Source organism: Lygodium microphyllum, chromosome 7 (genome assembly GCF_053477565.2).
Source record: "Lygodium microphyllum isolate KBCC chromosome 7, Lygodium_microphyllum_v1.1.10, whole genome shotgun sequence".
Taxonomy (NCBI): domain Eukaryota; kingdom Viridiplantae; phylum Streptophyta; class Polypodiopsida; order Schizaeales; family Lygodiaceae; genus Lygodium; species Lygodium microphyllum.
In genome coordinates, this window is record NC_141141.1 from 50,756,802 (window position 1) to 50,900,980 (window position 144,179).

A 144,179-nucleotide genomic window follows, 5' to 3' on the forward strand; every position below is an offset into this window, starting at 1 on the left:
CTAGATGGAGATATCTGCAACTTGTAGACCCACTCGCATGGCACTAAATGTTTTCCCTTAGGCAAAGCAACTGACTCCCAACTAGCATATTTCACCAAAGAATCCATCTATGAATGCATAATCTTATTTTCTTTATAAGTTTCATCCCTAGTCATAGAATTAGCAGAACAAGAAGGCTCACCACAATCCATAACCATAACATAGTCTAGAGATGGTATGTACATATATAGTGGTCTACAAACCCTTATAGATGGTCATAAAACTAGCTCAATTGGAGCCTCTAGTTGTCCCAATTGTCTATCTTGTTAAACATTAGTTGGCTATCCAAGCCTTGTATTATGGGAACAAATGATACATATTACTTATGTAATGGTTGTCCATCCTCTTGGAATACTATCCTACATATCTTACATTTTTTAACAGGCTACCTATGCGTGGCATATAACATATTCTTTCTTGAATTGTCTTACTCATTTTATTAGCAATACCATTTTGAGAAGGATTCTTTAGATATTTAAACTCTCTCTTTGTACCATAGCTATTGCAAAAGTTCTTGAATGCATGAGAGATGTATTCACCACCATTTTCAATTCTTGAGAAATTAGGAATTTTACTTGATTGATTCTCTACAAATGCTAAGAACTTTTCAAATGCATCTAGCACATCACTCTTCTTACAAAGAGGATAAACCCAGACCTTTGTAGTGGCATTATCTCTATAAAAGTGACAAAATACAAAGCTTTGCCAATGAGGCTATGAGCATAGGCTCAAACAGATCGGTATGAACCAAGTCTAAATACTTTGATATTCTAGTATCATATGTGACAATTTAGTTTGTTTTCCAAATGACAATGCTTACAAAAACCAAGATCAACATGGAATACAATTAAAATGGCATAAGACTTTCATTCCAGTAATTGACTTGTACCCCAAATAGTGATGCAATATAAGAAACTAATGGCTATTTAGTGATAGCAAAAACATGGTGTTTAACCCCATAAATATACAAAGGATACAAAGTACTAGATTCGTGCTCTTTAGCAACAATAAGAAACCCTTTGCAAATTTTCTATGCAGGATCTCCAAAGATCACCATGTTACCATAGCCATCAAGCTATCCTATACTAATCAAACTCTTAGTCAAGTTTGAAATATGCCATACACTCCACAAGACAAAGAAAAATCCATTAGGTAGGCACAAATGTATATCCCAATACCAACAATGCTACATGCATGGTTAATACCAATACAAATATATCCTTGTTTTCTAACATCATAAGTACTAAAGTGACATGAAATGATGCTCTAGATATCAAAAGACAATTCTATGACACATCATTATCCATGGTAGCCAAGAATGCATTACCAAAAGTGATGATAAATACAAAATATATCCATTATCATTGCTACATGTATTAATCTCCCCTATCTTTGCATTACCCTTCTCTTCCTTCTTGCCATCACCTTCATTTTACTTTTTGCCCTTTTGCTTGTTCTTCCACTTGTAGCATTTCTTTTTCATATGTTCCTTCTTATTACAAAAAAACATTCCACATCCTTCTTGTCGTGAGACCTACTCCTTGACTTGCTTCTCTCACGAGAGTTCCCCTAATCATTTGACTTTCCTCTCATAAGGAACTCTTTAACCCTATATTGTTATTTCTATTCACCTCCTCGATGAGCATATTGCTCTCAATATTAGCACTCATAAGGCCACTTGAAGAGCAATAAGTGCAAAGTTACCAATGTATGGTCCTGAAAGTGTCCTCTCATGTAAGGTGACCAACAAGAGTATAGCCGTAATTGAAACTTGGAAGACGGCCTTCTAAGATGTTAAGTAGCTAAAAATAGTATTAAACTCATTGAGATGGTTGGACATAGAAACCTCCTCCTCCATGTGGAGATCAATGAATTTTTTCAACCCAATAAACTTGCAAACTTGCACTTTCTTTCTCATACAGATCATCAAGCTTTTTCCATATATCAAATGCAACATCTTTTGTGTCTCTTATATTAAAATATAAGAACATTGAGAGTGTCATCATGATAATGAAACATGCCAACTCATCCATTTCTTCCTACGTAACAACATCCATGCCCTTAGGTTTTAACACGTGCATTTAATTGGTTTTATTTGCTTATTTTGAACTAATGGATTATATATATGCTCTTTGTAGTAATAAAAATTGGTATTATTCAACTTTTAAATATTAAATAATGCATTTTTAGAAGTGGGTGAATTAAGAATCCATAATATCTGCAATATGTCCTACACACCAAAATACCAAAAGTATGTTTAACTACAACTCAAAAGAGTCCAATAGGTATTTTATGTTTAACTACAACTCAAAAGAGACCAATAGGTAGCATTTTGAGTATTCCACAAAGCCAAAAAATGGTTAAAATAGCATTAATAGTCCAAATTCAAGACAAATGCACACAAAGCAACCAAGATATGATCAAGTAGTACACTACCAAAATGACAAAACCAAGTGCTCACCATTAAAGCAATACCAAAATAACCTAAGCACTTTCAATTCATATTAATATTTTTACAATTTTTTTTTTAAATTTCTCAATTGGTAATCTTAAGCAAAACAACTTCGAAAGCACATGTATCTTGTTTCTATAGTGTATGCGAAACTAGCTCTAGCTTAATTGACCTTAATCCAAAGGTTGTAGAAAAGGGTTTCCATGATGAAATAGATGTCATGCCAAAACATGGGAAAATCAGTAGCCCGCATCACCAAAATACATCAAGATAACTTGGATTCATTAAACAACCTCTTTTTGCATCTAATGAGCAATGTAGTCCACAAATATCGTGATCTCAACAAACCATCAAGTTTCTCTCACTTTCCTTTTATTTGTTATAGATTGTAGTAGGTTCCCTACCTAAAGGCCTTGCTTAAACCCCTTCATTACCCTTGCTTAAGCCATGCACTTTTACCAAGCAAATCCCTTGCTTCCAAATGACAAGCTACCCCCTACTTAAGTAGGCCCTATCCTTGCATACATTAAAGGTATGTACCAAAACCTCTTCTTAAGCATCTAAAATCAAGCTATTCTACTTCAATTTCAAACACTAATAGTTGCTCAAATGCAACCAAATTGAGCTAGGGAAAACCCCAAATTGACCCACAATGGCTCTTCAAGCCGGAATACTTATTTGACTTAAATGTAAAGCTCAGTAATGAGAATAGTATATCTATCAAGATATAGGTAGTAAGCATCAATGTTAAAGAAGAAATTTAAATTCTCAATTTTTGAAAAACAAAGCTTCACTCCTACCACGAGGTCCCTCGAATACCACTCTAATATTAGTGGAGAGAACAATGGTGGGATGAGAGGTAGAAGCCACGAAGTGCAAGACGATTGAGAGAGAAAAGCACATAAGAGAGTTTAGTGGGTACAATGAATGGTGCCCTTATTCTTTGTTATCTTCACTTATATATGATCATGAAGTATGTACTTATACAAGGGCTTGCTCTGGCCGGCCTTTATCCCAACACATATATCATTAAATTAGTATCAAATGCATGGCACGTTCTCTTTCACTTGGTAAAAACATATATTATACATATATTCACTTAAGTTATAGGTTGTATTATATGCATGGGTAATTGTATTTGAATATTTCACAATGAAAATATAAAACTTTTTACATGTCATCATCCCTCCTTGTTATGAAAAATAGACTTTACTTATTATTTTGTGAGTTTTTTGTAGGTTATAAGGCTAATAATATGATAAAGATTAACTTATATCATGGGATTGTGCAATAGATATTATAGAAAATACTATGATAATAAGACAATTTTGGTTTTATTTATTTATAGATATTCATTGTCTATTTGTTGTATAATTGTGACTTGTTACACATAATCACTATGTAACATTGGTCGCATTATTCTTGGTAGATAGATGGTAGGGAACTACTATATTTAGTGTTACAGACCTATGGCGAGTAGATTATTAGGCGAACTTAGACAAATTAATATTTTTGAAGAGTTATTGAGTACAAATAAATTTTACGTGAATCTGTAAACGTAATGTATAATGATATACAATTTACGTGATATTATTATTAGTTTATTTATGAATTACATATTTAGGCTTCTTTAATGATAATTGTAATTAAATTACTAATTTTAATATTATTAATTAATTAACTTTAATTTTAATATAAATAATATTAAAGTATTAGATTTAATACATGCTTTTATTAAAATAAGCTTTCTTAATGGAAGGCTTTGCTATTTTATTTATGTGATCTATTTTTTGAAAGCTTTCATAGTTTTCTTTATGAAAGCAACAAGATCATGCGTGCAAAACAAGATAATATGGTAAAAACTTAGTTTTGTTTTCTCCCTCACTTGGAGTTGGAATTTAAAGCTTTTAGAGTTTTTTTGGGGGTTTTAACACATGTTGGATATAATGGCGATGACAAAACATCATGATTTGGTATACATAATAATCAGCATCAATTGTAGCAAGCTAAGGCAAAACCTCTTAATTCATAATACTATGTAGTTTGATTGATCTTTTTATTTTCTTTGAAGTTAGACATATGATACGAATGTAGATAACTATGTAATCAACATTCTTATTCTTTTTGAATTTGTTAACTTATTCCATTCTTTTATGTTTCATATCGTTATTTGTATTTAATATTTAGGATGCTAGATTTGCTATGTGGTACATTTCGCAATATCCCCCCTGCCCCTAACAAAAGAAAAAAAGAAAAATCATATTCTTTTTTTTCTAGGACTACCATTTCCATACAATGTGTAGAGAAATATCAACACTTCATGATAATTAGAAATAATAAAACCTTTTATTTATTTGTGCATGCATGACACATTTTGTATAAAGAAAGGCTTGAGCCTTAGTTTTCAAGATACAATGAGGCATAATCTATATGATATGATTGGCGCTGAGACTGATAAGCATATGTGCAACAATAGCATTGTACAACATACAATTGCATATCCACATGAGCAAAATGGATAAAATTACAGTGGGTGTGCTGAAAATAACATCCAACCCAAGAAACCCAATGTTATCATTGGGCAGGGTCTTGTTGCAAGGGTAGAACTTGGTGGCCACTCACAATCCTCCATGATGGGGTGGCGTGGGGTGCTCCATGTTCAACTTTCTCTAGCTACCACTTGACTTCATGGTAGCCATCCTTCACCTGTACATTAAGTCTATCCTACTATTGGAGTTGGCATCGCCCATGGAAACCTTATGGGGTTTGTTAAGCCTCTATCCGTAGCCGTGGCTTGCCACTAGATGTGCTCATAGGCAAGGATGTGTTGTATATGTCTAGCATGTATTCGAAGTTGATGGACCTAATGTTCTTGTTGGTGGATGGTGTATGGTAGCTATGACATAGACTCACCACACACACACACACACACATGGAGAGAGAGAGAGAGAGAACCACAACATAGAAAGATTAATGAATCTCCATGTGGGTGATGGATTGTGTGGAAAGTAGTAGGAAAGAGAGTTATATCTTGGGTTAAGTATTCTAAAAAGTCTAAAATTTTTACATTAGAGTCCTTCAAAAACCGTAGGACTACCATATAGGCTTGGAATGCAAGGTTTGGTGAAGAGATAGTACATATAAAAGAAAAGATAAAAGATTATAGGTCATAGATAGATTATAGATTATACAACACACACAATAAATCAAGTAACTCAATGTGTGCCACGGAGGCTGGAGGTTCAGGTCGTCCAGTGGGACCAACCAACATACCGCTTTTCTTTGATACCGGGCTGCCAAGGCTGCATGTCGACGCGAAGACTCGGCTTTGAGACTCTCCTCCCCCGCCCCCCACATCTCTCTCTCTCTCTCTCTCTCTCTCTCTCTCTCTCTCTCTCTGTCTGTCTATCTGTCTGTGTAAGTGTTGCTCCGGCTCCCGCCATGGGAGGAATGGACGAGGAGACCGAGTCCTCCCCCTTCATCTCACCAGGGTCCCTCCTTGCCCCCCCGTCTTCCTCCTCCACCTCCCCCACCTCTTCTTCTTCTGCTGCTGTCCTCTCATCCCCCCTCTCCATTGATCCACTCGAGCGCCACCAAATTGATCTCGAAGCTGGACCCGGCGAACAGCCCCAGTGTCGGATTTGCTTGGAATCAGACGGTACTTTGTTTCTCTTCTTCTCTGATTTGATTTTATTATGTGTAATTATGGCAATCATTGGCGGCACATAAACCGGTAAACTGTTAAGTAAGCAGCAGTACCTTCTTGCACAACTAGCATTCCAATCATCGTTCAGGACGAGGATGAATCAGCAGCATTGTGCCTCTTGCAAGAGGGGACAGCAGATGCAGCTGGTGTTTTCCAGATTGAGGAAGGCATCACATAGCTGCATCACTTGATTGTTTAAATTTCATAAATCATGATTGATGATTGTAGAAGAGAGGACACCTACCAATCTTTCATATAAGATGCACAACCAGAGCTTTGGCTAGAGCATCCGTCTGTCGGTTAACTCTTTGACCCACATCGAGGAGCATCAGGTGGCTCCTGAATTTTCACTTTTGTGAAGTGGCCAGAAATCAGTAAAACGAGCTGCCCATAAACTCACCTGGCTTTGATTATGTCATGGCACTCAACAATCGAAGAAACTTGATATGACCATGCAATTGAAGCACTTAAGACTCAATATTGAAGCATTTAAAGACTCAATATTTGGGTGCGAGACAACCAACTTTAATTGACCTTTCCTGGTAGACACAAGGATACTTACCTTATAACATTTTTTTCATTTTCATGCCTGTCCTTGCTTGGACAGACTCTTCATGAAGAAAAGAGCAAGCCCAATATTAGAGTGTTGAAAGATGGGTTTAAGCCATTAGTCCCAAGTTTGTGAGGCTATTGTATGTGGCAGGAAACAGGTGCCAAACAAGTGATGCCTTGCATGTCATGAGGTAGAGAGATACATGTCTCTAACTATTCTCAACAATTCTTCGTAGCTCCTTAGTTTGCGATGTCTTAGCCATTTTGTAGTATCCATCTAATGGCTCTACCTCTCTCTCAAAGTGGCTTTGTTTTATCAAAAGCATTACAAGGATGGGATGGACAATCAGGTGTGGATTCAACATGGCCATCCACTTCTGATTTGGGTGCACCATGTTGAGCAATGAGTTTTGCCTCTTGGTTTCACATCATTTTCTAAACATATGCGATGTGAAAGCTCATCAAGGCTGTAATTGTATGAATATCAAGCTCATTATGTTTTGTGGGTAGGGAACTAGTTGGGTCATAGTGATTCAATCAAGGTTAGGTTACTCTCAACTTGTATTGTGTTGACTTCACTTTCATGTATTGAAGATAAGGGAAGAAAGATAGCAAGTACACTATCCTATTTCATGGCCTCCCTTCCTCACTCTTCCTTATTTTGTATCATGGTACTAGAGCTTGTGCTTTGAGGTTTTGTTGCTGGATAGAGATCATGTATCGGCAATGAAACTTGTAGTGGAGCAAATTTGGAGCGAGAGATCCAGTGTCCTACTTGAGTTTTGTTAGCCTGCCTTGTTTTGTCAGTCTATCATCTCTTGGTTGTGAGCCCTAGTTAGAGTTTGATAGGGACATTTGGAGCTTTGACTATGTTTTCTTCCAGTTTAGTGTGCTTTTCCTATGTTTGCCATTCAGTGAATTTGCGCTGTATTTCAGCTATATATAGCTGATCAGTTTGGTTGGGGCAGATATTCACTCGTCTTCAGGTGCTCCGTCAAGTGGCTGTAGTCTTCTATGTCTCCATTGTGGACAACAGGCTGCACACTCTCTTTCTTCATCACCATCATTGCCTGTTAACATGAATTGCGAGGTGGAGGAACTTGCTTGAGCTATTGCATTGAACACACACAATACACAAAAGAGAAAGCTCACTCAAGAACACAAGAAGAGAGATGGAGGTCAAAATGTCTTCTTGTTGGTTTTTCTTTCCTCTTCCTCTCACAATAGAATGTTTACAAAGTATAGATAAAGATACACCATAAAGGAAAGTGGTCCACTACGTCAAATAGTGCATAATTGACTATACTAATTGAATGGTGCTATGACTATGCTGGTTGTAGGTAGGTGTAAGTAATCAAATATAATAAGTGATAAGTTAGTGGCCATGCGAGGATCATAATGACCACCAATGTGCTAAGTGTAGACATGCGGATCCATTTAACTAGGCGGTTTATCATCAATATGTGCACATGTTGAGCTTGCCATCTCAACACTCCACCTCAAGCTCAACTGTATCTTTGCAACTCCAAGTAAGCTTTGAAAATTTTAAAGCTTCTTTGCACCCAATGCCTTTGTGAAAATGATAGCTATTTGATCTTGTGTATTGATACCAAGTCGATCTCTTTTGCAAGTTCCTTCTCTCTCACAAAATGGTAATGAACCTCAATGTATTTTGTCATAGCATGGAGCGCTAGGCTCCTAGCTAACTCTATATTGCTCACGTTGTCATAGTGAATGACAACTGAAATCTCCTTGCACATCTAAATCACCCAATAACTTTTGCAACCATACCATCTCACATGCTGCCATAGTAGTATCTCTATACTTAGCCTCTGTACTTGATAAAGCAACTGTTGGTTGCTTTTGTTGCTCCAAGTAATTGCTGCACTACCAAGGGAAAATATGAGTCCATTGGTAGATCTTCTATATGTCTTGCTACCAGCCCAATTTGCATGTGTACCCAAACATCTGTGCATCCTTACATTGCCTCATAAAAAAGTTCATAATGTAAAGTGGACTTCACATACCTCAATATGTATTTGATTGCATCCAAACGAGTTTCCTAGGCAGTTGCATAAATTGATTCACAAGTCCAATAACAAAGCTCAAGTTTGGCCTTGTGATGGTCATATAGATCGAACTTCCTACTATCTTCCTAAATAGTTATACTTTTGTTTGAGCGATTGTTTTTGAGCAAGCCAAAAAAATTGAGTAACATTTCAAAACATACCTTTATTGGGAGAGTCTTTTTTGTGCCTCTAATCAATCAAACATCAATTGGAGTGACCTTTTCAAGAAATTTGTTTAGTCTTTCTTATGAGATGCATAATCAATATACTGTACCATCTTGATGATTCATTCGAGCTCTCTTAGGATAGGATGTTTTCTTGATTATTTGGGCTGACGGCTTAGACTTGAAGTGGTAATTTCTCCTAATTACTTTCTTGGATAAGAATGTAGGCATAAATTATAATGAAGTAGGCTTGTTGACTCGAGGCAAGAATCCAATGGAGTGTTTGGTCCTTAGTAGAGTTAAGCCATCTATCGTCATTGAAGACCTATACTTCTATTGGGTCACATAATGTGAGTACTATGCATCTAGGGTTAGCTCTAACTATCTTAGTTTGATAAGCATGCTCTTCTAGGGTTAGCTCTAACTACCTTATGTGATAAGTGTGCCCATCTTTATAGAATCAAAGGAGGGCATAAGATACCTCCCTTGTAGAGCTGCTTCCTCTCTCTCTCTCTCTCTCTCTGTGTGTGTCTCTCTCCCCAAATACATACATAGATATATATGCACACGCGAGTGTTAAGAAACCCTTCACCCTTTACCTGCAGTTTGTATTTTTGCTCACTCGCAATTTGCGTTTTTGCGTTTTTGCATTTTGCATTTAGGGTTTGCGTTTAGGGTTTGCAGTCCCAAAAAGGGGCATCTTCCTAGACTGACTGTGCCTATTTATAGGCCACTCTCTCATTCATTCCTCATGGCTGATTCATTCAGTCCGTCACCTCTTCTCTCTAGTCTCTCTACTACCCTCACACCCCCTTCAGGAGGACATTGCGGTTCGTGGTTCGTGGTTCGTGGCTGTCTTCATCATCTTCCTTGTGCTACGGCACCCTTATTCCCTTGTATCACATTCACTCCATGATTCAAAACTTCATCATTCCATTCATTAGAGTTTCTTCTCTCTTCTCTTCTCTTCTCCATGTTTGCCGAGTTCACTTCATGTTCCTCCCCGCAAACCCTACTGTCTCGCTGGTACGTCATCTTTTGACATGGTATCAGAGCTGGATCTGCTCAAACAGCGGCAAAGATCCTCCACTCCAATGAAGGCAAAGACTGGTGGCGGGTTCGGCATCCACTTCTCTTCTTCTTCCGCTGCATCAAAATCTCGTTTTTGCAGGTTTCAGGTGTTTTCAGCTTGCTGCCCACATCCCTTTCACGGAGGACATCGCAGTCTCAGCTGTCCCTTGCTGTCATCTACAATCTGGCACGTGTTTCCAGCCTTCCACCTGCAGTTTACAATTGTTTACAGTAGAGCAACTGTTGCTGATCACTCTCCATTCGGAAAGCAATCTCGTTTTTGTAGATTTCAGGTATTTCAACTTGTTTCCCACACCCTAGACGCGGAGGATTTCGTGGTCCAAGCTGGCCATTGTTGTTTGCAAAAGTCTGGTGTCTGTTTCCAGCCTATCACACATTGTTCGGAGCTGATTTCAGCATATTGACTTCTGCTGCTGTTTTTTCCTGCTTTTTTAGTCTCTCTCTCCTCACCTCAACTACTCAGGTTCGAGAGGCTACCTTTGGGAGCTCTTCGGCACCCCAGATACCTTCTTCGGCCCGGCTTCCTTCATCATCCGACATTTTAGAGTTCGTGATCCATGAGTTTTTGGATTCCCTATCTACTTTAGAGGGGGATGTTATTTCTTTGCCCTTAAAGGGAGCATCTACTTCTTCGACTTCAGCGGGGGCCCCTCCACCTCCCACCTCAGAGGGGGAACCTACTTCACATGGAGTTTTTCACCCATCCTTTACTTTCTTGGGGTGGCTGTCTTCGACCGGTCATCTCTTCTACTGATACCCAGGATCTTCAGGTACCACCTAGATCGGGACCTTGGAGGTTCAGTCGCGACTTGGTGACGAGGCCTTCAAATAGAATAAGATGAATATATGAGGGTGACCATCGCGGTCACATGGGCTACGCAAAACATGCGATACAACTACAGTCTAATATATTTGATACAAAAAAAAGAGAGACCTATGTCATATGAATGATGAATCTATGATGAGGCATCACTATTATCATCATCATCAGAACCATTTGAGTGCTCATTAAGAAAGTCTGAAGATGACTTCTCGGCATCTGATGATGAGACACACTCATACTTATCCTCACTGATGAGGTTACTATTATCATTAAATGATGGCTCCCTAGGTGGCGGCTGTGTAGGCAAGGGAGGGATGTCATCATGAGGCACAGGATGTGAGCTACTACAGCCCTGCCTTACATATGTCTGCAAGCCCTTGAACCACCCTCCTTGATGATGGAGGGTGTGGAATGACCATGCCTCTACTACCACCTACTCGAACTCCTCGCCCACAAGCATGCTGATTGCGAGTGTCACGAGTATCTGCTGAAATAAGCTCTCTATAGAGCTCTGCAAAAATCATATCCTCCTCGTCCACTTCCTTATATATACTCGAAAGAGTGTCGCTCATCAACTTGAATGTATCAACATTCACCTACACAATGTAGTGATGCACGTAAGATTGATCATTATAAATGCTAGTGTCTAAATTGTAAAGTATGAAGTTTAAACTTGAAAGTTCAAAGTTTAAAAGTTAAAACAACAAATTTTAAATGTTATGGTTAAGTGTTTAAAATTTACCTGCTTCGGACTACCCATGCTCATTATAGCCCTCATCATGTGTAAGTTAGTGCTGCAATAGACTGGCCGCTCTAATTGTCGTGTGCTAAACCGATTGCGAATCTTTGTGTGAATGAGAGAATAGGCACTCCAGTTTCTCTCACATGTACCCGAAGAGCAATCCTGGGCAAGGACCCTCATGGCTAAGGGTTGAAGGGTCTCTAGTGCGTATCCAAAGTTTTGCCACCAAAAGAAAGGCTTCACAAGTGACTCTCTCCTCCAATAAGTGGGAGAAGCAAAAGCCACATGCCCTCTCTGATTTGCATAGCATCCTAGCTCCTCTAGCACTGTATTGTGGTCATCAACAGGGACCATACGAGTCAAATAAGCAAGCTGGTTTGAACGGAACTCTCTATCATCCATGACCGACGGTGACTAGTAGGCCGGATGTAACAATGCGGCAAAACCATGGATGGGCTTATGCATCCACGCCCATCTCCTCTCTGCTATCTCTAAAACATGTGCACGCTGTGTGTCTGTGATCACTGTACAAGCATGTGCCTCCACCAATGCCGCTCTAAAGAAGTGAACGAGAAGGCCCATGGTGGACCTCTCACAATCACTCATACGTAACACCGTATAAAAGGGAGTCACGACAATGACACAGACTTTTTGCCAAAACTGCTCATTAAGGCACAAGTGTTGCATGGCTTTGGTCTCCTCTGTCTCATGCTCATCCCACTCATTCTATAGAGTGGACACCACTATTTGGTGCAAGGCAGACCGCCCCTCATAAAGACACTCCAGCAAAAACCACATGTAAGCAAAGTGAGTTAAAGAAGGCTTCTTCAACTCCAGTGTGCTATGCTCACGATACATCGCAAGCACCTTTACCGTTACCGTAAAGAATGTGACAATTGATGTAGCTTTGCGGACCACCCTCTTCACCCACTTGAGCTTTTCAATGTCCTCAATAAGCAAGTCCAAACAATGACTTGCACATGGCGTCCACACAATCGTAGGGAACTCGGTCTCAAGCAAACAGCCCCTGTGCCGACAATTCGATGCATTGTCGGTAACAACTTGCACCACATTTGAGGGGTCCACCTACAACCACAATTTACTAATTACAAGTTATGTATAAATCAAAATTTAATTATGAATCATGATATTATCATAATGAAAGAAAGTGAAATAAATTTAAAACACAAATTGCATTGTATACCTCAATGATAGCTTGTTGAATGTGGCAGTAGATGAACATGCCCGTCGTTTTTCTCCCCCTCTTGCCGGTATCTACGGCGCACAAAAAGTAAGAGCCGAGTGGACATGAGATAAGTATGTTGATGATGTTTCGTTTCTTACGATCACTCCATCTATCGGTGAGAATGGAGCAATTATATTCTATTCATGCAGCTCGAATAGGATCAAGGGCTCTATCAATCCTCTCCTTCTCTTCATCAATCTTTCTCGTCCTCATGTCGTTGTATGTGACACCGGTCCATCCTTCACATGGACCCACATTGGCAATGGCTTTTACCGTCTTCTTCCATTGCTTTTGCTATAGGACATTGAATGCAACCAATCCATGCACATGACTAGGGGCTTGAGAGAGAGACGATTGTCTCTTCGGCACCGCATGAGCCTCCACTCTTTGGTCTTTTATTGGAGCCGGATGTGGATGTGGAGCCTCCACCACCAATGGTAGAGGCCTCTTCCACATGGTTGAAGATATGCCCACATTGGATGCTTCCTCGTTAGTAGGCCTAGGAGTTGGTGCCAATAAGCCACTTCCTCCTCCTCTTCTCATCTTGGTGAGAATCTCCTTCGCAATGTTTTGAGGGATCTCCTTGCATGGAGCAACTTGCCCCCCCTTGGAGCCCCCACCACCAATGGTAGAGGCCTCTTCTGCATCGGTTGAAGATATGCCCACATTGGATCCTTCCTCATTAGTAGGCCTAGGAGTTGGTGTCGATAAGCCACTTCCTCCTCCTCTTGTGGATCCTGTCAGAAGTGGTGCAGCAATGGAAGCATAAACAACATGCTGAAATAAACTGCTGAAATACAAGATGAAAAAATAAACACAAATACAGATGATAACTCAGATGTATGCCCGGGAAAGGGAATCCATATCGAACACGAGACAACAACATACAACAGTGAGTCATTGGCTGTGTGGGCACCCTGGCACTGGCTCCTCTCTCCTCAGAAGAATCCACAAATGATGGCTGAAGTACTCAAGAGGAGGAGAAGCCCTAGCAATATATAGGTATAAAATGGGGGGAGCATTTAATGCAGTGAGCCAGCATTAAATGCTTTCTAGCCCTAAAAAAGGGCACTAGAAAATGCCAGAAAAAATACTGCCATAGCCCCTGCAGCAGAGACTCACCCTGAGCTGACTAATCTGCTAACACCCTCTCTCAGATCAGGGGTGAGCGGATACAATACAATAGTACAATGATGGTAAATCAGAAACTATATAAGATAGAACCACCAAAAGAACCATGGATATCCAAGCAGTGAGGTGGCCAGCCCACCACCAAGATGCCTCGGAGAGTATCTGACATCGATGTCGATCATAACAACACCACCTGAAAATAGAGAAGAATCATAGCAACTCTCTGTGTTATGTCACCTATGTCACTCAGGACATACAAGACCAATTTGCCAAACATGTCTCTGAATATGTGACCATGGAAACTCCGCCTTCGGCCAAAACCACCAAAAGTGTCCCCTCATGTGAGCTCCAGACAAAAGCCTTCCGCTCTCTGTCAAGTAACCAACCCATCATGAACCTGGATGTCAATCCTAGCTCCAGGATTTGTGCCTGCCAGACTTCGGACGATGCGACAGGTAAGTCCCTCTCTGGATCTTGTGCATTTGTATAGACATATAGATGAGGCATGGCTGCCCCATCTCACCACCCTCTCACACTCCCTCTCTGGCATTGGAGAGTCGTGAGGGATGTCCACATCACCACCACTAGAAAGCAATTGAGGAAGGGGCCACTAAGCCCTTCCAAGGATCTGAAGAAGAGGATCCCTTCCATGCCTTGGTTGGAGGATTGGAATCGGAATCTGAGGCAGATGACCCATCGGAGGAGTCCGCATCCCGCTTCGTCTTCTGCTCCTTTTTCTTTCTGGAAGCCGCTAACTCTTTGTAGTCCTTCCTTAAATGACCTTTCTTACCACAGTGGTAACATTGGGCCTTCGAATTCTTCATCTTTGAATCCCTCTCTGAAGTTGCAAGAGCCTCACCTGAACCTCCATAATGTGACGGAAGCCTCCCCTCTAGTCGCAAAGTAGCCTCATGCTCAAGTAGCATGGAGGACATGTGAAGAAAACTGACAGGAGTCATAGATGTCTGCGCCTGTAAAGCATTCGCCACGCCATTAAATTCCGAGGAAGCTTGTAGAGTACGGTACCAACAAGATGTGTCTCTGATAGGGCAGACTGCATGGTGTAAAGCTGGTCCTGGAGTTGGGTAACACGAAGTAGGAAGGATTGAATCGTATCTTTGGATTCAAACTTTAGTTGTTGGAGCTGGCCAAAGAGTAACAGCCCGCATGGTGGAAGGAGCCTCGTACATCAACTATAACTTCGACCATACGTCTGAAGCCATCATACAAGAGGTGACTGCTGGTAGGACTTCTATGGAAATACATCGAAGTAATGCTGAATAAGCACGAGCATAATCCGAATCCCATATAAGCACAGCCTCCTCATGGTTGTCTTCATCAAAATCAGATGGAATTGGAGAAGGTTGTCGAGGACGTGTCACAGCTCCGTTAACCACGTATCATAACCGCATCTGAATAAACCAAGCCTTCATCACCGCACTCCACGTGTAATAATCAGGTCCATGAAGCTTGCCATCAGTGGATGTGCATGGAGGAGCCATCTGGAGAGGATTCAGAAAAGAAGTAGAGAAAAAGAAGGGATTGGGAGAGGAAACACAGCCAAACCACGAGCACAGACTACAAAAAAACAAGAGTTCCCCATACAGTATAACCCAAAATCTGATCGAAATAAGCCAAAATCTACTACACAAAGTCAAAAAATTAGTTCAAAGCTGCCAGAAACAGCAAAAACGGCCTGTTTTGCTAGTCGCCCAGCCCAAAATAGTGCTGAAAAAAACAAAACATAAGCTGCACACTGCATAAACAGGTGTAGGGAACTGTCGCCAGCAGCCTGATGATGAAAACATAGGCAGCAGGAGATGTTGGACAGCAGGAGATGGCAAATCTGCAGAAAACGCAGGTCAAACAGGTTGCCTGTATGGAGTAGCAGCCGCTTGATCAGCAAGAGGGAAAACAATCCTGAAATTAGCAATAAAACACAGCAGAAACACAAAACTTGAAAACTGATACCATGTCAGAAGTGGTGCATCGATGGAAGCATAAACAACATGCTGAAATAAATTGCTGAAACACAAGACAAGAAAAAATAAACACAAATACAGATGAGAACTTAGATGTATGCCCGGGAAAGGGAATCCATATCGAACATGAGATAGCAGCATACAACAGTGAGTCACTGGCTGTGTGGGCACCCTAGCACTGGCTCCTCTCTCCTCAGAAGAATCCACAAATGATGGCTGAAGTACTCAAGAGGAGGAGCCATAGCAATATATAGGTATAAAATGGGGGGAGCATTAAATGCAGTCGGCCAGAATTTAATGCTGGTCGGCTAGCATTAAATGCTCCCTAGCCCTAAAAAAGGGCACTAGAAAATGCCAAAAAAAATACTGCCACAGCCCCTGTAGCAGAGACTCACCCTGAGCTGACTAATCTGCTAACAGATCGCCCTCTCATCTTGGCGAGAATCTCCTCCGCAATGTTTTGAGGGATCTCCTTGCATGGAGCAACTTGTCCCCTCGTCTTGGAAAGATGTTGGAGAAGCTGAGTTGCACCACTTGTATAGCGGTTTCCGCAATACTTGCATGTCCAATGGTGGGAGTTGGACTTTTTGTGTCTCTCTCTACATGGATCGCATGCAAATTGAAGGTCTCATGCTTCTCATGAGTCATGGTGCTGATGACAAATAAAGAGGCCCCACACACACACACACACACACAGAGAGAGAGAGAGAGAGAGAGAGAGAGAGAGAGAGAGAGACTTGACTCTTGAAACTTGAGTCTTGAAAATTCTAAGGGAGGGAGACTCGAGAGACTCGAGGGTTGGGGTAAAGTTGAAAGAGCAAGAGTGAGAGAGAGGGAATGGGAGATGAGAATGACAAATGCTTTGATAGGGTGCGGGCTAGAGGGGATGGGAGATGAGATTTGAGAATGGCAAATGCGTCGATAGGGTGCGGGAAAGAGGGGATGGGAGGTGAGATTTGAGAATGACAAATCACAAGTCCATTCATGAATCAAGATCCAAGAGAGGAAGATGAGAATGGTAACTTGTAAGTGCTTGCTGAATTGGTGTGGAAGCATGGAGTCTTGGGGAGAGGAGCACCTTTTGTAGATGAGAGAAGGGTTAAAGTTCAAAGTTCAAATAGTCAAAGAGAGAAGGAATCCAAAGAGAGGACTGCAGCTTGCAAAGAGGAGCACCTTTTGCATGGCTGGAAATTGGAATTTGGAAAAGGGGGTGGGGTGAGGTATCCAAGGCTTTCCATCCCCCCAAAAAGTGCAATAGTACATGAAACGCGGGAAATGCGGGACCAGGGACGTAGGAAACACGGAATGAGGATGGGCAGGGCACGTGGCCAAAACATGGCTATTTTAACGTATGAAATCATACGGATTCGTACCGTACGGACTGTTTCGTACCATGTATGGAGGCACGTACGGAGGCAACTATGTAAGAGCCTAAGGAGTTAATGACCAGAACCCCTTGGTATCCTCACCTCCTCCTACTGACTAGAGTTCCCTATGATAGGACCTTTCGCGTCATGATTGGTTTAAACTTACTAATGTGAAACAATAAAAGAAAAACCCCTTGGAGTAGGCTTTATTCATGTTAGCCTTGGGGAGGTCTAGCGCCATCAAGAACACTGCCTCAATCGGCGTCCAGTCGGCGTTCTGTGTTCACCAGAATATTGCTTCAGTTGGCGATCTATACTCAATCATTCATCTTTTAGCATGATGATTTTAAGAAAGATCAATATCTAGCTTACAATCACAAACATCTTATTTCAAATGCATTATATATAAACTCTTAACAAGTTTATTTCCAAGATAAATCTTTTCTTTTAAAAAATAATAACATCGAGACAATTTAGCATAAGTGGAAAAATAACTTCGAGACAAATCAACATAAGTGGCAATACCTTCCAATAGTCCTCCTGGATTCCCTCTTCCTTGAAGATTAGTTTGGATTGAATTTAAGCAAGAATTTCATACTTGAGGATAACTCCCTTGGAGTTTCGTAGGTCTTTGCTCGTAATAAAAAAAAATCTTGATTAGTTTAATTACGAACAATATCATTTGGCAATTGTATCTCAAGGTCTCTTATATATCGAGGATTAGTATTTTTGATTTAGAGATTTCATTTGATCAACACAAAAATAAAAAATATTAAAATTTTTAGGGACACAATACCTTGTACTTGCATAGGTTTATCTTGTATAGACCCAAGTTAACCCTTGGAATTTCGTAGCTTTCTTCTTTGGGGCCATGGTTTTTATCGCGAGACGGCAAAAAAGGGGAATTTGGCGAAGGAGCTTGGGGGTAATTAGATTGACGGAATTTTGATTGACCGGGGCGGGAGAGGGGGGGGGGGGGAGGAGGGGAAGTGATGACCAAAGATTTCGAGAAATCAAGAAGAGTCTTGATTCCTTAGGAAGGAATAGGATAGAAGGGATGGAGGAATTGAATTTGAGAGCTCGCGGAGTATCCTCCTTGTCTTCTTGACGAGAAATTCATGTGCTTATGCTTCTCTTGCATCACTCCCTCTTGTTCTATACTCTTGAGAAGGGTCTCTCCCCTTTTGCTTGGATTACTCTCAAAGGCTCCCTATGCCTCTTATTTGTAGTTAAATTAGAGAGGAAGGGTTGTGGCTAAGAAGAATTCTTTATGGAGGGGATCTTAGCAAAATCAGTAATCTGATGCCCAGATCACAAATCTGATGGTTTCATTGGCTCCGAAAGAGGGGTGAAACAACAAGACACTTGATTAGAAATCTTCTAGATTACTACTTTTTCTTCTTTTTGTTCGAAGTGCTATTTGTTGCTTGTAAACAACGATCGCGACGCGCACGATTTTGCCAATTCTTTTTTTTTTTTTTTGCAATAAATCCCCAAAATTGGTTGAAAAAAAAACCACTTATTTTTTTTTAAATGACATGAAATTTTCATATCTTTTTAGGATATTTACAATAAATAATATCTAAAATATGCTAGTCTTGTCCAAAAATCTAATATTTTTGGACCATCTATATTATACACATTGACACTAATGACTAATATAGCTCATAACGCTCATTCACGTGGTAACTTCTGTGATGGGTGGCTACAGTCCTTGTCAATCCAGAAAATGTTGGGTTACGATTCTCGGGTCTTTTTGCTCGAGATGTTCTCTATTTAATGACTTTAGAGTTCTTAAAGTCTATTTTGTGAGAAGTTGGAAAAATTTTAAATTAAAGTCGGGATATCAGTGATCACAATGGCAAACCCGTCGCTCATTGTCCTAGCCATAGAATTTGACAGGCTTCCAAGTAGCACCACTACCTGCCCTCTGCTTCTCATTCAAGCCCTGCCACCACTTTATGAAACCCTCAGTTTTACAATCAGCCCACATCCGAGTAGGGCATTTGGTGAAAGATTTCACAAGGATGTTTCTGGTAGAGGGGGAGGGTTTCTTCTTGCAATTCATAGGGAGGTTGCCGGCTTTGCAATTCAAAGGGAGGTTGCTGGCTCTCTTCTCCCATTTCAAAGGATTGCATACAATGCAATGCTGCAAAGCCTCATGCAAGCTTGGTCTCTGCTGTCTCTTGCATTGAAAACTGTGGCCTTTTGAAGTCACACTCGGATACATGTGATCTAACCATCTCTATGGAGCTCTTGTCAGTCTCTCCGAGATTGATGGAGAGATCTTTATTTGTACAAAATGTCTATAGAGCATATAAGTCATCAGCATATAGAAGGATGGGATAGCCAAGCTTGGCTCATCCCAAAAATGAATAAAATCGATGGGGGGGAGAGAGAGAGAGGGCTTGTGAGGCCAAAATCGGCCTATGAGACAAAATCATGTACAATGTCGATTGCCACTGGACATCAAAATGTGACATGTTAGAAGTGATATATTGTAAAAGAAGCCACAATGGTATACAAGACCAAATAGTGCTCGTATAGGGGTACAATGGGAGGATGAGATAGTACGTCTAGTTGTGTGGCTGAATGATACTCGTACCTATAGGACAAATTAGATAGTTCATTACATTCCACTTTGGATATCGGTGCCATGAAGGCTCGTAAAATGAAATAAAGAAACATGAGATAGGATAAAATTTGAGCTCTCATGATTGATATGAATGAGAGAGAGAGAGAGAGAGAGAGAGAGAGAGAGAGAGAGAGAGAGAGAGAGAGAGAGAGAGAGAGAGAGAGAGAGAGAGAGAAGCCTGGCTCGGGTGGTCCAGTTGGAATTGTTGTGGTGTCCCAGCTACTCTTGTGGGCTAGGAAACAATAGGACAGGCATTGATGCAGCCTATGTAGCCTTTTCTTGCACTTGACACGGATTGGCCTTGGCAAGATTGGGATCTTGCTAGTTGTCTTGTCTTCAAAAGGCTTTGGCTAACCAGTTGTATTATCTCTTGTGATGAAGGACAAGGATTGGCTAGTTACTAAAGCCAATGCAATTTGGGGCATGCATAAATCCAAGGCTTGGTGGAAAATGATAGTGATGGAAGGATGGTTGAATAAGACCCCGTTTAAATGTAAGGTCTTTCTTTGGAGAGTGATCATTGGTGGGCTTCCCCTTGCTTCGGCCCTTTCTTAGTGGTAAATCTCAAATGGCAACTGCTTTTTTTGTACAACTAGCGTGGAATCTTTACATCATAGATTTATTTCTTGCCCTTAGGCTAGGAAATTTGGACTCTAACAAATATTTGGCAAGTGATTGTTGGTCTATTGGTGTGCCCTTTTGATTGGGTTTTTGCCAAGGCCAAATATCCCATCCCGGTGCAGACACATATGAAGCTCTTGTTCCATTTTTTCAGATTTTGGGGTTGTTGGCATAATTGGATCACTTGAAATGCTTGTCTTTGACTCTGTTATGGGCGTCTAGGGACACATGGCCAATTCTACACTAGTAGTTAGATCTTGTGTAGCATGTTGACCTTTTCCCTTAGGGGGGTTTAGCTTCTTGGCATACAACAACCTTTGCTGCTTCTTTGTCGTGACTTTTGTACTCCTTTAGTTGTTTGATCTTTTGTAAAGTGAGTTTATATATGATGGCCTAGAGCCATCCTTGCATCTTGTAATCATGTAAGGTACTTTTTCATAAAATTAATACAATTACCTATTACGGAGAGAGAAAGAAAGAAGAAGAAAGAAAGTTATATTAACGTCTACAACATGCCAAGTTGGCCTATGAGACCAAAATGTTGCATACAAAATGTCTGGGAGATTTCAAAAGTCCTAGTGAAGCTAACATTTATGCTATGTTGAACTAAATTGAGTAGGTACAAAATGATATCTAGACTAGATACAATCTAGAGGTACTACCAGTGCGGTGTGGAACTGCTCCTGGAGTGTTCATCCTAGGATGTTCCGCATGGGTCGGTCTAACATGGAGAGACTAAAGTGGCGGGGCAGGGTCCTCTGATGGCGGCGTAGTATTCCTTGTATCTTCGACATGTGTCTTATGCGGGGACGGGGGCCGGCGGGGTGTGGGCGCCGGGCTTTGCCTCTCGCTGTGGCTATTTCTAAGGTGGTCCCCCGGGGTTGGGAGGCCGGTTGGGCTGGTGGGGGCTCGGTGGTGGGGAGGGTAGCTGGTATTTGGTAGAATTCGTTGAGTGTGCGTTGGTTGGTGGCTCCTTGTCTTTGCTCCGTGGTTCGTAGGAGGTGCTCTCTGTGGCGCCGTATTTTCAGTAGAAAGAGCCCTAGGCATCTTTGGTCTTTGAATTCCATCACCTTGGAGAGTGGTCCGAATCCTTCACTGAATAGGTAGTGGAAGCGTCCCCGGATTTCGTAGTACACTGGGCATCTACAGATATAGTGTTCCTCTGTCTCTGGCTCGAGATGGCAGAGCTGACAGATTCGGTCTTCTGGGGGGAGGGGGTTGGCCCCGTATCTACCCGTTTCGACCCGTAGTTGGTGTGACGACGTGCGGATCTGTCCGATGGCACTTTTGACCCTGTGAGATAGGTGTGTTTCCATGTAGCTTGGGCGGGTGATGAAGCCATTCGGGGAGATGTACAGGAAGTGCTCTCGGTAGAAAGCCTTCTTGGTTCCTAGTTCTGACGTGGGGGTCACCCATGTCTTGGCTGTGTCTGTCTGGATGATATCCATTCTGATGACGCGATTCACCTCCTCTCGGCTGAGCTCCAGGTGTGGGCAGTCTAGGCTGTATTGTAGTGGGGGGAGGTGGTCCATGTGCAGGCCATGGAGCCGTAGCCAGGTCTCTGTTTGGGCATACCAGCACTCAGTGTCCCCTTGTGTTGCTAGCTGTTTGGATGACTCCAGGGCGAGTCTGGGGTACCGGTGCCGGGGCAGGTCCCATATTCGGTGCAAGGTCACAGTCTGGAAGAGAGAGAGAGAGAGAGAGAGAGAGAGAGAGAGAGAGAGAGAGAGAGAGTGTGTGTGTGTGTGTGTGTGTGTGTGTGTGTGATGATCGTGATGTTGCTCTGTGCGTGTTCTTGCATGGCATCCCCCACATGAAGCTCTCTAAGGTCATGCTACCTTGGGACTTGAAGCTCAGCGTTGGAATATCTTGCAGGTTGCCCAAAAACCTACACATTGGTTTGTTTTTGTAGTCCAAGCTTCGATATTTGCAACGACCAGTGTTTTCCATCGTGCCAGACTGCAATCTAAAGAAGATATCGTAATCTCAAAGCATGGCTTTTCCATTTTCGAGACTGTAGGCAAGAAGAGTCAGGAAATGAGGGCCAACATAGTGACCTGGACATGATGCTAAGTGCTACTGTCCTGTCACCCCTACAGAGACTGTAATTGAGGGCCAACACAACGACTCGATGATCAACGATTCTGAATTGCTGTCCTTGCAGTTTGCGCCTGGCTTCAAGGCCCATGCAACACACATGAAACAGAGGTCTCTACTTATACCTCCTACCCTACATGGAGAGAGAGAGAGAGAGAAAGAGAGAGAGAGAGAGAGAGAGAGAGAGAGAGAGAGAGAGAGAGAGAGAGAGAGAGAGAGAGAGCGCAGCACTCATAAAGGTTGAGCTTTATTATGGCTAATATGCATGTGCCAAATGGTATTGACATGGCTTTTCTTGACTAGCATATTGGGCATGGGGATGAGAAAGAATCGGTGGAGTTGGATGGTGACTCTTCAGTTGAGGATTCTGGGTAGTTGATGGAAGGGGATGAGATGGGAAAATGCTGTAAGATGATAGTTGATGAACTGGTTTTGTGTGCTCTGGATTTGCCTCAACAAGATGCTCATGTTTCTTGCTCACAGGGTGATGTGTCTTTCGAGTTCATGCTTGCCATTGCTAACAATCTTATGTCAGATTATGTTCATGCCAATGAGGGTAAAGCAAGCTCTTTATCGGAAGGGGATCATGTGGCTACTGTCATGGGAACCCACTTGGTTTAAAGCAAATCACTACCTTTCATGAAAGGGCAGCCATCCTTTATTTTATGGGTAGGTCTCCTTTGATTTCTAGGATTTATGCTTGGCTGCAGTCCATGCTTGTGAGTGTTGATGTGCATCATGATGATGTTTTTGGGCAAGTGCAGGCTCCTCTCGTGGAAGAGATTTATGATGGACTGAGAAGGTTTTTTGAGGCCCTTTTTCGTATTCCGGATGTGCGTGCTCACATTATGCAATGCATTCCTTTATTCTTGGATGGTCAGTTGGTACCTATGGTCCCATGGAGGCCTATGGCTGAGTTTCAGGAGGTTCTTAGGTAGGCATGTCCAATCTGGGTGGAGGTAGTTTATTTTCCTGCACATCTTTGGAGACTTTTTTCATTGGTTTTGAGAACCCTTGGCGAAGTATTAGTGGAGCCCCATTTGGCCTCCCGCAATAGGAATAGGGCTTGTATGCTCTGGGACACAGGGAAACCTTGGTCTACTATAATTCGTTTTGAGGTCCCTGGGTTGCAAACATTGGTTTTTGAGCTCAAATGGGGGACATTTGGTGGACGTTGCTTTGGATGTGGCCAATTGAGCCATTTTGTTTCTGAATGTGATAGGAGCCTTGAGGTTTTGTGGCGTTCTTTGGACCTTGACATGGATATGCAAGAGCATGATCCCCAGCCGTTGACTTAGTAGCAAGATGTTGCTCCTGTGCCTCTTGCCTTGCATGGTCATGATGATGGAAATAAGGATGTTTCCTAGGTTGGTATTGAGCGTGTGTCGCATTCAGTTGGTCGGAATTTGTCTCCTCAGGATGATTCTTGGGTCACTGTGGTTAGATGCAATGCTAGATAGGAATCTTGTTTGACTCCTGCTCACTCATCTCCTCGTCCTATTACTCGAGACTTTTCAATGCAAAGGTAGGGGTTTAACATGAAACCTCAATCTTCATGTGTACGTGTGGATGATAAAAGTGCTTCTGATTCTGCTTTGCTCTTTGATGCATGTGGGAGGCTTTTGTCTCCACTGGATGTTTTCCGTTCTCAGCAACAACAATTCCCTTCTCGTGCTTCAATTGCAAGTTTGCAGAGGATGGATCTTGTGGATGTGATTTGTAGTGAGATGGAGAGATTTCAGGCTACTAAAGCTACAGATGTTAAAGGGAAAGGAAAAGTGGTGATTTAGTAGTTTTCTTTCTTGTGGTTTATAATGAGACTTGCTTTATGGAATGTTAAAGGCATTGCTTCTGGTAGTAAGCAATATCAAATTTGGAAAATTGTTTTAGTTGGTAATTGGCATGTTTTTTGTACCATGGAGCACAAATAACATGCTTTGGTAGGTTCTTCTTATGTATATAAGGATTATACAAATTTTTTTAGTGGCCAGGTTCCACATAAAGCTGGAGTTATGTTGGCTGTTCGATCTTCCCTAAAACCATCCTTGGTTTCTTAGGATGCTCGTGGCCGATTTTTGATGTTGGAAATCATATATGAGGGTGAGGTTTTGTGGCTAGTGGGTGTGTATGCTCCTTCTATTACTCCAGAATGCCATCAACTTTGGGATGACTTGCACTGCCTTTCCATGGCTCGTCGAGGTTTTGTTATGGGTGATTTTAATGCACGTGTATTTGTGGATCGGGCGACTTTACCTCACTCGATCATGGATGGTCTTGAGTGTCAAGCTTGGGATGCAATGACAGCTGTGTCTTTGAAACAAGACATGTGGTCTTGGATGCATCCTTCACAGCTTGGATATACTTATCGTTCTCTTCAGCATCTAGACACTTAGGCTAGACTTGATAGGATTTACATTTGTCAGAGCGAGGCTCTGCTTGCTCGTTTGCCTTTGCATTTCAATCAATCTTTTTTGCTGCAAATCAGTTTTTGGAGTGTATCTAGCAATTGATTGCTTCTTTTAGCTTGAGGTTCCTATTTGGGGATATGGAAGCATAGGCTGTTTTTAGGGAATGTACGTGCGTTGTCCTGACAATATGGTATTCAATATGCTTCTTCTTTTTGAGCTGAATTGCAGCATTCACAAACTTTGTTGGCTCACTTGTTGTCTTTGCATCATTAGGGGATGCTACTAATGACTTGATTACATGCATTGAATGGTTGAAATGTAGAGTTCAATCTCTTTAGGAGGAGAAATATGCTAAATACAAATTGCTGGCTTGAGCGGAAGCTTTGCATGATAATAAGTGTCAATCTCATTAGTTCTTTGCTCGTTTACACTAGAAATATGCTTGGGAAAATATTGCGCGTTTGTTGGATGAGCAAGATGATATGGTTATTGAACCTGTCTCCATCATTCAAATGTGCATCGACTATTATAAATCTTTGTTGGGTCCACAGGAGATTCTTTCTAATGTTGTTCACTCTGCTTGTCTATACATTTGTGAACAATGACTTGATTAGTAATTAGGTTAAGCCTGAATGGTTTGATCTGATAGAGGCTGATATCTCAGAGGCTGAAGTGGAGAATGTGCTATGCCATTTATCACGTAGGAAAAGCCTTGGCGAGGATGGCTTCCTAATGAGCTGTTTTCAGCCCATGTTGAGCAACTTAAGGACCCGTTAATGCGCTTGTGTTAGCAAGTTTGGAATTTTGGTTTGATGCCTTCAAATTGGAAGATTGCTGTGATTTGGTTGTTGCCCAAGGTTCCTTATTCGACTTCCTTGAAACAATGGAAACCCTTTTCTGTTATGGGTTCTTTGTATAAAATCTTTCCTAAAATCATTGCTGATAGATTGCAACAGTATTCTTACACTTGGTTCATCCACGTCAATATGGTTTCATCAAGGGACAAAATATCATGCATAACATTTTGAATGTTCAATTGGGGATTGATTATGCCAAAGCCTCAGGCCAATAAGTTGTTATGCTTCAACTTGAACTTGAAAAGGCATTTGATCATGCTAGGTGGTTTTTCTTGTGGCAATTGATGTCCACCATGGGCTTTGGTCCTCGCATGACTTCTCTTGTTGATACCATTAGTCAGGATGTTGTGGCACGTATTGCACTTAATGGGGGGATCACAGATGAAATTTCCTTGTCTCGTTCTCTTCGGCAAGGTTGCCCTCTCAGTCCTTTGCTATCACCCAATGCTCTCTTTGTTGGATAAGTTGGTTGATCAAGGCGAGATTGTTGGTTTGTTCCTTTCCAGTGGTGCCCAACTTTTGGGTGGTGATTTCTTTATGTTTCTTAAGGTGATCGGACTAATGTAAATCAGGCAATGGTTACGTGGAATCTCTTTGCTTTAGTGTTGGGTTTTCATATTAATGCTCAGAAATCTACATTGATTTCTTGTACAGAGAGTGATTTGCAAGCTTTGGGTTGGCAAGGAGCTATGATTTCTAAAGTAGATGTTACCCGACACTTGGGTTATCCTATTGGAGTGGATGTAGCACCTCGTGCCTTGCTTGATTGGATGTCATCCCGTATACATGACTAGTTTATGTACTGGAAATCTCAAGGCTGGCCTCTTCATGTGAGACTTCCTCAATACTTGATGATTAGTATGGTCTCGTTTTTTTGGCCCTTACTTTCTTGGACTAAGAAGTCTCTTTTGGAATTGGTTTAGCCTATCTGCTTCATGTTGTGGAAAAAGAAAGGGAATCACTTGGGCCAGGTGTGGATTTCTTGGTAGCATGTGACTACTCCTAAAAGGATGGGGGGAGCAGCTTTATTGGATGCTAATTTCCATATGGTTGCTTTGAGATTGTCACTTTTGTAGGCTCTATGTGTGTAGAGTCATCCTTGGACAGATATTGCAAAATTTTTCATTGAAAAGACTGGTATCTTGCATGGTCTCACGGTTATTCAAGTTTCTTGTGGCACGTATTGAATTCCACGAGGCCTATTAAGGTCTCCTAGTCTTTTCTCCTTTCTCATTTGATTGCATCTTGGTAAGTGATTTTGCGTTTCGTAGTTTGGCGCTCTCCTGACCTTCGTAAGGAGGAGAATTTGCTGGAAGGAGAAGTGCTAGCTACCTCCAGGTTGTTGGATTGACCTGATAAAGACTCGCAGTGAGTTAAGTTTAATCAGATGGGTTGCTTGGGGTTACAGACAATCCATGATGGTATCATTCTTGGACAGCCTAGTCTTTATTCTTTCTGGCGCATTCATTAGTACTTTTGGATGCCTTGTGGCTATCATGACATTTGGTTGTCCTTACAAGAGAAGCTTTTGAGGTACTCTCCATTGTCTGCTTTATAACCCTCATCTCCTTGGCGGGATTGGATGTTTGTGCTTCCTGATGATTTTGAGAATAGGTTAGCTAATCAGATCTATCATCAGATGGTTGAGATCAAGAGATGGGTCACTGGAAAGGCCAATAAATTATGGCATATTCGGGACAGCCAAAATAAGTGGGAGGAAAGATTTGAGGTTCCTTATCAGGGTAAAGATTTCATGTGGAGGTTGCTTATTGGGGGTCTTCCAATGGGGATGTGTTGTGTGCTCACAAGATCTCCCGTGGTCACTGTGTGTTTTGCACTACATGCGATGAGACATTGCTTCATCTCTTCGTCTCTTGCCATGTTGCTCGATAGATTTGGAGTTTTGTTTCCCATGTGTGGTCCTCAGCGACTCAGTAGCGGATATCAGCTCATTGGTGGATCATGGGAAGGATGCCTTCTATGTCCGCCTTGCAATCAGATTATTCCTTCCTTTTCCATTTCCTTTGATGTACAGCTCTATGGCATATTTGGCGTACTCGGAATGCCTTCATTTTTGATTCTGCCTCGGGCATCCATGGTCATGTGGCCCATGTTCGTGGTGGTTTCAGCTGACCCGGTTCTTCTTGACATTGCTGCTCCTTGGCTGGATATTGTTCGCTCCACTCCAGCTGTCGTTTTTGCGTGATATTTGTGTGTTATGGTCTTAGAGGCCTTTCAGCTTGATTCGTGTCTGTTGTGTTTTTCTTAGCTGACCTAATGGTCTGATGTGAATATTGCTACTTAATTCAATTATCATCACGAAGAGAGAGAGAGAGAGAGAGAGAGAGAGAGAGAGAGAGAGAGAGAGAGAGAGATTTATTAATGAGTGCTGCTGTTTCAGGAAGAGACTTTATAGCCCCATGCAAGTGTAAAGGGTCTGCCAAATATGTGCACCGGGAGTGCCTGGATCATTGGAGATCTGTGAAGGTCGCAGTTCTTTCAATTTAAACATGTCAATATTTTAATTGTTATAGAACAGCTTAATTGTTCTGTGTAAGTGTCTTTGGTATATTTGTCAATTGCAGTTATTCACCTTTGCAGTTAATGGAATTTATTTATAAAGGATTTGGCCTGTGGTGTACAGGAAGGTTTTGCGTTTGCTAATTGTACAACCTGCAAAGTGAGATATCATTTGAGAGTGCAAGTGCCAGCAGATCGAAAATGGCGGACTTTGAAGTTTCGGTTCTTTGTCACCAGAGATATAATGTTCATTTTTGTGATAGTTCAAATGGTATGTCTACTATCCTTCAACCAAACGATCTGTTTGCTATAGCTAAAGGTAAGTTAGTCCTGTCAGATTTCTTTGAATTCCTAACATGGGCAACGATTTGAGATCTTTTGGTTTGTGTTTACTGAAGTCAAATAGTTGATTCAAGCTAGATATGGAAGCAAAATTCAAGATGTTTGAGAGGACAATAATAGGTATTATCATATTGTCCTGTATGAGTTAGAAACTGCCCGTCAAACTCAATAAGTACTTGTCCTTGTTATAAACCAGCAATGGAACTGTTAGAGTAGCAAAATTCTTTTGCTCATCTCTTATTTTGCTTGAAAATGTAATCACTGACATTATTGTCAATGGTTACTTGTTATGCAAATCCTAAAGGATTTCTTCTTTAGGGTTTCATAACAGACTGCTACAATTCTAGCACTTGAACTGTTTGACTAGTAAAATTCTTTTTAATTTGGGTGGTCACCTCTTACTGTGCTTGAAAATGTCAGCACTGAAATTACTCAATGTCAACTTGCTTTGTGACAATTGTCAGAATTCTGACCACTGTGGATGCCATAGTTGGAGACAGATGTGTACGGTTGGCTGAATCAGATGTCTGAAATCAGTGGTTTCAGACTCATATGAAAAAGTGGGAAGCATACTTGAGGGTTTTCTAGACATGAAAAATACCATGATTTTACAAAAATGAGGCTGTTTTCCCACTTTTGCTGTCTAGAGCATCTACTCCTCTGAGCTCAGCAAAAATTAAAGGTGTAAGTAGGTATTTTGTGTGTTGGTTATGAGGCTGAATCATACTCCAACCATACTTCTGTACTCATTAGTCTCTGCCATATGGAAAAAACTGTGAAGGGTGCTGTAAACCTGTTGTAAATGTGGAGAATTAGGTGAGCCTTAGATCTCCTAAAGATACGGAGAATCATGGGATATATGTTTGGACTTTGGCTAACTTGTTAGACTGAAAACCCTTATTAAAGGTGTATGGATTAGTTTAAGCAGGTTGGGCCTGTACATCATCCCATCCCATATGTTTCTGAAACATGGCTCTGATTGAACTTAACAGATCTCACAATCTCTTTGCCAAAATGTTACAGTTGATTCTTATGCAAACGTATTGGATGCAATAATTTTAATTTTTGTACTTCTATGGACGAAAGTTCCCACGGCACCTTAAACATCAGGGGTATGTTTAACAACATGATGTATATGATGTGGGTATGAATCCTATAAAACCATGGTGGATTAGGATGTAGGGTACATAATAAAGCATCTGTAATAGTATCGATGTTGATTATTTAGTCAGGGAGAGTAGACTAGACACACCATATGGAGTGGAAAAGCCAACTTGTGAAAATATCGATGAACATTCTTTCCAAACACATGAATAGCACTAGATATGGTAGGTACACCTGCATATTTTCTCAGCTAGTCATAGGAACAATTTGAGGTACTTTCTCAAGTGAATGCACATCCCCAAATTTGACAATGGTACAATAGTTACAAAGGAGAGGAAAGAAATCTCAAGTACCTCGGCAAAGATTCTCCACTCCAGTGAAGGCAAAGACTGGTGGCGGGTTGGGCATCCACTTCTCTTCTTCTTCTGCTGCATCAAAATGTCATTTTTGCAGGTTTCAGGTGCTTTTCAGCTTGCTGCCCACACCCCTTTCGTGGAGGATATTGCAGTCTCAGAGCTGTTCCTTGCTGTCATCTATAGTTTGGCAGCTGTTTCCAGCCTATCACACATTGTTCGGAGCTAATTTTAGCATGTTGACTGCTATTGTTGGTTTTTCTTGCGTTTTTATTCTTTCTCTCTCCTCACTTGCGTTTTTCTATTGGTTGCAACCTCATACTGATGGTCGCATCCTCCTCCCATTGGCAGCTCACTTCCAGCCCTTCCACTGCCCTCCTAGCCCTTGAGGTGGACATTGCAGTTTATGGTTCGTGGCTGATCTCTTCCTTCTTCAGTAAGGCACACTGGTACCCATGGCTTCTTTACCAACAGATGACGAGACTACTAGGTGCTCCTATTGTGGCATCACCAGACATACCTCCGATGCTTGCGGACTTCGATCTACTCCCTTGGAGTATTGCGTCTTCCACTAGGCACTCCTTGTGCCACCTCTCCTTTCTGGGTCACAGAGATCGTTCTGCATCGGCTATTAGAGTACTATGCTCAAGGCAATAAGATGCATCCGATGCGCACGAAGTCCTTTCGAGCACATGGAGGATCGATTGGTGCTACGACCTCTTGGATTTTCTTGCAATGCCAACAACAGTCTTCTCCCACCTATTTTCGAGTACAGTGGCTACCACGGCCCGCGGTTCTACAGTCCGCTCCATCGAGAGACAATGATTGTTTGATACTGTCTCCTTGTCAGTTCGCTCCTTCGAGAGACAGTGGCTGCTCGATTCCTTCCTCTTTTTCGGCTTTCCGGTCCGCTCCATTGAGAAGCAACGATTGTTGCCCACTCATTGCTCAGTCTGAGTCACACCCTTCACTCTCGTCTACTCAGGTTTGAGAGGCCAACTTCGGACGTTCTTCACCATCCTAGATACCTTCTTCGGCATGACCAGCGGCACTTCCTTCATCCTCAGACATTATAGTCTCCGTGATCCATGAGTTTTTGGATTCCCTATCTACCTCACAGAGGGATTCAAAGGGGAACGATCTTTCTTTGCCCTCCGAGGAGGCATCTACATCTATTGCGACTTTAGAGGGGGCTTCTATTCCTCTAGTCTCACAGGGGGTCCCCACCCACCGCTCAGTCCTTTGTATACCTTGGCGGTGGCCTTTTACCTTCTTCTTCTACCCTTGGATGGGGTGGCTTCCTTCCAGCGGTCATCTCACCTATTGATTCCCAGGATCTCGAGGATCTACCTAGATCGAGGCCTTGGAGGTTCAATCGCGACTTGGTGATGGGCCTTCGTATTCCTTCCCGCATGGATGCACGAGTGGCTTCTCTCCCGAGGTTGAGTTTCGGGTTCTTCAGTTCATTTTGTCTATTGTTCTTTACTGCAGGTTACCTTTTAGGTGGAAATCTTGGATCTTAGGGATTCTCTACATTTTCTTCCTGCTCTTCTTCTTGCCTTGGCCACTTGGTCAACATGGAGCCTGTTAGCAGTCATGTTTGTCATGCCTTGTCATCTCCTGCCTGTGAGCCTCAGTCTGAGTCAGATGAGGACTTTAGGAGCTCTGACTTGTCTATCACTTGTTTTGACGGAGGAGGTAGCTCATTCTAGAGCACTTAGTTTATTGCATGTCAGTGCATTTTCTCCTCCAGTCGGGATTTTATGTGCATTTCCCGGGACAGTTTCTGCATTCTTCAGCCTGCCTCACCTGTCGGACATTGTCCACCCTTTCCGGGATTTTTCTGAGCATTCCTGGCATTTTTACCAGCATTAAATGCTGGTCAGATCAGCATTAAATGCTGGTCGGACATATTTATGGTCTCAAATTTCAGGTCGGCCAGTTTTTGGGTTTTGGGCTATTTATAGCCATTTCCCACTTGGCAGTCAGTTGTATTATCATCTTCCCTCCTTTGGCAGGTGCACACTCCGACTCCGTCATCTTCCTCCGTCTTCGGTGCTGCCGTCATCATCAGCCTGATCTGGTGCCCTCACTGACGCTTCGGGCTGCGTGCAGGGATTGATCAGTCCACAATTTTGTATTCAGCATTCATTACAGTCAGTGCAGATTTTCTTCCTTCATTTTGTGCTGTCTCTCTCTTCTCCTCTGTGTTCGTGTTCTTCTTCCGTTGCGCACTCTCACATGGTATCATCGCCTGATTGAGAGCACGGAGGACCTAACCTTGTGGAGAGATACCTCACCCCTCTTCTGCTGCTGTCGCCTCATCTCCAACTGCCTAGGCGGCCCCTCCAGGTGGCCATTCTTCTTGCGTTTGCTGCAGACGTCTACTCCCGAGGCTGCCACATCATCAAACGATCCCTCCTGCTTGCGTTTACCATCAGACGGCCCCTCCTTCAGCTGGGCGACACATCATCAGGCTGCGTTTTGCAGATCTGGTAGTCGTTTCCACTCCTGGTGGCTCATCTCTTGCTGGTGACCCACTCCGAGGCTGCGTTTTGGTGCTGGCGGCTTCTTTTTTGGTGATCTTCATTAGATATCCTTGCGTTTTGCAGCTCCAGGTGTTTGTAGGCTATCACAGCCTGTGTTTTGGTGGTTGGTGACCAGACTGCTGGTCCTACTTCGGCTTCGGCATAGTTTTCTTTGGTGTTTGGTGTTTTGCAGATTGGAAGATGTCTTCTCATCAGTTTACGGGCTTTGATGGCTCAGATGACGAGCTTTTGTCTCGACACTCATCTGAACGGAGGCGTGATTTCTATCACGAGGACCGTCGTCCGGAGTCTATTCCTCTTTCCTGTCCCCCTTCTATTCATGTATCTCGGCGATCCCCTTGTTAGCAGTCATGTTTGTCATGCCTTGTCATCTCCTGCCTGTGAGCCTCAGTCTGAGTCAGACGAGGACATTAGGAGCTCTGACATGTCTGTCATGTGTTATGATGGGGGAGGCTAGTCACTCTCGACTGGCTGTCTTAGGTTGTGTATTTCTTTTTGGCCTCTTTTAGTGGGCAGCCACTGACTGCCCGGCCACTTTTTGGTCACTGTTGTGGGGCGCCCATTTTAGGGCACTTTTAGGGTTTGCGCCCATTTTAGGGTTAGGGTTAGGGTTTGTCTGTTGCCTATTTATTGGCAGCCCCCTCCCCACTTGATCACTTGTCTTCTTGCAGATTCCGACACTCCTTCTCCCCCGTGGTGGTGCTGCCATCATCATCAGCCTGATCTGGTGCCCTCACTGACGCTGTGGGCTGCGTGCAGGGACTGATCAGTCCATTTCAGTGTATTCAGCATTCATTTCAGTCAGTGCAGATTTCTCTTCCTTATTTTCTGCTTTCTCTCTCTCTCTCTCCCTCCGTGTTCGTATTTCCTCTTCCGCAGCGCACTCTCACATGGTATCATCGCCAAACTGAGAGCACGGAGGTCTTCATCGACTGGAGAGAGACCACACCTATCATCTGTTGCTGCCCCCCTTCTCTCCAACAGCCAGGCGGCCCCTCCAGGTGGTCTGTATATTTGCGTTTGCTGCATCAGCCCCTTCCAGAGGCTGCCACGTCATCAACTAGTCCCTGTTTCCTTGCGTTTTCAGCTGGGCGGCCTTCTTTTCAGCTGGGCGCCTCCACTACAGGCTGCGTTTTGCATCCAAGGTGGTCGTATTCCCTCCTGGCGGCTCATCTGCAGCTGGCGCTTCTTTTCTTGGCTGTGTTTTGGTGCCTGGCAACTTTCCCTCCGCATTTTGTGCCCTACACAGCTGCGTTTTCACCTCCTGGTGATAGGCGACTTGATTTCCTGGAGTTTGGTGGTTCTTCTGGTGGTTGGTGACCCTTCTGGTGGTCATTCTTCGGCATTGGCACAGTTTTTTCTTTGGTGTTTGGTGTTTTGCAGATTTAGAAGATGTCTTATCATCAGTTTACAGGTTTTGATGATTCAGATGACGAGCTTTTGTCTCGACACTCATCTGAATGGAGGCGTGATTTCTATCACAAGGATCGTTGTCCGGAGTCTATTCCTCTTTCCCGTCCCCCTTCTATTCATGTATCTCGGCGATCCCCTTCTAGTGGGCCGAAGATGCAGCCTTTGGTACCCCCTGTACAGGTACCCGTACTTCCTCAGCTGCCCAAAGAGGACCGGTTGGATGGCTCCAACTTTTCTTTATGGTCCTGCAAGGTGGAGTGTATCTTGGACTCCTTCGATCTTTGGGAGCTTGTTTCTGTTCCTATTCCCCGGCCTCAGGTGGATCCCACAGATGGGACATCTATGGATCGTGCAGCCTTATGGGATCGGCTCAATTCTAGAGCCAGATCTTTCCTCTTTCTGAGTTTGCAGGATTCTGTCCTTGTTCATGTTCACAGGTTGAAGACTGCAGCGGACGTGTGGAGAAAGCTCGCATCTCTCTATCAACAGAAGACGTTTGCCCACCGGATATCTCTTGAAAAGAAGTCGCGGATGCTCGCTATTGATGATAGTCCTTCCATGAAGGACCATATCAACAGATTACAGGATATGAGGGATGAGCTTGCATCCCTCGGTCGGACGATATCTTCTGAAGACATGGCTATGATTCTTTTGACTCAGCTGCCATCGCCTCGGTTTGATGTCTTCTACACCAGCCTTCTTACATCGAGGATCCGTGAGAAGCTTCTATGGGAGGAGCTATCCCCGCTTGTCTTGGAGCATGACGAGCGACTCAGAGAGGTCAGTGCTAGTGGATCTGACTCCACTAGAGCCTTTGTTGCAGGTTCGGGAGGACAGAAGAAGAAGAAGAAGTCAAAGGCTAAGCAGAAGGACAGTTCTTCAGGCTCTGACTCAGATTCAGAGAGACCGAAGTGCCCACGCTGTGGGAAAGGGACACATCCCGAGGAGAAATGCCGGAAGTACCCTCACCTTCGTCCGAGAGAGAAGGGTGGATCTACATCGGAGCCTTCTTCTACCTCTACACCCGCTGTTACCCATGAGTCAGTGTTCCTTCATATCCATGCTTTGGAGGAGGATCCTTCTTCCGTGGCTACAGTGTCTTCTGCGCAGCCTTGGTTAGTGGACAGTGGTGCTTCGAGTCATATGACTCCCGAGGTGATTTGTTACAGGATCTCCATCCATCAGAGGGTTCAGTCACTGTTGGTGACATTTTATCGGTGCCTATTCATGGTGTTGGCACATTGCCTTTGTTTATCGATCGACCTTCGAGCTCCTTTTCACAGGCCCTACATGTTCCGGATTTGGGCCTTCCCCTCCTCTCAGTTTATGGCCTTACGAGGCTTGGCACACGAGTGATCTTCACCGAGCATGCCGTTGTTATTGAGGATTCTTCTACAGGAGCTGTCTTATCTACAGGTTGGCAGGAGAGCAGGCTTTACAGGCTCCATTCCCCTTCTTTGATGCAGGGTCCTCCGCGGCAGTCTATTGCTCCACCCGTTCTCGCTTGTGCACCTTCTATTCCACAGGTTCCTTCCCATCCCTCACCTTCTCCTCCGGTGGTTCCCTCGTACCTCCCATCCCTTTCAGAGGGGGACGATCTCGGTGATGCGGCTGTGGATTCCCTGGCCCCTCGTGTTTTAGAGGGGGATTTCCAGGATCATGAGAAGCTCCTTTAGCGGCGGCAGTCTACATCGACGGACTTCATCGACCTTGGCATTCCTCTTGCCACCCCAGGATCCATTTCTCCCTTGGCCTTCAGCCACATCCAGGATCTGAGCGGGGGTGTTAGCAGTCATGTTTGTCATGCCTTGTCATCTCCTGCCTGTGAGCCTCAGTTTGAGTCAGACGAGGACATTAGGAGCTTTGACATGTCTGTCATGTGTTATGATGGGGGAGGCTAGTCACTCTCGACTGGCTGTCTTAGGTTGTGTATTTCTTTTTGGCCTCTTTTAGTGGGCAGCCACTGGCTGCCCGGCCACTTTTTGGTCACTGTTGTGGGGCGCCCATTTTAGGGCACTTTTAGGGTTTGCGCCCATTTTAAGGTTAGGGTTAGGGTTTGTCCGTTGCCTATTTATTGGCAGCCCCCCTCCCCACTTGATCACTTGTCTTCTTGCAGATTCCGACACTCCTTCTCCCCCGTGGTGGTGCTGCCATCATCATCAGCCTGATCTGGTGCCCTCACTGACGCTGTGGGCTGCGTGCAGGGACTGATCAGTCCATTTCAGTGTATTCAGCATTCATTTCAGTCAGTGCAGATTTCTCTTCCTTATTTTTTGCTTTCTCTCTCTCTCTCCCTCCGTGTTCGTATTTCCTCTTCCGCAGCGCACTCTCACACCCCTCCAGTGGGCCGAAGATGCAGCCTTTGGTACCCCCTGTAAAGGTACACACACTTCCTCAGCTGCTCAAAGAGGACCGGTTGGATGGCTCCAACTTTTCTCTATGGTCTTGCAAGGTGGAGTGTATCTTGGACTCCTTCGATCTTTGGGAGCTTGTTTCTGTTCCTATTCCTCGGCCTAAGGTGGATCCCGCAGATGCAACATCTATGGATCGTGCAGCCTTATGGGATCGGCTTAATTCTAGAGCCAAATCTTTCCTCTTTCTGAGTTTGCAGGATTCTGTCCTTGTTCGTGTTTACAGGTTGAAGACTGCAGCAGACGTGTGGAGAAAACTTGCGTCTCTCTATCATCAGAAGACGTTTGCCCACCGGATATCTCTCGAAAAGAAGTTGCGGATGCTCGCTATTGATGATAGTCCTTCCATGAAGGACCATATCAACAGATTACAGGATATGAGGGATGAGCTTGCATCCCTCGGTCGGACGATATCTTCTGAAGACATGGCTATGATTCTTTTGACTCAGCTGCCATCGCCTCGTTTTGATGTCTTCTACACCAGTCTTCTTACATCAAGGATCCGTGAGAAGCTTCTATGGGAGGAGCTATCCCCGCTTGTCTTGGAGCATGACGAGCGACTCAGAGAGGTCAGTGCTAGTGGATCTGACTCCACTAGAGCCTTTGTTGCAGGTTCGAGAGGACAGAAGGAGACGAAGAAGTCAAAGGCTAAGAAGAAGGACAGTTCTTCCGGCTCTGACTCAGATTCAGAGAGACCGAAGTGCCCACATTGTGGGAAAGGGACACATCCCGAGGAGAAATGCTGGAAGAAGTACCCTCACCTTTGTCCGGGAGCGAAGGGTGGATCTACATCGGAGCCTTCTTCTACCTCTACACTAGCTGTTACCTATGAGTCAGTGTTCCTTCATATCCATGCTTTGGAGGAGGATCCTTCTTCCGTGGCTGCAGTGTCTTTTGCGCAGCCTTGGTTAGTGGACAGTGGTGCTTGGAGTCATATGACTCCCCGAGCTGATTTGTTATAGGATCTCCGTCCATCAGAGGGTTCAGTCACTGATGGTGACCTTTTATCGGTGCCTATTAGTGGTGTTGGCACATTGCCTTTGTTTACCGACCGATCTTCGAGCTCCTTTTCACAGGTCCTACACGTTCCGGATTTGGGCCTTCCCCTCCTCTCAGTTTATGGCCTTACGAGGCTTGGCACACGAGTGATCTTCACCGAGCATGCCGTTGTTGTTGAGGATTCTCTTACAGGAGCTGTCTTATCTACAGGTTGGCAGGAGAGCGAGCTTTACAAGTTCCATTCCCCTTCTTTGATGCAGGGTCCTCCGAGGCAGTCTATTGCTACACGCGTTCCCGCTTGTGCACCTTCTATTCCACAGGTTCCTTCCCATCCCCCACCCTCTCCTTCGGTGGTTCCCTCGTACCCCCCATCCCTTTCAAAGGGGGACGATCTCGGTGATGCGGCTGTGGATTCTCTGGCCCCTCGTGTTTTAGAGGGGGATTCCCAGGATCGTGAGGAGCTCCTTCAGTAGCAGTCTACATCGATGGACTTCATCGACCTTGGCATTCCTCTTGCCACCCTAGGATCCATTTCTCCCTTGGCCTTCTGCCAGATCCAGGATCTGAGAGGGGGTGTTAGCAGTCATGTTTGTCATGCCTTGTCATCTCCTGCCTGTGAGCCTGAGTCTGAGTCAGATGAGGACTTTAGGAGCTCTGACTTGTCTATCACTTGTTTTGACGGAGGAGGTAGCTCATTCTAGAGCACTCAGTTTATTGCATGTCAGTGCATTTTCTCCTCCAGTCGGGATTTTATGTGCATTTCCCGGGGCAATTTCTGCATTCTTCAGCCTGCCTCACCTGCCGGACATTGTCCACCCTTTACGGGATTTTTCTGAGCATTCTTGGCATTTTTACCAGCATTAAATGCTGGTCAGATCAGCATTAAATGCTGGTCGGACATATTTATGGCCTCAAATTTCAGGTCGGCCAATTTTTGGGTTTTTTGGCTATTTATAGCCATTTCTCACTTGGCAGTCAATTGTATTATCATCTTCCCTCCTTCTTTGGCAGGTGCACACTCCGACTCCGTCATCTTCCTCCGTCTTCGGTGCTGCCGTCATCATCAGCCTGATCTGGTGCCCTCACTAACGCTTCAGGCTGCGTGCAGGGACTGATCAGTCCACAATTTTGTATTCAGCATTCATTACAGTCAGTGCAGATTTTCTTCCTTCATTTTCTGCTCTCTCTCTCCTCCTCTGTGTTCGTGTTCTTCTTCCGTTGCGCACTCTCATAGAGCCAACTCCCGAGATCGAGTACGGGCATATCCTTATGGTTCTTGGCACCACACAAAGTCCGACATTCCTCCTATGCATTGCATGTTTTCATCATCTTTGTACTAGGGTGCTTGGGCAAGTGAACAATTTTCTCACGAGGGACACTATCCAAGTGGCACGTGCTGCATGAGCATTCTTCAGTTTGTAGCATTGCATCTCCACCTTACTCTTCTCTTGTTCCCCTTTTTGGGCTTGAGAGGGGGTGTTGACCAATACCAAACTAAGTATTTGCATGACTAGCAATCATTCCTATTTCCATATGTGGTCTCTATCCAACCATAGCATAAAAAATTATACTAATTATTAAATTGGCTAGACTGTTTGCAACCTAGAGTGATTCTCAACATTTGTTGATCCTTAGACTAGTATTAATTAATTAAAACAATTGTTCTAGATCAAAACTGATATCAATTGACCACAAAAATTCAATTGACATAACTTATCACGACTTTTACCTTTGACACCCACTACATCCTTGGGATTCTTTGCATGTTACTATGCAATAACTGCCATGTGCTTCACATGTACTAAACAACCTTGCATATTTGATTAATATCTTAATTAAATATTATCGAGAAGATTAGAGCATCTCAAAATTTCATATTCGTGTGATAGTCAAGCTCACAATTTTTGCGTTTTTGCGGTTTACGTTTAGGGTTTGCAGCCCTAAAAAGGGGTCCCATCCTAGACTAACTGTGCCTATTTATAGGCCACTCTCTCATTCATTCCTGACGGTTGATTTATTCAGCCCATGACCTCTTCTCTCCAGCCTCTCCACAACCCTCACACCCCTTTGGGAGGACATTGCGGTTCGTGGTTCGTGGTTGTCTTCATCATCTTCCTTGTGCTACAACACCTGAAACCAGCCTTCCTTCCATGGATGGATGGTAAATCCTTGATTACAACTTAATTACAACAACAAACAGTTAATGCAAATCTGAAAATACAAATTTACCTATTGATCTTGGACAATGCACACACCTGATTGGCCTCAAAATTGGCCCCCCTTTCGGTATTTCTTTAGATTTATTGAAAAATAAGTTGATTTACAATGGGATTCTCCCAATCCCTTTCGGTATTCCAACTCCCGTTGCTGTTCAAAATCGCCAGCAAGTCTTTAATTTGATTTGCCCTTTGATTCGGGCAATCAATTGGCCTTCACCCACTTTGATGGAGATGAAAAATGCCCCAAATTCAATTATTTGCTGGTCTCTCCACTTGAACAGGCTAAAAACAGCTTCAGCCCTGTTGAATCCAAGTCTTGGAGCTTCCAATTTCTGGTAGGCTTCCCGAGGTTGCTGCTAAATCCTAATTTTTGCTACAGATTTGGGTTTACAATAGAGAAATCTGAAATTTCTTAGCCTCCAGGGGTTCAAATGCTGAGATCTTCAGAGGAAGGCCGTGAAATGGCTGGGAGATGAGAGGGAAAGCTGTAGAGAGAGAAAATTCAGAGTTTTGTCGCGAAGAATGACTGAAAATCAGATTAATGCAGTTGCTGCCTTGCCACAACAGCTTGTAGATGCAAAGAACTAACGAAAATCAGTCATTTACTATTTACCTTGTCTCAACACCCTGTAGATGCTCTCTCTTGGTCTTGATCGGTTTTCTCTTGCCCTTGGCAGCCTCAGAAGGTCCTTCAATGGCTGCAAATCAGACCAATAGCCTCTCCTCTCTCTCTCTTGCAGGCTGAATTCATAAAAAGGTCTCTCTTCAGCCTCTAAAGACGTTTTTCAGTTTTGCATGGGCATTTTTGACAGGGTTTACAGTAGAGAAATCTGAAATTTCTCAGCCTCCAGGGGTCCAAATGCTGAGATCTTCGGAGCAAGACTGTGAAATGGTTGGGAGATGAGAGGGAAAGCTGTAGAGAGAGAAAATTCAGAGTTTTGTGGCGAAGAATAATTGAAAATCAGTCAAATGCAGCTGTTGCCTTGCCACAACAGCTTGTAGATGCAAAGAATTGAAGAAAATCAGTCATTTACTACTACTGCCTTGTCTCAATAGCTTGTAGATGCTGTCTTCTACTATTGATTGGTGTTCTTCTGCCCTTGGCAGTCTCAGAAGGTCCTCCAATGGCTGCAAATCAAACCAACAACCTCTCCTTTCTCTCTCTTGCAGGCTGAATTTATAAAAATGCCTCTCTCCAGCCTCTAAAGGCGTTTTTCAGTTTTGCATGGGCATTTTTGACAAGTAGCAGCCTTCCCAAATGGTTTTTTCAGCATTTTTCATAAATAAATATTAATTTTCAGTCTTCAAATACTGAAAATTAATGTAATAATTATTTCGGTGCCCTGAAAAATAATCTGACCCGGCCAATAATTAAATTGGCTAGGCAGCTTCGATTCTCGAGTGTCTCTGCGCCATCTTTGACCATCAGATTGGAATTAGGTATCATTAAACGCCACTTCTCTAGTGTCACCAAGTGACACTTATGGCCAAATGGATGACTTAGGCCAACAATTGGCACCAGATACCACCAAGTATCTGTGCGGCATAACTTATAGCAACTTTTGCCTTTGATATCTCGTAATTTCTTCAGGTTTCGGGCTCGTAAATTTACTTTAACCCTAGTTGCACCTCACATGTGCGACATTAACCTAATCATGTGATTAAAAATTAATCCACATGTTAAGTGAGGTTTCAAAATACATCTGCTCATGACGGCCCTCCCCCTTGAAATCCTTGCAATCGTCCTTGATGGCACTGCCAAATGCATCAAAAGCAAAGTACTACAGTGGAATTTCCATAGGGCATCATAGTCAATACAACATTGCGCACTGTTGTTCAATCATTCGTATGCCCAATATATGCTGAAAATTACCAGCTAACATAACATAGCATAAGACTTACAAAAAATCTCAAAAACATTGTCAGATTATCATGTGACATGTCCATTTCTCATGAGCTCAACTCATCAGGCAAAACCAATCTATAGCATAGTATAACCAAGCGTAAACCATGGCTAAAACATCAATGGCATCATAACATATGTTGTTGTCCTTTTAACAGATCACAAACTGCTGGAAATGTGACCCCAAACTGATCACAAACTCATTGCAAAAATTGACTAGCAATCAGTGCAAAAACTGGTGCACAACTGATCCAAAAAGTGACCATAAACGGTTCTCAAGTTGATCAAAAACTGAGCCGAAACTGATCAGAATTTTTGTCTCAAAATTGAGGTAAAATTCATGCTAAATTGATCATAAGCTAATGCAAAAGTATAGTTCCAGTGCCCGGGTGAAGCTCATACTCATCTGCATACATCTCACAGTGACTAGTACACTAAGTAGTGACCTCATGGCAAACATACTGTCAGCGTAGTACCTTGGATGCATAATGAATATATCCGAGATCCACTACATACGAGAGCTGTGTTAGCAGAGTATTTGTCAGCTCATGCGTGAGTCTGAGCTTGATCTGGGCTGGGCATTTTTTATTAGGTATTTTAGGTATTTTTCTGGTGTGGCATTTTATGCCAGTGGAGCATTTTATGCACCAATCGGCCAGCTTTAATGCTGTCCGACCAGCATTATTGCTCCCCACTTTTTCAGCCTATTTATACTCAGTGGCTCCTCCTCAGTCAGTCACTTCATTTCACCATCTGCAGACTCTGTGGAGAGAGGAGCCAGTGCCAGTGTTAGTGCCCACGCAGCCAGTGACTCACTATTGTATGCGACTGTCTCGTGTTCAGATATATGGATTCCATTTCCCGTGCATACATCTGAGTTCTCATCTGTATCGTGTTTTTTTCTTTTCTCTTTTTGTCTTGTGTTTCAGCAGTTTATTTCAGCACATGTTTATGCTTCCACCGCTGCTCCACTTCTGACATGGTATCAGTTTTCAGGATTTGTGTTTCTGCTGTGTTTTCTTGCTGATTTCAGGACTGTTTTGTACCCTTGCTGATCAGACGACTGCTGTCGCAGCCAGGCGACCTGTTTTGGGGCTGTTTTCAGCCTGCGTTTTTTGCAGTTTTGCCATCGCCTGCTGCCTACGCACCCTCTGCTGCCTGCGTTTTTCATCTGCAGCTGCTGGTGATAGTTTTCTACCTGTTTTTTCTCCAGTTTACAGCCTGCGTTTTGCTGATTCAGCATCTCTCGTGGCTGGGTGACTGTTACTTCAGGCCGTTTTCTCTGTTTTTGGCAGTTTTTGACTGATTTTTTAACTTTCTGCAGCAGATTTTGTCTTCTATTGATCAGATTTTGGGTTATATTGCATGTGAACTCTCATTTTCTGTAGTCTGTGCTTGTGTTTTGGCTGTGTTTCCTCTCTACATTCCATCTCTTCTCTACTTCTCTTCTTATCCTTTCCATATGGCTCCTCCGTGCACTTCCACTGATGATAAGTTACATGGACCTGATTATCTCACATGGAGTGCTGTCATGAAAGCTTGGTTTGTGCAGAAGCGGTTATGGTACATCGTCTGTGGAGCTATTGCTCGACCTCTCCGTCCTTTTCCTCTTCCTGAAAATTTTGATGAGGACAACCATGAGGAAGCGGTGCTCACATGGGACTCGGACGATGCCCGTGCTTACTCGGCGTTGCTTCGGTGTATTTCTAAAGCGGTCTTACCGGCGGTTACCTCCTGTAGGACGTCTCCTGAAGTATGGCAGAAGTTGCAGCAGATGTACGAGGCACCTTCCACCATGCGGGCCGTCACACTTTATGGCCAGCTCCAGCAGATGAAGTTTGAGCTGAAAGATACTATTCAGTTTTTTCTTCTTCGTGTTACGCAGGTACAGGACCAGCTTCGGCACATGCAATCTGCTCTTCGTGTTACCCCCGGAGTTTGATGGAGTGGCCAATGCTTTGCGGGCGCAGACATCATCGACTCCTGTCAGTTTTACACATATGAGCTCAATGCTTCTTGAGCATGAGGCATCCTTGAGATTATAGGGGCGGCTTCCGGCACATTATGGAGGTGAGGCTTATGTAGCTTCAGAGAGGGGTGACGGGAAGAAGAAGTCGAAGGCCCAGTGTTACCACTGTGGCAAGAAGGGACATTTGCGGAAGGACTGCAAGAAGTTAGCGGCTTCCAGGAAGGAGGAGCAGAAGACGAAGCGGGATGCTGACTCTACCGATGAGTCCTCTCCTTCATCAGACTCCGACTCTGATCCTCCGACCAAGGTGAAGTCCAAGGCGCGGAAGGGATCCTCTTCTTTGGATTGCGGGAAGGGCTTGGTGGCCCCTTCCTCGGCTGCTTTCTAGTGGTGGTGATGAGGTCATCCCTCACGACTCTCTTGTGCCAGAGAGGGAGTGTGAGCGGGTGTTCAGATGGGGCAGCCGCGCCTCATCTATACTTTTATACAGGTGCACAGGTTCCAGAGAGGGACGTCCTTGACGCATTGACTTCAGTCTGGCAGAATCAAATCCTGGAGCTGGAATTGACATCCAGGTTCATGCTGAGCTGGTTATCTGACAGAGAGCGGGAGGCTTTCGTCTGGAGCTCACATGAGGGGACACTTTGGCGGTCTGGCCAAAGGCAGGGACTCCATGGTCATCTATGTTCAGAGGCATTTTTGACAGGCTGGTCTTGTATGCTACTGCGAGACATTGGTGATGGACACAGAGCCATGCTATGATCTTCTCTATTTTTAGGTGTTTGGTACGATCGACATTGACATCAGGTTCTCTCCGAGGCACCTTGGTGGTGGCTTGATCACCCACTGCTTGGGTATCCATGGTTCTACTTGGTGGTTCTATGTTGTATAGTTTCTGATCCCTTTTCATTGTACTATTGTATTGTATCAGATCACTCATGATCTGAGAGAGGGTGTTAGCAGAGTATTTGTCAGCTCATGCGTGAGTCTGAGCTTGATCTGGGCTGGGCATTTTTTATTAGGTATTTTAGGTATTTTTCTGGTGTGGCATTTTATGCCAGTGGAGCATTTTATGCACCAGTCGGCCAGCTTTAATGCTGTCCGACCAACATTATTGCTCCCCACTTTTTCAGCCTATTTATACTCAGTGGCTCCTCCTCAGTCAGTCACTTCATTTCACCATCTGCAGACTCTGTGGAGAGAGGAGCCAGTGCCAGTGTCAGTGCCCACGCAGCCAGTGACTCACTATTGTATGCGACTGTCTCGTGTTCAGATATATGGATTCCATTTCCCGTGCATACATCTGAGTTCTCATCTGTATCGTGTTCTTTTCTTTTCTCTTTTTGTCTTGTGTTTCAGCAGTTTATTTCAGCACATGTTTATGCTTCCACCGCTGCTCCACTTCTAACAAGCTGTCCATAACTGGAGGAGTGGAAGTGCTACCTCCCCCTTGAGCATCAGGCAATACTTCAGACCCTTGCTCTGCTGAACCTGACGGAGCGTGAACTAAAGTCGGCTTTAATTGAAAGGCATCTAGGTAAAGCTGGACAAACGAGGATGGTTTGCCAAGTCATTCTTTTCCATCCATTTGGCATCCATGGGTGAATAATTTTGAAATTTCACCAAGTATCTCTTGGAAACTTTATCTTTGACGTTTCTTTTCTTATGTGCCAAAATCTGCTCAGGTACCAAAATCTCATCTAGCTCCTCAACCTCAAGCTGAATTTCAGTAGACATATCCTCTGGCACATCACCATGAAAAGGCCTCAATAAATTGACATGAAAGGCATTGTGTATCCGGCAATGTGGAGGTAATTTCAGCCGATATGCCACATCGTTGATCTTCTCCAACACCTGGAAGAGTCCATAGTATCTCATACTCAACTTTGGATACAATCTTTCTTTTTCTTTCATCTTTTTCAGCCTTGCCTTTTCAAAACACAGCAATACATAATCACCCTTTGTAAACTGCAAAGCACGTGTGTGTAGCGATCGGCTGTCCTCTTTTGCTTTTCTTGCGATCTCTAAAGTGCATATTTTATCTTTGCATAGGCTACATCCAAGTTTTCCATATAATGATCAGCCTCAAAGATCTTGTCCTTAGTTTGCAGAATAGGTGGTACCTTCTTGCCACCCTCAACCACTTCAAATGGAGCTTTGCTTGTAGAATTATGCACTGTGTTGTTGTAAGCAAACTCAACCAAGGGCAAATACTGCTCCCACTGTGTCTTGTGGTTTGAAACATAGCACCTCAAAAGATCTAACACTGTGGAATTTGCTTCCTCAAATTGACGATCTGTCTATGGATGGAAGGATGATGAGAATTTCAGCGTGGTACCCATATTCTCAAACAAGCCCTTCCAAAATAAATTGGTCATTCGGGAGTCTCGATCACTAATGATGGACTTTGGCATACCATGATACTTAAAAGATGTGCTGCAAAAACAATTGTGCCATATGATCAGCCTTTATTTTCTTCCGCACCAAAATGAAATGGGCTTGTTTGCTAAACGTGCAAATGATAGTCCAAATCTCATCATTCCGCTCGCCTTCCGTCGCGTGCGTTGTTGCTCCGCCTGCCATCGTTCCTGCTCTCCCCCCTCCCCCCCTGGCCTATTACTCGTGGCCTTTTCCCTCGCCTTTGCCCCGTCTACTCCCAGCACCAACTGCCCACCGCCTTCTCCTTCGCCTTTGCTCCGTCTACTCCCCCGCCTATGCTCTATCTATTCCCCGCCTGCTTCCCCCCCCTGGGGAGCGCTGCTCCCTGGCGTGCCTCCCCCTTCATTCCATGTGCTTTTACACCTTCCACCAGTTCTCCCCCCGCCCCTCTTCTTCTGCTTGTTAGCCTGATCACCTTGTCTTAATGTCATAGGCTGAAAAATGAAAAACTGATTGGTGCTTAACTAAAACTACACACCATTAGGACAGATAAATAGTCGCGAGCTAGACTACAACGGTGTTTAACACTTTCCCCACCGTGTAAACAAGCATCCCCCCTCGACAGCATAGCAGTGTGAGTGGTAGGTCCTCAGCAGGGAGACGCGCGATGGAAACCTCTGGTCAGACGCTGTGCATTCTATGAGTGCCCCCCTACTCAAACACCTTGTGCATCATCCTGTTTAAGGAACAACTCTTGGCCGTCCGGGCCATAGAATTGGAGCTGAAAGAAACAACGATCTTTGGTCAGGTTGTTGGACACTCCCCATCGAGGGCCCAGCTGTAGGATTGGCTCCACTCTACACTGCGCATTGGTATAACACAGATTAGGGAGGCAGTCCTCATGGGCCGAGGGATCTTCATGATTCAACTTGCCTTTGCGGACGCAGCCCGTGAGTTATTTGGAGAGCTCGCCCTATGCCTCCACAAAGAGGGTCATCTACATGGTTCCTTGTATAGTGGCTTCACAGTGGAGTTATTTGCGCTCCACAACAGTTTTTTCAGGCACCCAATTACCCTACTTTTCCCCGGATTGGCAATAGAGTACCGCCATTTAGTGGAGGACTTTGGACGGCTCTTTGGCATAGTTCTTCCTACTTCCTTCGCGGATGCAGTGACAATTGCAGGAGTCCCAAAGGTACGAGTGGCCGTGAAAGACACAAAAAGCATACCAAAGTTCTTGGAGATTGAGACTGGAGGTTACTCCTTTAGGCAGTAGGTCATTGTGACCGGGCAATCAGGGCAATGCCTGCGATGCCATGACTTTGGACATCAGACAGTAGATTGTACACGTTTCGGGGCCAAGGCGGCTCCGTCGACAGGCCCATAGGTGGACACTGATGGCTTCACATGGGTCTAGAGATGATAGAGAGAGAGACAGCAGGGGGGCCGCAGACAGCTCCTCAGACCCAGCTTCAACAATAGGGAGGAGCAGGAGGGCGAGTGATGCCCCCTCGGCACAGCACTCCGTAGCCCCCCTTGCCCGCCCCATGCGACTTGACCGTAGTCCCCCACATCTATCATCTGCACCACAGACTACCTCACTTGAGATCCCACACTACTACTACCAACCCAACAAAAGCTGACCTTGGCCCACAGCCCCCCTCTTTGAGGGCCACCAGCCCCCCCTGCACCCGACACATACCTCCTACCATCCCTCCATCCCTCGACCCCCCTCTTCCCCCCCACCACCTCCCCTGTCGAGCACCCCCCCGATCCGCACCCGGTTTAGTTGATCCCCCCAACTTCACCCCCCCTCCTCCCATAGGTGCTGATGAGCCACACATATCTATATCCTCCTCGTGCCAGGAGTACTCCCCTCCCACACAGCCACCAGCTCATTTGCCCTGCTGCCTGTCACACTTTCCCGAGACAGGCACAACTGTTGCCACATGAGTTCTTCTGCAGTGGCCCATAGTCCTGCTTGAGAGTTACGGAGCGTAGAGAGTTTCCACTACCTCTTGAGGTAGGGATCTTCGTGGTTCGTAAGTCAAGGAGGGGCAAGGTCCATCTACTAGCACCACTGGATGGACCAAACTATGCCTTTTTCCTTCAGTCCTCTCACTTAGAGGATTAGACGACGACACAGATAAAGGAGCTGAAGAGTCAGGTGGCGGACCACACCTCCCAGTGGATGGGAGAAGGATTAGCACTGTTTGCATAGGAGCATAGCAGTGGCCTGGTTGTATGATGGACATTAACTGGTGGGCTGGTGTTGAGGTCCCACACTTAAGCATTATCTTTCGAGTCCCTCCACAGTGGAGAGCTCTGCGGGATTTGATCGAGCGGCCCTTGGCATAGGCAGCCTGTTTCTACCAGTGTACAGAGTCATGACTCTCAGCATGGCAGATAGATGCATTGATAGTACCACCTGGAGCATCTATCACCCCTATGGTCTGGCCGAGGGCTACCATGGGGGACTAGAGTTCGCTGTCCAAACCGGCGGCAAAGCGTACTTGTATGCCCTATAGTTTTTGCTCTTCATCAGCAGCCTCCACACCGCTGTTCGATCAATCATAGGTTTCTCCATGAGCTTACACCTTGCATCCTGGAATGTGAATAGTCTCCACTACAGTGGGGTACGTGGTTCCAGGAAGTTGATTGTTCGGCAAGAGCTGCAGCCTACCCTTGTTGGATGGATCGACATCTTACTTCTATAGGAGCACAAGCTCACTCCCACCCAGGCCCAACGGGTAGGGAGGGTACTCCCGGGCAGAACACACACTTATTGGGAGCATGCCATAGGTTTCGAGGTAGGACTGGATGCGTATGCGCCTCTATTTTCTCGAGTCCCACCTCCTGTGTACGAGACCATCGGACGATAGTGGCAGGGAGGGTTCTATGGATTAGATTGGATATTGGGGACTCGTGCCTTGGAGTCCTCAATGTCTATGCCCCTATGGAGGTTAGGGCACGTAGTAGGTTCTAGGTGGAGATCGCGGATGGACTCCCAGAGGTGGACTTCTGGATTGTCGGAGGAGACTGTAACAACCTGGAGGCTTTGGAGGACCAGTAGGGAAAGGCAGAAACTACAAGGGCATGGCTGGAGAGAAGCAGCAGGCATGGGAGGTCTTTCTACTAGCAGTAGGAGCATGCAATGCTTGGAGAGACCCTGCCTTCCATAGGAGGGAAAGGTCGCTGGACTTCTGTTGGGGATATATGCGGATAGGTGGAGTCTTGTTGGAGTGTTTGGACAGGTTTTATGTGGGAGAGTGGGGAGGCTCTCGTGGAGGCTAGATTGAGCAGTTGGCGGGCACCACGTTGTACGATCATTGCTCGGTTATCTTGACCCTTGACCCCCCAGCATTTGCCCTAGACACATGATCTTGCTGGATCCTTGACTCGATCTATAGGAGGGAGGAGGTGACGAGATAGATAGAGCAGATTTGGACCAGGGAGTGCGTTAGGAGGGACCGCATTGCAGAGGAGGTTGCAGAGGTTCTAGCCGAGTCGAGCAGAATTTGCTAAGAGGTAGCCATATAGGCCAGATATCAGAGCTGGGAGGAGGAGAGAGCACTCCAGTGGGACCTTGCAGCCATGCTGAGATTATTATAGGAGGCACCAAGGGATCCCACCCTCCATGCACAGGAGGTGTGAGCGTGAGCAGCCATTGCTGGCCTTGAGGACAGGCGCTTGGAGTTCTCTTTCCGCACCTCAGCAGCCTTCTAGGTGCGGAAGGGGGACACGATGTGCAGGGAGTTCTTCCAGGTGCACCAGCCTCACACTGCAGGGGAGCAGATACGTAGCCTTCGAGATCAGTATGGGAGGACTCGTTCTAGCCCAGACGAGGTGATGGAGATTGCCACTGACTACTACTGGCGCCTTTTCCAGGAGGAGACAGCCTCAACTAGAGGACATCGATGTAGACATCAGGTCTGGGATCACATCTCGTCCCTTGTCACAGAGGAGATGGGACGCTCCCTTCTAGTCCGCTTTATAGAGAAGGAACTAGAGGAGGCTTTCCATTCATAGGACGGGCAGAAATGACCAAGAGAGGATGGCCTCTCTAAGACCTTCTTTACCACCTACTGGGAGGTGGTGAAGGACCCCCTATTGATGGCCTTCCGGGAGATTTTCACTTCAGGACAGATGCCAGGGAGTCTTTCGGCAGGCCTTATCAGTCTTTTCCCCAAAGGGGGAGACCGGTTGGAGCTTTCCCAGTGGAGACCGATCACCTTATTGTTAGTGGCCTATAAGGCACTGTCAAAGATGATTGGTAGGTGACTACGCCCCATGCTTCCAGATATCATCAATGACACACAGACAGGCTTTATCTAGGATAGGAGCATCCTAGACAATGTATTCACCTTCTTTGAGGAGACAGAGTAGGCTTAACACAGTGGGCAGAGATTGTCCATACTTCTCTTGGATTTCGAGAAAGCTTACAACAGGGTGGATTGGGATTTCCTGGAGGGCACTATGGCGAGGTTGGGTTTCCCCTAGGCTTGGATTTGCAGGGTCTCCGCTCTTTACAGATCAGCCACCAACAGGGTTCTCATAGGTGGCAGGCGAGGGGTGGAGTTTTGACTAGAGAGATCGGTCCGCGGCAGGGCTGCCCCCTAGCCCTATACATGTTCCTACTCTTTGCAGAGGTGATGTCTCATTTCCTCAAGTCACGTGTGAGCGGATTACGCGGCCTCCGACTTCCCGTGAGAGAGGAGATTGAGTTGTTGGACTCAGAGTATGCAGATGATACAGACCGTCCGTTACCTAGGGTTCCAGGTGGGACTCGACATCACTCCTGCCCAACAGTTTCTTTCAATCCTCGATTCTATTCGGAGGAAGCTGATCTACTGGAGCATGGCTCGCCTCTCACTAGTAGGTCGTGCCTTGGTGGTTAACCAGGTCCTCCTAGCAACGGCCTGGTACATCGCCTCTGTTGGTGCTTCTCCTCATCCTGTGTAGTTCAGCTTCTCCGCCTAGTGTGGAATTTCCTTTGGTCTGGGTCAGATGGCTCCAGGGATTCTAGGGCCAAGTGGCATGGGTGACCATCATACGGCATCGATCAGAGGGAGGCACGGGGATCATAGACCCAGAGTATGAGAGTATGGCCCTCTTGGGCAAGCTAGTTGTCCACGGCCTCACGCCAGGAGGGCAAACATGGAAGGTCCTATTGCAGGAGAGTCTTCAGGACTGTAGACCGAAGCTTGGCGGTGAGTGGAGGCTGTCCCTGAGATGGATCTTCACGTCAGCTCAGATCATCCCGCCCAGATCACCTTTTCTACGTAGCTTGCTCTGCGTGTGGCAGGGCCTCTGTAAGGCCCTAATCCAGTGCCCCCCAGGTTGCCAGGAGGAGATAGATCGTCAGCCAGTGATCTGGAAACCCTAGGTCAAAGATTAGGAAGGGGCATAGATTGGCGAGCTCCCCCACATCGAGTGGGCTGGTTGGGAGGCCGGCCCAGCTTGTACCATCAGGACATGGCGGGAGGTGTAAAGAACGGTGGACGAGGAGGTACTGCAATGAGTATTAGGCTACCAGAGAGGAGTGGAGTTGAGAAGAAGAGAGATAGATGCAGCAATACCTTAGGAGTGGCTTGCTCCCTCGAGACGAGAGCTGATAGAGCCTAGGGAGGTATGGGCTGGTAGGTTTTCACCAGCAGGCATCCCCCTACAGGTGACATGTAGAGTGGGCGGCGCTTCACTTAGGACCCTCTTCACTATACAAGAGGGGGGGCGTTTGGCCCTTGATAGACGGCAGCAGGATGAGGGGATAGCTGTCCTTTCATAGAGGAGGATACGGGTGATTGGCCTGTAGGGGAAGACATGGCGACTGTGTTGGAAATAAAGACCTTGTGCTTTTTAAATGTGCTCCGGTGTGAACACACCCTTAGCACTTGTACTTATACATATATATCTATCTAAAAACCTAAAGATACACACTCGTCATTGTACCTAAAAACGTGCTCACTCTCTACTCTGCTCTATCACTCTCTGTGTCTCTCACTGTGCGTAATGACTGTCTCTCGATCTCCGTGCGTAACCAGTCTCTACAAATTGGTATCAGAGCCCAGGTGCTTAACACTCCATCAGTCTTGCAAGAGTCAATGGCAGAGTCGGAGTTGTAGGTTGGGCTACAGGCATCGTGGGCAACAGGTTGTGAATAGGTGACAGGTCGTGAATAGGCGACAGTTGCCAGTTAGACACAGTGGGCAGAGTGGGCAGCGGAGCTGACGAGGACCAGCGAGTAGGCGGCGTGAGTGACTGGGCGACCAGGTGTCATTGCGAGGAGGCCAGCAGACGTCGTCAGTGTCATGCGACACAACACAAACTTCATGGCGGGGGACTTCACGCCAGCGTGACTAGTTTTGACTTGACGGGTCAACGTCAGACGTGATATTTTTTTTCTTCTCGTCATTTTTCTGGCAAATTCTTGGTTTTTTTTTTTTTTCCTTCTTCCCTTGCCGGGCATTTGCGCACACAAGCAGAAAAGGTCAGATTTGTGCAATCTTGTCCCAGAAATTTGGGGCTTCTCTAGACTAAGTACTGTTCATGCAAAATTGAGGCATCTGCGTCAGAAATTGCAGACATTGTGCGCATTTGATTTGGGAATGTCGCCGCAATTATTGAAATTTTGCTCATTTGAGTGAAATTTCTCAACATTGGACCCATAAAATTTGGGGCTTTTCCCAGATTTGGGGATTGTGATGCAGGACAAGCAAATTTGTCTCAGAAATTGCAGGAATTTGTGACATTTTGTCCCTGACATTTGGGGCTTTTCATGTACATGCGCAAATTGGGCTGAAATTTACCCAATTTCTCGATATTGATGCACATATTGGACCCCGTGCAATTTGGGGCTTTTGCAGTTTGGGCAAAATCTGTGTGGCATTTGGGATTTTATGTACATGCAGGTTGAATTCTGCACAATTTGGACATCAACACTTGGTAAAATTTTGGGGTTTTGCTGAAATTGCTCTATTTTGGCAAAACTGGCCTGTCCTATGCATGATAGAGGAAATGCAGATGTGTGTTTGATGCTTTGAGCACAAAAATTTGGGGCTTTTGACTATTCGTGTCAAATTTTATGCCCGTGGGTACATGTACAACAGCAATTGCAGCCGAAATTTTGGGATTCCTCATGTAATGTGATGCATATGCCCTTGGAACAGCTGTAATCAGTTGGATAATGCTGTAGCACATGGTTTGGTGCTTCTGAAAATTTAATTATAAATCTGAAATCTGTGCTTCTGCGTGGTCATTTATTGCTAATTGGTACTTGTTTGTACCTTGGTCACTTGGGTGACAATTTGGGCCTGCATTTGCTGGTTTTTTTTTGTCACATTTGGGCTGAAAATCATGGCTGGCAGCAATGACAGCAGTAATTTGATGCACATAAAGAATCTTGAAGGCGCTACAATATCCTGTTACAAAAGAAGCAGGCAAAGCCGATCAAAACCAAAGGGGCAAAGCCCACGGACATGGATCAAGACGATTGGGATGAGTTAAATGAGCTTGCACACTCAACCATAGAACTATTGATTTCTGATGCCTTGCTGTTCAACATTGAAGGTTTGGATTCTGCATATGCTATATGGACTAGACTGGAAGAACTGTATGCACAAAAGAGTGTTGCAAGCAAAGTGTATTGGCTGAAAAAGCTTATGGATTTGCATATGAAAGAGGGTACAACAATGTCTACTCATGTCACAACTCTATAGAAACAGAATTTGTATCCTTTTCCATTAATTTGTCTATATAAGGATTTATTAAATTTGTTTCCTTTGCACTAATTAGATTTAAAGAAAAGTACATTGGAGCTCGCCACTGATGAGTGGTCACAGGTTATGGTGGACTCACCCGGTGGGTTAGAGAAAAGATAGTTCACACTTCCACCTATATGGCCCGATTGGGCGCCTGTGACCAGAACTCATGCATATCAGGGTTAGACTCACACACAGAAAGAATTGATGCCTTGAAGTGTGGGCTAGATCCGCCAGAACAGACAGTTACAATCAACAAGATGGCATGATCATGAAATGCTTGTACAATGTGCATGTGTGGGTTGAAAGCTTGAAATGCACATTTCTTTGCATAGGAAAGTCACATGAAGATTCTGATATTGTTTTTGCGATGTACACGGAAAAAGCTTTCATATGACACCCATATTGGGGGATCCCTAAATTTTAGGAGCCTCGAATTAGCTTAAAAATGCTAGTCCTAAAAAATAGGGATGTCATTCTAAAAATAGTAAATTCTATACTCTGACTGTGCTTACTAAATTTGGTTGTTTCTATTCTTGACAGTATTCAGCCCAAAAAGGAAGGCCATAGAGAAGAGACAAGTGTCAAGACACTTGTCACACAAGTTTCCAAGTGTCCCACCACTTGTCACATCTCATGACATATGGCTGGACACTTGTCTTGTGCTATTCCACTTTCCCCTTTTGTACTAGCTCTTTCCTCTCCTATAAATAAGAGCTCGTTTTTCTTCATTCAGCATCATTTTTCTTTGCTGTAAACTCATGTACAGCACCCACAGATAGCCAGAATCTGGCCCCATCCATCCCCATCATCATCCCCGACTTTTCCATTATCAAATTCCTCCATATTCCCTCTTCTATCACTGCTGTTTTACAGGACATTAAGCCTGTAAATTCATTACAGCACCTCCTTCTCGAGCTCTTTCTTCCATTTTAGTAACAAGAAGCAAGCCCTATCCATGTATTGCTGATCAACGATGGAAAAAGGCTGATTTCCCCTCTTTCTTCTCTCATATTGTAAAGAGATCAGTTCTTATCATTGCATAATAGATAATGCATGTGTGTTTGTTCATCTTTGCATGATCTTGTGAGAGTGAGAATTACTTCTCCTCACTCTCAGGTTGATTGTAACTGAGCTCTTCCCTAAGGGACTCCAGTTGAGCGGAAATACATTCCTTCGGGGGGGGGGGGGGGGGGGCGGGGGTTGCCCATCTTCAACCCTCAATCTTGTCTCCATTACTTTTACATTTTCATGGCTGTAATTTTGTGAGTAATTTTCATTTTCAGCTTTAAGTGTTCATTCTCTTTTATATTAAATCTTGAAAACAAGCGAATATTATAATTGTTAAGCATACTACGTTGTTCGGGGCGTTTACAGTGGTATCAGAGCTTTGGCTCGGTCCTCACCCCAACACTGGTAGTGCTTATAATTATAAGTTTGTTTGTTTTTCAGCCCTTGCATTGAGTGCTTGAGCATATTTTTCTTAGAGTCTCAATGGATCAGTCAAGTGCTATCCTTCAAGTCATTCAAAGTCTTAGAGAGGAGAATCAGGAAATTCGTGAGCAACTTCTCAAACTAGAAAAAGTTGAGAATCCCAAAGAATTCAAGGAAAGAAGCCCATCTGCTTCAAGGAGACAAAGCCATACCAATGAAAGGAGCCGATCAAGAAGTCCAACTACTTCTAAGAGGCAGTCCCATTCTACTTCAAGACAAAGAAAGAGATCACGTCGAAGCTCATCCTCTTCTTCAAAGTCATCTGGCGCCTACTCTGATGGACCCTCTTCTAGTGACGAAGAGTCACACCCTTCTCATGGAAGACCTCATCATCGTCAAAGGCGTCGACATTCTTCACCCTTGTCTCCATCTTCATCCCCATCAAGCACTTCTTCATCTTCAACCTCAAGATCCGGGCGTGGACGAAGGCATAAGAAGAAGAAGAAGACTAAGTTACTATCTCAACTTGAAAAGAAGATCAAGTTCAGTATATATGATGGTTCCCGAAATCTTGATCTTCTTCTGATGTTTATTCGTTAATTTCAAATTTTGTATGGTCGTAACAAGTATAAAGAAAAAGAAAAGATTAAGTTTGCAGCTTTACATTTGACCGACTTAGCCCATACTTGGTGGACGGGATTGGAATATGATCATGCTGCTCCAAAATCATGGCGGTCCTTTGTTCGCATGATACAAAGCCAATTTCTTTCTGTTCATTTCAAAAGAGATGTAAAAATGGAATGGGATCGGCTTTGGCAAAGGAAAAATGAGTCACTTGGTGACTATACCAAGAGATTTTGGGAGCTACTTTTGAAGGTCCAACATTTCAAGAAGATCAGCAGTTCGGAAAAGCTTAGGAAGTTTCAAGGAGGTTTGCATTTTAAACTTTGTACTGCTCCTAATCATTATCATTGTTCTAGTCTCAGGGAACTCATTGACCATGCTGAGACATGGGAAATGGAGCACAATGGCAACAAATCATTCCAAAAGAATGATAAGAAGAGAGTAGCTGATGATGAGGAGTATTCAGCCCCAAATGAAGGACAAAACAGCGGCAAAAGCAGCCATCAAATCAAAAGAAGATGAAGCCCTATGCACCTCAATTTCGCTCCAATCTATACCCATAAGCAAAGCAACTTTCCGAAGAAGAAAAGCAGCGCTTCATGAAAGAAGGGAAGTGCTTTAAATGTGGATAAACAGGCCACATAGCGAAGCAATGTCCAAACAAAGGACAAAGCAAGGTTTCTGACAACAAGCCTAAGTCGCCAGTGAAAATCAATGCTATGAGTGATGTAGTTGCAAACACAACTCACACTCTAGAGATGCGCAAATTATTAAAAGCTTGGGGACAGTTGCAAGGTAAGCAAGCACTATTCTTGATAGATCTTAGGGCGAATGAAAATGTAATTTCCTTGCAATTAGCTAAAGAGCTTGGATTAAAGAATGAAGAGATGGACACTCCGGCAGTTCGCCAAGCTTTAAATGTCGATGAAGTTGACATAGTGAAGACTGTGATACCCTACATTGGCAAGCTTAAGTTTCAAATTCAAGGCTACAGTGACGAAGATACCTTCTGTATCGGAGACCTTGATGGTTGCGATGTGATTCTTGGCATGCCCTGGAATCATAGAGTAGATTCAACCATCTTCTCTCAGAAAAAGAAGGTAGAACTCACCAACAAATGCAAGAAGTACGAGATCCAAGCTGGAGTTTCTGGAGACACCATACCTATGGTAAGCCATATGCAAGTCTCTAGAGCAATTAAGAATTGTGTTCAATGTTGTTTGCTTTATGTCATTGATGTAAAAGATAATATGAATGCTAAAAACCAAGAGCGACTTCAGCTCTTGGAAAAGTATAAAGATTGTTTTTCGGAAGATCTTCCTTATCAGCTTCCCCCAGAAAGGCCAGAAGACCATCATATTGATATTATTCCGGGCAGTTCTCCTCCACCATACCGTGTGAGCCGTCCTCAACAAGAAGAAATCAGAAAGCAAGTCGAAGGCCTACTCAACCGTGGGGTAATTAGGCCAAGTAGCTCACCATTTTGTTCACCGGTTCTTCTTGTTCAAAAGAAAGATGGCACATTCAGGATGTGTATTGATTATCGAGCCCTCAACAAAATCATTGTGAAGAATCGGTTTCCTATTCCCAGAATTGATGACATTTTGGATCGTCTAGGAGGCTCAAAGGTTTTCAGCCACATTGATCTAAAGAGTGGTTATCATCAAATTAGGGTAATACCACAAGATGTACACAAAACTGCTTTCCGCACTTCATACGGTCTTTATGAATTCTTGGTGGTTCCTTTCGGAGTAACCAATGCACCAGCCACCTTTAATCGAATGATGGAGCGCATCTTTAGAGAGCATCGACAATATGTCAGTACTTTCTTTGATGATATTCTTGTCTTTAGCAAGAATGAAGAGGAGCATCATCAGCACTTGGAGATTGTTCTACAATTACTTCAACAAAATCAACTCTTGGTAAATGGTAAAAAGAGTGAATTTTTCATGCATAAAATAAATTACCTTGGGTATGTCATCTCTTCTGAAGGGATTCAGATGGATCCTGAAAAGATCAAGATAATCTAAGAATGGCCTCATCTTCATGATGTACATGAAGTGCGATCGTTTCTTGGCTTATGCTCTTATTACTGCCGCTTCATCAAGCATTTTGCACATATGGCTTCTCCACTTCATGACCTTACAAAGAAGAAGACCTCTTTCCAATGAAAGAAAAAAAAGAAGGCAGCCTTCACAAGGTTGAAAACAGCTCTTACTTTTGGACTTGTTCTTATCATTCCAGATTTGGTAAAACCATTTGTGGTGGAAGCAGATGCTTGCGATGATTGTATTGGTGCAGTGCTAAATCAAGAAGGCCATGCCGTAGCCTTTGAAAGCCGCCGTCTAAATGATGTGGAGAAAAGGTATGACATTTATGAAAAGGAGCTCTTAGCAGTGGTTTATACTTTGAAGATATGGAAACATTATCTTTTAGGCAATGAATTCCTTATTAAAATTGATCATCAGAGCTTGAAGTATTTCAAGACTCAAAAGCATTTGCAGGAGAAACATGCAAGATGGGAAAATTTCTTGTCTATGTTTCATTTTCAAATTATGTATACTCCAGGGAAACAAAATATAGTTGTTGATGCACTTTCTAGAGTGCCTCGCATTGCAACTATTACAGTGGCTCATTATGAAGATTTTCAAACGATGAAGAATACTTAAGATAAAGATACTGATTTTTGCAGCAATTTGGTCAAATTTACAGCAAGGAGGTTCTCATCCAGATTATTCCATCAAAGACGGTTACCTTCTCATGAACAATCGCCTTTGTGTCACTCTTCCTGTTCGAGAAAAGGTGCTTAAAGAAAGTTATGAACCCCCTTATGCAGGGCAGCCACTCTAAGTGCAATTGAGCGCTACTTTTATTGGCCAATATTACGAAGAGATACACATAACTTCATTGAGGCTTGTCTAGTATGCCAAAAATCCAAGTATGATAGGTAGAAGACTCCAGGATTGTTGCAATCTCTTCTAGTGCGCCCAAAGATCCATGGGAATCTATCACAATGGATTTCATCTCAGGTATTCCAAGAACACCTCAAGGTCATGATATGATTTGGGTCATAATTGATCGATTCAGCAAGCAATCACATTTTATTCCATGTCATAAAACATTGAAATCCGCACAAGCTGCAAGACTTTTCATTCAACATATCTTCAGATTACATGGTATGCCTTCTGAGATCATTTCAGATAGAGACTCCAAATTCACAAGTAACTTTTGGCGTGCTTTATTTGAGAACTTGGGAACCACTTTAAAGTTCTTCTCATCTTTTCATCCTCAAACTGACGGCCAAACAGAGGTGATGAATCTCACTCTTTTGGATATGTTGAAAGCTTATGTTAGTGAACATAAGTCACAATGGGAGAAATATCTTCCATTATTGGAGTTTGCTTATAACAATACAGTGCACTCATCCACAGGGAAAGCTCCAAATGAAATAGTACAGGGTAAAGTGATTCCTCCTCCAATTATTCGCTCTAAAGATAAGATTTTTGCTGCTGATGAGTTTGCTTCAGATTTAAAAACAGCAATGGATCAAGTTCGAGCCACTATCAAAGTTACCCAAGAGCGACAAAAGAAGCAAGCAGATAAACGAAGAAGACCTTTGGCTTTTGAAAAATGTCAATATGTCTTGCTAAAGTTTGATAAAAGTAGGCTCAAACAAGGTTCCGGTCAAAATTCATCTTTTCCAAAGCACTCCAGTAGATACTTTGGACCCTTCAAAGTGATTGAGAAAATAAATGAAGTTTCTTATCGACTTGCGCTTCCTGCTCATTGGAAAATACACAATGTTTTTCATGTAAGTTTGCTAAAACCTTACATAGGACTAGAACCAAAGGAACCCATTACTGAAGATCCCCTAGAAGTTGAAGAAACAAAGCAACTCTTGGAACCTGAACAGATTTTGTTTCACAAGGATCGAACCACAAGAAGTGGCCTTGTGACACGAAAATTCTTACTAAAATTCAAGAATCTACCCACAACAGATGCACAGTGAGTAGATGAAAAATTCATGAAGGATTACCCAGATATTCTTTACCATATCAAGAAGCTTTTCAGCTGAGGACAGTTGAATAAAAGCTAGAGGGCTGTCACAACTCTATAGAAACAGAATTTGTATTCTTTTTCATTAATTTGTCTATATAATGATTTATTAAATTTGTTTCGTTTGCACTAATTAGATATAAAGAAAAGTGCATTGGAGCTGGCCACTGATGAGTGGTCACAGGTTATGGTGGACCCACGCGGTGGGTTAGAGAAAAGATAGTTCACACTTCCACCTATATGGCTCGATTGGGCGCCTGTGACCAAAACTCACGCATATCAGGTTTAGACTCGCACACAGAAAGGATTGATGCCTTGAAGTGTGGGCTAGATCCGCCAGAACAGACAGTTACAATCAACAAGATGGCATGATCATGAAATGCTTGTACAATGTGCATGTGTGGGCTGAAAGCTTGAAATGCACATTTCTTTGCATAGGAAAGTCACATGAAGATTCTGATACCGTTTTTGCGATGTACACGGAAAAAGCTTTTATATGACACCCATATTGGGGGGGGGTTTCTAAATTTTAGGAGGTCCCTAAATTTTAGGAGCCTCGAATTAGCCTAAAAATGCTAGTCCTAAAAAATAGGGATATCATTCTAAAAGTAGTAAATTTTGTACTCGGACTGTGCTTACTAAATTTGGTTGTTTCTATTCTTGACAGTATTCAGTCCAAAAAGGAAGGCCATAGAGAAGAGACAAGTGTCAAGACACTTGTCACACAAGTTTCCAAGTGTCCCACCACTTGTCACATCTCATGACATGTGGCTGGACACTTGTCTTGTGCTATTCCACTTTCCCCTTTTGTACTAGCTCTTCCCTCTCCTATAAATAAGAGCTCGTTTTTCTTCATTCAGCATCATTTTTCTTTGCTGTAAACTCATGTACAGCACCCACAGATAGCCAGAAACTGGCCCCATCCATCCCCATCATCATCCCCGACTTTTGCATTATCAAATTCCTCCATATTCCCTCTTCTATCACTGCTGTTTTATAGGACAACAAGCCTGTAAATTCATTACAGCACCTCCTTCTCGAGCTCTTTCTTCCATTTTAGCAACAAGAAGCAAGCCCTATCCATGTACTGCTGATCAACGATGGAGAAAGGCTGATTTCCCCTCTTTCTTCTCTCATACTGTAAAGAAATCAGTTCTTATCATTGCATAATAGATAATGCATGTGTGTTTGTTCATCTTTGCATGATCTTGTGAGAGTGAGAATTACTTCTCCTCACTCTCAGGCTGATTGTAACTGAGCTCTTCCCTAAGGGACTTGGGTTGGAGCGGAAATACATTCCTTCGGGGGGGGGGGGTGTCAGAGTGCAGCGGTGCGGAAGCATAGGACTGAGAGAGAGAGAACGCAGAGAGAGAAGGGAGAGAAAGAGACAGTGTACACTGAAGATCTGCTGTATAAAGAATGCTGAATACAAAGATATACACGGGCGCAGTGCGCTGGACTGCGTGTCTCCACCTCGACGATGCGACCTGCTGTCCACCTCGAAGTCTGCTGCAGTCTGCACTGTCTGCTGTCAGAAATCTGCGAACAGAGACAGAGATCTGCACGGCACCGGTCTGTAATCTGCGACAGAGAATAGTGGGCAGACTGCTGAAAACGTCAGCAATAAATAGGCGAAAAATCACCTAGAACGGGGCTCAAAACTGGGGCGCAGCCTGGAATAAGTGGCTGCAGGCAGTCGGACTGCCACGTGGCAGTCCGACTGCACAGTCCGACTGTCCAGCTGGACTGTGCAGCTGCTGCCTGCACCTGCTGCCTGTAAACAGGCTATGATCTCTGACACCCCCTCTCAGAGCCTGGACAGGGCAAAAGCCTGAGGGATCTGGAATGTTGCCGAAGTAGAGCCTGAGGAAGCGCCTTCGTAAACAAATCCGCAAGATTATCCTCCGTCTTGCAATACTCCACAGTGATGGTCTCATCCAAAAGCTTTTCTCGGATGAAGTGGTACTGGATCTCAATGTGCTTCGTCCGGGCATGAAAAACAGGATTCCTTGCCAAGGCAATGCAACTCTCATTGTCACATCGCAGCAATGTAGGACGAGTCTGGGGGCACCCAAGCTCCTCCAACAGTCTCCGAAGCCACACAACCTCGCATGTGGTGGAAGACGCGGCCCGATACTCCGCCTCAGTAGACGAAAGGGCTACCGTGGGCTGCTTCTTGCTACTCCAAGAAATGACACCTGCACCCAAAGTAAAGCAGTAACCTGTTGTAGACCGCCTGTGGTCCACGTCACCGGCCCAATCCGAGTCGCTCCAACCTGCAAGTACAAGATCTGACCCATCTATCCCTGCGGGGTAATGAATCCCCAAATCAGACGTCCCCCTCAGATACCGAAGTATCCTCTGAGCAGCCTGCCAATGCACCGTCTTAGGTTCACTCATGAACCCTGCCAAGAGCCCAACAGCAAAACATAAATCAACCCTGGTGTTGAGAAGCCAAATCAAAGACCCTATCAACTGTCGATAGCGGGAAGCATCCGCCAAAGGAGAAGCTGAGTGGGAAGTGGCCTTCCAGTTCGGATCCATAGGAGTAGAGAGGGCCCGACAATCTTCCATCTCAAAAGACACCAAGAGTTCCTGTACATATCTCTGTTGGGAGAGAAAGATCCCCCTCTGAGACTGAAAAATCTCATGTCCTAAAAAGAAATGGAGTAGCCCCAAATCCGTCATCTCGAACGTCCGATGTAAAGCTGACTTTGTCTCCTGGACCTGCTGTGCATCATCACCTGTGACAATCAAATCATCAACATATAATACAAACAGCACACAACCATCCTCGGAAGTGTGAACATACAGCTGCGGATCGGCCTTGGACCGCCGATATCCCAACTGAGTCTGGAGGAACGAATCAATCTTCTCGTTCCAAGCTCGCGGGGCCTGCTTGAGACCATACAGGGCCTTCTTCAACCTGTAGACTTTCCCATCTGAAGAACCAAAGCCAGGAGGCTGCTCAACGTAGATCTCCTCCTTCAAATCACCATTCAGGAAGGCCGACTTCACATCCAGCTGATAAACAGGCCATCTCCTATGGCCAGCCAAAGCAAGAACAGCTCTAATGGTTGCCATACGAGCTGTAGGGGCAAAGGTGTCATGACAGTCAATCCCTGGGCGCTGGGCAAAACCCTTAGCAACAAGGCGAGCCTTGTGCTTATCCAAAGTACCATCACTGAGATATTTGGTCTTGAAGACCCACTTGACTCCAATCACCTTCTTCTTCGGGGGGCGTGGCACAAGTGACCAAGTGCCATTCCTCTCAATAGCCTCCAACTCAGCTTCCATAGCTTTCTTCCATGGGGCGGACTGTAAAGCCTCCTTCACGGAGGTGGGCTCTCGATCCTGCATAACTCGGGACATCAAACAATAATTGGAGCACACAAGCTCCGAAGAATGCGCCTGGTGCCTCCGTGACCGCCGCGGACCATCCTGCGGTCCCCACTCCTCAGGAACCCCCTCGATCCCTGAATCACGGAGTGTGTCACGGGCCCAGCGAGGAGGAGGCCGAACCTCCCCTCGTCGTTCTCCATCAGTAGAAGACTCTGGAATGTCCACCGGTGGTAACTCCTCAGAAGGATCTGGTGGAACAGTAGACTCTGTGTCAGAAACAGAATCATAATCAAACGGCACAGGCTCCAGTGGAAGTGTAGAAGGAGCCAAACTCTCCCCTGGATCTCCAAGAACGGGATGCTCCTCCCCCGTTGAAGAAGCCGGAACCTCCACAAACCGCACATCACGGCTCGTATATACATCCCGCTTGACGGGATCAAAGAGTCGGTAGCCTTGGGACTGGGAGCTGTAGCCAACAAATACCTGTTTGCGGGAAGCCGCTTCGAATTTGTCACGGTGACCTTTGGGAATGTGAACATAGGCATCACACCCAAAGACCCGAAAGTAAGAAACATCTGGCTTCGACCCAAAATACGCCTCAAATGGAGTCATCCCTTCCACGGCCGAAGTAGGAGATCGGTTAAGGATGTGGACTGCAGTAGCCACAGCCTCGGCCCACAGAACCTGGGGGGTCTGTCGGTGCTCCATCATGGTGCGCGCCATCTCGATCACACTGCGGTTCTTCCGTTCGAGAATACCATTTTCTTGTGGAGTATTCGTATTGGCAAACTCCTGGTGAACTCCTCTATCTGCACAAAACCGAGCAAATTCATTAGAGACAAATTCACCTCCCTTGTCGGATCGCAAGGTCTTCAACTTCCGGCCTGATCGGTTCTCCTCAAAGAGAAGCCAATCCTTGAAGTGCGAGAAAGCTTCTGATTTTAGTGCCAAAAAGTAGGCCCATGTCATCCTGCTATAGTCATCCACGATCAGCATGAAGTACGAGCTCCCACGCAGGGACTCATTCCTCATAGGGCCACATAGATCCGTAGATACTAACTCCATCGGTGAAGTAGACCGCCGCGAAGCGGTGTGGGGAATGGCGTCCCTATGCTGCTTCCCCTTTATGCAGGAGACACATGGCTGCTGGCTCACCACTATATCCGGCAACCCTCGAACAAGCTGTCCCCGTGACGCCTTCCGAAGATAGTCATAGTTCAGGTGACCAAACCTAGCATGCCATAATTCAGACTGTGACTGTGAGGTAAGAAGAAGAGTAGAGAGGGCAGTGGAAGACTTTAGTTTGTAAATGCCGTTCTCCTCATATCCAGATGATAGAACCTTCCTCGATTCACGATCAAGGACTCGCACTGTAGAACTGTCAAACTCCACCAGAAGACCAAGGGAACAAATCTTATGGACTGAAAGGAGATGGTACCCCAATCCTGGTACATGCAAAACCTCTGAAGTATGGGTGCCACCTCGTCCATCCGGAATAAGCTGCATCTTACCCCGACCTGCAATAGAAACTGAAGAGCTGTCTCCAATGAGAACCTGCCCACGCGAAGGTCGCAGCTGGGCAACACCATCTGATGAAGGAGTCATGTGCCGTGAGGCACCACTATCAATAATCCACTCTCGAGATTGGGAAGCCGCCATCGCAGCATCAGAAGCATTCGGTGAAGCGTCCTCAATGACAACTAGATGTAGAAATGCAGCTGATGAGGGTGCAGCCACCGCTCCAGAATCCTTGGTGTCCTTCTTCTTGGTGTCCTTCGAGTCTTTGTCAGGGCAATCCTTCTTCCAATGGCCAGTCTTTCCACAAATATGGCATGTGGAGTCTTTGTCCTTGTCCTTCTCCTTGTCCTTCTTGGACTTGTTATCCCCCTTCTTCTTCTTTTGGTCCTTCCCCTTCTTCTGAGAGGCTTGACCTGTCAACGCCTCCGTCTTGGAAGCATTCTGTCCCTTTAACTGTTCCTCTTGGTCCAAGACCATAGGAACCAACTCCTCCCACCGAAGAGTAGACTCTCGCCCCGAAGCAATAAGGGCAGAGTAAAATGTACCGAATCGTGGCGGCAACTGGGACAAAAGTGTAATCGCCATGTCTTCGGAGGAGATCGGCTTCCCCGCATTCTGAACCTGCATCTGTAGCTGCCTTAGCTTGTTAATGTGTTCCCTTAGCGAAGAAGACTTATTGACGGACAAGGTCCGCATCTGTACCTCCAAAGAAACCCTCTTCATCAGGGTCATCCGATTGTACATTTGATCAAGCTCCAGCCATATCTCACGAGCCACAGTCAAGTGCTCGATGTGAGCGATCACGGCTGTAGTGCATGATAGGAAGAGAAAGGATCGAATCCTGGCATTCAGTTTGTCCCAATGAGACTGGGCCCTGGCCAGCTCCGCACGAGCATCGGAAGAGAGTTTGGACTCATCTCTTACCGAAGGCCGGTCAATATCTTCCTGTACCAACTCCGCCAAATCATAGGACTCCAGAATGGCCAACATCATAACGCGCCAAATGCGGTAGTTGTCGCCGTCGAGCTTCTGATCTGTAGGAAGAGCCGGTAGGACAGGCACCTTCCGGTCCATAATCGCCTGGAACTCCAAGTCCATCTCTGTAGACATCTTTACCTGCAATGCCTTCTCAAACGCAAAAGCAGCCCCCTCTGACTGAGTAGACTCAGCCTGCTAAGGCTCTTCAGCGTCCCGAAGCTCCTTCACCCGCCGGAGGCGATGAAAAAGCAAAACCTGCACTTTTAGGTTGAAAACTCAAACTTTCTCCGCGACAAACAGCAGTAAACAGCAGCAAATCCACCACCTGTACTCCTTTCCTGTGCGCCCACACTCGTTTCAGCCTTGTTCCAAGGCGCAGCCCTCCTGTCTGCCCTTAAACGCAAAAAACGCAAATTTGTGTCGCGATGGAAACTCCTCTTCAGGTTGATTCTGCGCTCAGTCAGCCCTCAAAAACTGCTCTGATACCATGTCAGAGTGCAGCGGTGCGGAAGCATAGGACTGAGAGAGAGAGAACGCAGAGAGAGAAGGGAGAGAAAGAGACAGTGTACACTGAAGATCTGCTGTATAAAGAATGCTGAATACAAAGATATACACGGGCGCAGTGCGCTGGACTGCGTGTCTCCACCTCGACGATGCGACCTGCTGTCCACCTCGAAGTCTGCTGCAGTCTGCACTGTCTGCTGTCAGAAATCTGCGAACAGAGACAGAGATCTGCACGGCACCGGTCTGTAATCTGCGACAGAGAATAGTGGGCAGACTGCTGAAAACGTCAGCAATAAATAGGCGAAAAATCACCTAGAACGGGGCTCAAAACTGGGGCGCAGCCTGGAATAAGTGGCTGCAGGCAGTCGGACTGCCACGTGGCAGTCCGACTGCACAGTCCGACTGTCCAGCTGGACTGTGCAGCTGCTGCCTGCACCTGCTGCCTGTAAACAGGCTATGATCTCTGACAGGGGGGGGGGGAGGGGTTGCCCATCTTCAACCCTCAATCTTGTCTCCATTACTTTTACATTTTCATGGCTGTAATTTTGTGAGTAATTTTCATTTTCAGCTTTAAGTGTTCATTCTCTTTTATATTAAGTCTCGAAAACAAGCGAATATCATAATTGTTAAGCATACTACGTTGTTCGGGGCGTTTACAACTCACCTGAGTGAGTAACTCCATTTTCAGCTAGTTGGTTGCCTTGAAGTTCATGATTGATGAGTAATTTAAGGCTACTTTCTTGCTTTGCACTCTACCAGAGTGTTGGGATACATTCAGGATTGCTATGAGCAATTCTAATGTAATCCTTTTGTATGCTAATGTAGAGAGTGCTCTACTTATGGAAGAGATGAATCGGTAGAACAATGCATCCAATAAGTCTTCGAGTGTTTTGGATACTAGGGGCAGATCACAGCAAAAGGGCAAATATGATGACAAGGGACGCAATAAATCACGTGGCAAAGATGTTGAATGCCATCATTGTGGCAAGAAGGGTCACTTTAAACATGACTGCTACAAATGGAAGAAAGAGAAAGGAAAAGATAAGAAGACAGATGATAGCAAGGAAGAGAAAAAGGATAGTCAGCCTAAGAAGAGTAGTGTAAAAATTGAAGAGGCGAATGTAGTTAGTCATGACAGTGATAGTGGGAGTGATGTACTCTTTATTTCTTCACACTTTGTAGCACATGCTTTACTTGCAGATACAGATGATGACATGCATACTTGGATTCTCGATTCAGGTGCTTCCTTTCATGTCACCCCTCATCGTGAGTGGCTCTCTGCCTATACAGGGGGTCGACTTGGTGTTGTCCATCTTGGGGACAACTATGCATGTGAGATTGCAGGTATTGGCAGTATGTAGTTACAGTTTCAGTATGGCTCTGTCTTTAGACTTTAGCATCTACGGCATGTGGTGCCTCAGCTCATGAAGAGATTGTTTAGCACAGGGCAGCTAGATGATGATGGTTTTCATATCACCTTTGGTGATGGAAAATGAAAGATCTGTAAGGAATCAAGAGTGATTGCCAGAGGTTGCAAGAGTGATCCTTTGTATCCACTTTATGTATCTAGTGTGCGTGACCATGTTGTTGCCGTGACCGAGCAGCCAAGCGTTTCCTTGTGGCATGGCCGGTTGGGACACATGAGTCAAACATGAATGAAGGTGCTTTCTCGTTTGGGTTACTTGCCTTGTCTTTGTTATGCTGATTTTGAGCATTGTGATCATTGCATTTATGGCAAACATGCATAGACGTCTCACAAAAAGTCTCTTTCTTTGAAATCTTCTCCTCTAGAGTTAGTACATTCGGATATATGTCAAATGCTAGGATTATCTTTAGGGGGAAATAAATATTTTGTCACCTTTGTTGATGATGCTACACTGAAAGTATGGGTTTACTCTATTTGTAGCAAGGATGAAGTGCTTGACAAGTTTAAAAAATTCTTGGCATTGGCTGAAAATCAAACAGATAAGATACTTAAGTGTCTTCGTTCTGACAATGGTGGGGAATATGTGTCCAGGCCTTTCAGGCATTTTGTGACAACAAAGGGATAAAGAGGAAGCTCATTGCCCCTCATAATCGGCCCCAAAATGGAGTTGCAGAGCATATGAATCGGACCATACAGGATAAGGTCCATACGATGCTGTCTCATGCTGCATTATCCCATGGTTTTTGGGCAGAGGCTGTTATGACAGCCGTTCACTTGATTAATCGGTCACCAAACAAGTCTTTGGAGGGGGAGGGAAGTTCCCCAAGAAGCGTGGTCGGGCAAGCCACCTTTATATGCTCATCAGAAAGTGTTTGGCTGTGAGGCTTTTGTGCACATTCGTAAATATAAATGCAGCAAACTTGAGCCAAAGTCTTGTAAATGCATTTTCCTAGGATATGGTTATGAGGGTGAAATGGGGTATAGATTGTGGGACCCCGAGAAAAGGAAAGTAGTACGTAACAATGACATTATCTTCCGAGAATATCGCATGCACAAACAGTCCGAAAAGACTGAGGAGGTCTGTAGGGTTGTATTCCGGGAAGAAATACCTTTTGGACAGCAAAATGTGCCCACCGTACAACAGCAAACACCTGCTGTAAATGAACCTGTAAATGTAGAGAATGATGTTGGAAATGATCAGCTAGCTACTGCCCATGAAAATGAGCCATTACATGTGTAGGAATAGCCAGGATAGCAAGCTGTTAATGCTGATTTGCAGGCTGAAATGCCAGGACAGCATGCTGAAAATGGAAATTTGCAAGAACAGCCAGCAAACAATGACCATTGGGTTAGAAGATCGTCTAGGGCTACTAGACAACGTGACAGATTTGTTCCTGGTGCAATTAATGTGGTTGATTATGTCATGTTGACAGACTGTGGTGAACCGTCTTGCTTCAAGGAAGCAATGGATAGACAGGACAGCAAGAAATGGTATAAAACCATGTTGTCAGAGAGAGAATCTCTTGAAAAAAATGGCACTTGGGACTTAGTGCAGTTGCCTAAAGGGCAAAAAACCCTTCCACGCAAATGGGTTTACAAGATGAAGGTCACTTTTGGTTTCTCACCAAAGTACAAAGCAAGATTAGTTGCAAAGGGGTACAATCAGGAGCACGGAACTGACTTTGATGAGATTTTCTCCTGTAGTTAAGATGGCTACATTGAGAACCATTTTGGGCTCGGTTGCAGTTGAGGATATGGATATGGAGCTTATACAATTGGATGTAAAGACTGCGTTTTTATATGGTGATTTGCATGAAGATATATATATGCAGCAGCTTGAAGGGTTTGTTGAACAAGGGAAAGAAAAAATGGTATGTAAACTCAAAAGGATTTTGTATGGGCTGAAACAAGCACCAAGAGAATGGTATCATAAGTTTGATACATTCATGCAGTCCCAAGGCTTTCATTGAAGTCAAGTGGATCACTGCTTGTACACCAAGAAGGCAGTAGATGGCAGCTTGATTATCTTGGTTTTGTATGTTGATGATATGGTGATTTCTGGTAGGGATACTCATGCCTTGGATTCATTGAAGCAAAGTCTTCATGGCAGCTTTGACATGAAGAATCTTGGTGATGCAAGTCACATTCTTGGCATGCGAATACTAAGAGATAGATCGAAAGGCTTACTCTATCTATCTCAGCAGGAGTATATCTTGAAAGTTTTGCAGCGTTTCAATATGGAGGGGGGAAAAACAATTGGGGTTTCATTGCCTCCATATGTGAAACTTAGTGCAGAGGATAGCCCTACATCTGATGATGAGAAGGCTGAAATGGCCAAGATACCATATGCTTTAGTTGTTGGCAGTTTGATGTATGCTATGGTTGCTACACGTCTTGACATTGCCTTTGCAGTGGGAGTAGTTAACAGATACATGGCAACCCCTGGCAAGAAGCATTGGGATGTAGTGAAAGGTATTATAAGATACCTCAAAGGCACAAAGGAGTTGTGCATCTGCTTTGGAAAGTAGAAGGCATTAATTTCAGTTGTTGGAATTCAAGTCCTAGGCCTTTGATTCTAAGTACACATCGCAAGGTGGCTGTTAGAAGCTTAATTTTTACTGTGAATTAGGGTTTACAATAGAGATTGACTGAAATCTCTTCCTTTGATGGCTCAAACTACTAGAATCCTGAGATAACTTGAGAGATGGTCAGGGGATGAGACAAAATGCTGCAGAGAGAGAAATTTCAGAGTTTCATTGCAAGACACAGTGAAAAATTGCTGTTGCCCTACTCAAACAGCTATGGAAGTTGTCACCTACAGCTTAGGACCACTAGAAAGACTATTGCCCCCACCTGTATGTTGTCATGTGCACTAAAAGGACCTTGGGCTATTGTCATCTGCTCTTGGAGGGCTCCAAACTGTTGTCATATGTTGTAGGACTGATCCTTGGTGGTTGTAAATCACATCAGTAGCTTCTCCTTGCTCTCTAATAGCCTTCTTTTCTCTCACAATGGCTGGAATAGACTTTCACTAGCCCCTAAAAACGTTTTTTCACTTGTATGGGCAAGTTTTGCTTGGCAGCCTTCTAATCCCATTTTCCAACATTATTCAACTTACTAAATTAATTTTCAGAATATATTAATTCTGAAAATTAATTTAATAATTATTCTAGTGCTCAAAAAATCAATTTCACCAGCCAATAATCAAATTGGCTAGGCCAATTTTTCTTCCAAGTATCCTTGAGGAGTTATTGATCCTTAGAATGTCATTAATTAATTAATTAATTAATGCCTAGTCTCTATTGTCACCTGGGCCAAAATTTGACATTGAGTATCACCTAGTACCTGCCAGATATAACTTATTACAACTTTTGCCTTTGTTGATATCTCGGGGTACTAGGTCCCACACTGTGAAATAATTGACTTGCACCTCACATGTATAAGTCACATTAGCACATTTGATTAAATTTTAATCAAATGCTAAGCAAAGCAATAAAATTTTGTGTCCTCGTCGTGACATGCATGCTGATTGAGAGAGTCTATTGAGGGTTGATCTTATAGGTGACACTTTGGGTGGCAAGATGGATATTGTTGCTTGTGAGCCAAAGCCAAAGAAATATCCTTGTGTCTATGTTTTTGTCATGGATGAGTCTCTTTGCCTTGTATGTCCTGATCATCCTCTTAATCAGGGACCATGATTTAGCTAGGTTTGGTTTACCAAGATTGGGACCCAGACTAGTGTATTAGGATGAGAGCATGGCTATCATTTTCCCTTATAACGAGTCAGCTAGTGAACATTTTTCTTAGTTGAGCCTTGTGAGCTTGATGTATCCTTTTTCTCTCTAGTAAACAGGGGAAGAGATATTCATTTCTAGGTACTTCTATTTTCATTGGTTGGCTGTGAGTTCATTGATAGCGCTCCTTTTTCTCCGAATATCATGATTTGAGCATTCAATTTTGGTGCTTGATTGGCAGGTCAATCACTTTTTTGGGCCGGAAGTACAAGAGGGTGAGCTATTTGAACTCACAGCTCTTGCATTTGGGTCAAATTCATAATCAGATGTAGGTGTTCATTCTAGGTGGGGTCTTTGGTTTCAGGTTCTTCATCTTATGACCTTTTGGGATCCCTAAGTGAAAGGACTCCCAGGTATGTAAGAAGGCCTCACCTCACCTACTCACGTGATCTGAATCTCTCCCATCTTTCCAATCTGCCTCTGTGAGTGTGAATGACCTCTGTCAACATATAAGTGAGGATCCCCAAAGTAGAGATATGTTGCTGTTCTTTAGTCTCACTATACCTCATTGTCCAGATATAGAAAGCAAGGATCCCACCAATGAGTTCTGGTTTGTGGCAATGACCTGCAGTCCACTCTGTCTGAGAAAAGTGGGAATATTGGATGACTCTCAACTGCTGATATGTTATCTGATGACCTAGGCTATGCTCCCTTGGAAGTTTTCATATTCACAAGTGGGTCCTGTGTCTGTGATCCACACTACTGCTCCCCGGGTCAATATCATATTGCAGCAAGTGCTGTGGAATTACAACCTAAGAGCTCTCCTCCACACATCCCGAGCCCTAGGAAATTGACATGTCATTTGAACAGAGAGTGAGGGAGTTGTTGATTGTGGTTCTAATGTGGTGAGATTTCAGTGTATTACTTTAGCGGTGATTATTATTGAGGTGCCCTTAATAGAATTTTTATTCTTGAAAAATAGCTTCAGGTGATGCATATATGGGCATGATTGAAACATAAGGTTTTATCAGAAGTTAGGATCATCCATGTTCTAGAGCATACTGTGTAAAAGGATCTCTGCTTACTTCACAATCTTTTTTGGGGAAGAGACGTCCATGTTCTAGAGCATACTGTGTAAAAAGATCTCTGCTTACTTCACAATCTTTTTTGGGGAAGAGATTTTATATTTTTATCTGGCTGGTTAGCGAGCAGCATTTTCATGGGGCTTGTTTTTAATTTCTGAAAATTTTCCATTCCTGAAGAACTGCTAGTTGGAATATGTTGACAGAAAATGAACTAGCAGGAGAATTTTTTCAGTTGCCTTTGCTAGCTACTCAGGCATCATACCTCATAAATCTTTCTTGACTACGCTACATAAAGTAGTTCATGTGCAAAGGTAAGATGTCACATCAAGTATGCATGTCTAAGATGTATCTTATTTTGAGCAGATCATTCTCTCACTTTCTTATTCAGTCTACTGCATCGATCACTATCAAAAGGATTGGCTACGTTTGATGTGGGGTTTTCAAAGTCCAACCAGATTTTACTATATCTGTGGTAACACACAAGCTCTATGATGGATTTAAGATTGTCACTACCTGAAAATCACTTGGTTTTTAAGAAAACTATTTCGGCAAACTTTCAGGTGCTCTCCTGTTTTTCGCATTGCTGGGACTTTCTGGCTGTGTCATAACTTGTTATGACCGTCGAGTGAGGAATGACTTGGCACAGCCTTGCCGGGAGCTCTGCCTCTGCTGCTGTCATTCAGGGTTTTCTTCTCTCTTGCTTCTGATATGTTACTGTAAAAGAGAAGTTATAATTTATTTGAACAGTTTATCCACAAAGCTTTTCTTAACAACCTCATGGAGAGAATTCCCCAAATCTAAGCTGTCCAATTATCCATGCTACACATGGTGTGGTACATGCACAACATGCTGGTTTTCTTTGTTTAAAAAATGGATGTGGTTAAAGGATGCACCAATTCAAACAATTCTTTACTCAAGAGATTGTCATATTTGAAACAAAAATATGTGGACAAATTTACATGGTAGTCATAAAGAGACCTTGCTATTTCACACTAACCAAAAAATAATTTAAAACCAGAGAGGAGACTGCAATTCATTCTTTCCAGTGGCAGTCCTTTCTGTACATCAGAGAAACAGAAGTATCTATCATGTATCATGGCCTTTAAAAATGTTTTGCTCTCAGATTTGCTGCACTGAAGTGTGATTTGCTGCCATGTTATCGGCTTAAATGTCTACCTGTATCTTGGAGATCAAACAAAACTGATAGCTTGTTTTTTTGGACAGGGTATGTGCTGATTGCCATCTGTCTGGTACATTCTGCATGTGGGCTGATTGTCCAGCATGTGTGGAGGGCTGTGCTGGAACAGCAGGTGAATGTAGTACTTGCCTTGGAGGTGCAGGAGAAGCTGGAGCACCAGTAATTCTGATAATGGGTCTTATTGCTTTGGCTCTGTTCACAATCATTGGCATATTTTACAGTGTTCTTGTTGCAACTATGGTTGGGCAGAGGATATGGCAGCGCCATTATCATATACTGGCCAAGCGAATGCTCACAAAGGTAAATAAATCTACTGCCTCTGTCTCCTCTTTATCTTGTATGTAAATTTCCATATACACAGTTTTTGTGTTAAACACTGTTAGTTGAAGCCCATGAATGTGAGGGGACTTTGATATATCATATAACAAAAGATGGTAAAATATAAATGTGGTTGGCAATGTTCAAAGCTGCTAAAGCTCTTAACCAAGAAATGCCCCAGTGATTGACGAAGTAACGACTGGAAAATCCAACTGATTTTTTCCTGTAGAATGGTCGTAGAGCCCAAAACCTTGTCTGAGAATGTTGTGCAAGAAATGATGAAAAATGAATTGTCTAAAATTCTTTGTATTCAAGAAACCTTATAATAGATGACAAATGGTTACCTTGGGGGCACATATGGACACTAAGGCTTAAGCACACACTGTTGTCTCTGAGCAAGTAGGCTCCCACAGGTAGGACCCAGTCATGCAGCTTTTACTCCGTGGAACTTTGCTTATCTAAATTTTGTGCTATTTGTCTTTTGCCACAAAAGGCTTCTGCATTGGCCTCTTTCTAGATTCCATTTGCATACTATGATAAATGAGGGGAGGGGATGATTCGTGGTACACTTTGACTAGCAATGATCTAACAAGGGAAACTTGAACAAACATCTAGAAATCCCTTTTGTAGAAGCCAGTCTGATAGCTCATCAACCACTGGATCATTTACTGTGAGATCTGAGCCTTAATGTCAAATGCCACCAAACCATATTTGAGGAACTAACCAGAAAATGAAACATAGACCTGCTCAAAAGTCACCAATGTGAACTGAAAGCCATCCACACTCCAATCACTCACACCAATTTAGTCATATGTCCTATCTCACTGGATAGAAGCTCTCAAACCAGGTGTTTAAGCATAGACACGATTGCAGATGGAACTGATAACCAGCTCAATGGACAATGAATATGGACTTTGAGGCTTGTCCTTGTCACAGCATGCCCAAGTCTGGTCATAGCTTTGTCATTTTGGTCATGACTCACAAATGCAGACAGAAAAGACTTATGGCCACCCAGACAACGCTGGCAGCCTCAGGGCAAGCTGATCTGCCCACTGAGGAAGATGAGCCAAGGGAGCCATCCCCCAGCTTACTCCTGCCATTTGAGAGAGAGAGAGAGAGAGGAGATCCACTGTGGGTGCCAGTGGCACAAGTAAAAGAAAACCCAACTGCTGTGCAGGATTCCTTTAGCAGTCCATATTCATTGTCCATTGAGAAAGCATGGCCATTCTCAGTTAGTGGAGTGTTATGTCTGGTTAATTCTGTTAACAAACGAGAGAGAGAGAAATGAAATGATATATTAACGTCTACAAAAGGCCAAAATGACCTATGAGACCATGAGTTACAATCATGTGTATGATGGTACAATTGTATGGGCAAAATATGTAGCACAAAGCAAAATAAGAAAGGAAACTAACTATGGCTATGTGTAAACATAGAGCTCTATCTAGTAACAATGAGCTCCAAATGGTACAATCTCATGTGGGTATGGAGGGCCTAGCTCTAGCCCGAGCAATAATCCCATGTATCCGCCTATGAAGGTGTCGTCGGTGTGTGCGTCGAGGCCTAGGATGTCTGGATCGGCTAAGCTGAATGGCTCGATCAATCAATACTCCTTGTCTCTGTGTGGACTGTGGCGGTGGGAGAGACTCTTGTGTGGACTGTGGCTGTAACTGTATTGAAGTCTTCTGAGTCTCCTTTGCAAAGAAGTCTGTGAGCTTCCTCTGCGAAGGGCCTCGGTGTCCTAGAGCAGCTATACTCTTGAGGCGCATATCACGAAGCCGTCTTATCTCAAGAAGAAAGAGGCCAAGGCATCGTTGATCGGTAAAATCCATGACTCTGGACAGTGGTCCAAATCCGTCTCTAAAGAGACAGTGGAAACGACCACGGACCTCATAATACACTGGGCAGTGGCATATATAATGCTTCTCTGTCTCTGGCTCTAATTGGCATATCTGGCATATATTCTCCTCTGGTGGGATGGATCTATATCTGCCGGTCTCAATCTCTAACTGATGTGAGGAGGTACGCAACTGGCCAATAGTACATCTGATCCCATGGTAAAGGTGGATGTCCATGTATCTTGGGCGAACAATGAATCCATCGTCAGTAGTGTGAAGGAAACTCACGGTAGAAAGCCATCTTTGTCCCTAGCTCCTGCCCTGGCATCAGCCATGTCCGCCTGATATCCAGCTGGGTAAGATCCATCCTAATGATCTTGCAAATCTCTAACTTGCTCAGATCAAGAGATGGTGCATCGAGTACTGGAAGGGGGGTAACTTGTCCATGCTAAAGCCATGCAGCTCAAACCAAGCAGACATTTGTGCATACCAACATGAAGTATCACCCTCTCTGGCAAGTTGCCTGGAGGACTCGAGGGCCAACCGTGCATATCTGTGTCTGGGTAAGTCCCATAGGCTATGTATGTATGCGATCGATTGGGTGAGGGCTTCTACCACAATCGGTGTAGCTGCTAGCTCGGCTCTGATGATCTCATGTGGTACTGAGGCCTTACATCTGATCATCCTGGATATCATGGACACTAGGGGTTTCTCCATCGACCTCCATCCATCATAAGTGCGCCCTGATCTGCTATGGTGGTCAAGATTGGGCTCCCATATCTGTACTCCATAAAGTACTGTGGATGTGACCAGTGTATCGAAGAGCCATACCTTGGTGCGGGGTTCATGGAATTGCACCTATGAGCACATCCTCTCCAAACCACCTAGTGCTGTGTATCCGCGAGTCAGTCTAGTGTCTGCTGCCTCTTGCATGGAAAAGGTGGGTCCTGTGAATAAGACTCCTAAGTATGTATAAGAATCCACATACTCCAGTTCCTTAGATCCATATGTAAATTTAGGCTCTGATCTCTTGACCCACTGTGGTGTAGTATTAAATACCATCACCTTGGTTTTACCAAGGTTCATTGAAAGCCCACTGTCCCAAGTATAGGAGTGTAATGCGTCCAAGTGTCTCTGTAGACCCTCTGGAGAGTCAGCTATCAATACAATGTCATCTGCATACAATAGGAGAGGTATCCAAGTGCCAGCTAGTGGAGCTTCTCTATCTCCTTCTTGTGAAATGTAATAAGCAATCCCATCAATGTATAGGCCAAATAATGTCGGAGAGAGGGGGCATCCTTGCTTCACCCCAATGGTGGAGTAAATAGGTGCCGAAAGGCCCTCAGGTGTTCGGACTCTGCCCACAACTCTCTCATACAGTACCAAAATACCCCAATTGAGCTCTTTCGGTACTCCCATGGCATGCAGTCTATGTATCAGCCTGTCTCTCAGTACTGTGTCAAAGGCTTTGCGGAAGTCCACAAAGCAGCAGTAGGTTCGTCGGCCATGGGCCCTTCCCTCCTCAATAATCTCTCTGAGTGTGAGGATGTGATCCAATGTGGAGAAGCCTCTCCTAAAGCCAGCCTGTCCCTGTGCTCTAAGACCCCACATCTCTGCCCACTTGCTTAACTCATGCTCAAGGATGGAAGCATATAGCTTAGCCAATGTATGCCCAACCATGATAGTCTGATAGTTACTGGGTAGAGTAGGGTCCCCTGACTTGAGGATGGGCACAATAGTGTTCGTGCTCCAGCTTTTTGGTAGGCCTTCACACATGGCTCTGTTAAACATGTAAGCTAGGAATCTTGCCACCAAATCTCTAGCATGGATCAAGTGCTTGGCTACTAATCCATCATGATCTTGTGCCTTTCCTCTACTAAGTCTATCAATGGCCTCTCGGACCCTACTTTCTATAAAGAAAGTGGTGGTCTTTGGGCAAGGCTCAAGTGGGTGAGGAAGAGGTGGCTGACCCTCCACAGTATAAAGACTAGCTGCATACTCCTCCCATACAACGGTGCACGTAATAGGTGTGGTCGGGCAATGCTCTCTGAAAAGCCTCCAAGCTGCTCGAGAGTCGTGGCTCAAGAATAATTAATATAGGTCTCACTCCAGTTGGGCCAAGAATGTTCTCTTCTTCCATCGTGTGAGGCGTCTAAAGAGTATTTGTGCCTGTCTGTGGGTAGTGGACCCCAATGCCTCCAAGTCCCTCGAGAGTCGTGGCTCAAGAATAACTGATATAGGTCTCGCTCCAGTTGGGCCAAGAATGTTCTCAAGAGATTTATGATGGCCCAAGGGGGTTCTTTGAGGTTCTTTTTCGCTTTGTAAAAGTACAGGCTCTTCTTATGCAACGGATTCCTTTGTTTATGGATGGGCAACTAGTTCATGTCTTGGAGGCCCATGGCTGAGTTTCAGGAGGTCTTGCGACAGGCATGCCCAATTTGGGTAGAGGTGGTGGATTTCCCTGTGCATCTCTGGTAATTCCTCCCTATGGTTTTGAGAACCATTGGGGAGGTTTTGGTGGAATCTCGGCTGGCTTCCCGCAATCGGAATAGGGTATGTATGCTTTGGGATACAGGGAAACCTCGCCCGACGAAGAGGTTCCAGGGTTACAAATGTTGGTATATCAGTTGAAATGGGATACTTTTGCAGGACATTGTTTCAGATGTGGCCAGTTGGGCCATTTTATTTTGGAATGCGACAAAAATATGGAGGTAGGGCAATGTCCTATAGACCCAGATATGGAAATGCATGACCACCTCCCTCAGCAGATGATTCAGAAGCCCATGGTGGATCTTGAGTAGTTTTCCCAACATGGTTGCAATGAAGGCAAGAAGGATGTTTCTCATGGTGACGGGGAACGTGCCTCGCTTGTGGGTGGGTGGAATTTGCCTCTTCAGGGGGATTCCTGGGTCACTGTGGTTCGTCATAATGCAAGATAGGATTCTCGCTCCACTCCTGTCCATCCTTTGCCAGCCCCAATCACTCAAACCTTTCAATGTAGAGAAAGGGGTTTTTATATGAAACCCCAATCTTTGCGTGCTCCGGCAATAGAAGATAAAAGGTCTTCTGATTCTGCTTTGCGCTTCGATGCGTGTGGGAGGCTTGTGCCTCCTTGGGATGTTTTCTGCTCCCAGCAATTGCACTTCCCTTCTTGTGCTTCCATTGCCGGCTTGCAGAGGGAAAATCTTGTTGATGTTATTCGAGGTGAAATGGAGAGATTCCAGGCTGCCAAGGCTATTGATGTAAAAGGGAAATGGAAAGTGGCGGTTTAGTAGTTCTTCTCATTTGTGATTCATTGTGAAAATTGCTCGGGAATGTGAAAGGTATTTCTTTGGGCAAAAAGCAGTATTGGTTGTGGAAAGTGGTACTAGCTGGAAAATGGGATGTTTTTTTTGCTGTGGAGCATAAACAGCACGCTTTGGCCGGATCTTCATATGTATATAAGGATTATGCAGTTTTCTTTAGTGGTCGTCCTCTGCACAGATCGAGAGTTATGTTGGCTGTCAAATCCTCCCTACAACCATTGTTGGTCTCTCAGGACTCTCGTGGTAGATTTTTGATTCTTGAGATCATTTATGAGGGTGAGGTTTTGTGGATTGTAGGTGTATATGCTCCTTCTAATGCAAGGGAACGTTGTTAGCTTTGGGAAGACCTGCAATGCCTTGCCATGGCCCATCAAGGTTTTGTCATGGGCGATTTTAACTCCTTTTTTTCTGCAGATCAGACGACCTCTCCGCATTCGGTTATGGATGGTCCTGAGAGATAGGCTTGGGATGCTCTTGCAGCGGCATCTTTGAAATAGGACATGTGGTCCTAGATGTATCCATCACAAGCTGAATACACTTATTGTTCTTTTCAGCATCTAAACACTTGGGCTAGACTGGATAGGATATACATTTGCCAAAGTGACTCTTTTCTTTCTGCAGTCATCGATATACGTGTGGAAAAACAACATGTTTTGTCAGATCATTATCCTTTGGTCTTGGAAATGAGCCACAAACCTGTTCGTGCATTTAAGGCTCTCTTAGCCCGTTGGCCACTTCGGTTTAATCAATCTTTTTTGCAACAAAATCAGTTTTTGGAAGGTGTTTAGCAATTGATAGCCTCTTTTACCTTGAGGGTCCTATCTATAGAGATGGAAGCATGGGCGGTTTTAGGGATAATGCGCGAGCATTATCTCGACAATATGGTATTCAGCATGCTTCCTCGTTGCAGCATGTTCAATCCTTATTAGCTCATTCCTTGTTTGTGTGTCAAACTAGGGATTCCAATGATGACTTGCTCACATGCATTGAATGGCTCAAAGGCAGGGTCCAATCTCTTCAGGAAGAGGAATGTACAAAATACAAACTATTGGCCAGAGCTGAAGCTTTAAATGATAACTACTATCAAACTCATCAAATTTTTGCTCGTTTGCATCAGAAATATGCTCGCGAAAATATTGTGCGCTTAAAGGATGGGCAAGGTGATATGGTGACTGATCCTGTCTCTATTATTCGGATGACTATTGAATTTTATAGGGCCTTGTTGGGTCCGCAAGAGATTCTTTCTGATGCTGTTCTCTCTGCTCGAACATATATTTGTGACGTGGTTAGTAATCAAGTCAAACCAGAATGGGTGAATTTAATGGAGGCTGCTATTTTTGAAGATGAAGTGGAAGAAGTGTTGTCTCACTTGCCTCGAAGGAAAAGTCTAGGCTGGGATGGGCTTCCTAATGAGCTGTTTTCAGTCCACGTGCAACTGCTTAAGGACCCATTAACTCGCTTGTGTCAGCAGGTGTGGAACTCTGGTATGATACCTTCGGATTGGAAGATTGCTGTCATTAGGTTGTTGCCCAAGGTTCCTTCTCCGACCTCTTTGAAACAATGGAAACCCATTTCTGTTATGGGATCGTTATATAAAATCTTCTCCAAAATTATTGCCAACAGATTGTAGAAAGTTTTCCGCACCTCATTCATCCACGTCAATATGGTTTTATTAAAGGTTGGAATATAATGCAGAACATTTTGAATGTTCAGCTCGGAATTGACTATGCCAAAGCTTCTAGCCAATAGGTTGTTATGCTTCAGCTAGATATTGAGAAGGCATTTGATCATGTCAGCTGGTCTTTCTTGCGGCAATTAATGTCTACAATGGGTTTCGGGCCCCGTATGATTTCTCTTGTTGATACCATTAGTCAAGGTGCTGTGGCCCATATTGCTCTTAATGGAGGGATTACGGAGGAAATTGCCTTGTCTCGATCCCTTAGGCAAGGCTGTCCTCTCAGCCCTTTGCTGTTTGCTTTGGTAACTCACCCCATGCTCTCATTATTGGATAAGTTGGTAGCTCAAGGTGAGATAGTTAGCTTATCTCTTCCTGGCGGTGACCAGCTTGTGGGTCAATCTTTGGCTGATGATTCTTTTATGTTCCTTAAGGCAGATCGTATTAATGTTAATCGGGCAATGGTGACATGGAATCTTTTTGCTTTGGCATCGGGTCTTCACATTAATACTCAGAAATCCACCCTTCTCTCCTTTACAGAGAATGATCTGCAGGCCTTGGGCTGGAATGGAATTGTGATCGCAAGGGGTAATATAACCAGACACTTGGGATATCCTATTAGTGTGGAGGTTGCTTCCTGTGCCTTGTTGGATTGGATGGCCTCTCGAATTCATGACCGGTTCATGTACTGGAAATCTCGGAGTTGGCCACTACATGTTAGACCAAAAGTGGCTCAATGCATTATGATTAGTATGATCTCATTCTTTCTGCCATTGCTTCCTTGGACTAAGAAGTCCATTTTGGATTTGGTTCAACCTATCAAATTTATGCTTTGGAAAAAGAAAGGCAATCGTTTGGGGCAGGTATGGATCTCATGGCAGTATGTAACCACTCCGAAAAGGATGGGGGGTGCAGCTTTGCTAGATGTTAATTTGCATATGGCCGCTTTGAGGCTATCCCTGTTGCAGAGTCGATGTATTCAGTATCATCGTTGGTCAGATATTGCCAAATTCTTCATAGAAAAGACTGGCATCTCTCATGGTGGCACAGTTATTCATGCTTCTTGGTGGCATGTGCTTAATTCTATGAGGCCTTTGAAGGTCTCCTAGTCTTTTCTCCTTTCTCACTTGATAGCTTCTTGGCAAGAGATGCTTCGTTTTGCAATTTGGTGTCCCCCAGATATTCGTAAAGAGGAAAATTTGCTGCAAGGGGAAAAACTGGCTTCCTCAAGGTTGTTGGATTCGCCACCAAAAGATCTGCAGCGAGACAAGTTCAATCGGATGGCTAGGTTGGGGTTGAAGACAGTCAGTGATGGTGTTATTCTTGGGCAGCTCCGTCTTTATTCCTTTAGGCCTATTCGGTAGTACTTTAGGGTGTCCCGTGGATATAGGGACATTTGGTCATCCGTACAGGAGAGTCTTTAGAGCTTCTTTCCTTTGCTTGTGTTACAGCCATTGAATACTTGGCATGACTGGATGTTTGTGATTCTTGATGTTTTTGAGAAAAGGTCAGCTAATCAGATATATCATTAGATGGTGGAAGCCAAGTGATGGGTCATGGGGAAAGTGAATAGGTTATGGCATCGTAGGGACAGTAAAAAGAAGTGACAGGAAAGATTTATCCAGCTTTGGAAGTCTAAGGTCACATATTAGGGAAAAGTGTTCATGTGGCGGCTGCTCATTGGGGGCCTTCCAGTGGGAAAAGTGCTTTGTGCCCTAAAGAGCTTTGCTGGCCGTTGTGTTTTCTGCACCACGTGCGATGAGACATTGCTTCACCTCTTTGTGTCCTGCCCTGTTGCGTGACAGATTTGGAATTTCATTTCCCGTGTGTGGTCCTCGGTGACTCAGCACCGCCTATCAGTTTGTTTGTGGATTATGGGAAATATGTCCTCTTTGTTCTCTTTGAGTTCAGATTGTTCCTGCCTATTTCATTTCCTTGGATGGACAGCCCTGTGGCATATATGGTGTACTGGCAATGCCTTTATTTTTGATTCAGCATCGGGCATCCATGGGCATGTGGCCCATGTGCGTAGATTAGTGTTATGGCAAATCTCCTCTATGATGTCAGCGGACATGGTTCTTCCGGATATTGCTGCTTCCTAGCTGGCGATTGTTCGCTCTAGTCCAGTTGTTCCTTCTGTGTGATCTATTAGTACTGTTCATGTAATAGGTTGCTTTGGTTGTTTTGAGAACCTGTAGGCCTCATGTAAATATTAGTGATAGAGAGAGTGAGAGAGACAGAGTATGCTGACCTGATGGTCTGATGTAATAGAAAGTAAGAGATACAGAGAGCATGTTGGCCTGATGGTCTGATGTAAATATTCACTACCTAATTCATTTATCTTTACAAAAAAGAAGAGAGAGCAAGCGAGCATGGCCATTCTCAGTTGGAGTGTTACGTTTGGTTTATTCCGTCAACAACAGAGAGAGAGAGAGAGAGAGAGAGAGAGAGAGAGAGAGAGAGAGAGAGTATATATTGACGTCTCTGAAAGGCCAATCTGGCCTATGGCACCAAACCAGTACATTTGATGAAGTGTATCTCATCCAAAAAGCTGAAACACAAGCCTAGGAAACTCAATGTTAGGCATGAAAATTATAACTGAAAAGAAACATCTAGCTATGAAAAGCTGAAGAAAAGTCTGATATAACTGCCAGATGTGGCAATGTGGAATTGACAGATCTCTGGGGAAATTGTGGCTTTGTTTAAAATAGTGCAATGCTATTATGATGCAATGTTTGTTTGTTTTCTATTTCAGTTTGCAACAATTTTCTCTAAACCTGGTCCAATGATGATGTGTCCTGGCAATAATCTTTACTTTGAATTTTTATGAAAGTGTCTGTTTTGAGAACTTACTGAATTTTCTCTCAGGAATATGTAGTGGAGGATTTGGATGGTGAAATGTTAGGTTCTGACTGGGCACCTCCTCCTCTTCCTCCAGAACATGTACAACAGCTCAAGTCTCTCGGCCTTCTTTGAAGTTTTAGTACTCTAATTTATTGTTCCTTTTAAATTAGCCTGTACATAATTTTATCTCCCCCCCCAACCATAATACGTTCTCGTACAAGATTTATGAAAAGAAAAAGCAACTGACCAAGAGTTGGGTGTGCCAATGAATCCATGAATGGCCCCCAATTTGATGCCTAAGGTTTTAAGCTGCAAGATGCAAAAGCCACTTGAATGTGTTTCTATTCAAGGCCTTAATCTCATGGTTACAAGTCGAAGTCCTTACCAATAGACTGCATTGCAACAACATGTTGAAGTCATTGCCTCTTTGGGGAGTATTCTTTGTTCTTATTCTTGTCTTGGGTTTGGTATTTTATGCTTTAATTTGTTATCTAGAGCAAATACTTTTAATAGGCTAATTATGAACTATGCGAAGATTAAAAACAATGAAATATTATGTCAATTAGCTCTCCATTTGGAGAGTGCAATCTAAAGTCAACATTTGGTTGAATTGACTTTTTTCATACTCTCTATGGATGAGCTTGATTGTGTACATGCCACTGTATGTCACCTCAAGGAGGAATGGCTTACTTCTTTTATCATCTTAGAATATAAGTCTCTCCTTTTGGGTTAATCAGAAAGGTAAGCCTCTTGTCAAACAAAAGTCTAGATTGGATTTTGTTGAATGGAACTTGGAATGGATTTTCAAGGTGGTGAGCTACTAGATGAGGCATTCCCCATGGCAACAAAAGCAAAATCGAGAAAGTATGGGAAGCATACTTTGCTAAGGCTTCACCTATTTTATTGGAGAGTATTGTTGAATAAATCACATATGTCAAGCATTTGAGGTAGAGGAATTTCTCTTCTTTGAAGACATTGTGCATCATTTATGAGCCTAATTCTTAATTCTAACCATCGGCCATCACTTGTAATGAACATGTATTCATTGATTGCAATGTAGCATGATATGAAATTGACATTTCTATAATGTACACCATACATTACCACTAGTACAAGCATGCATGAAATAGAATAATATGCATGTGGGACTTGTGGTTTTATATGATATGTCGTTTTGATATTTATGGGGCTGGCTGACATGGTCTTGCTGCAAATGGCAAGGGGATGTTGTAAATCGAGTGTACAATTAGATTAAGATTGATCTTAGACAAGATAAAAGGCTAGTTTCTAGATAAAGTACAAGTATATCATGTACATTATCTAGAAACTAGCCTTGCTACAAATGGCAAGGGGATGTTGTAAATCGAGTGTACAATTAGATTAAGATTGATCTTAGACAAGATAAAAGGCTAGTTTCTAGATAACGTACATGTATATCATGTACATCATGTACATTATCTAGAAACTAGCCTTGCTGCAAATGGCAAGGGGATGTTGTAAATCGAGTGTACAATTAGATTAAGATTGATCTTAGACAAGATAAAAGGCTAGTTTCTAGATAACGTACATGTATATCATGCAATTTTTTTTGAAGAAAGAAAAAGAATTCAAAGGAAAGGTAAAGTCTAGAAGTATTGATTAATGCATTGCAAACTATATGTTTAGATGATTTGGCATTTGAAACACCTATTAGTATCAAGATCATATAGAATGGCCAATTTCTAGCCTCAAGAGAGCCCAGGGAAAGCATAAAATAAATGAAGGCAGCCATGTCCTCTTGTCAAAGTTTCCCAATGAGATTATTTAAGAATTAGGTGAGAATTTAGGGCAAAAGAGTATGGTTGCTTAAATGCAACATGGTTAACGAAGTTTATGGAAACATTTAAGGCTTGTTACATGATATTATTATGTATCTTTTGCCAAGCATAATCACAAGAGTGGGAGGCACTTACATTAAAAGAAATCCTTGAAATCAAAGGCAGATAGCTCTATCTACACAAATCCATGGTAGCATTAGTTAGATAAACCTGTGGCTTATTATTTTATTGAAGGTATCTATTAATTTAATAAGGATTGGGGGTTGGTATTTGTGCCTCTACATAGTTGGACATTAGTATACTTCCACTTCATAGAAAATGTGTGACTATAAGAATGATCATGCCTTGTTATCTATGAACTGTGATAATTCAACTTAGTGATGGATCCTAATTAGCACTAGTTTTACAGTTGGTCACTTCAACATCCTAAGACACTTAAGAGTGTTCTTAGGAATGATGATGGATGTAGATGAAGTTAGTATTGATCAAGCTATATTTTGCAATATCCAACTCATTCCATTTGCATCACAATTTTTTAAGAAAAGTGTACATGATCTAACTATGGAAAGTAATGTTTATTTGTTTGGTGTTAACCTTGCTAATGTGCTAATATGTCTTCATGATATTGAAAATTCCTTATCATCCAACAAAATGTGTTTTGAATGATCTATGAAGAGAGAACCATGGCATACATATATTACTCTTGTTTGGCATTACTAAAGAGCAATGGCAATAGTGTCTCCTATTATGTGCAATCAATTTTCTTAATGTTGTAACCATAATACTTATGATGTTTTTCAAGCTAAACAATTTATCATGGGTTACATGATTTATAGCTAATGATTTAATACTAATATTAAGGCTATTATGTTGAGAAGCCTTGATTTAATAACCCGCAACAATTGACTTATTTAACATAAAGGACTTGTTGAATGATAGACATTTGTGTAGCACTCGCTCTATTTTGTTGCTACTATTATATGAAGGGCACTTTCTCTTATTTCACAAGAAGGAATATGCAAAGGTGTAGAAAAACAAGGAGTATAATTATTGGAACAAAAAGGAAGAAAAAGACTAATGGATGTGTCTTATGATAGAAAAATTTGAAGCATTCTTGAGTGTGAATTTAACATGTTAAAATATAATTATTTTTGTATGTTGTTTGGTTGCATGGTATCATTCAAAATATCCTTTTGAATAAATCTATGAAAAACATATCATAAACACATTCTTTCATACACTTACAATTAGTATAAGTAAGATTGATGAAGTGTGTGATCAACGTAAGCATGTTGATAATATTGGATGTGCAAAAGAAGATAAATGATAAGTAGTCCTAATATGTTGCATAATAAATAAATGTTATCGTAAATAATACTCAAATGTTTTCTAGCAATCTCTCATAAAAGTATAAATAAAAATGTGAATGAGTAACTCTTGTACTACTATTCTTTGGATTAGAAGGGTACAAATTTTTGTCTCGATATAATTAAATATGAGTATAATCTAAAAATTTACTTGAATTTCTCACGTAGAATACTATATAAGACTTGAAGGGTGAAGCGCGAGTGAAAGTACAAGCAAGTGAAAGTAAGAGAGATGTGAGCTATAAAGGATGGAGTAAGAGAGCAAGAGATATACATAAGATGTGGGAATTCTAAAAGTCATAATGTGTGATTGGTTTTTCCTTATTCAATAGTCAGTGAAAGAATAAATAATAAAGTGATAGTAATGGATGCTCACCACCTTCAGTGTATAGGTGTGGTTACTGCATAGCAAATATGGGGTGACATAAGTATATATGTCTTTATTTTTAACAACCTTCCATTTAAAGATGAATGTGTTAGTAAGAAGCAAATAAGGAAAAAGTGACATCATAAATATATATAAAGTACATTAGGATGAGGCATAGACGTCATCTCATTTTATGTCCATTATTTAAGAAAGACAAAACATTCAGATGAGACTTTTAGTGAGTAGATCTATAGGATCCTATTTACCTCCTTGATGAAGTGATAGTGCATCTCAATGTGCTTTGTCTTTGCAAGCATAGAAGACTAGATTCTTGGCCGATTGAATAGCACTCATAGAATTCGAATGTAGTTTAGAAGTAACAGTAATGCTCAAATCTCGACCTAATCATATGTATTCCTTGCAAGCCTCAACGATTGTAATATACTCTGCCTTAATAATAGACAGGGTAGTACATTCATACATCTTGAACATCCAAGAAACATCTCTAACAAAAGGGAAGACATATCCAAATGTGGACTTTATACTATTTGCATGTCCACTATAGTCAGAGTTAGTGTAATCCATGGCTAGTATGTCTTTCCACCATAACAAATGTACATATTTGTGTCTTTGAGGTACCTCATGATACCTTTTACTACATCTCAATGTCACTAGTCGGGTATAGCTATATAGTGCACCACAACTCCCATTGCAAATGCCATGTCAGGGTAAGTGGTTATCATGGCATACATCAAACTACTCAGCATGGATGCATTAGGAATCTCGGTCATCTTAGCCTTCTACTCATTTAATTGGGGACGGTTGGCATGATTGACCTTCACATGGAAATGTAAATGACAACCAATAGGCTTAACATTCTTTATATGGAATCGCTCAAGCACCTTCTGTATGTATATTTATTGTGACATATAAAGGAGACCCTTAGAGCAATTGCACATGACACACATACCAAAAATATGTGAGGCCTATTTTATGTCATTTATCTCAAAGCTCTTCTTGAGCCGAGTCTTTAAAGCATCCAAATCATCATGAGCTCTCCCAGCAATCAACATATCATTGATGTAAAGTATTAAGATAATAAGACTGCCATCATGAGCTATCTTTGTGTAAAGACATGGATCTATATTACTGCGAGTGTATCCCTACGAATGCATGAAGGTATTAAACTTATGGTACCATTTCCTAAGTATCTATTTTAGGCCATAACGACTCTTTCTCACCTTGCACATTAGGTGTTTCCTCTTTTTCATAAAGCCCTTAGCTTGTTGCATACATATATTCTCATGCAAGTCTCCATGTAGAAAATCCGTTTTCACATTCATCTGATAAAGATCCAGATCTAACTACACAACCAAGGCCAAAACCAATTGTAGAGTAGTCATCTTGAGTAGGGAAGAAAATACTTCACCAAACTCAATGCATGCTCCTACTTAAATCCCTTAGTAATTAATCTGGCCTTGTATACTGGCTTGGGGTATCTAGGGGCACTCTTCAACTTGTACACCCACTTGCATGGCAATGCATATTTCCCTCTGGGAAAAGGAACTACTTGTACACCCACTTTGTTGGCTTGGGGCATCTAGAGGTACTCTTCAACTTGTACACCCACTTGCATGGTAATGCATATTTCCCTTTAGGCAAAGAAACCAAATTCCATGTATGATTTTTCTGTAGTGAATCAAACTCGAATTGTATGGCCCTCTCTAGAGAGTGACTATCACGTCTATGCATAGCCTTCTCATAAGTAAGGGGCTCACTAGAATGTATCACCATAACATAGTCCATAGAGGGTGCAAACCAATCAGGTTGACTTTTATCTCTAGTAGACTATCTTAAATTAGGCTATGGGGCCTATACATCCTATCCACCGATATCATGATCATGAACCATTAGAACATTAGTTATAGTCTATTTAGTTGGTTGTATGGTAACAAGCGGCTTCTCTTGAAACATTACCCTATATACCTCCACTACTGGTTCGAGCTACTTATGCGTGTTCACCTCATGGAAAATAACATCATGGTTGTAGATGATCTTTCGAGGATGTGGATGCATAGGCGATAGCCCATCTCACTTGTATCCCCATAACTAAAAAAGATGCATTTCATAGGCTTAGGGTTCAATTTATTGCATTTGTCCTTGGGTACATGATAGGAAGCCTCACATCCAAAGACTCTAAGATGCACATAGGAGGGAAGTTTTCTAGACTATACCTTCTCTCTGCAATCTAATAATTAATAACAGTGCATGGGGATACATTTATTAAATGTATAATAGTAGTAACGGTCTCAACCCAAAAATGCTGTGGTAAGCCAACCTAACTAAGCATATTATATACTCTTTCTTGAATGGTCATGTTCATGCACTTAGTAATACTATTCTAGGGATACTATTCTAGGGCGGGGTGTATAGGGTGGTTAGTTGATTCTTAATATCCCTCTCACCACAAAACTTCTCAAATACTTTAGAAACATACTCACCCCCATTGTTAGATCTTAGATGTTTTAGCCTATGCCTAGATTGATTCTCAAAAAGAGCAAGCCAACACTAAAAGGTAAATAAGAGATCTAATTTTTTCTTAATAGGATATGCCAATACCTTAAGCAAATGATAATTAATGAATGCAACAAAGTACTTTGCGCCACCCAATGACTAATAGGACATGGGACCACACACATTAGAATTTACAAGAGCCAAAGGCTTATCCATGCACATAATTCCAAACTTCTTATGAGGACTACATGTCTATCTGGCATAAAGAAAATGGCTGTAAGAGTAGATCAAAGTTGGTACACGACATACATTATGTAGAATGAAAGAGTTGCTTGAAGGAAAGTGTAGCCGTACATCCCCAATGCAATGTTCAATGCCAAGTTAATTTCCAATCTCAGAGAACCTGTCATGTTGTGATAGGATTGAAACTAATTCATGTGCATGGTAACATGAAAAGAAGCCCCCGAATCAAGCAGCCCATACTGAGAATATGTTGATGAAGCTTTGGCCAATTGAGAAGCATCAAGAGAGAAAGGTACTAAGATATACTCATCCTCTGACTCAGGCTAAAGTATATTTATCTCTTTAATCTTTACACTGAACTTACTAGGGACAATGTTGGGATCATCAGACTTTTCTTACACTTTTCCCTTGCCTTTCTCTTTGTGCTTATCATCGCACATCTTATGGCATTGTTGCCAAATATGACACTAATTCCCACAGTAATGATATGTTAGAGAGGACTTACGAACACGGGACTTATTGTGAGACTAACCACGAGACTGAGACCTTTGTGAGTATCTACCATGGTGGTCATTATCACTCTTACCATTATGTTTACACTTATTGGTCAATGTATGAGTGTTGAGATATCGAGCTCCACTCGTGATATGCCAGGGTGACTGTTGTGCATTTATGTCACTGACTTGTCAGTTGTAGATGCGGTTGGTACACCGCCAATGAATAATAGCTAGATGACAGCTATCCTTATCTACTCTAGTTCGTGGCTCAGTTAGTATGCCACCTTAGTTAGTTGAGTTTGGTTTGAGACCCATTTATAGGGTTCTTCTATTTCTTTGTATGAGTGTTCTTTTTGGCTTACACAATTAAGAAGAGGAAAACTGTTTTTAGTCTCCACCTTTGTGTGTATTCCCCCATTGTGCAAGCAAGAAAGCTACAAGTGAGACTCCTTCCTTCTCTCCCACAATCTTGACATGGTATCAGAGCCTTGTTCGTGGTAAGGAGCTCAAGAAAGCAAACCAAGTTTGCGGTGTTCTGGTAAGAGGACCAGTGTTGCTTTCATTTTTCTGTTTTGGGAGCAAGTCTCTGTAGGTAGCACAGCCAAAAAGTGCAAGAGTGCATTGTCTCAGATTGAGACGCCCTTCGCGGTGTAGCAAGAGGGGAGTATATGCTGCGGGAGAGGGCTTTAGCCCATGGTTGCTCTGTTTTTTTGATTTAAGGCCATTTCGGGGCCTGTTTTGGAGGCGGAAGTTTTCTGCACGCACTCAGGAAAAGGCCCAGTTTTATGCTGTGCGACCACTGTTCTACAGGTCGGTGAAAAGTTACTGTAGAAATTACATCGTATACCTGTGCGCAGAGACATTGGGAGTTATAGAATCATCCTTGTTGCATGTTGATGCAAAATCGTCACTAGGAAGTGACTGTGTGGTCAAATACCACTTTCGTCAGTTTTGCAGATTTGCCCTTGTGAGGCTGAAGCTGTGTTCTTTGCAGTGACAGAATTTTTTTGTAGTGTTCTGTAATGGCGTCTGATTCTCTTTCACAGATTGTCACTGAAAAGCTTGACAAGAACAACTTCCAAGCATGGAAGTTTAGAATGACAAATTTCCTTATGGGAAAAGGATATTGGGAGTTCGTTGCAGGAAATGAAGAAGAACCAGTTCTTCCTGATGTTCCCAATCAACAGCAAATGCAGGCATGTAAAGCATGGCATGAGAGAGCCAGGAAAGCTATGTACTGGCTGTCTATCAGCATTTCAGACTCTATGATTGTGCATATTCAAGATGCAAGTACGCCAAAGGAGGCATGGGATACTTTGTCAAAAATGTATAGCACAAATACGCAAGCCAGGAAAATGCAGCTCAAGCAAGAGTTACACAATGTGCAAAGAGAAAATACGAGCATCAATGACTACCACATGAAGGTGAAGAAGATTGCAGATGCACTTGCTTCCATTGGGTCGCTAGTGGAAGATGATGATTTAGTTACTGTGACCTTGAATGGTCTAGGAAAGGATTATGCACAGTTCCGAACATTCATTTCCGTCCGTGAAAGATTTCCTGATTTTGAGGAGTTGATTGCTCTTCTAATTTCTGAGGAGCAGAGAAATGGTGGTGCATCTTCTTCAGGAGGAACTTCAAAAGCAGCTGTCTTCTACTCAAATGCTGGAAGAGGTAGAGGCAGAGGTAGAGGAGGCCGATCTGGAGGCCGTGGTAGAAATCAGAATATGCAGTAAACTTAAGAAAACCAGTCCTATGGAGGAGGATGTGGTAACTCTAGAGGCAGGGGGAGCCAAAGAGGTCGTGGTGGATGGCAAAGAGGCCAAAATGCAAACAGTAATGTTGAATGCTACTACTGTGGTAAAATGGGTCATATGGCTAAAGATTGCTATAAAAAGTAGAATGACATCATGAATGGAAAATTACAACAAGAGAATTATGCATCTTCTAGTAGACAGGGTGATGACAGAAATGAGCATTTGTTTATGATGCAGCACATGAACAATTCTGTGACAAGTGCAGAAGAAAGCAACGATGTATGGTATGTTGACTTAGGTGCATCAAACCACATGACAGGTCATGCAGAATGGATGCAGGATGCAAGGAAAATGGAAAAACCAGGATTTGTGGAGACTGGTGATGATATTGCACATCCTATTGTGCAGATTGGAAAAATTCCTTTGTCTATGCAGGATGGGAAAAAGAAATACCTGTCTGATGTATTTCATGTACCGAATATCACCAAGAATCTGGTTTTTGTTGGTCAAATGGTTGAGCAGGGCTTGCAGGTCAGATTTAATCCTCATGGATGCTTTGTTGAGGATATGAAAAATAAAGGTCGCTTGATAGCAAAAGGAAAGAACAAGGGCAGAATGTTTACACTGGATGCAGACATGCCTGAATTGAGTGCAACAATGTTTGCACATGGGACCGGTGTAGTTGCAGATATTGATATCTGGCATAAACGCATTGGTCATGTTAATGTACAGCAACTTAAATCAATGCAGGCCCAAAATATTGTTGTAGGATTGCCTAAATTCAAGGTTGCAGAAATGCATAAGGTATGTGAAGCCTGTCAGTTTGGAAAACAGGCAAGGAAACCATTTCCTAGACATATTCAAGAGAGTAAGAAGCCATTGGAATTAATCCACTTTGATGTGTGGACTAAAGCTGCATCTCTTGGAGGCTGTCATTATTTTGTCACTTTTATTGATGACTATAGCATAAAAGTTTGGGTGTATTTTATGAAAAAGAAAAGTGAAGTTTTTAGGCATTTGAAAACTCTTAAAGCTATGGTTGAAAAAGAAACATGCCTACAAATAAAATGCCTAAGGTCAGATGGAGGGGGAGAGTACCTCTCAAATGAGTTTGCAAGGTTCCTGCAGGAGCATGGCATAAAGCAGCAATATTCACGCAGTCATACCCCACAACAAAATGGAATCGCAGAAAGGAAAAACAGGCATATTGGAGAGGTATCTCGTGCCATGCTCAATGAAAAAGACATGCCAAATTTTTATTGGGTTGAGGTAGTTGCTACAGCAGTCTACATAATGAATAGGACTCCCACTGCAGCAATACATGGGATGACTCTAGAGGAGAGGTATACTGGTAGGAAACTAGATATTTCTCATTTGAAAATTTTTGGTTGCATTGCCTATGTTCATGTGCCAGATGAGTTGAGATCCAAGTTGGATCCAAAAGCTGAGAAGTGCATCTTTATTGGTTACTCTTTGCAGAGCAAAAAGGGTATAGATGCTATAACCCTTCTACTCGTAAGTTTATAGTGAGTAGAGATGTTGTTTTTGATGAGATGAGTAGCTGGTATTAACCAGTAAATGTGATTGATAATGTAGATGCACAAAATGGTAATGCTGTACAGAATTCACAGCAGCAGTCACAAGATATTAGTGGACCTGGAGCATCCTCTAGTAGTGGTTCACATTCTTCGCCATGGACAGGTAGATTGAGATCAGGAGAATCTTCTCAAACCAATAAAAATAGTGGTATGCAGGTATCACGAAAAGGAAAAGAGAAGGTAGATCAGCCCATGTTTGATGTGAATGCAGGTCACTCTTATGTGGATGGTGAATCCAGTGGCTCAAAACAGAGCATTGATGATGAGTTGGGTATTCCTTCTATTGTTACACCTGGAGTAAGGAAGACTAGGGATGTTTTGAGAGCATCTGGGAGTGAACCTACTTTGCGCATGTCTACCAGAGCTAGGTATCATGTGGATAGGTTGAAATATGATGGATTTACAGCCATTCACTATGCATATATGGTCAAAGTGATACAGGAACCAGAACCCACTTCTTTTGAGCAAGCCATGGGAAAAGAAAAATGGGAGAAAGCCATGGATGAAGAAATGGATGCCTTGGAAGCAAATGCTACATGGGAATTGGTACCTTTGCCTAAAGATAATAATGCAATTGGTTGTAAGTGGGTTTATAAGGTGAAGCACAATGCAGATGGTTCTGTGAATAGATACAAGGAAAGATTATTAGTCAAGGGGTATGCACAAACATATGACATTGATTATGAAGAAACATTCAGTCCGATTGCAAGGATGGCTACCGTAAGAGCAATCATTGCTATGGCTGTATCAAAAGAATGGTCTTTACATCAGATGGATGTAAAGAATGCCTTCTTGCATGGTTATTTGCAAGAAGATGTCTATATGGAGCAGCCACCAGGTTATGTGCATGTTGTTCATCCTGAGTTTGTTTGCAGGTTGAAGAAAGCCTTGTATGGCTTGAAGCAAGCACCTAGAGCATGGTCTGACAAGATAGGATAGTATCTTGTCACTATTGGCTTTCAGATTTCCAAGGCAGATTTCTCACTTTATGTGAAAAAAACAGAGAAATGTATTATGCTACTTGTCATTTATGTTGATGATTTGATTATGACAGGTGATAGTGATGAAGATATCCTTCATGTGAAAATGCTATTGAAGCAGAAGTTTGAGATGAAAGATTTGGGAGAGCTGCATTATTTCTTGGGCATTGAGGTGATTAGATCACCAAGTGGGATATGGCTCTTGCAGAGGCAATATGGATTGGACATGCTGTCCAAATATGGGATGACAGGCTGTAAGCCTATTTCAGTTCCTTTGGAGCAGAATGTGAAGCTGAGCGCAGACGCAGGTGAGCTTTTGGAAGACCATACTATGTATAGACGCATAATAGGAAGTTTGATTTATATGACTATTACCAGGCCAGATTTGAGCTATGCTGTTGGATTGGTAAGTCAGTTTATGCAGGCTCCAAGGAAACCGCATTTGGATGCGGCTAGACGCATACTCAGGTATGTGAAGTCCACATTGCAGTATGGACTACTTTATGAGACTGGGATTCAGATACAGTTGCATGGATACACTGATACTGATTGGGCTGGTAGTATTTCTGATTGACGATCTACCAGTGGATACGTGTTCTCTTTTGGGAGTGATGCAGTCACTTGGAGCAGCAAGAAACAACCTACAGTTGCCTTGTCGAGCACAGAGGCTGAGTATAGGGGCGTAGCAATGGCTGCATGTGAGGTAGCTTGGTTGCATAAGCTACTTTATAATATGCATCAGCCTACAGATGGGCCAGTTGTCATTTATTGTGACAACATGAGTAGTATACACTTGGCAAATAACCCAGTCTATCATGCTAGAACAAAGCACATTGAGGTGCATTATCACTATGTGCGGGAGAGGCTTTTACTAGGTCTTATTGATCTAGTTTATGTCAGCACAGAGGATCAGGTAGCTGACATATTCACGAAGGCATTAGGTGCACAGAAGCTGCGCAAGTTCAGAGACCTGCTTGGTGTGCAGAAATTGGGATTGAGCTCGAGGGGGAGTGTTGAGATATCGAGCTCCACTTGTGATATGCCAGGGTGACCGTTGTGCATTTATGTCATTGACTTGTCAGTTTTGCAGATGCGGTTGGTACACCGCCCATGAATAATAGCTAGATGAGAGCTATCCTTATCTACTCTAGTTCGTGGATCAGTTAGTATGCCACCTTAGTTAGTTGAGTTTGTTTTGAGACCCATATATAGGGTTCTTCTATTTCTTTGTATGAGTGTTCTTTTTGGCTTACATAACTAAGAAGAGGAAAACTGTTTTCAGCCTCCACCTTTGTGTGTATTCCCCCATTGTGCAAGCAAGAAAGCTACAAGTGAGACTCCTTCCTTCTCTCCCACAAACTTGACAATGAGAAGTATGGGTGTTAACCCCAAGTCGAGATGACAGAAAAAGCAAAAGGAAGATGGAAAAAGAGCAAAGACATACAGGCGGCCTCTAAAGATGAACCAGGGAAAAAAGCGCAACCTTAAATGAAAAGGCGCCTCAAAAAACTCGAAAAACTCTTGTAAAAGAGCGCCAGGCTTCCTCCTGTGCCAATTGTAAAATATTAGATGTGTGTAGGCTAGAGGCACAAAGCTAGAAGAGGGAAATGGAAAAATGACCTTGCCACAATGGCCGGTCATGTAAAAAAGGGATGGGTGCCCATGGGATTTTAGGGTTTGTATATATAAAGTTCAAAAAGTGAATAAGAGATCATTCTTTGGTGTGTGGCAACAAGAGTCTTCTTCTTCTTCTCTCCTTCTCACCTTCTTGCTTGTGTGTGCTCTTGAGAGAGGGAGTGTGAGAGTGTGAGGGAGTGAGTGTGTGAGAGTGAGGGATCAAGAGGGTGAAGCTCTCCATCTTCTCCTCTTGTCTTCTTCTCTTCCCTCCCCTCTTCTTGCGCGCACGACTATGGAGGATGGAGCTTGGAGGTGGAGGAGGCTTGAGGATGCTTGAGCTAGCATCTAGGATTGTGGAGCTACCGGTGTGTGAGAGAGAGGAGGCAACTCATATCAGCACTAAGGTAAGCTCACTACACTCGTAGGATTGACGGCACGTCGGCTAGGTGAGAGATAGCCATTAGAGCTCGCTTGGAACGCTTGAAACAATAAGCGGTCCGTGGGTCTTGGTGGTTGAGCGAAAGCTCCCAATTTTGGTTCCGTTGCCGAGACCAACGGATTCAAGCTTGAGTACTTGCGCGCCTCATATCCAGCATCGAAGTAAGGAATTCATCCCCGAAACGAAGCTTGAGATAAGTAGGAAGTTTGGGTGTTTTTGATCTTCAAAACAAGTAAGTATTTTGGGTTATTTTGTTTGTTTGATGATTAGGAAACATGGAGAAATCATTTCAGTGTTTTGCTTTCGATTCTTTTTGCATTTAGAGTAGGATAGGATTAGGAATCGCATCGGAGAAGGGTAGGATTTACTGTTGCAAAACAGGGCAAAAAACCATGCAAAAATGGTAAAAAGCTCGCTTGTGATGCCTAAGATCGGCAAGTGAGTGATTGGGGGCATCAAGACCATACCCGGGAAGGGGTATAAGGGCCAAGAGGCCAAGGGAGGACTCATTTGCAACCATTTCAGTGTGAAAGAGAGAGAGAGAGAGAGAGAGAGAGAGAGAGAGAGAGAGAGAGAGAGAGAGAGAGAGAGCTATCGCCCGATTCAATTCGATCACACCAACGATGAGCCCACCACTCTATCCAGGTATATGAATCCCTTCTCTTACCCCCTTAGTTAGGATCTGGAGGTTTGTGCTTGGTACGATTGAGTGAATCACAAGAAACGATCAAAATCAAACTCGCGCTGTTTACGTGCGCCGTGCTTGGCCCGTCCGAATGATCATTTCTGGGTCGAGTCCCAGAATCGGCCCTCGGCCTCTGCCATTTGGCCCATCTGGCCAAAACCCTAATTGGCCCACTCGGGCCAAATCTACTTGGCCCGTCCGAGTCCACCATTCGGACTGTGGACAAATTCAACCCTTTGCCATGTGTCAAACTCGACCCTTGGCCCGTCCGAGCAACCTTGTCCGAATCAACCACTCGGCCCGTCCGTGCCAATGCGTCCGAGTGACTTCATCGGAGTCCGCTCCTCGGCCCGTCCGAGTCCACCCTGTCCAAGTCCCAAATTCGGCCCTCGGCCCATGCGCCTCGACCCGTCCGAGTAACCCACTTAGACCCTGCAATTCGGACCAGTTGGGCCGAGTGTAGATTTTTACCAAATTTTTAGAAATTTGACTTGACTCGACTAGAACTCAACAGTGCAAACTGTCGAAAGCCCTTAGGACGCTCAAAACTTGATTCTGGCAAATGGAATAGGCAAAATCGTAGGGCGCCGCCGCTTAGCAGCTAGAAGTAGGCAGTTGCGAGACCCGGAGGCTTAGACGCAGGCCGTTGAGTTGTAAAGCCTGATTGGACCAAAAACGAACGAGGCAACATATTAGAGAAACCCTAAACCCTACTAAGACGGCCAGAAAATTGACCAACAAGCCTATTCGGCCCAAAACAATGCGAGAGTGCGTAAGACGTCTAGAAATTGGTTGCTGCACTCACCCTGAATTTCCACACTTGAAGTACACTTAAGGAAATTGAAAGCCTGATTGAGCACAAATGCACAGGAAAAGACACATTGAGTGGCCATAAATTGAGGACTGTATTAAATAACTAAAGGAACTTACCCAAATAAACCACTCAAGGAACCCACCAGTAGGAGAGAACCCAATACATAAGTCTATTGAACCTGATTGATAGCTTGGTAGAGCACGATAACTCGACAATGGCAAAAGAAAGTTCAGACCGTAGATCTAATGAGGAACTCTACTTAGAAGCCTTTCCAGATGCTATTCAGCAGTTGGTCAGTAGTTACGACGCTCATGTTTGGTATGAGCACCGCGGTAGGACAGCAGAAGCTATCATCGCAAATCTAGAAGAGGAGAGAAAGCTGGCGCGCAAAGCATTGCAAAGCATGGCTGAATACAATAGGGATTAGCAGGCTAGGAGCCAAAGGCAAAGCATGGAGTTGCAAGAGGTGCACTGGGTGGTGAACTTGGCCGGCAGAAATCAAATAGACCATGAGAGAGTACTAGAAGGAGATTTAATGCTGAGTGAGCTTCTCATGAAGCGGCTGCTCGATAACATGATTGCAGAGCAAAGTGCCATGGCTCTAGCGACATCGCTGCTTGCAGGATTAGGAGCAAACCAGGGCTCAAAGAGCCAGTCTAAAATCCCTATTGTTGCCAAGCAACTCGATAAGTACCAACCCCATGACGATCACAGCTTTATTGAGCAGTTCAAGCAAGTTTGCGAAGCCAATTGCTTTAACGACCTGACTCAATGCTCTCAAGCGTTCGGGCTTTGCTTGGGCGACAAGGGTAGGATGTGGTATACGAGCTTAGATAACGCAGAGCGAGCCAACTTCGATGGCCTCAAGGATCTCTTCATTAAGAGATTTGCCGAGCCCGGATATTCCGATAATCTACTAGTACGCTTGACGAACATTAAGTAGATAGAGAAAGAGGACATTTGTGATTATGTGACCCATGTGCGGAGTCTCTTCAAGAGAATCCCTACTGGAGAGCGACCGACTGAAAGAGCAGTATCAACTGTATTCATCAGCGGGATTCAGAATGAGGAACTATACAAGGCTTTGGTAGGCAACTCGAGCTTGCAGCGAGACATGCTAGCCAGGGTCTTTGAGGAAGCCATCCGAGTTGACAATCAGCTGAAGGAGCGGAGCTCCAGAAGTGCAAACCTAGAAGAGACCAACTCACGAAGCTCAGAGAGAGCGTCAGCCTTGAGTGAGCGATTAGCCCCATCATCCTAGGATAAGGGAAAAACCACTGAGACAAATCAAGACTTGACTAATGTTAAGATGGAATTAGCCAAGTTGCAAGACATGTTGAGACGACCAACGTGCCCACACGTCCAATGCGTGTACTGTGGCGGAAACCACTTGCCAGCCGAGTGTCAAGACCCTAGGTCAAGACCTTGCGCTAACTGCAGTAGGTTAGGTCATGGCGTCGTGCATTGTAGATTGCCAAGGAGACTTCCATACTCACAACCATATGGCCAGCCTTCCCTAGCGAATAGGCCGCAGCCATTTTTCGGAAGGGGAGCCCCATTGGCCCTCCTTGTGCCTAACGACATTAAGTCGGTTGTTCCTAGGATGGAGATAAATCCTATAGGCATTCCTAGACCACCTGGTCCTTACGTAACTCATCCACTGAGTGACGCTCCTGTCCACTATGTGGAAGAACCAAATGAGGAAGAAGCTTACATATGCCCTTACGTCTCGCATGACGATGAGGGCAACGCTATCCTCATGGATTATCACCCTGTACCGGTGATGGCGTTAGGAAGAGGACGAGGTAAAGGCCTAGGAGGGCAGACACAGGATCCAATCACCTGTTCGATCCAATCACCTAGGTCATGTCTCATTACATTGTCCTAAAATGTGTATTGAGTGCGGAATCACCCATCTCTTTGTCGATTGCCCAAGGTGAAAGCCGTCGTCTAGCTCAGCCAACGAGCCATCTGTCCCATTGGGGCTGTTTGGTGTCAAGAACCATGATGGGGAGGCCACGCCTATCCCATTGCGGGTCATGACCTGTGCCCAAACGAAGTAGGCCGGCATCTCTTTGCCAGGACCTAGCAATCTCGATGCAACCTCGATAGCGAAGAAGAGCCGTAGACGGAGGAGGAAGAAGTCAGAAGCTAAAATCGAACTAAAAACAGAGAGTGCTACAACTCTGCCTGCTGGATCTAGCGCAGAGGCAGAGACGTCAGCCCCTAAGACGGCTGAAAAGAGAAGCGCTAAGGTAGGGGACTACCCGCATTCGAAGCGACAATTAGAGGCCATAGAAAAGGTGAAGGAATGGGTGAAGGAAGCCCAAGAACATCTAAAAGACGTTGAGCCCATCATAGAGGACGGGATCTATGATCTCTCTAGCATAAGTACACCAACCTCACCTCCACAACCAAAGTCAAGAGAAGCAACTACACCATAAGCGGTGCCGCTAAGGCCAAGCCTCGGCGCTGCTATAGGGCCGCGGTTCAGTCATCACGGCCACTGGTCAGGACAATCCAGGTTAGGGGAGAGATGAACACCCAACGATCTCCTGACCACGTTGGTGACTATCCCTGTAATACTTAGCCTGAGGGATCTGCTTAGGCATCACCCCACCCTATGGCAAGATCTTAAGCAATGGGTTGAAGGGTCACAAGAGCAGGTCACGGCAGACCGTCATGACCATGATGCAAAGGCGCAAATACCGAGTTTGACGCTGCACTCTATGCCTAAGTCCTTGCACGTCAATGCCTTCAGGGAAGATTCTGAGATGCATGTGGTCTTACCAGTTTTAGCCCTAGGTGATACAACGAGGAAGGGAATTGTGGACACGGGGGCTAGGGTTAGTGTGCTTAGCCACGCAGTGCTTCAGACTTGGGGAAACCCACTCGTTGAGACTGCTAGGTTTAATGTCACACTAGCAAACTATATGAGAGTCAAGCCATTCGGGGTGCTTAAGAATTGGCCAGTAAAGATTGCAGGTGTCCAGTTCTCCGTTGACTTTATAGTCATGAAGGGAGTAGACTACGACATCCTATTAGGCCGCCCCTGGATGCGCAACGCTAGAGTCATCGAAGATTGGGGTAACGGCTTGATCTTCCTTGGCAATAGGACGAACGCCGTGAGAGTAGAGATGGACACCTGGAAGACCTCACCAGTTGACTTAGATTCCAAATCTGCTATGCTTAGGTCAAGAAGTCCTATGGGCCCTTGACCAAGTATATCCCATGCCCAGAGGACGAGCGAGATTGGATACACGTCCTTGCTACAATCGACTTGCCGTTCTCTGATCACAAGGCGTATAAGCAAGCCATCAAAACAATTGGCAAGGCTAACAACACACCCTCTGTACTAGTCTGCATGATGGCAGGAAGCCTTTGAGGGGAACCGAAGCCCGTCAACTCCCAAGTCCCAACCAACAAAAGGGAACTCCAGGAGATACTGGAATACCTAACAAACAAGCTAGCTGGCAATCTAGCTGCAAATTTCAAACCATTCCAGGATCTCTTAGATGAATTCAAGTGGCAATGGACAAGAGTGCATGACTTAAACCTCATGTATAACTGGGCCCTGGTTCCTGACCAACGACCAGAGAGATACCAAGCCCTAGGAGATGACGAGCAGTCTGATGAAGAGAGTTCTAACGAGGAATACGAAGACTGCCAATCCTTCAGTGATGAAAGTGAGGGTGAGGTAGATACCGTGGAATACGACACTGAAGGACAAGAAATAGAGCAAATACGAGCAGACTCCAAGCCGCAGAAAAAGAGTGTCTTCAGGATGGAGCGGGAAGTCATGTGCATGGAATATGATCGCGCCTGGTTGGAACACATAGGCGCCATAGACCTTGAGCAAGCATGACTAGCCCAGCCAGGAATGACATTAGTGTTTAGGACTGAATCACCATCTAAACTGTGCCCACCAGGGGAGACCACCTCTTTTAACGAAGTCGGAGGGTTAGACTCTGAATCAGAGGTTAGTTTGGATAGTGATCCAGAAATCCTTAGGCCGCCCACAACCAAACGCACCAAGGGGGACCTACCTTTCCATATGAGGCGCAGACGATTAAGGCAGGAAAGGGCAAAACAACCCAGGGATACTCGAATGGAAGAACAACGAAAATCGTAGGACCTCCCTAAACGATTTACGAAGTTCAAAAAAGGGGATAGGGTGGTAATTCTGTTAGGTGCCAAACATCAAGCACAGACAAGCGAACCAATCGAGGGACCAGCCAAGGTCAAGGAGGTGGACCTAGCCCAAGAAGGGGAAACACACCGACCAGTCTTCATTGCCGATGACTTGACTAATGAAGAAGAAACGAGTCTTGTCGCTCTCTTGCGATAGTACATAGACATGTTCGCCTGGTCCTTAGAAGAGCTTAAGGGGGTAGATCCGAGTGTCGTGACTCACAACATACACATGATGGTAGGTTGTCAAGTATGTCTTGTCGAGCAGCTTCTCCTGTGGGTATGCGGGACATGTGATCAGTCATGTAGTGCTGCTTTCCCTTACGTACAACCACAGAGAAATTGAAATCCAACAAGAGAAGTAACCATCTAGCTATGCGACCTGTAGTGCACGACTTGTTCACGAAATAAAGCAAGGCTTGATGGTCAACGAAAAAGACGAAGGGGGTGGCCAACAGATAATGCCTAAATTTCTTTACATCAAACACCATGGCTAAATCTTCCCTTTTTGTAGTGGAATAGTTCATCTCTGTTTCAGTGAGTTGCCTGCTGGCAAAACTCATGGGGTAATCTAGGTTATGCTCACTAGGTTGGCATAGAACAACTCCAATAGCAAACTTAGAGGCATCTATGTGTATATGAAAATGCTCCAATCTGGGGCTCGTAAGATTGGTACATTGGTGAGAGACTTCTTCAACTCTTCATATGCATGTTGGCATTCCTCAGTCCACTCAAATACGATCAACAGCTTGTACAATGGTCTAGCAATCAGTGCGTAATTCGGTATAAAGCGTCGATAGTATCTCGTATGGCCTAAGAAACACTAAATGCCCTTGTAGTTAATGGGTGGTGGTAGGTCGATAATGACTCTGACTTCTGAGAAGTCAGTGGCAATGCCATTCCTTGACACTATATGCCCTAGGATACATCCGTGCTTCACCCAGAATTGGCACTTTAAAGGGTTCAACAAGAGGATGTATAACTGACACCATTCAAAGACAGCTCTCAACTTTTCTAAGTATTCGGCCCAACTAGAGTGTACGCATAAGTCGTCTACGAACACCTCTAGCTCGTGTCTAAGCATATCCTTGAAGATGGTGCACATTAATCATTGAAAGGTCGTAAGTGCATTCATTAGTGTTGGAAGAGAGAGAGGGAGAGAGACAATGTAATGGAGCAACAACCTAACCTTCAGGTCGTTCATCATCTTTTTTATTATTTCATAGACCACTAACATAACATAATTGTATACAATAGTACTAAGGTCTGTAGGACCATTCACACTGGGTCTAAGACCACCGACTTATTTAATGTCAACATGTGGTACAACTGGACATGCCAGGTGTCAGGTACACACAACCTAAGTAAATGAGCTTGAAGTCTTAACATTCCCCCTTAAGCTCAAGATAGCATCTGCACACCAAGTAGTTGTCGAAAAACACTGAACTTTTCTTTACCCAAAGACTTGGTAAAGATATCTGCAACCTGCTCACATTAGTCTTCACATGCATGAGATCAACTCTCCCTGCAAGAACCATCTCTCTGATGAAGTGGTAGTGTACCTCTATGTGTTTTGTCCTGGCATGGTATACTAGATTCGTTGCCAGGAGTACACTATTGAGATTGCCGCATAATAAGGTCAATAGAGCATCCACTTGAATATCCAAATCAGCCATAAGCTTGAGCAGCCATGAAATCTTGCATGCTGCCAATGCAGCACCCCTGTACTCTGCCTTAGTACTAGACAATGCAACCGTTGGTTGCTTCTTGCTGTTCCAGCTGATCATGCCACTTCCAAAGCCAAAAGCATAACCACTCGTAGATCTGCGATCATATGAGCATCCTGCCCAATCCGCACTTGTGTATCCAACTCGTTTCAAGGGTTTATCTCTCACATAGAACAGCACATAATCTACAGTGGACTTAACATATCTCATAATCCACCTAACAGCATCCAAATGTGGCTTCCTGGGCTTCTGCATAAATTGACTTATGAGCCCAACTACATAACTCAAGTCCGGCCTAGTGATGGTCAAGTAGATCAAACTTCCAACCATCTACCTGTACATAGTCACATCCTGAATTTCAGCTCCACTGCTAATGTCCAGCTTGACATTCTGATCAAGAGGTGTATCCAATGGTTTACAATCAACCATGCCATATTTCTTCAGCATTTCCATGGCATAATGTTTTTGAAATAAGCCATAAACTATTTTCAGCCTTGATCACCTCAATACCCAAAAAGCACTTCAATTTACCTAGATTTTTCATGTCAAATTCAGATTTTAGCATCTGCATAATATGCTATATCCCAAAATCATCATCACCTGTGATTATCAGGTCATCAACATAGATAACCAGCACTACCAAGACTTTGTCTGTCTTTTTCATAAACAGACTGTGATCAGCCCTACCAACAGCAAATCCCAAGCTTTGTAAGTAATTATTGATCCTTGGATGCCAGGCTCTCGGAGCCTGCTTCAGCCCATACAATGCTTTTTTCAGCTTACATACATAATGCTGAAAATCAGGGTGAACATACCCTTCAGGCTGAACCATATAAACATCCTCTGCTAAGTCACCATTAAGAAATGCATTCTTAACGTCCATCTGCTGCAATTTCCAGCTTTTAGTAACAGCCAAAGCAATCACAGTGCGTATGGTTGCCATCTTGGCAACATGGTTGAATGTTTCCTCATAATCAAGTCCATACTGTTGGGCATACCCCTTAGCAACCAACCTGGATTTGTACCTTTCCACATTGCCATCCGACTTGCATTTGATTTGTAGACCCATTTGCAGCCAATGGTCTTTTTCCCTTCAGGCAGTGGCACAAGATCCCATGTCTTACTTTCAGCCAAGGCATTCATTTCTTCATCCATAGCTGCACACCAGTTCTCATCTTTCACTGCTTTAGCATATATACATGGTTCTTTGATCTCCATCACTTTTGTCATGTAAGCATAATGCTTTGTAGAGTAGCCACTGTACGTCAACTTGTCAACAGGGTATCTGACCCTTTGTGAGCGTCTAGGCTATGGTGCACTACTCGATTCCCCTCTCTCATGAGGCAGAATGTACTTGCTCTTCCTTGTGCCAGGCGTATAGATAGTCGGAATACCAAGTTCACTGTCTAAAGTGTCAGCAGACTCATATCCAAGAGTCATTCTACCAGGTGTTATCATACCAAATGCATCCTCAGTAGCTTTCTCTTTTCCTTTGCTGTTCAAGACATCATATCTCCCCCTCACTGACATATTGGTGTCAGTGGACGGTGAGCTCCTCAATCTCCCTGTTCATGCGGATACTGTTTGACCACTAGGACCTGTCATAATAGTGCTCTGCTGTGAATCAACTGTAGATACATGAGTAGAAGGCATATCCGATGGCACTGCAGCCGGTGATACATACCAAGAGCCCATCTCATCAAAGATAACATCCCTGCTCACCAAAGTCTCCTTGGTAGAGGGATCAAAGCATTTGTATGCCTTCTTCTCCTGCGAATATCCAATGAAAACACGTTTATGCACTTTTGGATCCAGCTTCTTCCTTTTCTCATCTGGAATGTGCACATAGGAAAGACAACCAAAGACTTTCATGTGAGTTACATTCGGCTTATAGCCATACTGCTTCTCAAACGGTGTCATCTCATGAATACCTGCAGTGGGAGTCCAATTCAAGATATACATGGCTGTCATAATAGCCTCAGCCCAATAATAGAGAGGCATATTCTTCTCATTCATCATGGCACGAGCAGCTTCCATCAAGACCGTGTTCTTTCTTTCAGTTACCCCATTCTGCTAAGGAGTGTAGTTGTAGGTAAGCTGCTTGTGTATGCCATTTCCAGCCAAAAAATTGTCAAACTCATTTGACACATACTCCCCACCGCTATCTGATCTCAAGCAAGAGATATAGCAGTCAAATTCTTTTTCAACCTGCTTTTTAAACTGCTGAAAAATAGCGAACACCTCATCCTTTTTATTCAGGATATACATGTCAAGATTGTGGGAGAGAAGGAAAAAGTCTCACTTGTAGCTTTCTCGCTTGCACAATGGGGGAATACACACAAAGATGGAGGTTGAAAACAGTTTTCCTTTTCTTAGTTGTGTAAGCCAAAAGAACTCAAGTACATAGAAATAGAAGAACCCTATATATGGGTCTCAAACCAAACTCAACTAACTAAGGTGGCATACTAACTGAGCCACGAACTAGAGTAGATAAGGATAGCTGTCATCTAGCTATTATTCATGGGTGGTGTACCAACCGTATCTGCAACTGACAAGTTGGTGACATAAATGCACAACGGTCACCATGGCATATCACGAGTGGAGCTCAATATCTCAACACTCCCCCTCGAGCTCAATCCCAATTCCTGCACACCAAGCAGGTCTCTGAACCTGCGCAGCTTCTTTGCGCCCAATGCCTTCGTAAATATGTCAGCTACCTGATCCTAAGTGCTGACATAAACTAGATCAATAAGACCTAGTAAAACCCTCTCCCGCACATAATGATAATGCACCTCAATGTGCTTTGTTCTAGCATGATAGACTGGGTTATTTGCCAAGTATATACTACTCATGTTGTCACAATAAATGACAACTGGCCCATCTGTAGGAGGCTGATGCATATCATAAAGTAGCTTATGCAACCAAGCTACCTCACATGCAGCCATTGCTGCACCCCTGCACTTAGCCTCTATTGCTCGACAAGGCGACTGTAGGCTGTTTCTTGCTGCTCCAAGTGACTGCAGCACTCCCAAAAGAGAACACATATCCACTGGTAGATCGTCTATCAGAAATACTACCAGCCCAATCAGCATCAGTGTATCCATGCAATTGTATCTGAATCCCAATCTCATAAAGTAGTCCATACTACAATGTGGACTTCACATACCTGAGTATGCGTCTAGCTGAATCCAAATGCGGTTTCCTTGGAGCCTGCATAAACTGACTTACCAATCCAACAGCATAGCTCAAATCTGGCCTGGTAATAGTCACATAAATCAAACTTCCTACTATGCGTCTATACATAGTAGGGTCTTCCAGAAGCTCACCTGCATCTGCGCTCAGCTTCACATTCTGCTCCAAAGGAACTGAAATAGGCTTACAGCCTGTCATCCCATATTTGGACAGCATGTCCAATCCATACTGTCTCTACAAGAGCCGTATCCCACTTGGTGATCTAATCACCTCAATGCCTAAGAAATAACGCAGCTCTCCCAAATCCTTCATCTCAAACTTCTGCTTCAATAGCATTTTCACATGAAGGATATCTTCATCACTGTCACCTGTCATAATCAAATCATCAACATAAATGACAAGTAGCATAATAGCTTTCTCTGTTTTTCTCACATAAAGTGAGAAATCTGCCTTGGAAATCTGAAAGCCAATAGTGACAAGATACTGTCCTATCTTGTCAGACCATGCTCTAGATGCTTGCTTCAAGCCATACAAGGCTTTCTTCAACTTGCAAACAAACTCAGGATGAACAGCATGCACATAACCTGGTGGCTGGTCCATATAGACCTCTTCTTGCAAATCACCATGCAAGAAGGCATTCTTTACATTCATTTGATGTAAAGACCATCCCTTTGATGTAGCCATAGTAATGACTGCTCTTACGGTTGCCATCCTTGCAACCGGACTGAATGCTTCTTCATAATCAATGCCATATGTTTGTGCATACCCCTTGACTACTAATCTTGCCTTGTATCTATTCACAGAACCATCTGCATTGTGTTTCACCTTATAAACCCACTTACAACCAATTGCATTCTTATCTTTAGGCAAAGATACCGATTCCCATGTAGCATTTGCTTCCAAGGCATCCATTTCTTTATCTATGGCTTTCTCCCATTTTTCTTTTCCCATGGCTTGCTCAAAAGAAGTGGGTTCTGGTTCCTGTATCACTTTGACCATATAGGCATAGTGAATGGCTGTAAATCCATCATATTTCAGCCTATCCATAGGATACCTAGCTCTGGTAGACCTGTGCAAAGTAGGTTCACTCCCAGTGCTCTCAAAACATCCCTGGTCTTCCTTTCTCTAGGTGTAGCAATAGAAGGAATACCCAACTCATCATTAATGCTCTGCTCTGAGCCACTGGATTCACCATCCACATAAGAGTGACCTGCATTCACATCACACATGGGCTGATCTACCTTCTCTTTTCCTTTTCGTGATACCTGCATACCACTATCTGCATTGGTTTGAGAAGATTCTCCTGATCTCAATCTGCCTGTCCATGGCGAAGAATGTGAACCACTGCTAGAGGACGCTCCAGGTCCACTAATATCTTGTGACTGCTGCTGTGAATTCTGTGCAGCATTACCATTTTGTGCATCTACATTATCAATCACATTTACTGGTTTATACCAGCTACTCATCTCATAAAAAACAACATCTCTGCTCACTGTAAACTTACGAGTAGAAGGGTTATAGCATCTATACCCTTTTTGCTGCAGAGAATAACCGATAAAGATGCACTTCTCAGCTTTTGGATCCAACTTGGATCTCAACTCATCTGGCACACATGAACATAGGCAATGCAACAAAAAATCTTCAAATGAGAAATATCTGGTTTCCTACCAGTATACCTCTCCTTTGGAGTCATCCCATGTATTGCTGCAGTGGGAGTTTTCTTCATTATGTAGACTGTTGTAGCAACTGCCTCAGCCCAGTAAAAATCTGGCAGGTCTTTTTCGTTGAGCATGGCACGAGATACATCTCCAATGTGCCTGTTTTTCCTTTCTGCAATTCCATTTTGTTGTGGGGTATGACTGCATGAATATTGATGCTTTATGCCATGCTCCTGCAGGAACCTTGCAAACTCATTTGAGAGGTACTCTCCCCCTGCATCTGACCTTAGGCATTTTATTTGCATGCCTGTTTCTTTTTCAACCATAGCTTTAAGAGTTTTGAAATGCCCAAAAACTTCATTTTTCTTTTTCATAAAATACATCCAAAGTTTTCTACTATAGTCATCAATAAAAGTGACAAAATAATGACAGCCTCCAAGAGATGCAGCTTTAGTAGTCCACACATCAGAGTGGATTAATTCCAATGGCTTCTTACTCTCTTGAACATGTCTAAGAAATGGTTTCCTTGCCTATTTTCCAAATTGACAGGCTTCACATGCCTTATGCATTTTTCCAACCTTAAATTTAGGCAATCCTGCAACAATATTTTGGGCTTGCATTGATTTAAGTCGCTGTATATTAACATGACCAATGTGTTTATGCAAGATATCAATATCTACAACTACACCGGTCCCATGTGCAAACATTGCTACACTCAATTTAGGCATGTCTGCATCCAACGTAAATATTTTGCCATTCTTCTTTCCTTTTGCTATCAAGCGACCTTTATTCTTCATATCCTCAACAAAGCATCCATGAGAATTAAATCTAACTTGCAAGCCCTGCTCAACCATTTGACCAACAGAAACTAGGTTCTTGGTGATATTCGGGACATGAAATACATCCAACATGTATTTCTTTTTCCCATCTTGCATAGACAAATGAATTTTTCCAATCTGCACAATAGGATGTGCAGTATCATCACCAATCTCCATAAATCCTGGTTTTTCCATTTTCCTTGCATCCTGCATCCATTCTGCATGACCTGTCATGTGGTTTGATGCACCTGAGTCAACATACCACACATCGTTGCTTTCTTCTGCACTTGTCACAGAATTGGTCATGTGCCGCACCATAAACAAATGCTCATTTCTGTCATCACCATGTCTACTAGAAGATGCATAATTCCCTTGTTGCAATTTTCCATTCATGATGTCATTCTGCTTTTTATAGCAGTCTTTAGCCATATGACCCATTTTACCACAGTAGTAACATTCAACATTGCTGTTTGCATTTTGGCCTCTTTGCCATCCACCACGACCTCTTTGGCTCCCCCTGCCTCTAAAGTTACCACGTCCTCCTCCAAAGGACTAGTTTTCTTGAGTTTGTTGCATATTCTGATTTCTACCACAGCCTCTAGATCGGCTTCCTCTACCTGTGCCTCTACCTCTTCCAGCATTTGAGTAGAAGACAGCTTCTTTTGAAGTTCCTCCTGAAGAAGATGCACCACCATTTATCTACTCCTCAGAAATTAGAAGAGCAATCAACTCCTCAAAATCAGAAAATCTTTCACGGACGGAAATCGATGTTTGGAACTGTGCATAATCCTTTCCTAGACCACTCAAGGTCATAGAAACTAAATCATCATCTTCCACTGGCGACCCAATGGAAGCAAGTGCATCTGCAATCTTCTTCACCTTCATGTGGTAGTCATTGATGCTCATACTTTCTCTTTGCACATTGTGCAACTCTTGCTTGAGCTGCATTTTCCTGGCTTGCGTATTTGTGCTATACATTTTTGACAAAGTATCCCATGCCTTCTTTGGCGTACTTGCATCTTGAATATGCACAATCATAGAGTTTGAAATGCTGATAGAGAGCCAGTACATAACTTTCCTAGCTCTCTCATGCCATGCTTTAAATGCCTGCATTTGCTGTTGATTGGGAACATCATGAACAATTGGTTCTTCTTCATTTCCTGCAAAACGAATTCCCAATATCCTTTTCCCATAAGGAAATTCATCATTCTGAACTTCCATGCTTGGAAGTTGTTCTTGTCAAGCTTTTTAGTAACAAGCTAAGAAAGAGAATCAGACGCCATTACAGAACACTGCAAAAATTCTGTCACTGCAAAGAACACAGCTTCAGCCTCATAAGGGCAAATCTGCAAAATTGACGAAAGTGGTATTTGACCACACAGTCACTTCCTAGTGACGATTTTGCATCAACAGGCAACAAGGATGATTCTGTAACTCCCAATGTCTCTAGCACATGCATACAATGCAATTTCTACCATAACTTTTCACCAACCTGTAGAACAGTGGTCGCACAGCATAAAATAGAGTCTTTTCCTGAGTGCGTGTAGAAAACTTCCGCCTCCAAAACAGGCCCCGAAATGGCCTCAAATAAAAAAAAACAGAGCAACCAAGGGCTAAAGCCCTTACCAGCAGCATATACTGCCCTCTTGCTACACTGTGAAGGGCGTCTCAATTTGAGACAATGCACTCTTGCACTTTCCGGCTGTGCTACCTGCAGAGACTTGCTCCCAAAACAGAAAAATGAAAGCAACACTGGTCCTCTTACCAAAACACTGCGAACTTGGTTTTCTTTCTTGAGCTCCTTACCACGAACAAGGCTTTGATACCATGTCAAGATTGTGGGAGAGAAGGAAGGAGTCTCACTTGTAGCTTTCTCGCTTGCACAATGGGGGAATACACACAAAGGTGGAGACTGAACACAGTTTTCCTCTTCTTAGTTGTGTAAGCCAAAAGAACTCAAGTACATAGAAATAGAAGAACCCTATATATGGGTCTCAAACTAAACTCAACTAACTAAGGTGGCATACTAACTGAGCCACGAACTAGAGTAGCTAAGGATAGTTGTCATCTAGCTATTATTCATGGGTGGTGTACCAACTGCATCTGCAACTGACAAGTCGGTGACATAAATGCACAACGGTCACCATGGCATATCACGAGTGGAGCTCGATATCTCAACAATACACCCAAGTATACCGACTGTAATCATCAATGAATGTCACATAATACTTAGAGCCTCCCATAGATGCATTATGGGCTGGTCCCCAAACATCAGAGTGCACTAACTGCAATGGACGTGTACTCCACCTTACATGCCTGACAAATGGCAACCTGGATTGCTTACTAAACTAGCAAGCATTGCATATATGACCTTTGCAAATTTACATGTCCCACTCTCTTGTGCCAAATTTCCAAATCTCTGATAGTGCCAGAACCATGGGCAAACATAGCTAAATTCAGCTTTGGCAAAGTAGCATCAAGAGTAAACATTCTACCATTCCTATGACCGTGAGCTATCAACTTGCATCCATTTCCAAACTCTTCAATAAAGCAACCATGAATCTAACCTGCAAGTTCTGCTCCGACCGACAAATAGTAAGTTCTTTGTAATCAATGGAACATGCAGTACATCATGCAAATTTTTCTTTCTACCATCATGAACCACAAGAGGCACTTTATGTTCAATGCTATGCTACGTGTCATCACCTGTACAGACATAGCCATGTTTTTCAGCCACCATATCAGTGAACCAATCACTGTGAGGGTTCATGTGGTTCGATGCCCCTGAATCAATATACCAAACTGCATCACCAGTGGATTTTTTAGCAGCTCTGTCTTTTACATACTACATGGCAAACAATCTATCTCCTGAAGTATCATCTGCCTGACTAGACGTAGCAAACTGTCCATGTTGTTTGCATTTCTAATTGCCTTGCTTCTTCCAGCAGTCCTTGGCAATATGACCATACTTCCCGCAGTAATGACAATCCTTATCCTTATTTGGATTGTCAGATGGATGCTGCTGTTGCCAGGAGCCTCTGCCTCTAGGGCTAGATCTTCCCCTGCCTCTAAAGTTTCCACCACCTCTTGTGTTTGATACTTACTGGTTGTTATTGCCATAGGATGCATTTTGCTGGCCTCCTTTGCCAGATCCATAACCTCTACCATGACTACCATGGCCGCGTTGATTGGAATAGAAAACTACATCCTTGTTTTTAGAACTGCTTGACCCTGTAGCCAAGCCAAGTTTAACCTCCTCATGGATAAGCAATGCAACTAGCTCATTAAAATCAGGCATTTCAACCCTCACAGACATAGAAGTGTCAAAAGACTTATACTCAGGCCCCAAGCCATTCAAAGTCACAACAACCATATCTTCATCTTCAACCTGTGAACCAAGAGATGCCAACTGATCTATAATGGTCTTAACCTCCGTGACATAATCATGTATAGATCTACTATTTCTCTCCATGTTGCTGAACTTCTGCTTCAACTGTATCTTTCTGGCACTTGTGGTTGTGCCATAGTACTTGACCAAAATGTCCCATGCATTCTTAGGAGAGCTGTAGTTCATTATCAGCATTACTATAGCATTTGATATATATAGAGACAGCTAGTGCAACACCCTATGAGCTCTTTCTATCCAAGCTCGGTGTAGTCATCTTTGATCAGCCGTAGGTTGCTCTGGGAGCTCAGGTTCAGCTTCTGCTCCAGTCACCAACTCATAGTAGCCTTTCCCTATTAAGATGTTCTCCATGCGGAACTTCCATATGGCATAATTTTTACTGTCAAGCTTTCCCCCACTATCTTGGTTATGTTGTCAGTCCTTTCTGCATTAGCCATATTGTACCAGACAATATCTAGTCATTGCCCGACTTCCTGTAAGCCAACAAGTCACTCTGACCAACTTCAATCCTTGACTGTTTATGACAGTTTTTTGCAACTATTCTCTGCAAAAAACCAGGTTATTTCAGCCCTTTACAACCTCAAAAACATCCACAAACATGTGGTATAACCTGTAGGTACATCAGTCAGTACATAGACTTTGCAGGTACTGTTACTCTGTGTCATGCAAGCTTATTGCAGTAAAGAGAATATGCAGTCTAAAACCTGCAAATTTTCAGTAAACCAGCAGTGAATTTACTGTCAAAAACCACTTTAAAACATGTCATACATGCTCCAAACTTTCCCAAACATTTGCTAGTATATGTAGGCAACTAGACATAGTCATATGGGCACAAAACAGTGCATATCCAGCAAGTACAAGTGACATAAATCTACTCACAGATTGTATACAGCCAATAAAATGTCAAACCAAGATGTATTTCAGCCCAAGATATCCTCAAGCCACTTCATACATATGCCACTGTGTGTAGGGATCAATACATAACCATATGGGCATTCGCAAACTCTCTGTCTTCAAGAAGTAATGTCAAAAAGTACATGGACTGTTTATGACCAGCCAATACACTGTCAAAGCATTTGTTCTTTGATTCAGATTTCAGTTTTTAAGAGCCTTCAATGCTCATCTCAATGATCATAGCATTCAATAATCATATCCCGTACCATACAACTCCCTGTAGGTAACAAAAGACATGTATTTCTTCAAGTCAATGAGTGTATGTTGATGACAGTTTTATGATAGTTTTCAGCATGTCATAAAATTTCAGATCTGAATATTTTATCAGTAAAATACAACTCAAATGCATCAAACTCGGTACATATGCTTCCCGAATGAATCCTCACTTTAGTAGAGCTCAAAATGCTCATCAAATGGCTTCAATGCTTCAAAGAGTGATCAGTGTATGCTGCCCTGTTTCAGCTTACAGCAAACTATCTTCAATTTCAGATCTGTACTTCAGTATTCCAGCTCATTTATCAACTCCAGACCAAGCGTTGACATGTCAGATCATTAATATGTCTTCCCAAGCAAGCATACAAGCTCTGGATCACTCAAGTAGCGATTTATGTCTTCAGTAGCAGCAGGATAGCCTTCATTTACAGCAGGCGCAAACACGCCATCAGCATGACAGTTTATAGCACCATGTCGTCTCCTTCTACATGCTCAACCAAGTCTCCTGAAGGCTCTAATCAAGCCTCAAGCACTGCCATGAACCATAGAACCCAAAATGGAAAAATGCATACCTTCATAGATACGATGGCAGCCTGCACAATGATAGCTTGCTTCTCTTCAACCACTACCCTGAGTCTTCAGGCTGCAGGTCTTTCTCACAGCTTCATGCCTTCAAGAGCCCATCCATGATGGCTCTGATACCATGTTGGAAGAGAGAGGGAGAGAGACAATATAATGGAGCAACAACCTAACCTTCAGGTCGTTCATCATCTTTTTTATTATTTCATAGACCACTAACATAAGTGTATACAATAGTACTAAGGTTCGTAGGACCATTCACATTGGGTCTAAGCGACTTATTTAATGTCATCATGTGGTACAGCTGGACATGTCAGGTGTCAGGTACACACAACCTAAGTAAATGAGCTTGAAGTCTTAACAATTAGCCCAAAGGGCATAACGACGTAGGCAAATACACCCCCCTTCGTGGCGAAGGCAGTCTTGTGCCTGTCAGCAGGGTGCACTTGCACTTGATTATAGCAAGAGAAGCCATCCAGGAAGTTGTAGGCTTCTTTGCCTGCTACCCTCTCCAGCATGTGCTCGGTATACAGTAAGGGATAGTTGTCCCTCTTCGTAGTGGCATTAACTTTCTTGTAATTCACACACACTCAAATTTTACCATTCTTTTTCATAATGATCACTATAGGTGATACTTAATCTGTGTGCTCAATCTCATATATAAATCTAGCCTTCATGAGCTTATCGATTTTCTCCTTCACTACATAGGCATGTTTGGGATTTATAGGGTAAGGTCGTTGCTTTGTTGGCACCGCATCTAGAACCATTGGGATATTATGGGTCACAACCCTAGGATCGACTCCTTTAAGTTCCTCCAGGGACTAGGCAAACACGTCAAAATACTCTCATAGGAGAGCAACAAGTTTAGCCTCCTCATCCTTGGTCAAGTCATCAGCAATGAACACAGGTCGAGGCTTCTCGCCTTCCCCTGCCAAGTTGACTTCCTTGACCTTGGTGGGTCCCTCAATTGGCTCACTGGTTTTCCCTTGTCTCTTTTCTCCTAGCAAAATCACCACTCTATCACCCTTCTTAAACTTTGTGAAGCATTTGGGGAGATCTTGCAGCTTCTTTTGCCTCTCTGCTTTTGAGTCCTTAGTTCGCATTGGCCTCCTCCTTTAGCTGTCTACGCCTTAGGTGGACTGGCAAGTCCCCTTTGGTGCGTTTGACCTTAGAGGGTTGGGGTATTTTGGGATCACTCTCCGTACTGACTTCTGACTCCGAGTTAAACTCACATTCCTCGCTTGAGGAAGGAGTTTCACCAGAGGGTCATAATTTAGTAGGTGTATCCGTGTTAAGCACTGGAACTACCAATGGTTGCGCCACTCCTGCATGCTCGTAATCCATGGCTCCTATGTGCTCCAACTAGGATCTATCGCACTCCATCCGCATGACTCCTCTTTTATTCCAGCCTGCCCTTTCCCTTCTAGGCCTAGAGTCTGCCTTGATCTGTTTGATCGTTCTCCCTTCAGTGTCATATTCTATTGTGTCTAACTCTTTTTCACTCTCGTCTCCAATAGAGCACCAGTCCTCATACTCCTCATCATCAGAGTCTTGCCCCTCTGATTGCTGGTCATCCCCCAGGCTTTCCTCTCAAATCTCCTTTTCGTCAGTGACTAAAGCCCAATTGTATAGTAGGTTTAGATCATGAATTTTGGTCCATTTCCACTCAGGCTTAGCCAAAAGATCACTTAGGGGTTTTAGATTGACAGCAATATTGCCCTTCAGTTTATCGGTCAGGTACTTTATGATTTCCTGAAGCTCGAGCTTGTTGGTGGGGATATGAAACAAGACCAGTTTCCATGGATTGTGTTAGCTTCCTGCCATCATGCAGAGTGGCACAATGGGCTCCCTTGCTGGCATGCTTGGGGATTTAGCAGCTTACCTATATAGCTCTTCCTCATTTGAGAACGGTAGGTCAATGGTTGCCAAGACGTGCATCCAATCCTGCTCATCCTCAGGGAAAGGGATGTACTTGGTCAATGACCCATAGGGTTTGCTTGCATGTGCATCACCTTTTAGCATGGTTGAGATAGCATCAAGTTCGGTTGGGGTAGTCTTCTAGGTATCCATCTCAACCCCTACCGCTTTTGTTCTATTCCCCAAGAAGATGAGATTGTTACCCCAATCTTCAATAACTTGAGCGTTCCTCATCCAGGGTTAGCCTAGCAATATGTCGTAGTACGCTCCCTTCATGACAATGAAGTTCACCGAAAACTGCACCCTTGCGACCTTCACTGGCCAGTTCTTTAGGACCCCGAATGGTCTGACCTTCATTCCGTTGGCCAATGTGACATTGAACCTAGTTGTTTCCACGGGTGGGTTTCCCTAGGCCTATAGAATTGCGTGGCTCAAGACACTGACACCAACACTTGTGTCTACGATTCCTTTTTGTGTTACATCCCCCAAGGCTAAGATAGGTAAGACTGAATGCATCTTAGTGCCTTTCCAGAAAGCATTGACATGTAGTGACCTTGGAACTGAGTGTAGCGTTAGGCTTGGAATCTGCGTGACTGCGTCCTGCTCTTGCAAGTAAGTGGCAGTGTGCTCCTCTTTTCCCTCCACCCAGTGCTTTAATTCTTTCCATAAGGAAGGGTGCTGCCAAAGTAGATCTCCTAGGCTCAAGGTTACTAGTGTGGTTACTAAAGTGGTGAGGAGGTTGCTAGGTGGTTGCCTTCCTCCTTGGTCAGCACTCTTTGGCCATATGTCTTGGTTAGCTTGCTGACATGCTTCTTCCTGGTCTTGCCTCTGTGGCATCTCATATGGTGTGGGTGCATTCCCTGATTGAGGTCGCGACGGTGAAACAGGTGTACTCACACTAGAGAGGTCTTCCAATATAGGCTCTACGTCCTTAAGGTGTTCTTGGGCGTCCTTGACCCACTCCTTGACTTTGGCTATAGCCTCGAGTTGGTGTTTGGGGTGGGGGTATTCCCCTACCTTGGCACTCCCTAGTTCTGCTGCCTTGGGAGCTGAGGTCTCTGCCTCTGCATCAGTGACCCTCTTTCCTATCACTAGTGTTGTATATTCCTTAGTCTTAAAGGTAATCTTTGCGTTTGTTCTCTTTCTCCTTCTCCTCCGGCTTTTCTTTCCCAACGAGGTTGCATTGAGGTTACTTGGCCCAGGCAATGAGATGCTTGCCTGTTTTGCTTGTGCTCGCATCATGACATGTAGTGGGATGGGCGTATCCTCACTGTGGGAGCTTTCTCTCAACCGCCAAGACCCACGGACCACTTATTGCTTCAAGTGTTCCAAGCTGAGCACTAGTGGCTACCTCTCACATAGGTGACACGGCATCCGTATCTATGGGTGTAGTGAGCTTACCTCCATGCCGTTCGAGTTACCTCCTCTCCTGCGCATCCCCAGTAGCTCCACGATCCAAGTGCAAGCTTTAAGCAAGCTCCATCCTCAAGCTCCACCCTCCAAGCTCCATTGCTGCGAGCAAGAGAAGAGAAGAGAAGAGAAGAGAAGAGAAGAAGAGAGGAGAAGATGGAGAGCTTCTCCTCCTCAGCCCCTCACTCTCACACACTCACTCCCTCACACTCTCACACTCCCTCTCTCAAGCACAAGCTCAAGTAAGCAAGAAGAAGAAGAAAAAGAAGAAGAAGAGAGCTACTTTTGGCCACACACAAGAATGAGCTTCTCATTCACTTTTCAACTTTATATACAACACCCTAAATCCCTTTTGGGCGGTCATCCCCTTTTCCCCTTTTTACATGGCCGGCCGTAGCCTAGGCCATTTTTCCCATTGTCCTTCTATCTTCTTAGCTTCCTTTCCACTGCCCGTTTACATTTACAAATTGCACGGGTGAGAGCCCGGCGCTCCTTGAATTAAACCATGATGCGCTTGCGCTCTTTTACAATAGTTTGGCTTGTGCTTTTTCTCGTGTGCCTTTGTCTTCCGTTTCTCTTTGCCTTGGCCTTTGTCTTTATCTTCTGTTTTGGCTTTCCGGATTTTCCACCGCCTGGCACTCTTTTACAAGATCTCAGGGAGTGCGTTTGTTTTTTAAAATGCACATTTCCCCTTTTCCATTTGCCTTGGACTTTTAAGGTTGCCCTTGCGCTTCTGGCCTTTTCTCCTCTTCTTTCTTTAGTCGAGCTACCTTCTTTCTGCCTTTGCCCTGCGTCTTTTTTATTTCCTTTTGCTTTCTTCGTATTGGGGTTAACATTACCCCCCTTCTAGATGAGTGCCAGTCCCATGGCACTCACAATCGTAGGTAGCAAGCGTTTAGCGTGCACTGAAGACGTGGGTGGCAAGGACGTTTGTGGTTACCTTGGCGGAGTGTTGGTAGTGGTGGGGAGGAAGGTCATTGGGGCCACATTGGTGGGTTGAGTGGTAGGTGGTAGGGCAATGGGAGTTGGTGGTAGGGCTATTCTTTGGGGGGTTGCACTGATGGAGTACAAGTGGCAGTGTGTTGGGGCTTCTGTACATGCTGATTGTCGGTAGGCTTACAGGTTGATAAGGATAGGAATTTAGAGTTGAGTGTTGATGAAGAGTGAACGACACCTTCGTGGGAGTCTTTAATACCTGTAATTGAAAACCTCTCATGTGGTCTCTCCCTAAGGGGTAGTGCTAGTCTTCGTATTGTGCACAAGATATAGTTTGATTAGTTTGGGAGATAGGTCGAACTCTAAGCAAGCAGAGAGTATTGTCTTGCACTTGAGGACCCAAACTGTGTAGATACTTCGGTGCATATATTATATGAATGCTCGTGCATACTTAGATATTACATAGTTAGAAGACCGCGGGCTAGTTTCTTGTAACAATGCGTGGATGAAGCGAAGTTGTCCATGTTGAGAATAAGTACAAGAAGGTATATGAGACATCCTTTGCATTGTGACTGCATGACGTATCATAAGTGAATACAGGGACACCGCACGTTTGGTAGCTGGAAGCTACTGGACTCACTTGATGAGGACGGTGTACTTTTCATGGCCAATCGTGCGGTGCTTACCACCACCGATTGCAATGGTACTAAGGCAGAGTGCAAGAGAGAATTGTGCAAGTGGGTCAGGGTGACACGTCTAATCATAGGCGAGACAAGCTCCCTAGGTATGTCCTGCCCTTGATGTGCCCTGAATAATTGTGGGTGATGCTAAAGGGCTAGGGGACTAGGGACGGAGATAGTCGATCAAGGTCACTAGACGTACCTAATTTGAGGACCCCTAGGTGCTGTGATTGTGATTGTGGGTGCTTCTTTTCGTTCATTTTTTTCTTTTCTTTTTTTAACCAGTGCAATGCAAGGAGATATCACTTATCTGAATTCTATGGTGTTGACTTAGATATTTATCACCTGCGCTTGATTAGCTTTTTCTTTTGCTAAAGACATGAAATATATTAAACGTAGATATGAAAAGTTTGTACACTTTGGGAACATGTCAACACTTAACCATTTAAAGACAAAAAGTCATGGCCAGGTAGCATTTGATACGCCCTTTATACAACATGGGGCTACTCTATTTGTACGAGGCGGGGCGAGTCTGGGCGGCCGGGTGATTGGGGCTCTGCTAGTGTGGGGCTCCCGTGGGGTTGGGCAGGGAACATGTCGGCCGGGACATGAATGGTGTAGTCCCGGGCCGCTACTGTTTCCAGAATGTCTTTAAACAATTCATTAAATTCTGCCCTATCCCTGGCCGCCTTTTCTGCCCTTGAGCATCTGGTGCCCGAGCGTAAGTTGGGAGTTTGTGCCACTAGTGTTGCCACCTGTTGCGCATTTTGAGTCTCGATTTTCTTGACTCGAGGATTCTTCGGCCTTCGTTTGGGATGGTGTCACTTAGGGCCTCGTTTCTTGGCATACCTCTTGAGGGTGGGCACATAGCGCTCCGGTGGAGGGGCGTGTGCCACATGCTCCCGTCGTCTGTGAAGAGCGTCTTTGCATGCCAGATGTCCATGGTTCTCCATGGGTTCCGTCAAAAAAGGAAGCCTACAAGATGCAATCCAAGGGTTAGACCTGGATATAGGATACAACTGTTGGCATGGAAGGGATTTTAGTGTGGTTTATCAAGCACATATGACAAGAAGGGGAGGGGTGAGGCATGCAGTGTTTGTTGTAAAGGAATGGCCCCCATGCTGATGTTCGCTTTGCCTCCAGTCATTAGTGGATATTAGCTTATGCTAAGTCACGTGGACTGGTTGTCATGGAGTGGGACAGGGCACATCCTCGAAAGGATAGACCATCAAGGGAAGAAGGTGTATAGAAAGGGACTACACCCTGTCTACACCATCAGAGTTGTTGGTCAAGGCTTCCTATGGCGGCAATGCGGGTTGCATGCCCTTCACTTGGAGGTGGGGATGGTCACATAGCTTTGAAATGCATGATGAGAGGAGGACTTGAGGAGCTTAGTTTATTTGACCCAACTCTTCTCCCTGCGCTTGACTATCATTGCTTGTGTGTGTTGATATTGTTTACACACGGTGACACAAAAAGCAGTGTTTATTTATATACATATTTGTGAATCCATGTCACTTCACGAGGATAAGAACCAAGTGTAGAACTTAGGGTTGTACCAGAGCGTGGCACACGCATCTAGTATTCGCGGCAGCTTACTTAATACCGATAGATATTTTGCCACATCGAGTAGCATGGAACCTTGACTGAGTCTACTGGCAATATGTAACTCCTCCTCGGTGAGAACCTTATCAATCAAAGGGCCTTCTAGTCTAGTTCCAGCTAAGTTCGTACCCCGAATTTCAGTTAGCACTCGGAGAGAAGTTGGTGCTAGATAGGTTGGGTCCTTTTGAGACTGCCATTTGGCCAATCGTTCTTCTGAGACTATCATGATTTGAGCCCCTAGTTCGGCCATTACAATGCGGCTTTCGCACCAACACTACTCAAATTGACTCTGGCTTGCTGACAGTCGCTTTAGTTGCTCTATGTCTGCGAGATTCGGTCGGCAAAGCATTTCATTGAACGTGACAGTTAAGCGCAGTTCATCAGCCTCCTCGTCAGAGATGAGTCGCATGCGTTCATGCAGGAGCCTGTCGTAGTGCTCGTTAAGATGTTCTTGCTCTTCCCATGATAGAGGAAAGGTCAAGTAATGTCCAAGATGCTCCTTGGGGATTGTGCCCATGTCCGCAAGGACGTAGACACGTGCGACCACTTTGAGCTTAGCATTCAACTCAGTTAAGCATTCTGTGACACTTCTATGTTCAACGAGGGCTTGCTCGGTTGCTATCTCATGCAAAGTTCTAAGAGTTTCCTTAGGCTTTAGCATGGCTGGGGGCTCAGGCCTAGATGAGCAAGATTGGTCAACGCTAGAATTTCTTATGCTCTTGGGGTTCTCACGTTTCTCCTGAGGTTTTGCTACTATTTTGTCATGGTTCTTCTTGGATGTGATTGGTATAGATTTGTCACCCTGTTGTGATGACGTTGTATCCACTCTTGATTGGTCAATGCGAGTTCTATTGTCAGTGGATAGAGTGTTGCAAGCAACTATTGCTTTGGTTTTTCAGAGCACATGGGTGCGTGTAAGGGTTCACCGCTATTAGGAGAGGAATCAATGAGTTCATTGGTGGATGGACTCGATGCTTTATTCCCCAGTTCTCCATCACTCTTGGTCTCAATGCTCTTGGGGTCCACAACCACCTGTGATTGTTTTTGCCTTTGTTGTTTTCTCCTCTTTTTCTTGGTCAATGAAGGTGCATCGCTCAACGACTCAGGACCCTGAACTAGATCAACCGTTGATGTGCTTGGTCGGGCCTCAACATTCTCTTCCTCTAGTGTGTCCTTACGGGACATGGCCGTGGCCTGCTAAATAGCCTTGCTAGGTTGTGAGAGCACAATTACCTCCCTTTTTGGAGAGTCTAGCTCTTCAGCCAACTCCCTCGAGTCTAACTCCTCCAGCCTAGGCTTTAGGCACTCTGAAAGTACTAGAGTTTTTGAGAAAGTTGGTTGTGGCACCTCTTCCATAGGTAAACTACTACGGACATCGTCCGCAAGGGGTCTTGTCACGCTAAGGGCTGTGATTGTTGTGATTCCTGATTGGAAGTAGGAGCAGCTAGTTTAGTGGGTTGGGTACCCTTGGTGGGTTGTGGTGTCAAGTCCTTAGGGCAATTAGAAGTGGTTGTTGCTCTTAGAGCATTCCCTTGTGTAGGCCGAGTATCATATGAGCTAGCCACCTCAGGTTGCATAGGCATATCCTTGGGCTGAGAGCCACAAATGGTGTCGTGTCCTGCCTCTTGGACATTTGGAAGCTTTGATGTAGGTCGAGATTGGGATTGAATAACCGCACCTGACAAGTGTTGCGCTTCCTATGTCCGTGTAGGGGAAGAGGGTGCAGGAAACTTAGGACTCCTAAGTGGCTTTGACACTGGCTTGGAGATTTGCTCGTGGCTGTTAGATGATTGTGCTATTTGCTTTGTTGAGCGCACAGCCTTGCCCTGAGCAATGTTGTGCCTATGATGCTTGCTATCCTCTTGGGGGATCAAAGGCTCCTTGGGCACCAGCGGCTTCTACGTATCCTCAACGATTACATCAGGCATCTGCTTGTCGAGCACGGTAGGCCGAGGATCTACCCTCCGATTGGTCCCGTTTGGTTTTTTGATTTCAACCATGAGGGGCTCGGTCACTCCCTTGTTGTTGACTCGAGACTTGGTTTTTTGCTTAGATCTCCTCCTACGCTTCCTTGCTCTTGATACGAATTGGCCTTCAGTCGACCATGGAGGTTTAGCAAGGGGTTTTGGCACCCAAATCCATCGGTTGCATGCATAATACCCTTGAGCCCGAAGCCACGCCTTGGATATCCATCGTGGCGTTGTGCTAGCTCTCCATCGATGCTGCGTCTATAAGGCTTGGGCTTCTTTTGGGGTCTTCTACGATATTTGTAAGTCCAAAGCCTGTCCTTGGCATTGTCTCTTGACCTTCTTGGTTCAGGCATGGCCTCACTCACTGGCTCTCGTTGTTCGACATGTGCTTGTATTAACTCTTCCAACAAGTCCTTGCTCTCGTTAATGGGCTTGACTGTTACGTCAACACCTTCCTTGCCTTTCCCTCGAGGTTTGCTGAGGTCACCCTTGCTAAAGGTCGTGACTATCCTCACACCTGGTAGTGTCCCAACTGTATCCTCTGAGCTACGTAGTCCGCCTCACACTTGGTAGCCTTTTTGAAGGGCCTTCCTAGGAGGATTTCCTTTCCACCATTCTCGCTATTGGTAGGAACATAGAACATGAGTGGCAAGCTTTCTGTTTCAATTGTTACAAGGATTCTGCACTTCCCTAGAAGCGCTTGTGGGTGTTCCCCATAAGGATTAAGAGTTGCATCAGTCGGTGTGAGCTCTAGTTGGCCTAGTAGGGTCCATGATTCATAGGTCAAGATATTAAAATCTGCTCCTTCATCAATTAGAGCATCAATAGTATGCTCTCTTTTCGCGGTGAGTTTGACCCCAAGATAAGGAGGTGGTACCATGTCCTCATCTTCCGGTCTTGGCTCGTAAATTTAAGCCTTCTGAAAAATGCCCTTGAGTTCTCGACTGCACGAACAGATGTGGATTCTCCACTGCTATCTTGGATCGTCAGTGTAGTGCTATTTAAGGTACATCTCTCGTCAAGAGTGTCATGTCTAGTCATCTTGGCATTTGTAGCTTGCTGATGTTGCATTTCGCTCTGAAGACATGGTATGAACACAATGTCTTTGTGTTCTGGTGGTGTGGCCTTTTTGCCCTTGATGGCTAGATTGGCCCATTGATGTTCTAGGGTCTCTGTTTCTCTCTGTTCGGGTATGGGCTTTTGGTTGCTCTATTGCAAGTGAGGCTCCATGCTCGTGTAGAGCCATTTCTACACTAGGGTCCAATTTAAAGGACCTGTCACAACGCGCGTTTTCTCTCCAACCTACCCGGGGGAGGTACGGAGGGGGTAGAGCCCCCTTTGCGGGGGCCCGGGGGGGCAGTCCCCCTCGGTCCGCAGGGCCGTTACAGTAAAAGCCATGCACAATTTGGAGGACCGTTTATAGCCAAATTTGAACCACTTACTCTCAGTTTCAGCCCGGTAATGGATCTATGATATGGTTTCGGCTCTATATGGTTTCTCGATTAATTTCACTTTCTTCAGGTTAAAATTTGAGAAAATCTAATTTCGGCCTAACAGGTCCGAATTGCAGGGTCCGAGTGGGTCACTCGGATGGGCCGAGGCGCATGGGCCAACGACTAATTTTGGACGATTCGGACGAATTCGGACACGGTCACTCGGGCGGGCCGAGGCACTTGGGCCGAGGGCCGAATGTGGGACGTGGCCGAGGGCCGAATTTGAGTCTCGGACGGGTTTTTCCTCGGACGATCCGAGGCCGACTAGGGTTTGGCCAAGTGGACCGGGTGGTCTGAGGGCCGAGTCTGGGCCTCGGACCAGAGTCGAGTGACTCGGACGCGCCGAACGCCACGCGTGTTTTTTCACCAAAGCTCGCAAAATTCGTCGTGCAAGGCGCTGGGGGTCTTTCCCCTTGTCGAGTAACTATAGATTGGTCCTACTACTGCATGGGGAGGTGTAGAGTTACCTGGGCTAGCCAAAGATCTCCCTGATGCCAAGATTGAAGCGGATTTCCTCGCCAAGCTTTCCTCTTCTCTCCTGCTCTCCTGAAACCCTGCAATGCACACTGTGGCCTTTCTTGCTACTTCTGGCCCTTATACCCTCTTTCGGGTATGGTATTGGCACCCCCAATAACTCACTTACCGACCTTAGGCATCACAAGTAAGTTTTTTCTCCCTTTTGCACGATTCTTGCCCTGTTTCGGCCCTGTTTTGCAACAGTAACCCTAATGCTTATTTTCTTTGTTTTTCTTTGTTTTCTCCTACTCTAATGCATCCAAATCACAAAGTAAATACCTACACTACTCCATCTCACAACATAAATCTCAAGAAAAAAAAAAAACCTACTTGCCAAGGAGATCAAATACCATCTTCAACCCCCTCGCTTCCTACCTATCTCAAGCACCGGTTTGGGGGAAACCCTACTCCAATGCTCGATTCGAAGCGCGCAAGCGCTCAAGGCTTGAATCCGTTTGTCCTGGCAATGGAACCAAAATGTGGGAGCTTTCTCTCAACCGGCAAGACCCACAGACCGCTTATTGCTTGAAGCGTTCCAAGATGAGCACTAATGGCTACCTCTCACATAGCCGACGCATCATCCATATCTACGGGTGTAGTGAGCTTACCTCCATGTCGTTCAAGTTACCTCCTCTCCCGCGCACCCCCAGTAGCTCCACGATCTAAGTGCAAGCTTCAAGCAAGCTTATCCTTAAGCTCCACCCTCCAAGCTCCATTGCCGCGAGCAAGCCAAGAGAAGAGAAGAGAAGAGAAGAAGAGAGTAGAAGATGGAGAGCTTCTCCTCCTCGGTCCCTCACCCTCACACACTCACTCCCTCACACTCTCACACTCCCTCTCTCAAGCACAAGCTCAAGCAAGCAAGAGCAAGAAGAAGAAGAAGAAGAAGAAGAGAGATACTTTTGGCCACACACAAGAATGAGCTTCTCATTCACTTTTCAACTTTATATACAACACCCTAAATCCCTTTTGGGCGGTCATCCCCTTTTCCCCTTTTTACATGGCCGGCCGTAGCCTAGGCCCTTTTTCCCATTGTCCTTCTATCTTCCTAGCTTCCTTTCCACCGTCCGTCTACATTTACAAATTGCACGGGTGAGAGCCTGGTGCTCCTTAAATTAAACCATGATGCGCTTGCGCTCTTTTACAATAGTTTGGCTTGCGCTTTTCCTCGTGTGCCTTTGTCTTCCGTTTCTCTTTGCCCTGGCCTTTGTCTTTATCTTCTGTTTTGGCTTTCCGGATTTTCCATCGCTTGGCACTCTTTTACAAGATCTCAGAGAGCGCATTTGTATTTTGAAATGCACCTTTCCCCTTTTGCATTTGCCTTGGACTTTTAAGGTTGCCCTTGCGCTTCTGGCCTTTTCTCCTCTTCTTTCTTTAGTCGAGCTACCTTCTTTCCGCCTTTGCCCTGCGTCTTTTTTATTTCCTTTTGCTTTCTTCGTATTGGGGTTAACACTCACTGTCAAAGGTCTCCACACCGAACAGCCCCAAGGGTACTGAGGGCATGTTGGCAGAACTAGTTGATGGCTTCCGTCTAGAAAAATCAGGAAATAGGTGTGTGATTCCACAGTCGGTGCATCAAAGGTCAGCTTTGTCCTTGTTTGCCTGTTCCCTTTTCGGGAAACGTGATGAAATATGGCCTGGATGACTGCAAGTCCAGCATGAGATTGGATCTTGGCTTGGTCCTCCAAAGCCTCTGCCTCTTTCTCTACCTAGCGCCATCACCGGTACTGGTCAGTAGTCCATTAGGACTAGATTTCCTTCCTCATCATAGGATATGTATGGGTTCACGTAGGTCTCCTCTTCACTAGGTTCTTCCACATAGTGAACAGGAGCGTCACTCGGTGGATGGGTTACATAGGGCCCTGGTGGTTTGGGTATGCCTGTTGGGTTCATCTCTAGCCTAGGAATGGCCGGTCTTGCGTCATTTGGTGCTGGAAGCACCAACTGGGCTCCCCTGCCAAAGAGGTTGGGTGGCCTGTTGCCTAAGTATGGATGGTTGTATTGCTGCGCATATGGGAATCTCCTTGCCAGTCTGCAATGTAATGTGCCATGAACGAACCGACCACAGTTCTAGCACGGCCTAGATCTAGGATCTTGACACTTGGCTAGGAGGTGGTTACCGCCACAGTGTATACACTGCACATGCGACTGCCCAGGTTTCCTCATTTGGTCTTGCAATCATGCAAGCTCCATTCTCACCTTAGCCAGCTCCTGTCCTTGGTCAACACTCTTTTCCTTATTCTGTATGCTTGAGTTCTCTCTCTCTCCTGAAACTGTTGACCGCTCTGGACTGTCCCGATTGGTGTTCCTCATGCTTCACTCCCTAAGTTGATCGTCCACCCTTATTGCCTCTTCAAAGGCTCTAGCTAACACGTCTCGGTGTAGAGTGGAGTTACTAGCCAAAGCCTTGTAGAGCTCCTCCCTTTGAATTCCATTTATAAATACGGTAGACACAGCCTTCTCGTTAGGTCACTCATTTGCAGGGATCCTCTTGAAGAGGCTATGCACATTCATCAACCGGACGATGAGATTGTCAGAGTACCCTGCCTCAGAGAATCTCTTGATAAAGAGGTCCTTAAGACTGGCAAAGTTCGTGTGCTCAGCTGTATCTAGACTAGTGTACCAAATTCTCCCCTTATCACCTAAGCACAGACCGAAAGCTTGAGAGCGTTGTGCAAGGTCCGTGAGACCGTTTGCTTCACAAACTTGTTCAAATTTCTCCACAAAGCTATATGGGTCATTGCTAGGTTCATACTTGTCTAGCTGCTTTGCTACAATAGGGATTCTAGATTGGCCCTTTGCCCCTTGTGTGGCCCCTAATCCCGAAAGTAATGCTGTGGCTAAGGCTGTTACACTCTGCTCATCAGCGGACGTATTGTCCATGAGCCTCTTGGCTACAAGTTCACTCAACAATAAGTCAACCTTTGATGCTTGTTCTCTCTTTGCATTTGGCCCTGCTTTGGCTGCACCAGCCAAGGCTAGCACACGCCAGGCCTTGTACATGTCTACATCTTGTTGGAGTTTCCTAGCCTTCTGTTTGTGGTTATAGGAAATTATGCTCTCTAGCGCCTTTCTAATCACCTTTCTTTCCTCTTCTAAGCTTGCTACCACTTCCTCTACTGGTCTACCCTGAACTACCATCCTAGTCAACAAGTTGTACTCATTGACTAACTCCTGTACTAAGACTGGGAATTCTCCCAAGTCCAGTCGGTCCTCTCCTTGTCCGCCTCATGATCCTGACATTGCTCCCACTTCCAGCTCCACAAGGTCGTCGATCAATTTGAGTAGCTCTAGCAGCGTCCGATCCTCAATGTTGTCGCCTTCTGGATCTTCGTGTCCTCTTAAGGTCCTACTGATGGGGCTCTCAGGCACCCAACTATGTTTTGGGATCTTCTCCTAATAGTGGGTTCCTTGATGTTATTATATCTCCTTATGAGTTCCTTGTTATTGAAAGCAGTTGTCAATCTTATTCACAAGTTGTGCTTCGTGCTTTCTAGTGCTTAGTGCAAAAACAAGCTTTTTTCTTTTCTTGTAGTGCACCTTTGGTGATAAAATCAAAAGTGAGGTGTGGATGCAGGAAATACTCAATGCAAATTCCACTCTTCCCCTCACGTTCATAGCCTGATATGGCTCTAAGCGTAGGTTTTGGCTGATCTAATGTCTTACTGAAAGCCCATGCCACGTTCTCTATTCTGCTTCAGGGTTGGTTGGTTGGTTATCAAAAGTCAAGTCAAGTTCTAAATTCGGTCTGCTTAGTGTCTAGCTGTTTGGGGTGAATCCTCGGTTATCCTGTCTGGTCTCTGGCTTCTAAGGGCTAAATTGGGTTTCCAAGGGGGTCAGAGATGTGAACAAGGTGGCCAGGACTGTTAGGCAGGTTCAAAAACCCTCTATTTTAAGTTCTGGTGAAGTGGTCTGATTCTGGGAATCGGACGGGCTGGTTCGATTTTGAGACTCGAACAAGGTGGTCTGATTGTGAAAATTGGATAGTCCGATTTCTACTTTGGTCCGATTTTCCTAGTCGAACAAGGGGGTCCAACTCCTGCGATAGGACGAGTGGTCCGATTGTGGTGCTAGTACCAATGGTTCGATTCTCACACTAGGAAAAGTGGTCCGATCCTTGCAGTTGGTCCGATTTTGAGACTAGGACACGTGGTCCAATTGTGGCACTGGGTCCAGCTGTTGGAATTGGATTGGACGGAGTGGTCTGATTCTTGCAGTCGGATGGTTCGACTCCAGAAATCGAGTGGTCCGATTCTGGAAATCGGACCCAAACAACTTGGTCCGACTGCGTAGACGACAATCTGCAGGTTGCGCACGATGAATCAAGCTCAGCGCCTACTCCATGGAATCATCCAGTGCCTTCCAGATATGTGCAAATCACTACAAGGAAATGCCAGACATACCTAGAATCACTGTGGTGCTCGAATCAAATGGCACTCCAAGGATCTCCCTGTAGCTCTCTCTCTCTCTCTCTCTCTCCCTGGCTCTCAAGCTCACTCTCTCTACAAAGAAGAATGTCAAGTGTGGTCTTTCCTGGTTCCCTGGGCCTCTTATTGCCCCATCCCAGCCTGCTATAACCTCAAAAGCTAATCCCTCATACTCTTCCAACCAGAAATTTGAATTTGTGCCCCTATTTTCCTGTTTCCAACAGCAGCAGAACCCTTTCTGTTTTCCTTCTTTTTCCTATCCTAATCTTAACCTAATGCAACAAAAATAAAAAATAGAGATGGAGATGGATGGTCCTACTCTAATATTCAACAACAAATCAAAATACTTACTTGCTCCAAGGATTAAAACCTCCTAAATCTCCTAACTATCTCGAGCACCAGTTCAGGCTGCAAACCCTACTTCTATACTAGATTCGATGCACGTGGCGCTCGAGGCTCGATTCCGTCGTTCCCGACAACAACGGAACCAAAATGAAGGAGAGATACAGAGCTCTACTCCAAGACCTACGGACCGCTTATTGAGCAAGCATTTCAAGCCGAATGGCCATGGCTACCTCTCACATAGCTGACGTGCAATGCCTACCTTACGGGTGTAGTGAGCTTACCTTGATGCTCGATCGAGTTCCCTCCTTTCTCTTGCACTCCGATAGCTCCACAATCCTTGCGGAAAGCTCAAGCAACCTCAAGCGCTCTCCGTCAAGCGGCCATGGCTACCTCTCACATAGCCAATGTGCAATGCCTACCTTACGGGTGTAGTGAGCTTACCTTGATGCTCGATTGAGTTCCCTCCTCTCTCTTGCACTCCGGTAGCTCCATGATCCTTGTGGCAAGCTCAAGCAAGCTCAAGCCCTCTCCGTCAAGCTCCATCCTCTATAGTCGCATGAGAAAAGAGAAGAGAAGAGAAGAAGAGAAGATGAAGAGAGAAGATGGGGAGCTTCTTCTCCACGATCCCTCACTCTCACACACTCACTCCCTCACACTCCCTCAATCCCTTACTCAAGCACAAGCAAGAAGGCAAGAAACAAGAGAAGAAGAAGAAGAAGCTTTGGCCATATACAAGAATGATCTTCTCATTCACTTTTGAACTTTATATACATGCCCTACTTTTTGGGCGGTCATCCCCACTTTTTACATGGCTGGCCATTAGTCTAGACCCTCTTTTCCTATTTTCCACCATTCTAACTTATCCCATTCCCAATTAGTGCATACAATTTGCACAGGAGTGAGCCTGGCACTCTTTTACAAGGATTCGGGAGCACTTTCACAATTAATGGTGCACTTTTACTCTTTTGTTTTCTTGAGGCGACATTGAGGCCTTCTGGAGAGGTTGTCATTCAAAATTTTCAGGGTTTGACTTCCATTTGGGGCGCCTTTTTCTTCCTTTGTCTTGTATCCTTTAGGTTATCTCCTTTTTCCATTTTCCCGCTCCTCTGCTCATTTTTCGCTCCTCTGTGCTGCGGTAAACAATTGCACCTGCTATTGTTTCCTCTGTTAGGGAAGATGTCTTGGATGAATTGGTTAGAGGGATGCAGGATCTTCAATTCAAGGTTGCAAAATTGGATGAAAAAGGACAAGAGGAAAGGGGACAGGCAGCAGCCCCTAAACTTGGAAAAAGATGTATGTGGTGTGACAGTTTGCAGCATGAGAGAGAGGATTGTGCTGCCTATCAGGAGGCCTTGGTATGGCAACTCATCTTTTGGAAAGATGGCAAGATCCATGCACAACAAAAGAGATTGCCTCTTGCTTTGAATTTTGGAAAGGGAGGTATGCAGAAGTTGTTGGAAGACTTGGCTGTCCTAAATGCTTATGTGGCTGTACATGCTTCTACTTTTGGTCTATAGTTGGATAGAATGTATGATCAAGTGATGGTTGGTCCAAAGGCTGAAATATGGACACATGCTTTACATGTAGTTGAAAAGAGAAAGGTTATTGATAGTGAAATGTCTCATATAGGGCAAGACATTTGTGACATAACTAGTTGGGAATCACCGATAGATGCATGTTCAGTTAGAAAAAGGGAAAAACATGGATGCACTTGTTGAAGAGAAACAGATGAGAGATGAAGATAATGTAGGGATATCTAAGGAAGTGACAAGAAGAAGTATGGATTTGTCTAAAGCTACAAATCAACCACCTCCCAAGTATGTTATAGAAGAGATTGGACAAGAGCAAAAAGAGGATAGCAACAACCAAGAGGGCAAACAATTGGGATATAAGCTACAATCTAATATTGAAATAGATATGGATGCCTTAGAAGATCTTGTAGTGGAAGAGTCAGCCATTGCATCTATAGATTTTTCTGATGTATCTGAAGAGGTTTATGAAGATAATGTTTTACTTGATGCAGGGACTCAAACAAAGATTAGTGACTTGTTGGATATATATGATTTGCAAGATGATATAGTTATTGTTTCTGAAACAGTTCATGAGCTCGAGGATATACCTTTAGAGGATGTTAGATGTGAAGCTCCACAAATGGAAAATGTTTTGGATGCTTTATCAAAGGCCTTGATTGACAATTCTAAGATGCTTCAAGATATGGATTGTTTCACTATTTTTTGTGATGGTGAGAATGTGTTGAATGAAAGTGAGACTCAGTTTATGTTGGATGAGGAGCAAAAAGATTATCAGAAGCAACTTCCCATGCAATGGACTTTGAAAGAGCAGGCATGTTGCTATGTATTTATTGATGGGTTCATTGATAGCATGTATATGGAGATTCAACAACCTCTAGTGTATGATATGCACCCAATGCCTTATGACCCTAGAGGGGGTACTAGGTATGGCTCAAGAGTTGAACAAATACCGAGTATTTTGATCTATGATCAAGGGGGATGCTTTCTTATGTGCATGATAAAATGACAAGTTGACATTATGGGTGTTTAATCCGGGTGGTGCATTGGTGGCACATACTGGAGGATGTGCAGGTTCAGAGGGGGTGGATGTGGTGATGCTATGCGGACACAGTGTGAAAAAGCATTGAATGCATCATCATCCGATTTTCTTATTAATGTAGAGAGTCAATGTGATCTGAGTCATTAGTGCTAGTGTCCGTGGCATGGATTATCCAAAAATACTAGATTTTTGAATAATTTTACCATATTTTTGATATTATTTATTATAAAAATCCAAAAAAGTGAGAAAATATTCTAGATTAGGATGGCATGCAAAAAGCAAGTTGCTTTTTTAGCCAGTTAAGAGATTTTTCATAAAAAGGGACAAGTTGACAAAATCACGCGCGTCGCGATCGTTGTAAACAGGGTGAAAACTACAGATTGAACTAAAAGAAGAAGGAGTAATCTGGGAGATCCGTGAGCAGGTGTCCTGAGGATTTACCCCCCTTTCGGAGTTAACAGAGCCATCAGATTTGGGTTTCGAGCAGTAGAGAAGGAGTTGTAATTTTGATGCACGTTTTGTTCTACGAAGAAGCTCCAAGAGATCTAATGCTTGGAGATTGCTTCTGAGTAGTGCAAAGATTCTAGGTTCTTTCAATACATATTGATTCAATTCATTGTGGCTTGTCTTTGTAGTGTTTACCACTTGTGTATTCTCTATCTTCTGTTCCATCTCCTATCTCTACTTCCTTCTACTTCTGATCCTCGTCGGTGGATTCAACCTTTTGACAAAAACTCGACAAAAACCCTCCGACAACGTGGCATAAAGAACATAAAGGTTACTTAAGGGTTATGCACATAGATAGTGCATGCATGGGAAAGATTATATGACACATGCATCGATGGTACACAAATTGACCTTGTATTAAAGTCTTGCGAATATCACGAGCTACTAGTTCATTGGGTTCTTGAAGTTATGTGTAGGTAGTGCAAATAACAATCATTAGGATTATACCTATGATGCCTTGAGATCCATCCGATAGTGAAAATATTTATCAATCCTATTCGGGGTCAGGCTAGATGCAAAAACAACCTTAGGGCAAGCAAAGAGCTCAAGGACTAGGAAACCCTAGGTCAAAGGAAAGAGCGATGCTTTTGTACTCAAGAATGTTGGTTATCAATCAAAAGTAAGAGATTATTAGAACTCATGTCTTGAACAATGTTGAAACTTCGACATATGTCCTAGCCGAATGGAGGAAGTGTTAAATAATTTTTGCATAGACTCGATTAGATCCCAAGGGGGAGAGCAAACACGCGACGAAAGGTTATCGCAACTATTCTTGCAATGTTTGGAAAAGAATATCATTGTTTTGTGGATTGATTGGATAATGTCCTAAATGCTTTTGCATGTGAATTGGATGATTATTCTCGGTGCTTGTGTTTGATGGTAAATGCATGGCAAGGGTCTGTAATGACAAGTTGCCATGGAAATAAAGGAATGTTCTTCTTGGAAGATGATATTAGGCTGATTGCATTGATTGTGCCTGGTTCTTAATTGGATTAATTGAGGAAGGATATTTTGCGTGGGTGGATCATCTCCAAGGTCATGTCGCATTTCAACCCGAGAGGGCATTGCTCAATTCACAGGCTGAAGGTCAAGTGGTGAAAAGGCCAACCACAGAAAGTGTGTCTCGCTCCTAGGTTGCTTGGGGTCAGTAGAGCTCTGGACACCCCTTGTCATTTCTAGAACAGAGCTGTAGACTGTTGTGAGCCCAACATTTAGAGGTGTTGGAAGATCATATTCTAGATAATGGATAAAAATTTCGGTGCCATGTGATTTGGATCGGGTACTTATGTTAGACAGAAGGGAATACATAATTTCTCTTGTATGGGCAGGAGACAAATATTAACTTGAGATAAGTTAAGGAAATTGAATTGAACCTGTGTGTCAAAGGATTGCTTGCTTTATATTCGTGTCTTTGTCATAAATTATGTAAATGAACCGTGTTCCCTAAAAGGCTTAATTAATGAAGCTGATTTTAAATGTCACACATAATTGTGGTAGGACCTAATTAGAAAACTAAAGCTATCAAGGGAAGTGGGTAGGCAGAACCCCGATAGGTTTGTCCTACAACAGGGTGGTCCCAGAGAAATGGGAGGCTTCTCACAAGGTTTTACCATCATTCGACCTTTAGGTATTGTTAAGTTAGAACCCAATTCATGCCGTTTTAGGGGACCGGAATGGGACTATGCCCTACAGGCAGAGAGGTTGAGCAATGCATCCCTCTCATTCCCCATTCTCCTTGAACCAAGTGCAGCATGGGTCTGCTTCAGATTGGGTATCTCTACATAAATTAGGATGTCCAAAATTCGATGCTAGAATATTGTCAGGAGACCTTGACCCTAGGAACTCAAGTTTCAGGTCGATCCTAGTGGGTTCACTGTGAACGTTCCGTTGTGAGGTGGAATCGAGAGACCCTAGGTGACAAACCCCAGAACATTCCATGGGAGTGCCAAGTGGGGATGCTTAGATTCGTTTCTCGATGGACCGCTAAAATGTGCCTACACAGCCAATAGGCGAGCACATTACAAAAATATTAAGAATGCCTATTTGCTCTACATGTATGCCTAACATTATTGCCCATGTGAAGAATGTCTTATGTGTGAAGCACATCATGCCTTTACAACATCACATGAAGTGCCTAATTATAGCTTATCAAACACTAAAGATTTATATTTAGAGAGTGTATAGACAATAAAAATAACCCTCATTGTAATGGAACACATGATTTGCATAACGATGACTATGTGTAACTCTTCACATTAAATCAACCATAAAAATAACCCTCACTTCAATGGAGCATGATTTTCATAATGATGGCTATGCATGACTCTTCACATTGATTTGACAAAAGACATTCACATTTAGCTAAGCAAAGAATTACAACTTGAACTTAAAACTTTTTTTCTAAGTTTGGGGGTAACTCAATAATTGTGGTTTCATTATTTACAAAGTTTTGAAGTTAATCACTAGAAAATGGATATGTTGACATGATTGTTATGCCAATGTCAAGTTTGAGACCCAATTGAGGTCTTTGTGTTAGTAACACCTTTGATGTAAAAGAACTAGATTGTGCGAAAGTGAAAATTTCAAAAGTGTTGCATAGTTATAGGAAACACCATTTTAATTCACTAGAATTTGAAAATTTCTAAAACTTTAAAGTTTTCAAGATTTATTTCTCATATTATACCATATTGTGCATGCAAATATTTATCATTCCATACTTTATTTGTCACAAAAAGTATTTGGACAAAGAATGTAATTTCAAACATGTTGTCAAATCTTTGGAAGACTCTCAAAATTTATTGAAATTCCTATATTTTCTTGTTGGTCATTAAAGCATAATTATTATATGATGGATTTAAATGTTGGTTAACATCTTTGGCTAAGAGAAGCTTGATCTTGACAAATACAGGCACCACTAATAGCACATCATAAACTATTTGTGGAGCACTTCTATGTGCTTTTGCAAGAATAATATATTGTGCCAAATGTGTTGTCCCACCAAAAATTCTTACAAAAGCTGGATGTGATGATGAAACATTTCAACTTTTATCTCAACCAAACATAGGGATTTTTGAAGCTCTAGTGTTTGATGAAGAAGAGTTGTCCAAAACCTGTCCAAAACCCAACCAACTTCACAAAATTTTCATCTTAGTTTTGAACAAATCATGCTAACGGGTTTCATTACATTCATGCCAACTCCTTTAGGCCTTTCTTCTTATCCCAACATGTTAAGAAATACATTTCTATTGCAATGTGATATTGAAAATGAAGAGTTACATTATTTTATTGACTATGCATTTGATTTCATTACTATGGATATGTGATCAAGAAATAGGAGTTGTATTCTATGAGTAACACAAAGAAATGCATGATCATATTGGCACTCAAGGAGGACATTATTAATTTTTTAAAGCTTTCATGAAGTTCCTTGAATGCACCCCTCAATTCTCTTATTAATGATCAAGAACATTTAACCTTTCAAATAGTCATAATCATTTCTAAAGAAGAGTCAATTTAGAAGACTTAACATTCCCTAGATTGGAGCATGGAATTTGATAGAGGAAAGCACCTAGAGCTACTAAAATGCACATTATCCTTCTCTATATAGTCTGTCCTAGAATTCTTCCCATAAAGGATATTGCGAGTGAAAGCCTTTCAAGTATGTGTTAAGGATAAATGCATGTTTACTTTTAAGTAATTTCAAGTGAACCATAAGCACTAGCCTCCTTAATCTAGATATTGGTATGCTTAAAAAGGTGCCATATGTGAGCCATCATCCTTGACTCAACCTTGACATGTATATGGTCTATTTGAAACCTAAAACATCACTATTTTCAAAGGTGACATAAGTCATCATGGCATTGTTAAGAAAACAGCTTCTTTTAGAATATTTGTCAACTATTGTTGTCATATAAGGTAACATGTATGTTATATTTCTCTCTCTCTTCTTTCATATCACCAATCATGATGTCTCTAATGTAAGTGTTCTCAAGTCCATTGGTAATTCTAAATATAGAGATGAGTTCCTTTATGCAAACTTTTCTATTATGTTGGATAATGAAAGTAGATTGTAATGTCACAATCATGAAGTTTCTAGTATAAGTGCCCTCAAGTCCCTTGCTAAGTCTAGATTTAGAGAGGAGTTCCTTTGTGCAAAGTCATCTATTCTAAGTAGATTATAGTTTTTTGTGTGATCTCTCTCTCTCTCTCTCTCTCTCTCTCTCTCTCTCTCTCTCTCTCTCTCTCTCTCTCTCTCTCTCTCTCTCTCTCTCTCTCTCTCTCTCTCTCTCTCTCTCTCTCTCTCTCTCTCTCTCTCTCTCTCTCTCTCTCTCTCTCTCTCTCTCTCTCTCTCTCTCTAATGGTTTGTTAGAGGCTCATTTAAAATCATTATTCTTTACCCTATGTCTCTTTTTCCCAAAAAAATGAAAAATTACTTTAACCTTTAAGAAGTGAAAATCTTGTAATGCTTACAACTTCAACTATGAAGGGATAATCACCTATTAAGACTACTTATCTCTTTTGTTTCGGCCTTCCGTATATTAAGCATCAATTATGCATTTTTACATGTTCCACTCTAATATTTGAGCTTGCAATTTTACTAGAAGGAGAGAGTGTGTTTCTTTCAAACTAGAAAAACATGTTTGAGGCCTTGACAATTGTTATTGCATTGGTGTCAACCAAAGATTCAATGCTTCTCATTGATGCCCCATCCATGCTCTCAAAAAACCAAGCTTTAGTATCAACAAAATTACAAACATTGAAAGACCACTTTGAAATTTTGGAGATGTAATTTTAAAGTTGGTAAATACGATTCCATTTTAGGTATACTCTTGTAAGCCTTTAAAAAACCCTATAAATTTACAAACAGTTTAGGTAGAAGGACCTTTCTCAAAAGTATTGATTGTGAGCACTATGCCTCTTCATCATTGATTGGTCTTACTGTAAGAATTATCGTGGCTTTGCACAAAATTGAAGAAAATTCATGGGATCACTCGTTGCAAAAGAATAGAATTGAGAGACAAGAGTGCATGAAAGACCAATTGGGTACAATCTTCCTCCCATGCATGGATGAGCACATCCCCCATGCATGGGTGAGCACATCCCCCATACATCCATTTATCTAATTTTATTATCTTGGTGCTCAAAATATAAAAGGCATCCCACAGTAAGCCCATATATTTCTCTTCCTTACACTGCTTTTCTTTCCCAATTCTTTTCTCCAAAGTGGACTATCTTTCCTAAAAATAACATCTAAATTATTAAATTTGCTTTTGCTTTTTGAGCCGAATGCCTAATCAAGCTCAAATGCAAAACCTTGTGCCACTAGCTTATGATTTTGCTACTTCCTTCGGGAACATGCTCCTTGGAAGACTCTGCTTACTACCCAAATGATGGACCATGGATAGGCACATAGCACCCTGATTCAGGGGTCTAGGTAGTGCTGGACTCTCACCAACTAAAACTGCCAATCTCGATGGGTTCCCTTAAAGGGATGCCATACCCCAAGGTTGGGCATCGACTCAAAGATCTAAAATATTAATCATAATCTGATTAAGATGTATATCAATAAAATAATAATTTTAATATTTTATAAATTAGCCCTTAAATAATCACTAGCACTTATGTGCATACAATCATCACGCTAAGGAGTATGCACCAAGAGTATAATAATTTCGTGCTACTCAAGTACCCAATAAAAAAATATCCCTTGTGTACCATAAGTACTCTTCAAACCATAATATCTTCATTTAATCATTTATTGCACCAAGCACAAATCACATTAGTCCTTGCCATTTAACTACCAACTATGAGAAACTAGTGTCATACACATGCCGCCCCACACATGACAAGCTACAATCATGCAGTAATTAAACGATATTGAAAACCCACAAAAAATGAATTAAATCATCATCTTATTTTCCTATAACTCTTCATCTAATTTTGATAAGACGTCTTGTACCTTATTTATGTTTGGTTCAAAAGCTTATTGCAACAATAACTATTTGAAGTACTTGATCAAATGGTTGAATTCTTTGGATGCCTAGTGCATTTACATCAAGATCTAGCTAAAAGAAGGTCAAATTGAACTGCTCTTGACTCTTTCAATAGGGAGTTGGTACATAAACCTACTATGTGTAATCATTTTGGTTAAAATTCTTTATTAGGTAAGGATGAAAGGGTCAACCTCTTTCCCCTTTTAGCACTTGATTCCCAAGGTACTCCTTGAATAATAGTATAGGACTATACGAGGAGTCCAGTGATACGAGAAAAGGCCTTACATGAGTAGTATGATGTGAGCATGTGGTTGTGTTGCAATACAGTACTAGTCTTTTCAATGAGCAATTTCTTTGTGTTAGGAATGATGTTGACAAAATCCAATGTTATTGAAGGAATAGATTGTTAATCTCAATGGATAGTTGGCTCAAACTTATTAACTCTACAATCAAAATTTTGCGTAAGGTTTTCCAAGCAGTGCATGATTAAGTAGAATTCAAAATTATAGCCTACTTTTGGAAGAGGCATTTCTCATTTATAAGACATTGCCAGATGGATTTTTCTCGATTTTTGGGCAATATTTTCCAAGCATGCACAAATCTTTCCATCCTATACTAATAACATTTTATAAAATGGAGTTTATGTTTTTAAGAGGCATTTCTTCATAGAACGTTATGGTAAATCTTTTTCTGCATCTATACTATATTCTTACTTTTGGATCTACCAAACCTTATCAAACACAAGCACCAAACCTACAAATAATACACTAATCTTACATGGTAGCTTGTCCATTTTTGTCTTTATATTTTTTTAAAAATCAAACTTCTTTTTCCCAAAAGTAATCCTTGAAAAGAGCCCATTTTCAACAAAATCCTAGCAATTTTTGCACATGATGCTCATTCTATTTATACATATAACTCATTAACATTAACAGTAAATGTGAAAGCCAAAGTCAAGGAAGGTTGAAGCAAAGTGAAAGTGCATGTGTCGAGTTTATTTTATGATATATTATTAGTTTTAGAGCACTCTAGTGTATGATTTTTGGAAACTTATACTACTTTTGTATAGTATGGACACATTATTATCACAAATTATCATATTGTGAGAGCTACATGCTAGGCACATTATATCTGGCAATTGTATCTGTCCCAACTATAATTTTTATATGCATTGTCTACATAGGTTTTTAATCATAATACCATAGGCTAGATTGAATTAGACTAAGATAGAAACATGCTTCAAGGATTGACCACACTAGGTTCCACAAAGTGGGTCAAATGCCCAAAAGAGAGTGCAAACCCTAATTCAAAGACCCTAAAGTGTAAAGTGGGCTACAAACCCTCAAATGTGAATGGGGTGCCATCCTAGAGAAGTGACCTAACCTTAACCCTAATCTTGACTTATATAAGGCTTGAAGATCTTGGTTGTATTTAGTCATTTGATGCATCCATATTGTGGAAGCTCTATGAGTGCAACTATTCACTTCTTCTATTCTATCATCTTGCTTTTATTATTGAGAGTGAGTGAGAATGAGTGAGTGAGAGGTATACAAAGTGAGGGATTGAGGAAAAGTGAAGCTCTATGTTATCTTCTTTCTCTTCTTATTATTCTCTTAATAGCTTCTTTGTTTGTTGATGTGATTCATGGTGGATGCAAAGGAGCAACATGTATAATAGAACTCAAAAAAGAAGTAAAAATGCAAAATGCAAAACTCAAAGTCTTCTTGCTTAAATAAAGCATGAGACATTATTGAGGATTAAAGATACATCATGCTTGTCATCCCTTTTATTGTGTGCACATTGATGTTAATACCAAACTCATGAAAAAGATAGAAAGTACTAGCCCTTTGGCCACACAAGAGATCCCTTACAAATATTCCAGACTTCATCACCAAATATCACTCTATAGCTATAATCATCAAGTGGTCCTATACTAAACAAACTCTTTGTCAAGTCTAGAACATGTTGTGCATGTCACAAAATAAAAGAGAAACCATTCGGCTATGACAAGTGAATATCCATAATTCCAACAATGATGCATGCTTAGTTACTTCCAAGCTAGATGCATCCTCTTTTTCCAGCATCATAAAATAGAGAAACACTTCCTACGTGGAGTAATATGAAATGACACTCCAAAATCCATAAGCCAATTTTGAGACATGCCATTATCCATAACAACCAAGAATGTATCATCAAAAGAGGATGCAAACAACACATCACTACCATATGCATTAATCTCCTCAATTTTTAGCTTGCTTTTGTCCTTGCCATCATCCTCATTTGCCTTCTTACCTTATTTCTTTTGTTCCACTTGTAGCAATTCTTTTTTATGTGTTTCTTCTTGTTATAGAAGTAGCATTCTACATCCTTTATGCTTCATGACTTGCTTCTTGATTTACCTCTCTCAGGAAAGTTGCCTTGGGAATTTGACCTTCCTCTAAGCATAAGTGCATTGGATCTCATTGTTCTTTCTATTCACCTCTTACGTGAGGAAACTACTCTCAACATTGCCACTTGTCAGACCACCTGCAGGTGCAAAGTTACTAAATGATAGTTTTGAAAGTATCCCAACTCTCTAGAAAGGTGACTAACAAGAACATGGCCTTCATTGAATCATGAAAGATGATCTTTTGAGATGTTAGTTAACTAAAAAATGCATTAAACTAATTGAGGTGATGAGACATCAAGGTCCCCTCCTCCATGATGCAGAGATCAATGATGAGTTTTTCCAAAAGCTACAAGGCTGCACTTTCTTTTTCATATAGGCCACCAAGCATTTTCTATACACCATATGCACATGCCATATCTGATACATTAAAATACATGGACTTTGAGAGTATCAACATAATAGTGGAGCATGATAACTCATCCAATTCTTCTAATACATTTGCATTCTTATTGTTAGACTTAATCCACAAAATTTAATCCACTTTACTTACTTCTTTTGGACCAATACATTGTATATTTGCTCTTTCCAATATCAAAAGTTTGTGTTTTTAAGCTTTTCAATATTGCACAATGCATGCTTTGAACTCATAAAGAAGCCATATGACAAATGCATACTTACACACCAAAACTAGCATGGTATACCCAAATGGAAGCTCAAAATTAACCAACGAATTGAATTCCAGTGTCCCACAAAGCCAAGCAATGGGTATCAAATATCAAATCAACATAAATTTGATGTAGAAATAACATTTTCACTCCTAGAGGTATATGAATTTTTTGCCAGCTCTCTCAAGTATTCCAACCGTCTTCTAAGCATAAAACAATCATCGAAAACCAAGTACATGCATACTATCTTCATAAATCAATTTTAGCCTACATAATCTCTAGAAACTTAGTAGTATAAACTATCATAGGAAATCCTTCAAGATAAATAATTCATCAAAAGTTGTATGCCAATCCAAAGTGAGAGCAATCTGAGAACCTCCTAGTGCAAACTAGGAAAATAATGTTGATTAATGCTTAAACTTACAAAAAGGTTTTGTGATAAAATAGATCCCTTGCAGCTTCAAATTATAAGAAAACATTTGGAGAAGCCCAATTGATGAAATAACACCCATATATGTCAACTTTAACATAAACACCCTCCTAGAGCATTTAGATTAGTAGCACAATATATAGACATCATTATCTCAACAAATCATCAAGTTCTTTCTCTTTCTCTTTCTATTTCTCCATTACACACACAAGTAGACCCTCTAATTCAAAACAAGCCAAGCTTGAGTTTAAGCAAGTCCTTTGATAGATCTAAGTAGACCCCATATACTAAAACCCCTTACTCTTGAAAAAAATGATGCCCCTATGATTAAGTAGCCCTTGTGCTTGCATGCATCAAAACCATGTACCAACATCTCTTCCCAAGCATCCAAAGACAAGGTATTTTGCTCTAAACCCAACCATAAGAAGCTACTATAGTGGGATATCATAGTTGTAAATTGAGTTTCAAAGGCTCAACATGCTTGACTTAGATCGAGATCCTAGGGTGATGAGAATAGTAGATCTATCTATGTGCAAATAATAAGCATCAATGTCAAAGAATCTTGAATCATTGACCTTCACAACAAAGCTTCAATCCTCACACTTTTCATTACAAGCACAAGCTTCCATGAATACCAACTACCACTCTGAGAGGAAAGCAAGGGTGAGATGCAAGGTAGAAGCTATGGAGTATAAGAGGGTTGAGATAGAGAAGAACAAGTTACATGTGTGCAAAATTAATATCATTCTTATTCTTCTTTATATTGAATTATATGCAACTATACAGTGTGTACTTATACAAGGGTGTCTACATGACTATTGGAAATTGACTTTTACCCCAACAATCATAACACAAGTCACAATCAGGAGGGCTCAATGCATATAGTTTCTTTTTCTTTTCTATTCTTCTCCTTTTTTTTCTATTTTTTTTCCTTTTCTACTCTTTTTTTTTCTTTTTGTTTTCTTTTTTTTTCCTTTGTTGTGAATAATGACATGGCCATACAACTATGCATGTAGCTTCACAAAGACAAATGGATCTATGAAAGATCTACATTCTAACAATAAATATAAATATGACTCAAAGATTAAAGTTGGACACTAAAGTGTGCATGTTGA

At 43.3% G+C, this 144,179-nt stretch overlaps 1 protein-coding gene and 1 pseudogene across 1 annotated transcript; one reads left to right on the plus strand and one right to left on the minus strand.

Annotated features, from left to right (window-relative positions):
- The first annotated feature begins 5,829 nt into the window (after positions 1-5,829).
- Positions 5,830-84,322, plus strand: LOC148033433 (RING/FYVE/PHD zinc finger superfamily protein). Its single transcript, XM_087681358.1, has 7 exons — positions 5,830-6,149; positions 28,385-28,470; positions 28,628-28,774; positions 72,966-73,074; positions 73,163-73,286; positions 73,827-74,100; positions 83,805-84,322. The coding sequence occupies exons 1-7, from the start codon at positions 5,933-5,935 to the stop codon at positions 83,910-83,912; spliced, it is 1,065 nt and encodes a 354-aa protein (XP_087537484.1). The 5' UTR covers positions 5,830-5,932; the 3' UTR covers positions 83,913-84,322.
- On the minus strand, positions 75,594-79,119 carry LOC148033434 (uncharacterized; annotated as a pseudogene).
- Positions 84,323-144,179: the final 59,857 nt, after the last annotated feature.

Coding starts and splice junctions, on each gene's coding strand:
- LOC148033433 (XM_087681358.1), top strand. CDS start 5,933: ATGGGAGGAATGGACGAGGAGACCGAGTCCTCCCCCTTCATCTCACCA. Junction 28,471..28,627: donor ATCATTGGAGATCTGTGAAG/GTCGCAGTTCTT, acceptor TGTGGTGTACAG/GAAGGTTTTGCGTTTGCTAA. Junction 74,101..83,804: donor CCAAGCGAATGCTCACAAAG/GTAAATAAATCT, acceptor ATTTTCTCTCAG/GAATATGTAGTGGAGGATTT.